General features: G+C 39.2%; 1 protein-coding gene and 1 pseudogene across 1 annotated transcript; one reads left to right on the top strand and one right to left on the bottom strand.

The window, feature by feature from the left end:
* Positions 1-62,763: 62,763 nt before the first annotated feature.
* On the top strand, positions 62,764-128,822 carry SDHAF3 (succinate dehydrogenase complex assembly factor 3). Its single transcript, XM_023224879.2, has 2 exons — positions 62,764-63,308; positions 128,050-128,822. Exons 1-2 carry the CDS (start codon positions 63,135-63,137, stop codon positions 128,251-128,253), a joined length of 378 nt encoding a protein of 125 aa, XP_023080647.1. The 5' UTR covers positions 62,764-63,134; the 3' UTR covers positions 128,254-128,822.
* Positions 88,242-88,967, bottom strand: LOC111551082 (annotated as a pseudogene).
* Positions 128,823-144,179: the final 15,357 nt, after the last annotated feature.

Below are 144,179 nucleotides of genomic sequence, written 5' to 3'. Positions count from 1 at the left end.
GTAGACACCCTAACATCACAATTAAAACAGCTAGAGAAGCAAGAGCAATCAAATCCAAAAGCTAGCAGAGGACAAGAGATAACTAAGTTCAGAGCAGAACTGAAGGAGATAGACACAAAAAACACACTTCCAAAAAATTAATGAATTCAGGACCTGTTATTTTTTTTAATTAACAAGACAGATAGGCTGTTAGCCAGACTAATAAAAAAGAAAAGGAAGAAGAATCAAATAGACACAATAAAAAAAGATAAAGGAAATACCACCACTGACCCCACAGGAATACAAACTACCATCAGAGAATATTGTAAACACCTCTATGCAAATAAACTAGAAAATCTGAAGATATGGATATATTCATGGACACATACACCCTCCAAAGACTAAATCAGGAAAAAGTTGATTCCTGAATAGACCAATAGCAGGCTCTGAAATTGAGGCAATAATTATTAGCCTAACAACCAAAAAAAGCCCAGGACCAGACAGATTCACAGCCAAATTCTACCAGAGGTACAAAGAGGAGCTGGTACCATTCCTTCTGAAACTATTCCAATTAATAGGAAAAGATGGAATCCTCCCTAACTCATTTTGTGAGGCTAACATCATCCTGATACCAAAGCCTGGTGGAGACACAACAAAAAAAGAGAATTTTAGACCAATATCTCTGATGAACATTGATGCAAAAATCCTCAATAAAATACTGGCAAACCAAATCCAGCAGCCCATCAAAAAGCTTATCCACCACAATCAAGTCGGCTTCATTCCTGGGATGCAAGGCTGGTTCAACATATGCAAATCAATAAATGTAATCCATCACATAAACAGAACCAATGACAAAAACCACATGATTATCTCAACAGATACAGAAAAGGCCTTCAATAAATTCAACATCCCTTCATATTAGAAACACTCAATAAACTAAGTATTGATGGAACACATCTCAAAATAATAAGAGCTATTTATGACAAACCCACAGCCAATATTATATTGAAGGGACAAAAGCTGGAAGCATTCCCTTTGAAAACTGGCACAAGTATGCCTTCTCTCATCACTCCTATTCAACATAGTGTTGGAAGTTCTGGCCAGGGCAATCAGGCAAGAGGAAGAAAGAAAATGTATTCAAATAGGAAGAGAGAGAGAGAAAAATTGTCTCTGTTTGCTGATGACATGACCCTACGTTTAGAAAACCCCATAGTATCAGTCCCAAAACTCCTTAAGCTGATAAGCAACTTCAGCAGCATCTCAGGATACAAAATCAATGTGCAAAAATCACAAGCTTTCCTATAAACCAACAATAGACAAGTGGAGCGCCAAATCATGAATGAACTCCCATTCACAATTGCTATAAAGAGAATGAAATACCTAGGAATACAGTTAAGAAAGGATGTGAAGGGCCTCTTCAAGGAGAACTACAAACTACTGCTCAAGGAAATAAGCAACAACACAAACAAATGGAAAAACAGTCCATCTTCATGGATAGGAAGAATCAATATTATGAAAATGGCCATATTGCCCAAAGTAATTTATTGATTCAATGCTATTCCCATAAAACTACAATGGACATTCTTCAAAGAATTAGAACAAACTACTTTAAATTTCATATGGAACCAAAGAAGAGCCCGCATAGCCAAGACAATCCTAAGCAAAATGAACAAACCTGGAGGCATCATGCTACCTGACTTCAAACTATACTATAAGGCTACAGTAACCAAAACAGCATGGTAATGGTACAGACATTGGTCCATATAGACCAATGGAACAGAACAGAGAGGTCAGAAATAACACCACACCTCTACAACCATCTGATCTTCAACAAACCTGACAAAAAGAAGCAATGAGAAAGGAATTCCTATTCAATAAATGGTGCTGGGAAAACTGGTTAGCCATATGCAGAAAATTGAAAGTGGACCTCCTCCTAACACATTATACAAAAATTAACTCAAGATGGATTAAAGACTTAAATGTAAAACCCCAAACTACAAAAACCTTAGAAAAAAACCTAGGCAATACCATTCAGGACATAGGCATGGGCAAAAACTTCATGACAAAAATGCCAAAAGCGATTGCAACAAAAGCCCAAATTGACAGATGCAATCTAATTAAACTAAAGATCTTCTCCACAGCAAAAGAAACTATCATCAGAGTGAATAGGCAGCCTACAGAATGGGAGACAAATTTTGCAGTCTACCCATCTGACAAAGGTCTAATATCCAGAATCTACAAGGAACTTAAACAAATTTACAAGAAAAAAAGCAAACAAACTCATCAAAAAGTAAACAAAGGATATAAACCGACACTTCTCAAAAGAAGACATTTATGTGGTCAACAAAAACATGAAAAAAAATCATATGATTATTAAAAAGTCAAGAAACAGGGGGCATTCCAAGATGGCCAGATAGGAACAGCTCCGGTCTGCAGCTTCCAGCGTGATCAACACAGAAGACAGGTGATTTCTGCATTTCCAACTGAGATACCTGGTTCACGTCATTGGGACTGGTTGGACAGTGGGTGCAGCCCACGGAGGGTGAGCTGAAGCAGGGTGGGGCGTTGCCTCACCCAGGAAGCACAAGGGGTGGGTGATTTCCCTTTCCAAGCCAAGGGAAGCCTTGACAGACTACCTGGAAAAACAGGGCACTCCCACCCAAACACTGCATGTTTCCCAAGGTCTTAGCAACCGGCAGACAAGGTGACTCTCTCCCATGCCTGGCTTCGCAGGTCCCATGCCCAGGGAGCCTTGCTCACTGCTAGCACAGCAGTCTGAGATCGATCTGTGACTCAGCAGCCCGGCTGGGGGAGGGGCATCCGCCATTGCTGAGGCTTGAATAGGTAAACAAAGCAGCAGGGAAGCTCCAACTGGGCGGAGCCCACCACAGCTCAAAAAGGCCTACTGCCTCTAGACTCCACCTCTGTGGGCAGAGCATAGCTGAACAAAAGGGAGTGGACAACTTCTGCAGACTTAAATGTCCCTGTCTGATAGTTCTGAAGAGAGCAGTGGTTCTCCCAGTGCTGCATTTGAGCTCAGAGAATGGACAGACTGCCTCCTCAAGTGGGTCCCTGACCCCTGTGTAGCCTAACTAGGAGACACCTCCCAGTATGGGCCAACAGACACCTCATATAGGTGGCTGCTCCTCTGGGACACAGCTTCCAGAGGAAGGATCAGGTAGCAATATTTGCTGTTCTGCAGCCTCCACTGGTGATACCGAGGCAAACAGTGTCTGGAGTTGAACTCTGCAAACTCAAACAGACCTGCAGCTGAGGGTCCTGACTGTTAGAAGGAAAATAACGAACAGAAAGAAATAGCATCAACATCAACAAAAAGGTCATCTACACCAAAACCCCATCTGTAGGTCACCAACATCAAAGATCAAAGGTAGATAAAACCACAAAGATGGGGAGAAACCAGAGCAGAAAAGATGAAAATTCTAAAAATCAGAGCGCCTCTTCTCTTCCAAAGGATTGCAGCTCCTCATCAGCAACGGAACAAAGCTGGACGGAGAATGACTTTGACGAGTTTATAGAAGGTCGGTAATAACAAACTTCTCCGAGCTAAAGGAGGATGTTCAAACCCATCCCAAGGAAGCTAAAAACCTTGAAAAAAGATTAGATGAATGACTAACTAGAATAAACAGTGTAGAGAAGACCTTAAATGACCTGACGGAGCTGAAAACCATGGAATGAGAACTTCATGACACAGGCACAAGCTTCAATAGCCAATTTGATCAAGTGGAAGAAAGGGTATCAGTGATTGAAGATCAAGTTAATGAAATAAAGTGAAAAGACAAGGTTAGAGAAAAAAGACTAAAAAAATGAACAAAGCTTCCAAGAAATATCAGACTATGTGAAAAAAACAAATCTATGCTTGACTGGTGTACCTGAAAGTGATGGGGAGAATGGAACCAAGTTGGAAATCACTCTTCACAATATTATCCTGGAGAAATTCCCCAACCTAGCAAGGCGGGACAACATTCAAATTCAGGAAATCAGAGAACACCACAAAGATACTCCTCGAGAAGAGCAACCCCAAGACACATAATTGTCACCACCAGGCCTGCCTTATAACAGCTCCTGAAGGAAGCACTAAACATGGAAAGAAACCACCAGTACTAGACACTGCAAAAACATGCCAAATTGTAAAGCCCAAGGTTGAAATGAAGGAAAAAGTATTAAGCACAGCCAGAGAGAGAGGTCAAGTTACCCACAAAGGGAAGCTCATCAGACTAACAGTGGATCCCTCAGCAGAAACCCAACAACCCAGAAGAGAGTGGGGGCCAATATTCAACATTCTTAAATAAAATAATTTTCAACCCAGAATTTCATACCCAAACAAACTAAGCTTCATAAGTGAAGGAGAAATAACATCCTTTACAGACAAGAAAATGCTGAGAGATTTTGTCACCACCAGGCCTGCCTTATAACAGCTCCTGAAGGAAGCACTAAACATGGAAAGAAACAACCAGTACTAGACACTGCAAAAACATGCCAAATTGTAAAGCCCATGGATGCTATGAAGAAACTGTATCAATTAATGGGCAAAATAACCAGCGAACATCATAATGACAGGATCAAATTCACATAACAATATTAACCTTAAATGTAAATGGGCTAAATGCCCCAATTAAAAGACACAGTATGTCAAATTGGATAGAGTCAAGACCCATCAGTGTGCTGTATTAGGAAGACCCATCTCACATGCAAAGACGCACATAGGCTCAAAGTAAAGGGATGGAGGAAGATCTATCAAGCAAATGGAAAGCAAAAAAAAAGCAGGGGTTGCAATCCTAGTCTCTGATGAAACAGACTTTAAACCATCAAAGATCAAAAGAGACAAAGAAGGCCATTACATTATGATAAAGGGACCAATTCAACAAGAAGAGCTCACTATCCTAAATATATATGCACTCAATACAGGAGCACCCAGATTCATAAAGCAAGTCCTTAGAGACAAAAAAAGAGACAAAGCACCCAGAGACATAAAGCAAGTCCTACAAAGAGACTTAGACTCCCACACAATAATAATGGGATACTTTAAAACCCCACTGTCAATATTAGACAGATCAACAAGACAGAAGGTTAATTAGGACATCCAGGACCTGAACTCAACTCTGCACCAAGCAGACCTAATAGACATCTACAGAACTCTCCACCCCAAATCAACAGAATATACATTCTTCTCAGCACCACATCGCACTTATTCTAAAATTGACCACATAATTGGAAGTAAAGCACTCCTCAGCAAATGTAAAAGAACAGAAATCACAACGAAGTGTCTCTCAGACCACAGTGCAATCAAAGTAGAACTCAGCATTAAGAAACTCTCTCAAAACCACACAACTACATGGAAACTGAACAACTTGCTCCTAATGACTACTGAGCAAACAACGGAAAGAAGGCAGAAATAAAGATGTTCTTTGAAACCAATGAGAAAAAAGATACAACGTACCAGAATCTCTGGGACACATTTAAAGCAGTGTGTAGAGGGAAATTTATAGCACTAAACGCCCACAAGAGAAGGCAGGAAAGATCTAAAATTGACACCCTAACATCACAATTAAAAGAACTAGAGAAGCAAGAGCAAACAAATTCAAAAGCTAGCAGAAGGCAAGAAATAACTAAGATCAGAGCAGAACTGAAAGAGATGGAGACACAAAAAACCCTTCAAAAAAATCAATGAATCCAGGACCTGGTTTTTTGAAAAGATCAACAAAATTGATAGACAACTAGCAAGAGTAATAAAGAAGAAAAGAGAGAAGAATCAAATAGATGCAATAAAATTGAGAAGGAGATATCACCACCGATCCCACATACATACAAATTACCATACATACAAAATACCTCTATGCAAATAAACTAGAAAATCTAGAAGAAATGAATAAATTCCTGGACACATACACCCTCCTAAGACTAAACCAGGAAGAAGTTGAGTCTCTGAATAGACCAATAGCAGGCTCTGAAATTGAGGCAATAATTAATAGTTTACCAACCAAAAAAAGTCCAGGACCAGACGGATTCACAGCCAAATTCTACCAGAGGTACAAAGAGGAGCTGGTGCCATTCCTTCTGAAAAGATTCCAAGCAATAGGAAAAGATGGAATCCTCCCTAACCGATTTTATGAGGCCAACATCATCCTGATACCAAAGCCTGGCAGGGACACAACAAAAGAGAATTTTAGACCAATATCCTTGATGAACATTGATGCAGAAATCCTCAATAAAATACTGGCAAACCAAATCCAGCAGCACATCGAAAAGCTTATCCACCACGATCAAGTCAGCTTCCTCCCTGGGATGCAAGCCTGGTTCAACATACACCAATCAATAAACAGAACCAATGACAAAAACCACATGATTATCTCAATAGATGCAGAAAAGGCCTTCAACAAAATTCAACAGCCCTTCATGCTAAAACTATCAATAAAATAGGTATTGATGGAACGTATCTCAAAATAATAAGAGCTATTTATGACAAACCCACAGCCAATATCATACTGAATGGGCAAAACCTGGAAGCATTCCCTTTGAAAACCAGCACAAGACAAGGATGCCCTCTCTCACTACGCCTATTCAACATATTGTTGGAAGTTCTGACCAGGGCAATCAGGCAAGAGAAAGAAATAAATGGTATTCAATCAGGAAATGAGGAAGTCAAATTGTCCCTGTTTGCAGACGACATGATTGTATTTTTGGAAAACCCCATCGTCTCAGCCCAAAATTTCCTGAAGCTGATAAACAACTTCAGCAAAGTCTCAGGATACAAAATCAATGTGCAAAAATTATAAGCATTCCTATACACAATTAACAGACAAACAGAGAGCCAAATCATGAGTGAACTCCCATTCACAATTGCTACAAAGAGAATAAAATACATAGGAATCCAATTTACAAGGGATGTGAAGGACTTCTTCAAGTAGAACTACAAACCATTTCTCAATAAAATAAAAGAGGACACAAACAAATGGAAGAATATTCCATGCTCATGGATAGGAAGAATCAATATTGTGAAAATGGCCATACTGCCCAAGGTAATTTAGAGATTCAATTCCATCCCCATCAAGATACCAATGATTTTCTTCACAGAATTGGAAAAAACTACTTTAAAGTTCATATGGAACCAGAAAGAGCCCACATTGCCAAGACAAGCCTAAGCAAAAAGAACAAAGCTGGAGGCATCACACTACCTGACTTCAAACTATACTACAAGGCTACAGTAACCAAAACAGCACGATACTGGTACCAAAACAGAGATACAGACCAATGGAACAGAACAGAGTCCTCAGAAATAACACCACACATCTACAATCATCTGATCTTTGACAAATCTGACAAAAAAAAAAAAAGCAATGGGGAAAGGATTCCCTATTTAATAAATGGTGCTGGGAAAACTGGCTAGCCATATGCAGAAAGCTGAAACTGGATCCCTTCCTTACACCTTATACAAAAATTAATTCAAGATGGATTAAAGACTAAAATGTTAGACCTAAAACCATAAAAACCCTAGAAGAAAACCTAGGCAATACCATTCAGGACATAGGCATGGGCAAGGACTTCATGACTAAAACACTAAAAGCAATGGTAACAAAAGCCAAAATTGACGAATGGAATCTAATTAAACTAAAGAGTTTCTGCACGGCAAAAGAAACTACCATCAGAGCGAACAGGCAGCCTACAGAATGGGAGAAAATTTTTGCAGTCTACCCATCTGACAAAGGTCTAATATCCAGAATCTACAAAGAACTCAAACAAATTTACAAGAAAAAAAACAAAAAAAATCCCATCAAAAAGTGGGCAAAGGATATGAACAGTCACTTCTCAAAAGAAAACATTTATGCAGGCAACAGACACATGAAAAAATGCTCATCATCACTGGTCATCAGAGAAATGCAAATCAAAACCACAGTGAGATACCATCTCATACCAGTTACAATGGCAATCATTAAAACGTCAGTAAACAACAGATGCTGGAGAGAATGTGGAGAAATAGGAACTCTTTTACATTGTTGGTGGGAGTGTAAATTAGTTCAACCATTGTGGAAGACAGCGTAGTGATTCCTCAAGGATCCAGAAGTAGAAATACCATTTGATCCAGCAATCCCATTACTGGGTATATACCCAAAGGATTACAAATCATGCTACTATAAAGACACATGCACACGTATGTTTATTGCAGCACTATTCACAATAGCAAAGACTTGGAACCAACCCAAATGTCCATCAATGATAGACTAGATTAAGAAAATGTGGCACATATACAACACGGAATACTATGCGGCCATACAGAAGGACGAGTTCATGTACTTTGCAGGAGTATGGATAAAGCTGGAGACCTTCATTCTCAGCAAACTATCAGAAGGACAGAAAACCAAACACCGCATGTTCTTACTCAAAGGTGTGAATTGAACAATGAGTCACTTGGACACAGGGCAGAGAACATCACACACTGGGGCCTGTTGGGGGGTGGGGAGTGGGAGGGAGGGAGGGATAGCATTAGGAGAAATGCCTAATGTAAATGATGAGTTGATGGGTGCAGCAAACCAACATGGCACATGTATACCTATGTATCAAACCTGCATGTTGTGCACATGTACCCTAGAACTTAAAGTATAATAAATAATAATAATAAAGTCAAGAAACAATAGATGCTGGCAAGGCTATGGAGAAATAAGAATGCTTTTACACTGTTGGTGGGAATGTAAATTGGTTCAACCACTGTGGGAGACAGTGTGGCGATTCCTCAAGGATCCAGAACCAGAAATACGATTTGACCCAACAATCCCAAAACTGGGTATATACCCAAAGAGGCATAAATCATTCTACTATAAAGACACATGCACACATATGTTTATTGCAGGACTATTTACAATAGCAAAGACTTGGAACCAACCCAAATGCCCATCAATGATAGGCTGGATAGAGAAAATGTGGCACATATATACCATGGAATACTATGCAGCCATAAAAAAGGAATGAGATCTTGTCCAGAGACATGAATGAAGCTGGAAACCATCATTCTCAGCAAACTAACACAGGAACAGAAAACCAGACACCACATGTTCTCGCTCATAAGTGGGAGATGAACAATGAGAACACATGGACATAAGGAGGGAAACAGCACACACCTGTGGGGGATGGAGGGTGACGGGAGGGAAATTACATGAGGGTCAATAGATGCAGCAAACCACCGTGGCGTACGTATACCTGTGAAACAAACCTGCACATTCTGCACATATATCCCGGAACTTAAAGTAAAATAAAAATTAATTAATTAATTAATTATATACTTTTTCATATCTTCTTGGTATGTATACAGAGGTAAAGTTTTGTGGTCATTTAATTTCAAGTGGCATGGATGCTGCTCAGAGAATCTGTCAAGCCAAGATCTCTCCCTTGTGATGAGTTAGGTAGACAGAAAAGAAAGCTTTCTTTAGAGGCTATGAGAAGAGAAAGAAGAGCAGTCTCCTTTTGTAGATCCACAGTGTCCTCACAAAGCTGGCTGTTTGCACGCTGCTGGACCAGCACATCCTGTCTGGGATTTTGAAGGTCTTTGCCCTCAGAATCTTTTCAGTTCCCTACATTGCCCTGAATCTATAATGCCTGATGTTCTGAAATTATGGTGTGAGATGAGTCTCATTGATTTTGTGCTCTTAAGATTCTGGTTGAGGAAGTCACTAAGCAGTTCTCTAGGGATGCAGAGGTCTAGGAGAAAAGTATCACATGGAAACCTGCTCATGTATGTCTCCTAAAGTTCAAGGGGAAAAAAATCAGGCTTGGAAGCATCACAAAAATTATTTCTAATAAAATAACTACCCACTTACACAAGTTTGAAGGGCGATAATGCATCTTTTTCTGTAATCACCTTAATTCAATAAAATAGTAGTTTGTGACATCCTCATCTTTAATTCTTTTATGATGTTACCAGCAGTGATAGACATAAGAACTTGAATGCTTCTGTTACCCCAAAAAAGCAGGAGATGGAAAAAAAAAATTCAGATGCTTAAGATTGCAGGCTTAAAAAATTCTTGCTTACATTTTAGTGTGTAGTTAGCTTCTGACCATCTTAATTTAAATAGTATCTTTGTGGGGTAGAAAGAAACCCCAGGAATTTTGGTTAAATACAGCTCAGTTACTATAGAAGATGGTCATTAAATATTTTAAAGGTATTTTATGTAGCAAGTATTTACAAAGCATACATACAGTGCTACTTAAGAGCCTCTATTATGTACACAAAACATGTTGTCATAGGATGCTATGTTCAGATCATAAGTTACAGCCTAAACATCTAAAATAGTTAAAATATCCAAAATATATTTAATGGCGTGGTATTTAGGACTGTGTAAACACATAAGAAAGTGTGCTTTGGGCTTCCAATAATCCACTATATTAAAAGCTACATTCTAAAACAGTGAACAAAGAACTCTGGAGTTCTGCTGTCACAGTAAATCTGTGACATATGCAACTAAATCGAACACTCCAGGTCAGATATTAAATGATTAAAACATTTCTAAAATCACTTGAAAAAGAACAAATCCATCACATCATTATGGCTTAAGTTTACCGCTTAAGAAGCAATACGGCTGGGCGCGGTGGCTCACGCCTGTAATACCAGCACTTTGGGAGGCCAAGGTGGGCGGATCCCGAGGTCAGGAGATGGAGACTATCCTGGCTAAGATGGTGAAACCCCGTCTCTAGTAAAAATACAAAAACTTAGCCGGGCGTGGTGATGGGCGCCTGTAGTTTCAGCTACTCGGGAGGCCGAGGCAGGAGAATGGCATGAACCTGGGAGGTGGAGCTTGCAGTGGGCCGAGATTGCGCCACTGCACTCCAGTCTGGGCGACAGAGCAAGACTCCGTCTCAAAAAAAAAAAAAAAAAAGAAAAAGAAAAAACAAGCAATAGCACAGCCCTGCATACAGTACCTCAGAAAACCCAGTGCTAACGAGGGAAGCTGTATTAAGAAGCAAAAATGCAAAAATAGCAGCCTGCTTATTTTAGAAATTATAACATACCCTCAGGTGAGTAGCTTGAATTTGCCTCCCAGGCAGAAATTGGATGTGGAGGAGAGCTGAGTTGGGAAGCATTTTGGCTGCAAGTATTAGAGATTTTAAATTTTTCTCCTGAACTGAAAAAGTTCATTGTAAGCCCACTGAATACTGTGCCTCTAACCTTGCGGCAGCCTAGCAACGGTGACATCTAGTGGTCACACTAACTGCATCTCCTCACCTCTCTTCCTCCCCAAACCTTTCCCAAAAAAGAGTGTTATCAGAGTTAAGTCTTTAAAATTGAATCTCTCTGCTAATATCTACCCTTAAATGGTCTTTCTGGGTCTCTAAGTTGTTTCAAATACAAGTATTGATAGATCATGACTGAAATGTTTAACTGAGTCTTTCTTCGATTTGTATGGAAGTCACTTTGCAATATAGCAAAAGGAGAATAATCGGGCCCAAATATTTTTTAAAAAGACAAAACAAGTCCGACAGCCCAAAGACCTTGGTCATGGGTAGAATGCTCAGAGTTGCTGCGTCCTGCCCCTATACTCCATCACACAGAAGGCTGCCACCAGACTAATCTCCCCAAATAGTAACTCTCATCAGTGCTTCAGTTGTCCCCAGCGGCCCACCACATTGAATTCATACGTGCCTGTCTGGCTTTGAAACCACTCGTAAGAATCACCCACTGTACTTATTTCTCACAATTCCTCATTTCTCTACTTAAGCCTAGTTAGTTTCTTTTCTTTTCTCTGGATCCATCATAGTCCTTTCTCTTTTCTTGCCTTTTTTCCTCCTTTTCTTGCTCCCTTTCTTCTCTGATACCTATTTTTCAAAGCTCATTTTAAGTTCACCCCTCCCACAAAGCCATATCTTCATTATTCCTCAAGCCTACGCTGACCTCTCATTTCTCTGAATTTCCATTTCATTTGCCCTTAGTACCACACAGTGAAGCATTAAATGGCTTCACTAGTGTTTCATGCTTCTTGGTCTTGTCTCATCTGCAAGTTTTAAAACTCTGCCAAAGCAAGGGTTGGTATCTTATATGTCTTTTTGTATTTTCCATGGTGGTTTTATTTTTTTTGTTTGTTGCTATTGTTGTTGTTTTTTGAGACGGAGTTTTGCTCTTTTACCCAGGCTGAAGTGCAGTGGTACCATCTCGGCTTGTTGCACCCTCCATTCCCCAGGTTCAAGCGATTCTCCTGCCTTAGCCTCCTGAATAGGTGGGATTATAGGCGGCTCCACTACCACACCTGGCTAATTTTTACATTTTTAGTAGAGATGGGGTTTCGTCACGTTGGCCAGGCTGGTTTTGAACTCCTGACCTCAGGTGATCCACCCACCTCGGCCTCCTGAAGTGCTAGGATTACAGGTGTGAGCCACCGTGCCTGGACCATAGTTTTTAAATGATGTAACATATGTAAAACAAATCCTCATCTAAACCATTCCTTAATCTCTCAAGTTTCAGTGGAACAACTCTATCTCTTCTTGTCCAACTAGTTGGTGGACTCTAGTTTTTAGTAACTGTTAGTATAATGTTAAGCTGAGATACGAAACAATACATAAGCCTTAGACCAACTTGAGTTGTTGTAAAAATGTATTCCCAGAATATTTTCAAGGGAACAGCAACATAGAATAAATTATTTTACAAACATTAGATACTATACAACAGAGCAAAATGACAAAATAGTGTGGAAATCTCTTTTTGTATTTGAAAAGCTATATTTCCCTTCCTTTAGGAAGATCATCTACTATCTACTACAAAAATGTTTTTCTATATCTGTAACTCAAGTTCTGTTCACTATTGTTTGACAGCTCCATGCTTTTCAAATCAATAGTACACTATCATGAATTATCTAAGGAATACTGAGTGCCAAAATAAAATTCCTAGTTTCTATTATGTTTTAAATAAAGGGAATTTACATATCCAAATTCAGATAAATAATATTTAAGATTCTATTCCATATCCACTAAGCATTGGCCAGGTTAATACCATATTGGTAAGATTCAACTGAAGGACCGAATTTTCTCCTGGTCACCACGTTTTGAAACAGACAGACAAATTGGAGAGAGTTCAGAGGGGAAGAACAAAAATGATCAAAGGTTTGGAAAATCAGCTCTGTGAGGAAAGGTTAAGAGAATCAGGCCTGTTCTGCCTAGAGAAGACAGAACTGAAAAGGGCCATAATAACTCTCCAAAATACATAAAAGAATGTTTCCAGGAGGAAAGGGACCAATTATCCTCATTAGTTAACAAGGACAGGACTAGGGATAATGGGACTTAAGTTGCAGCAAAAGGAATAAAAAAAAGATTAAATATTATGAAAACCTTCATTTCAAGGCTAGGCCTAATGCTTTTTCTGAGTTAGGGATAAAGAAATCATCCCTCTGTGATGGTAGGGAAAATATCAGAAAATTATCAGAGAAAACCTTGGCAACTCAAGAATTTTAAGGGAAAAAAAAGATGGAATTTTTATGTTACGCTTAAAATATGCATAACATTATCCACTGAAACCCAATGAGGTAGCTATTTTCACCAAAAAAGCATACAAATACATACAGAACACATAAACACAAAGATGCACAGACAAACAAATCACAAATGAAGAATGACAATTACCTATTCCCATACTCTCTTGGCTCATCTTTCACAGGATTAATGCATAAAATAGGTTTTATCTTAAAGTAATAAAACATTAGTGCCCTTTGTTCCTTGATTTAATATAGTCATCATATTAAAAAGTGGTGGAACTGATAGAGTTTTAAATACAGATAAATCAAGCATGTATAAAATAATGATGGAGTGGAAGAAAACATAATACATCTGAAAAAAATCAGCATTTGTTTGCATATGATTTGTTTTTGTTGCTTGTCATTTACCTTGGTATTTTCTGAAGGCTCCACTTCTCTGAGAAGGTGGGGGTTATCCAGGTGAGTGCATTATCTTCATTCCTTTCTATCTCAGCACAACTCTGATTGTCAGTCTCCATTTCTCCATTGCTTTCTTCTCTCAATGCATATTTATTGACAACCTGCTGTTTGACCAGGAACTAGGCCAGTGTTTTCAACCACCTTTGTTCAATCAATCATTCAATCATTTAGCCAGTGAATATTTATTGAATGTCTTCCATATCCTGGCACCTTGATAAACACTCTGGCTAAAGCTGAGGACAAGACACATTTTGTCCCTGCCCTCATGGAGTGTACATTTTGAGATAAACAAGTACATACGATGTATGAGGAGTGTTGAGGAGGGGAAGTAAAGGGTCCTAAGGGAGCACATAGTGGGAGAACCTAAGTTAGTCTAAGGAACACTGCCTTAGAAATGAAAGTTAGCAGGTAAATAGTGGGGTGTGGGTAGGGGAAGAGGCAAGTATTTCAGGTAAACTGGTAGAGGAATAATATGTGCGAAATTTCAGGAGGAGGAAAGACAACCATGGTATTTATGAATTTATGTATTTTATGAAATTACCTTAAACAGCCTTTTTTATAAAGTGAGATTGGGCAGTACAGTAACTACGTCTGTACTTGGGAACATTGAGATTATCTATAATATTTTTCATTTTTAAGATGTCAGTGATTATATGATGAACTGCCATTTTAATCATAGTTTTTTTGGTTTGAAAAACACCTTTACAGTAAAATGGGAAAATAATGTGTCTTGAATATATTTGCATTTGTTTTTACAAAATGGGACCTTACCATATACATTGTTCTGAAACTTTATTCTTTGGAAAATGATCATATTTTCAATATTTGGGGATAAATTTGATTTTCAGACACAAAAATAGTCATTTGGCACTAGGTCTTTTGATGGTCAAAAACAAAAAAACAAGGCTAGCTAATTCTAACAGAGGTTTTACACAATATTTTTTGCACTATTCACATAAATGTATAGCATCTTGAGATGTGTAGTTTAAATGCTATTCTTTTGGATTTATTCATTTTGCTACTGCTTTTCAAGGTCTGTTTAAATTTTGATATCACAAATAATCCGGAAAATAGAACATTTACTTCAAAGTCTCCAGTGAAGCTAGAGGAATTTTGTTTCTCAGATGATTATGAAAGGAGGGTTGATTGGGTAACAGCTAAAATGGACATAGCCACTGCTTTATCAACTCCAAGTCTTCCTTGCTCCTCTCCATCAGAGAGTCCTATGGTGAACTGGCATGAGGGATTCAGCCCTCAGTTAAAGGAATGAGAAGAAACCTCAGCACACTGAGACCACGAGGCAATGGCTCATCAGTTGAAGATATTCTTTTTTTATTTAATCAGGGTAATATTTTTATTTTTACTTTTTATTTATTTTAATTTTTAAATTTTTTTATGTTTCTATAAGTTATTGGGGTACAGGTGGTATTTGGTTACATAAGTAAGTTCTTTGGTAGTTATTTGTGAGATTTTGGTGCACCCACCACCCGAGCAGTATACACTGCACCATATCTGTAGTCTTTTTTCCCTTACCTCCCTCCGACTCTTCTCCCCAAGTCCCCAGTGTTCATTGTATCATTCTTATGCCTTTGTGTCTTCATAGCTTAGCTCCCACGTATCAGTGAAAGCATACAATGTTTGGTTTTCCATTCCCGAGTTACTTCACTTAGAGTAATAATCTCCAATCTCCTCCATGTCACTGCAAATGCTGTTAATTCATTCCTTTTTATGGTTGAGTAATATTCCATCATATATGTACCACAGTTTTTTTAATCCACTTGTTGATTGATGGGCATTTGGGTTAGTTCCATAATTTTGCAATTGTGAATTGTGCTGCTATAAACATGTATGTGCAAGTTTCTTTTTCGTATAATGACTTATTTTCCTCTGCTTAGGTACCCACTAGTGGGATTGCTAGATCAAACGGTAGTTCTACTTTTAGTTAAGGAATCGCCACACTGTTTTCCATAGTGGTTGTACTGGCTTACATTCCCACCAGCAGTGTACAAGTGTCCCCTATTCACCTCATCCATGCCAACATCTATTATTTTTTTGATTTTTTTTTTTAATTATGGCCAGTCTTGCAGGAGTAAGGTGATATCACATTGTGGTTTTGATTTGCATTTCCCTGATCATAAGTGATGTTGAGCAGTTTTTCATATGTTTGTTGGCCTTTTCTGTATATTCTTTTGAGAATTGTCTATTCATGTCCTTAGCCCACTTTTTGATGGGATTCTTTTTTCTTGCTGACTTGTTTGAGTTATTTGTAGATTCTGGATATTAGTCCTTTGGGAGGTGTACAGATTGTGAAGATTTTCTCCCACTCTGTAGGTTGTCTGTTTACTCTGCTGACTATTCCTTTTGTGGTGCAAAAGCCCTTTAGTTTAATTAGGTCCCAGCTATTTATCTTTGTTTTTATTGCATTTGCTTTTGGGTTCTTGGTTAGGAAATCCTTGCCTAAGCCAATGTCTGAAGGGTTTTTTCCAATGTTATCTTCTAGAAATTTTATAGTTTCAGGTCTTAGGTTTAAGTCCTTAATCCATCTTGAGTTGATTTTTGTATGAGGTGAGAGATGAGGATCCAGTTTCATTCTCCTACATGTGGCTAGTCAATTATCCCAGCATCATTTGTTGAAAAGGATGTCCTTTCCCCACTTTATGTTTTTGTATGCTTTGTCAAAGATCAGTTGGCTGTAAGTATTTGGGATTATTTCTGGGCTCTCTATTCTTTTCCATTCGTCTATGTGCCTATTTTGGTACAAGTATCATGCTGATTTGGTGACTGTGGCCTTCTAGCGTAGTTTGAAGTTGGGTAATGTGATGCCTCCGGATTTGTTCTTTTTGCTTAGTCTTGCTTTGGTTATGTGGGCTCTTTTTTTGGTACCATATGCATTTTAGAATTGTTTTTTGTAATTCTGTGAAGAATGATGATGGTATTTCGAGGGGGATTACATTGAATTTGTAGATTGCTTTTGGCAGTATGGTCATTTTCACAACATTGATTCTACCTATTCATGAGCATGAGATGTGTTTCCATTTTTATGTATTGTCTTTGATTTCTTTCAGCAGTGTTTTGTAGTTTTCCTTGTAGAGTTCTTTCAACTCCTTGGTTAGGTATATTCCTAAGTATTTTAATTTTTTGCAGCTATTATAAAAGGGGTTGAGTTCTTGATTTGATTCTCTGCTTGGTCACTGTCGGTGTATAGAAGAGCTACTGATTTGTGCGCATTAATCTTGTATCTGGAAACTTTGCTGAATTATGTTATCAGTTCTAGGAGCTTTCTGGCTTTCTGGAGGAGTCTTTAGGGTTTTCGAGGTAAACAATCATATCATCAGCAGATAGTGACAATTTGACTTCCTCTTTATTGATTTGGATGCCCTTTATTTCTTTCCCTTGTCTGATTGCTCTGGCTAGGACTTCCAGTACTATGTTGAAGAGGAGTGATGAGAGTGGGCATCTTTGTCTTGTTCCAGTTCTCAGAGAGAATGCTTTCAACTTTTCCCCACTCAGTATTATGTATGCTTTTTCTGCATCTATTGAGATGATCATGTGATTTTTGTTTTTAGTTCTGTATCATATTTATTGACTTGTGTATGCTAAACCATCCCTGCATCCCTGGTATGAAACCCACTTGGATTACGGTGCATTGTATTTTTGATATGTTATTGGATTCAGTTAGCTAGTATTTTGTTAAGGATTTTAGCATCTATGTTTATCATGGATATTGGTCTGTAGTTTTCTTTTTTGGTTATGCCCTTTTCTGTTTGTGGTATTAGAGTGATGCTGGCTTCATAGAATGAATTCTGGAGGATTCCTTCTTTCTCTGTCTTGTGGAATAGTGTCAAAAGGATTGGTACCAATTCTTCTTTGAATGTCTGGTAGAATTCTGCTGTGACTCTGTCTGGTCCTGGACTTTTTTTGTTGGTGGTGGTAAATTTTTTTTTTTTTTTTTTTTTTGAGACGGAGTCTCGCTCTGTACCCCAGGCTGGAGTGCGGTGGCGTGATCTCCACTCACTGCAAGCTCTGCCGCCTCCTGGGTTAACGCCATTCTCCTGCCTCAGCCTCCCTAGAAGCTGGGACTACAGGCGCCTGCCACCACGCCTGGCTAATTTTTTTTTTTTTTTTTTGTATTTTTAGTAGAGACAGGGTTTCACCGTGTTTGCCAGGATGGTCTTGATTTCCTGACCTCGTGATCCACCCACCTCGGACTCCCAAAGTGTTGGGATCACAGGTGTGAGCCACCATTCCCAGCCAGTAATTTTTTAATTACCATTTCAATCTTGCTGCTTGTTACTGGTCTATTGAGGGTATCTAATTCTTCCTGATTTAAGCTAGGAGGTTTGTATTTTTCCAGGAATTTATCCATCTCTTCTAGGTTTTCTATTTATGTGTGTAAAGGTGCTCATAGTAGTCTTGAGTGATCTTCTGTATTTCAATGGCATCAGTTGTAATATCTTGTGTTTCATTTCTTAGTGCGGTTATTTGCATTTTCTTTCTTCTTGTCTTGGTTAATCTTGCTAATGGTCTACGAATTTTATTTATCTTTTCAAAGAACCAGGTTTTTGTTTCATTTATCTTTTGTATTGCTTTTTGTTTCAATTTCATTTAGCTCTGCTCTGATCTTGGTTATTTCCTTTCTTCTGCTGGGTTTGGGTTTGGTTTGTTCTTGTTTCACTAATATCTTGAGTTGTGACCTTATAATGTCAGTTTGTGCTCTTTCAGTCTTCTTTCTGTAGGCGTTTAGGGCTATGAACTTTCCTCTTAGCTCTGTCTTTGCTATATCCCAGAGATTTTGGTAGGTTGTGCCATTATTGTTGTTCAGTTCAAATAATTTTTTAATTTACATCTTGAGGCTGGCCGCAGTAGCTCATGCCTGTAATCTCAGCACTTGGGGAGACCGAGGCAGGCGGATCACGAAATCAGGAGATCAAGACCATCCTAGTTAACACAGTGAAACCCCATCTCTACTAAAAATACCAAAAATTAGCTGGGCGTCGTGGCGGGCGCCTGTAGTCCCAGCTACTCAGGAGGCTGAGGCAGGAGAATGGTATGAACCTGGGAGGCAGAGCTTGCAGTGAGCCAAGATCACTCTACTGCACTCCAGCCTGGGTGACAGAGTGAGGCTTTGTCTCAAAAAAACAAACAAAAAAAATTCCATCTTGATTTCATTTTTGACACAATGCTCCTTCAGGAGTCGATTATTTAATTTCCATAATTTGCATTGTTTTGAAGGTTCCTTTTGGAGTTAATTTTCAGTTTTATTCCACTGTGGTCTGAGAGAGTACCTGATATAATTTCAATTTTCTTAAATTTATTGCTTAATGGCCTATCATGTGGTCTATCTTGAAGAAAGTTCCATGTGCTACTGAATAGAATGTGTATTCTGAGGTTGTTAGATGAAATGTCCTATATATATCTGTTAAGTCCATTTGTTCCAAGGTATAGTTTAAATCCACTGTTTCTTTGTTGAGTTTCTGTCTTGATGACATCTTTAGGGCTGTCAGTGGAGTACTGAAGTCCCCCACTATTATTATGTTGCTGCCTATCACATTTCGTAGATCCATCAGTAATTGTTTTATAAATTTGGGAGCTTCAGTGTTAGGTACATACATGTTTAGGATTGTGATATTTTCCTGTTGGACAGGAATATTACTATTATATAATGTCCCTCTTTGTTTCTTTTAACTGCTGTTGCTTTAAAGTTTGTTTTGTCTGATATAAGAATAGCTACCCTTGCTCACTTTTGGTGTCCATTTGCATAAAATACCTTTTTCCACCCCCTTACTTTAAGTTTACGTGAGTCCTTATGTGTTCGGTGAGTCTCTTGAAGGCACCAGATGGTTGGTGAGTTCTTATCCATTCTGTGGGTCTGTATCTTTTAAGTGGAGCATTTAGGCCATATACATTCAAAGTTAGTATTGAAATGTGAGGTACCATTGCATTCATCATGCTCTTTGTTGCCTGTGTATTTTGTTTTTGTGTGTGTGTTTCAACCTGTATTTTTTTAACTGTATTTTTGTTTTATAGGTCCTGTGTGATTTATGCTTTAAAGAGGTTCTGTTTTGATGTGTTTCCAGGATTTGTTTCAAGATTTAGAGCTCCTTTTAGCAGTTCTTGTAGTGGTGGCTTGGTAATGGCAGATTCTCTCAGCATTTGTTTGTCTGAAAAAGACTGTATCTTTCTTTCATATATGATACTTAGTTTTGCTGGATACAAAATTCTTGGCTGATAATTGTTTTGTTTGAGGAGGCTGAAGATAGGGTCTCAATCCCTTCTAGCTTTGTAGGGTTTCTGCTGAGAAATCTGCTGTTAATCTGATAGGTTTTCCTTTATAAGTTACCTGGTGCTTCTATGTCTCAAAGCTCTTAAGATTCTTTCCTTTGCCTTAACTTTGGACAACCTGATGACAATGTGCCTAGGCAATGATCTTTTTGTGATGAATTTTCCAGGTTTTTTTTTTTTGTGCATTTTGTATTTGGATGTACAGGTCTCTAGCAAGGCTAGGGAACTTTTCCTTGATTTTTCCCCTAAATGTGTTTTCCAATCTTTCAGAATTATCTTTTTTCCTCAGGAATACCAATTATTCTTAGGTTTGGTCATTTAACATAATTCCCGACTTCCTGGATGCTTTGCTCATATTTTCTTATTCTTTTTCCTTCATCTTTGTTGGATTGGGTTAATTCAAAGACCTTGTCTTTGAGCTCTGAATCTTTCTTCTACTTTTTCAATTCTATTGCTGGGACTCTCCAGAGCATTTTACATTTCTAAAAGTGTGTCCAAAGTTTCCTAAATTTTCGATTGTTTTTTCTTTAAGCTACCTCCTTTCTTGAATATTTCTCCCTTCATTTCTTGTATCATTTCTTAGATTTCCTTGTATTGGGCTTCGCCTTTCTCTGGTGCCTCCCTGATTAACTTAATAAGTAACCTCCTGAATTGTTTTTCAGGTAAATCAGGGATTTTTTTCTCATTTTGGATCCATTGCTGGTGAACCAGTATGATTTTTGGGGGGTATTGAAGAGCCTTGTTTTGTCATATTACCAGAGTTGGGTTTTCTGGTTCCTTCTCATTTGGGTAGGCTCTGTCAGAAGGAAGGTCTAGGGCTGAAGGCTGTTGTTCAGATTCTTTTGTGCCACAGAGTGTTCCCTTGAGGTAGCACTCTCGGCCTTTTCCTATGGATGTGCCTTCCTGTAAGCCGAACTGCAGTGGTTGTTGTCTCTCTTCTGGATCTAGCCACCTAGTGAGTCTAACCAGCTCCTGGCTGGTACTGAGGGTTCATTGCACACAGTCCTGTGATATGAATCATTTATGGGTCTCTCAGCTGTGGATACCAATGCCTGTTTCGGTGTAGGTGGCAGAGGGATGCAATGGACTCTGTGAGGGTTCTTAGCTTTGGTGGTTTAATGTTCTATTTTTTTGCTGCTTGGCCTCCTACCAGGATGTGGCACTTTCCAGAAAGCATCAGTTGTAGTAGTATGGAGAGGGACCAGTGGTGGGTGCGTGGGGAACTAGAACTCTCAAGATTATATGCCTTTGCCTTCCACTATCAGGCGGGATAGGGAAGGACCATCAGGTGGGGGCAGGGCTAGGCATGTCTGAGCTCAGACTCACCTTGGGCAGGTCTTGCTGAGGCTTCTGTGGGGGATGGCGGTGAGATTCCCAGGTCACTGGAGTTGTGTACCTAGGAGGATTACCGCTGCCTCTGTTGAGTCATGCAGGTTGTCAGGGAAGTGGAATAAAGCTGGCAGTCACAGGCCTCACCCAGCTCCCATGCAAACTTAAGGGCTGGTCTCACTCCTGCCCCCCGCCCCCTCCCGGAACAAACACCCCCTAGTCTGTCTCTAGGCAGTGGGCAAGACAGGCTTGAAAACTTGCCCCAGGCTACCCATCTCCCAGTTGCAGAAGAAAAGGGCTTGGTTCTTTCTCCACTTGTGGAGTCTGCTCACCGGATTTGTGCCCTTCCCCCGAGTTCTGGCCAGAAGGCTTCTCAACTCATTTGAATTGTTACAAAGTTCAGCTAGAGATTTTCTTCTCCCAGTGGAGTTTCACCCCCACTCCTATGGCCACCCTCCCAATGGATCCCTGTGATGCCGGGCAGGAATGGCCTGCTTGGGGACCCAGTGAGTTCCCAGGGTTTTTCTCCTGCTTCCTCTACCCCTGTATTTCTCTTGGCTCTCTAAATTGAGTCAGCTCCAACTAAAGTCAGAAACTTCTCACACAAACAGTCCTTCAGTTTCTCCAATGGGGGGTGTGTGTTTGGGAGAGGAGGGTCTCCCTTTCCCACTTCTGCAGTTGGGGCAATCACAGCATTTGGGGTGACTTCCGGGTCCTGAAGGAGCAGTCTGCTACCTTCAGAGGGTCTGTGGGTCCTCTCAGGATTGTTGGTTTGTCCTTGCAGTTGATCTGGAGCTAAAATTCACAATGTGAGCCTCCACACACTGCTCTGTCCAGAGCTGCAATCTAGTCCTGCCTCCCATCTGCCATAATGATATAAAGTTGTAGACATTCTTAACATCAATCAGAAATGTGTTTGAGCAGCCTCCCTTTGGACTAATAGCAAGTTTAACGGCTGCTCAAATGTGTTGGGGTGTGTGGAGGGTCCTGGAAGAAAAAAATAGAATATTCTTAGCACCATCTTCTATTTTAAAAGACACTAAAGAAAGAAGTGACCAGAATTACATGCATTACAGAGTTTCTCCTTTTCTAAAATTAAAATTTTAATTTTTAGAGACAGGTCTCATTCTGTCACCCAGGCTGCCAGTCTGTGGTGCAGTGGTGCAATCATAGCTCACTGCAGCCGCAAATTCCTGAGCTCAAGTGATCCTCCCACCTTAGACTCTCAAGTACCTAGGACTACAGGCGTGGGCCATTTGACTCAGCTAAAAGGTTTTCTCCTTTTAATTATATTATTTCATAACTTTCCTTGCTGTGAAATTAAATACTATTAAGTATTATAAATTGTATGTGTGTATGTATTTATTTGATTTATTTTTTTAGACAGAGCCTTGCTCTGTTGCCCAGGCTGGAGTGCAGTGGTGCAATCTCAGCTCGCTGCAACCTCTGCCTCCCGGGTTCGAGCAATTCTTCTGCCTCAGCTTCTCGAGTAGCTGGGACTACAGGCATGTGCCACCATGCCCAGCTAATTTTTGTAATTTTAGGAGAGACAGGGTTTCACGATGTTGGCCAGGCTGATCTCGAACTCCTGGCCTCAAGTTATCCACCTGCCTCAGCCTCCCAAGAAGTGCTGGGATTACAGGTGTGAGCCACTGCGCCCCACCTATTATAAATAGTACTTACATTAAAAAGGCACAAAAGCTGTATGAAGTAGAGTTCTTTGGTTGAAAGCAGCAAACACAAATCAACTTTGGCTAACTTAAACCAAAAAGGAAATTGCTAGGATATTGTTGCCAGAACCCAAAGATTCTCCGAAAGGATGGAGAGCTTAGAATAGTTCCAGGAGAGCTTCCAGGTTGGTGAACACATCCACATGCCTGAGTGGAGCTGGGGCAGCCTACCCCACCTCCACAGGCACAGAGGCTCCAGTGCTTGGGACCCTTCTGGACCTTGCCATGTGTATCACTTCATCTGACTTTTCATGTCTATCTTTTACAATATATTTTGTAATAAACCTACAGGTGATTTGAGTGTTTCCTTGAGTTCTGTGAGCCGTCCCGGCAAATTATTGGAATCAAAGGAGAGGGTTCATGAGAACCCTGATTTGTGGCTAGTAGGTGACACACAGGTGACAACCTGGGACTGGAGATTGGTGTCTGAATTAGAGGGCATTCTTGTGAGACTGAGGCCTTAACCGGTGGGATTTGACAGTATCCCCAGGTAGATAGTGTCAGAATTGAATTCAGGTAGAGGACACTTGGTATCTACTGGAGAACTGCTTGGCATATGGGGAAAATTCCCCATCCATATTGTCACAGAATTGTTCAATATTGTGAGAGTACAGAGACATAGTGTGTGTGTTGCCACCAAACTCTATTGCAGAAAATAACTTTTCTTTAGGGGTTAAGAAGTGCTCATTTACTCGTCACACAAACACATGTGGAGCCCCTTTTGGGTGCAAGGCCTGGCAGATGATCTTTTAAATAAAGGAAGCCCCAGAGGCAGGATTTCTTACTTTCTTCACGGCTCATACTCAGAGCCTAGAACCACGCCTGGCACAGAGTTGGTGGCCAGTAAATATTTGTTGGATGAGTAAATGAATCTTTCTCACACCCTGTTTTCTCATCAAAGACATTTTGATCCCCAAGACCCTTGACTTGTATTCATGGAGAGGAATCTGACCATGCCGTGAGGAGGGACAAGTGACATGCTGAGGAATGAGCGTGACTGTTGCGCACATACCAACCCAGCAACAAAGGGAAGAATCAAACGCCTGCACTTTGCACTGCTGTGGAAAATCTGACTGGGTTTTAAATGTAAGTAGAGAAAGGATGCTATCCTGACACTTCCTGGTGCCCTGTAATATAATTCTGCCATTAACCATCTGGAGTTGGTGCCCACAGGTTAAAGGGCATGGTCCCCAGTGAGCCTACCCCCACTTTAGAGGCCAGCCACAAGTGGAGTTCTCAGGGCACCTGCACTTTTGACAGACTGGCTCAAGATTCAGAGAGTTCCCCTGAGGTCCTCCGACAATTCGCTCAAAAGGCTAACAGAACTTAGGAAAGTGCTGTACTTATGACTGCAGTTTTATCATAAAGAATACAAATCAAGACCAGCCAGGTGTAGGGACACGTGGGGCAAAGTTTGGGAGGGAGGCTTCCACAAGCTTTGTGCCCCTTCCCATGGACACAAGGCTTGTCTTCCTTCCGACACAAAGCCACCACCTTCTAATTATTGTATGGTTCGTCATTCTGGTGACCAGCCTCCATCCTGAGTCATCGCATCTTTTAGCATAAACTAAAAGAGGCTCTTGGTGTGATCCAAGAGGCTCAAAAGTAACAAAGATACTCCTATGACTTGTGAAATCCCAAGGATTTAGTGTCTCCCAAGAAGCAGGGACAAAAGCCAGTCAGATTCTTCATTATACAATAAGTGTTCTGGTTTTAGAATAGAGTCTTCTTTAAAAGCTTGGGAGATGACAGAGATTCTTTGCTTGACCAAACTTTAGTCAAGCTCCTGAACCATCTGCTAGGTGCTATTGTGTACTTCCTTATAAGATTCAGTTTTAGCAAGAACTTTGCCAAGTCAGTTTAGCAAGATCCTCCCACTCTCACTATCTGACTACCCTTAGAATCTGATTGGGTTCCTCTTTTCCATCATCCCCCCAGCAAGGTCTGATCACCTTGGCTTATCTTCAACAGGAATCCTGTTGGCACCTGTGATCCCTGCTACTCCGGAGGCTGAGGCAGGAGAATCACTTGAACCCGGGAGGCTACAGTGAGATGAGATTGCGCCACTGCACTCCAGCCTGGGTGACAGAGCGAGACCCTGTCTCAAAACCAAACCAAACCAAACCAAACCAAAGAAAGAAAAAAGAAAAAGAAAAGAATCTTGTTACTTTGATTTAGTCAGAATCCCCCTTACCTCTGATGTTTCCTTCTAGTAACTTTCTATCCACTGGCTCCATTCTGGTTCTAGGTTATAAATTCCCATTTGCCCTTGCTATATTTAGTGTTAAGCCCAATTTCTCTGCCCTACTGCAAAGTCCCATTGCAGTGGGCCCTGTACCTATCTTGATAGTCCTGAATAAAGTATGCTTTACCATATTTTAATAAGTATCATTGAACAATCTTTTTTTTAACACAGGTACTCAGACAACTGGGCCTTCAGTAGACAAAAATGTAAAGTCTTATTTGTCAAAGATCAAAGACATAGCTAGCTTGGCATGGGGAGTATTATTTGTTTGTCAGCTTTTAATGTAGTGATGAATTCATTCTAAATGTAACCAAACACACTGAAAATAAAAGTTTATTTTACTTTAATTTTTAAAGAAGAATATTTCCAGAAATATAGGTAGTGGAAACCATTACCATCAGGATGAATAAACATGAATTTTTTTTTATTACTATACTTTTAAGTTCTAGGGTACATGTGCACAACGTGCAGGTTTGTTACATATGTATACAGGTGACATGTTGGTGTGCTGCACCCAATAACTCGTCATTTACATTAGGTATATCACCTAATACTATCACTCCCCCCTCCCCCCACCCCACAACAGGCCCCAGCGTGTGATGTTCCCCTTCCTGTGTCCAAGTGTTCTCATTGTTCATTTCCTACCTATGAGTGAGAACATGCAGTGTTTGGTTTTCTGTTCTTGCAATAGTTTGCTGAGAATGATGGTTTCCAGCTTCATCCATGTCCCTACAAAGGACACGAACTCATCCTTTTTTTATGCTGCATAGTATTCCATGGTGTATATGTGCCACATTTTCTTAATCCAGTCTGTTATTGATGGACATTTAGGTTGGTTCCAAGTCTTTGCTATTGTGAATAGTGCCACAATAAACATACGTGTGCATGTGTCTTTACAGTAGCATGATTTATAATCCTTTGGGTATATACCCAGTAATGGGATAGCTGGGTCAAATGGTATTTCTAGTTCTAGATCCTTGAGGAATTGCCACACTGTCTTCCACAATGGTTGAACTAGTTTACAGTCCCACCAACAGTGTAAAAGTGTTCCTATTTCTCCACATCCTCTCCAGCCCCTGTTATTTCCTGACTTTTTAAGGATTGCCATTCTAACTGGTGTGAGATGGTACCCCTTGTGGTTTTGATTTGCATTTCTCTGATGGCCAGTGATGATTAGCATTTTTTCATGTGTCTGTTGGCTCATAAATGTCTTCTTTTGAGAAGTGTCTGTTCATATCCTTTGCCCACTTTTTGATGGGTTGTTTGCTTTTTTCTTGTAAATTTGTTTGAGTTCTTTGTAGGTTCTGGATATTAGACCTTTGTCAGATGAGTAGATTGCAAAAATGTGCTCCCATTCTGTAGGTTGCCTGTTCACTCTGATGGCAGTTTATTTTGCTGTGCAGAAGCTCTCTAGTTTAATTAGATCCCATTTGTCAATTTTGGCTTTTGTTGCCATTGCTTTTGGTGTTTTAGACACAAGTCCTTGCCCATGCCTGTGCCTGAATGGTATTGCCTAGGTTTTCTTCTAGGGTTTTTATGGTTTTAGGTCTAACATTTAAGTCTCTAATCCATCTTGAATTAATTTTTGTATAAGGTGTAAGGAAGGGATCCAGTTTCAGCTTTTTGCATATGGCTAGCCAGTTTTCCCAGCACCATTTATTAAATAGGGAATCCTTTCCCCATTGCTTTTTTTTTTTGTCAGATTTGTCAAAGATCAGATGATTGTAGATGTGTGGTGTTATTTCTGAGGACTCTGTTCTGTTCCATTGGTCTGTATCTCTGTTTTGGTACCAGTATCGTGCTGTTTTGGTTACTGTAGCCTTGTAGTATAGTTTGAAGTCAGGTAGTGTGATGCCTCCAGCTTTGTTCTTTTTGCTTAGGCTTGTCTTGGCAATGTGGGCTCTTTCTGGTTCCATATGAACTTTAAAGTAGTTTTTTCCAATTCTGTGAAGAAAATCATTGGTATCTTGATGGGGATGGAATTGAATCTCTAAATTACCTTGGGCAGTATGGCCATTTTCACAATATTGATTCTTCCTATCCATGAGCATGGAATATTCTTCCATTTGTTTGTGTCCTCTTTTATTTCATTGAGCAGTGGTTTGTAGTTCTCCTTGAAGAGATACTTCACATCCCTTTTAAGTTGGATTCCTAGGTATTTTATTCTCTTTGAAACAGCTGGGATTGGGAGTTCACTCGTGATTTGGCTCTCTGTCTGTTATTGGTATAAGAATGTTAGTGACTTTTGCACATTGACTTTGTGTCCTGAGACTTTGCTGAAGTTGCTTATCAGCTTAAGGAGATTTTGGGCTGAGACAATGGGGTTTTCTAAATATGCAATCATGTCATCTGCAAACAGGGACAATTTGACTTCCTCTTTTCCCAAATGAAATTCTTTGTTACTTGTCCCAGATTCAGATTCCAGGAAGAGACCTTCTGATTGGACTAGCCTGGATCACATGCTCATTTATTTGATTTACATTCTCTCAAGGATATAACCAATGAGTGAAGCATGGCTCTGGAAAGAACAGTTACTGGATGCTTAGTAGGCAAAATATGTGCTTCTCTAAAGCATTTTCTCTTGCAAAAGTATGAAGTGCCACATAAGTGGCACTTCTATTGTACCATGCAGAGTGATTCTTGAGCTTGAAATTTTAATTAAGATTCATGAATATGAAGCTGTGACCTTCATGGCTTTTTTTTTTTTTTTTTTTTTTTATCTATTAGATCTTAGTTCTAGATTTTAATTAACATAGAAATGCAGAGCACCCAAAGAGGCTCTTCTGTACCAAAGAATAATGTTACATAAATGAAAAAAGTCACATGCCTACCTTGAAAACCAGAAAAAGGCAAACTGTCTTCCAGAATCACATGTTAAAAACTTTAAAAAATATAGAGCATAGTTTTGTTCAAATTATGTAGAGGATTAGGAGAGGGAGCTGTAAACTTTTCATGACTTCAAGTCTTTAAAGTAAACTCTCAGCAAAAAAAAAAAGGAGGTAGAGATATGAGTTGTGAGATGGTTGCAGCAGTCTGATTATGTGATCATGCCATTTTAAATTAAGACAATGAATTAGTGACAATTAAAATGAAAATAAATAGTCAAGAAATATTTTGGAAGTGGGATTTATATGATTCCACATTGTAAATAATTTTAGAGGTAAGAACCTGTCATGATGGTAATAATACTACTAAGTATTTGCTTTTAAAATCCTCTTATCTGGTAACCACAAAATGTCCTTCTGAGTAAGAGTAATATTATTATTCCAACTCTGCAAATAAAAAAAACCTGCACATATTTGTGATTTATATAAGGTGAAAAATCAAATCCTATCCCCTTCATGATTCTCAACTTGTTTTATATTATATAGCACATGTTGCATCTCATTTTTCTGCATTTTTCTTAACTATAGGTTTTCAAGGCATTTGCATGTACTCTGCTATCTTCAAAATCAAGAAACTTGTGTTCATTCATCTGCTTAAAATCTCCCCCTTTTAAAAATGATGTCTGTTTTGGAATAGGTGACAACTGCATATGTGTTTTGAATGAGAAAATGGACAGAATATCACTGAAATCAGGACCTTTTCAAAAGACTACTTGGAAATTCTATTCCTTTTATGTCTATTTTGTCATATTTTGTTCATTCTGCTAGTAGTTAAGAACAGTGATAATTTTCATGAAAAATGTTTGCTAGGGAAGAAACCAATCATGATTTCTTTTACCACTTCTACTACACAGAGACTCTACAATTGCAAAAGACAGATGGCAGAAACCATATCTGCTCCACCGAAAACATGAGGTTTCTTAGCATTTGTTTAATTAAATACGGCTGTTTCCACAGCTTCTAAACCAATGTTTTGAAGAAATAAACTCTTTTAAAAAAGTATTCATTCCATTTTATTTGCACAGTTGATGCCAAGTTTTTAACCAACTCTCTTTCCAGAGCTAAAATAATATCCAGGAGAACTCAAAAAAATTATGTGAAAAACAGATTGACTACAGAGTATTTAGAGTTGGGATTTGGGTTCAGCTCTGGGTGCTCACTGGTTCATATTTAGCACTTGCTGGTGGCATTTACAGTTCACCTGATTTCTAGCCATTGGAATGCACACCCAGAAAATTCCAATTGCTGAGGTTATGATGTTTGTTGGAGGGATTTAGTGGATTAGACTAGAGGAAATAGGATTTTGGTTTCTGGCTCTGTTAGTGATTGTCTGTGTGACTTCAGACAAGTTACTTAGCTTCTTTGTGCATCCCCATACCCCCCACACCTTCACACCTCCCCACTCCCCACAGCAATGAAAGGGGCAGTGAAAAACAGAAGGGAAGAACATAATACCAACTTACATTTCAGGGCCAACATAAGCAACAATTGATGCTTCATGATACTTGGTCTCTTTGTGATCGAAATATAAGCAGAAAGAGTATACTAAAAAGACCAAATCACCCAGAGGTAATCTTATGTAATCACTCCTTTTGTTTACACTTTCAGAGAAGTCTTTTATTGTATACTTCTCTGCACTGTTAAGCTTCAAGTTCTCAAAATTCATTTCAATCAACTTCTCATGGTTTACATCTCTCTGAACACTATAAGCTGAAAGTGTATCTCCTAAAAGAGATACTTTTCCATTTTTTTAACAAAGGTTTTTATTATTTTACTTCAATCCAGACAAATTTTACTCAGAGGAAAAGATAATAATGGCTGATGTGTCAAGGTAAGTTTTGTTTGGACATGCATTAAAGATACAACTTAATGTTTTCATAAAATACTGTATACAATAGATCTCATCCAATGCTTGCTTTTAACAGATGCCTAGCTCTAAAACGGAATGTTAGTTTTTGTATGTAGGAAGCTAAGTACTTGATAATTGATCACCTGCAAGTACATTCTGTCTTTTACAAATGGTCACTTTGTGATAAGCTGTTCCACAATTCCCTTTAGCTCAGGAGCATTTATACCCAATTGAAGGTGTGGAAATACACTGAACACCATATGTTATGATGTCTAAAGTTAGAAGACTGTAGTTTTCCTGAGTCGGTTTCAGGAGTTTGTATTGGGCAGTGATGTTTGTTGCTCCCAGCTCAACTAGGGCTGACTCCATCCACCAGCATAATGGGTTGGACATATGACCAAAACCTTGAAAATGAAGGTACTACTCTATCCTTTACCCATGATGACTGGTCAAGAGTGTGTGTATGTTTTCCTATCCAATCCAGTGATAGTCAGTTTGGGGAGGAGAATTTATTTTCACCAGCGTTGCTACGCTGGTAGGATGTAAGCCCAGAACTAATGTTGTAATATCCTATTAATTTTTTAAAAGAGAGATATATATATATATACACACAAAGACAGTCTACTAAAGAGATATTAAAAATGATTAGTAAATGTTTCGTCTTACTAGTAATCAAAGAAATGCAAATTAAAACGTAAGGTATGATTTACTTTTTGAATTGGAAAATGATTAATTGATAATTAGGTGACAAATTTAAGTGTTGGAAAGGATGCTGTATGCTATGGTTTGAATATGTCCCCCAAAAGTTCATATGTTGGAAACTTAGTTGCCATTGTGGTAGTGTTGGCAGGAGGGCCTTTGGGAGGCTATGAGGTCATGAAGACTACTCCCTTATGAATGGATTACTGTTCTTATTGTGGGAGTGATTTAGTTATTGTGGGAGTGGCTTTGTTAGAAAAGCTAGTTGTCTCTCACACTTACTTTCTTGCCCTCTGTCTTCTGCTCTTCCACCTGTGATGACCCTCACCAGATGCCAGGCGTCATGCTCCCTGTCTCCAGGACCATGAGCCTAGTAAACTTTTCTTTATAGCACCAGAAAATGGACTAAGACACTGTGAAATGCTGAAGTTTGTGGACTAGAAATTTCTGTAGCATTTTTAAGAGCAATTTGAAAATACCATTTTTAAAATCAATGTCATATTATTTGCCCCAAGGGGAATATAAGCTAAGGAAGTAATTCTAAACATGGGAGTTTGAAGCACAAAACCAGAAACAACTAATATCCAGAAGTAAGAAAATACTAAGCTAATTATAGTACACACATTGGGAGATACATTTAAGTATTAAGTGAAGAATGCAGGATACATACTCGTAAGCATATGGTTCCTTAATGATATATAGCTTGCAAGTGATTTGTTCCATAATTTGTATAGGATTTTTCTTTACAAATATATTAAGTGAAATCATGATTGTGCATGTTTAGTATCTTTTCCCCATGCTCTAGGTATTAATGCACTCTCTCAGCCAATGACACCTAGTGGGGTGTATTATTAGTTCAAGGAGGACTAGGGCTCTGTTATCCTAAATTGAGAGTATTGTGCAGTAGATACTGTTTATTCTTTTTATTTTTTATTTTTTGAGATGGAGTCTCACTCTGTGGCCCAGGCTGGAGTGCAGTGCCACAATGTCAGCTCACTGCAAGCTCTGCCTTCTGGGTTCTAGCGATTCTCCTGACTCAGCCTCCTGAGGAGTTGGGATTACAGGTACCCGCCACCACATCTGGTAATTTTTTGTATTTTTAGTAGAGATGGGATTTCACCCTGTTGGCCAGGCTGGTCTTGAACTCCTAACTTCAAGCAATCCACCCGTCTCAGCTCCCCAAAGTGCTGGGATTACAGACGTGAGCCACCATGCTCAGCAATACTGTTTATTCTTTTAGGGGCTCTCTTTCTCCTATTTAGTTTAAATTTAGTGAATAGTTTTTATTCAAAATGACTGACAAAAACGGTGCAAGTGATAGTGGAACAATTGTTTCCAAGAATCCGATATTAAAATTCAGGTTTTCTGGAAACTTGAGGAGTCTTCAGAGAAATGGTGAGGTGACAAATATAAAAAAAAAAAAAGAGTAGGAGATTAGGAATTGTTGGAAATCTTTAAACTTTTTGCAACTATATAAACATAATTTCAAATAAACGTTTTAAAGACAGAATTCCTCTTACTGTTTGTGGAGCCGACTACATAATTTGTAAAGCCTAGTGCAAAATAAAAATGGGGAGCTCTTGTCAAAAATCAGGGAGGAAAGCACCATTAAAGGTAGGTGTATTAGTCCGTTTTCACACCGCTATAAAGACATATCTGAGACTGAGTAGTTTATAAAGGAAAAAAGTTTAATTGACTCACAGTTCCACCTGGCTTGGGAGGCCTCAGGAAACTTACAATGAGGTGGAAGGCGACGGAGAAGCCAGGCACATGTTACCATGGTGAAGTAGGAGAGAAAGAGAGTGAGGGAGGACCTGACAAACACTATTAAAGCATCTAATCTCATGAGTATTCACTTAGTATCATGAGAACAGCATGAGGGAAACCGCCCCCATGATCCAATCAATCCCACCAGTCCCTCCTTCAAGACATGGGAATTACAATTCAAGATGAGATTTGGGTGGGAACACAGAGCCAAACTGTATCAGTAGGTATGAAGCTTTTTTCCTTCTTCCATGGTGTCTCTCTCAACCTTTTCTTGTTGTTTTTATTTGCTATTTAAGGTCATTCTAAGAAAAATTTAGATATTAAATGCTTATTACACAGTTTCCATTTATTTTTATGTCATGTAATGCCAGTTTTAAATGCAAATGTCAGAGCACAATATAAAAGTGAATAGAAAATTTCCTGCCTCTAGTGGGCCAGAAGAGAAAAATATGAACCATACTTGGGAAAGGTGGAAGGAGGAAGAGAAGATTCCTCCCAGGCATGGAGCAGAGGGTACTTGTGAGGTGAGTGTGAATCCTCACAGCTGCACAAGGACAAGCGTGCTTGGTACTATCAGTTACCAGGTTCTGCTCCTGTCAGCCGTGAACCCATACCACTCAGTGGGGCTAGGGTCTATGGAAATTGAGAGTGCTGCCTCAATCCACAGGAGATGGGTGATCCCCAAGCATATTTAAACCTCAGGGCTGAAATGTGCTCAGGATCTAGGTGGAATAGGGGAGAGGCTGGCTCCCCTGACCTAGATGCAGCCTCTGATGGGATGTTCAACAGATGTGTGGGCAGCAGTGCTGTCAGCCCAGGGCTCAGGGGCTGCCACCATGCTCTATCCTGAGATGCCAGAATGCAGATACCTAACTCTATCCTCTTTATGTTACCCCCATGCTCTCACCAGGAGCAGAGGATGGCAGTCATTGTAGGGAGGAGGGGGGAAACGAACTGGGATGGAGGATGACAGGGAGTTGGGGAGCAGACTCCCGAGAGCCTCTCCAGGGCAGGTAGAGGGAGGCAGGACCACGTGAAGCTGACCCTCCAAGGTCGTTACACATGCTCCATTGTCCCATTGGACTTCACTCACAAAATCCATATTCAAAGATAATGTTATTAAGAATTTCAGGACAGCAACCACAGAGCATTAAACCCCAACTGTGGGGCCCTGTGTGACTGCACTGGTTTCACTGTCCATCTATGTGAAAGAGTACTTTGGCTGCTCTTGCTGCAGTCTTCCAGTTTTAGGATATGTATTTCTAGTCTAGGTCACATTTTTCTCTCTCTGTATATTTACAGAGTTCAAAGATTATGTCACCTAGCCTAGTACTTGTTTAAAAAACATTACCCAAATAAAACCAACTGGACACCAATTAGACCCTTAACATGGACAATGACAATATGAACATTATTTGTTGTCTTATAGATGGGTTCTCTTTCCCCAGGTGGTTTGTTAAAGCCTTTGAGGGCAGAGAACCTGTTTTATGTTTCTCTCTTTTTTTTTTTTTTTTTTTTCTGAGACAAGGTCTGGTTCTGTCACTTAGGCTGAAATGCAGTGGCACGATCATAGCTCACTGCAACCTCTGCCTCCAAGATGCGAGAAATTCTCTTGTCTCAGCCTCCCAAGTAGCTGGGACTACAGGCGTGTGCCACCACACCTGGCTAAATTTTTTTTTGTTTTTTTTTGTAGAGATAGGGTCTCACCATGTTGCCCAGGCTGGTCTCAAACTTCTGGGCTCAAGTGATTCTCCTGCCTTGGCCTCCCAAAGTGTTGAGATTATACATGTTAGCTACTGCGCCTGACCTTATGTATCTCTTTTTATCCCTTCAACCCCCTTGGTGCTTAACAAGTCACATGAGTCTTTCATTCATGTTAGTGATAACATGGTATGTTAAGTTTGCTCTCTCTAAATGAGATAGCTACCTTTTTTAGAACAATAAACGCCCAGATAGTGTTCAATAACTATTTGTGACTTTGTTAAGAAATGGTATTGAGCCACATAATCTTAAAGTTGGAAGGGAGATGGGAGATCACCACTAGCTTTGCACAGCTAGTTCAAAATCACACAATTTCTTATTGACAGGTCCAGGTCTAGAAACCACATCTCCTAATTTTCAGTTCAAATGCTCTTTATAAGACACAATACTGTTTCTGCAAAAATTGTAATTAGAAATCTATTTTGAAACCTCATAAGCTCAGGGCTAGTTGTACCATATACAATAGGGAGATGATTTAAGTTATATCTGAGAAAGAAGGAACACATTTTGAAAAAGAGAGTTAGACATGATTCATTAGCAACATGAGAAGGATAATGAGAAAAAGGAATGGCTTATTCACATGATGTGAATAATACTGCTGTTTGTATTTTCCTGTTAACTCTCTATTGCCTCCATGTGGGTTATTCTTTGTGGTCTGGAAATGGAAAATGTGAATTCCAAACCAGCTTCCTCCTCTATCATTCTCCACCTGGCTAACAGCTTTCCTTCACCATCCGTAATGCTAATATTAACATTAATCTGCTGTTTCTCAAAAGATACATCAGTTAATTTCCCTAATTATTCAGTGCAATTAACACATTTTTGCTGAAAAAGTGTATACTATGTTAGATGATGCAGAGTATATAAAAATACTTAAACTAACAACAAAACAGTCCCATTTTCAAAGAGCCAAAGAACAAAGAAAGGGGCAGAAGGTCTATTTGCTGTTTTCTTTAATCCAGGCCACTGCCACCTCTTATTATGACTAACCAAAAGCTGAGGTGTAATAGAAGAAAACAAACCCCCTAATGGGAAAGCAGGGGACATGATATCTAGTTATTGCTTAGCTTTTAATTAGCTGTACGACCTTGGGCAGGTCATTTAATCATATTGGATCCCCTACTTTTTTCATCTCTAAAATGAGAGGTTTGGATGGGAAGTAACTTCAAAGCTCCCTTCGAAGTCTGAAATCCCAATTTATGATTACAATATATTTATTTGAACTAAACAATCATCTAATTTATTCCAGATTATGGCAAAATTAACATAACTAACTGATGTTCTCCTCACTTTAATTCAGAACACTGAATAAAATTGAAATTACAAATTGGAATCAAGACAAAACAAAGTTTTTATTGCTGGTGATGTTGGCAAGAAAGTTAGTAGTTAAGGTTCAAATGACTACTATATCTTCTTTTTGTTTAACTTTTGTCTAATCCATAGTTGCTGGATGGGGAAGCCCTACTGTCTCATGTCTTTATGTTATGGTTTAAGGTACAAAGTTTGCACACGCATACAGCACTCTCACACACTCAAATCCTATTTAAGTATTGAGGAAGGTAAAAGAAGGTGTTTTGATCCAAGGCTCACAATTCATGTACTTTTTGCAGCAGATGAGTTTCCTCTTTCAGGCTGTGGTTAGTCTTGATGTTTTCGTGGTGCATTGGGCAGGCTGGTACATATGTGCATACAACTTCACCACAGATTATGCCTCTAGCTGCTGAAAACTGTACATAGGTGGTCCTGACCCTTCGGACTCAGATTTGACAGAATGCAGTATAGAAGAACTCACATTCTTGTAAGTATCCTCAAGGTTTTTTAAAAAACTTTTAAAAATTTCAGCATATCTTTGCTTTCCTTTGATTCTTTTGAGGTTTAAGGGTGGTCACTGGCAGAATTACACAAATAGAGTGTTCACAGCTCAGCAATCCTTGGATCCACATTTGGAGTTCTACGTGGGTGGCACAGGAATAAATGCCAATAAGAAGCCAGGACAGATCTGTTAACAGAAGTTAATGCCTTGGGATAGAGCCCTGAAAGCTTCCATGAAAAGACCTGAAAGACTTAAAAATTATAATAGTAGAAAAAAGTCAATCTAAAAATTTCTAGTAATTTGAATACTTTTTTTTTCAAAAAAATGTATCTTTTCATTTTTCCAAAAATTATTTTTGATACTTTCAATGTTAAGAATCAAGGTAGCCTTTAGAATTGAGTTTGCTTCACACTTAATTTTTAAAAATTGAAGGGAGCCTACAGAAGCCAGAAACAAAATGTCTTTGTGTTTCTACTCTAGCAGAAATGGGGTTGTGGAAAGGGGGGAAAGTGAAGAAAACATCACCCAAAATATACTCTATGAAATACAACATGTTCTTCTAAATTTACCTCTTTCTATGAGATGTTATCAGTTATCTCGATGCAATCAAAACCAATTTCACTAAATTCAATTACATTTCCAGATTCCTAGTTAGTGCAGTATCAATGATCTTTGCCCATCTTTTTTGTTTTTCAAAAATATTAAGCTTTCTTGGCCTTACTATTAATAAATAGTCTGCTCAAGGTTTTCAAGAAAATTTATAACAATTAAACAATTCATATTGTATATAAGTAAAAGTACCAATGTATATCTTTTTAAATTTTTTCAATTTTAGGTTTTAGGGTAGAAGCTATTCCAGATCCTGCTTCTGTCTGATTGGAGGCATGATAAAATCTGAATAGACAGTAAAATAATTAAATTTTAATATCCCTCTTTTACCATTGAACATTAGAAGTGACCTAGCTCTTAACTGTCCCTGCAGTTGCTTTCTACCTGGTTGTCAGACCACCCAGGCTGAGCAGCCACAGGGCCTGATTTCTCTATCAAGGTGATATTTTCCTCCAGGAGTAGCCATACTGTATAGAATTGGCATGAAATACGGGCCTCCGACATGGCTTTCCTGGGACATAGTTATGTGTTCTTCCCTGCCTCATTGCCAGGGTGATTATTCTCAGGGAAAAGCTATTTCCAGAGGGATTATAAGAGACTTGCTGGCTGCCAAAGGAGGGATTTTGAAAAAGTCTGTGGTGCTGGAAGAAACTATACTAACCACATATGTTCCCTGAGATCTCACAGAGAGCAAAGCTCATAAAAAGAGGCCCTTTGAAGGGAACTTTTTCTCCTGTTTCTCCTATTGAAAAGTAATGGGGACTGACCCTGTGGAGTTACAGAAGAGAGATTTAGCATGGGAAGCAGCATTCCTCTGTACAATTATGGAGAGGCTAGTGCTTTCCCCTGTAATTTAACAAGTCAGGAGGTAATAGACTCACTGGAGTCTCTATTGAGTCTGCTGGAGTTGTGCTGGACGTAAATCCAGTTAATGAACTATCATAGTATCCACTTCACACTACTTCAGTGTCTTACAAGACCTTCATGAAGACAGGAAAGCATGAGGAAATCAAGTCACAGGTTACATTTACGGAACACCTGCCTTGGGAGGACTGTTCCTATGACGTCCTGTTGACCCTCACAGCCTTCTTAAGAGCCATGTAGAAAACAAGGACAGATTCTCTTTACTTTGTAGATGTAGAATCTGAAAAAAATCAAGTGAATTGTATGAAGTCATTCTTCATAATCAAGTTGGAGCAAAGAATAAAGAGTGAGACTCTTGACTCCAAACCTATGGTCTGTAGGCTAAAATTCTGAGGCAGCAAAGCCTCCGAGCAGAAATACCCTTTTTCCTTTATGGGCCCAGGCAAAATTGGGTAGTGGCCTCTGTACTTCTGGTGACTGTTCTGATTATCTAGGTTGTGTAGCAAACTACTCCAAAACTTAGGGACTTAATAACAGGTATTTTATCATCTTTAATTATTTTTATGGGACTGCAATTCAGGAAGGGCTCAGCTTGACAGTTTTAGCTCTGGCATTTCTCATCTGATTACAGTCAGACAGTGGTTTGAGGTGGAGCAGGAGGGAAACAAGGACAGCTGGGAGCTGGCTAGGCATCTCTCTTTATATAGCTCAGGGTCTTTCCATGTGGACTCCCTGTGGGGCTTGGTTTGGGCTTCCGCACAGCAAGGTAGCCTCAGGGTAAGAGGGCTTTTCACATTGGCGTCCTAGGGCTCACACAGGAGTGTTTCAGCAAGCAGAGGGAAGCTGTATCTGAAGTTGGGACTTAGAGAGATGCAGCTTTGGCTTCTCTAATTGGAATGCTCCTTTGTAGAACCCACTTAGGAATCCCCCCTACACAACTGCCTTTTAAATAGACTGTTTGTAGAGCAGTTTTAGGTTCACAACAAAAGAGCAGAAAGTACAGAGATCTCCACTACACTCCTGCCAACCCCTGACCTCTGAAATTGTTTAGCATTCCCCACTATCAACATCTGGCACCAGAGTGGCACATTTGTTACAATCAATGATCCTATAATGATATATCATTATCACTCAAAATCCATAGTTTATATTAGGATTCAGTATTATACATTTAATAGGTTTTGACAAATGTATAATGACATGTATTCACCATTATAGCACCATACAGAGTAGTTTCACTGCCATAAAAATCCTCTGTGCTCTATTCATCTCTCCCTTCCCCAAACCCCTGAAAATCACTAATGTTTTTACTGTCTCTAAAGTTTTGGCTTTTCCAGAGTGTCATATAGTTGGAATCATACAGTATATAGCCTTTCCATATTGGCTTCCTTCACTTAGTAATACACATTTAAGTTTCCTCCATGTTGTTTCATGGCTTGATAGCTCATTTCTTTCTGGTGCTGAATAATATTTCATTGTCTGAATATATCAGTTTATTTATTAATTCACCTACTGAAGGATATCTTGGTCGCTTCCAAGTTTTGGCAGTAATGAATAGAGTTGATAAAAACATACCACTGAGGGTTTTTGTGTGTACATAATTTTTAACACATTTGGGAGGGAGTGCAACTGCTGAATCATGTGGTAAGAGTATGTTTAACTTCATAAGACAGTTCCAAACTGTCTTCCAAAGTGGTCATACCATTTTGAATTCTCAACAGCAATAAACGAGAGTTAGGAGAGTTTCTGTTGCTCCACATCTCGCCAGTGTTTGTTATCAGTATTGTAGATTGTAGATTTCAGCTATTCTAACATGTGTATTAATTAATATACACCCAAACTATAAAAGGAGTCTGGCTAAGAATACATAGAGGGTGGAGCTGGAGAGCTGACCAGCTCCAGATTTATAAGATACATTTTTTGCTTTGAGGTATTTCTATGGGAACACTTTGTTATTGATAGTGTTGAATATGAAATACATCAACAAACACATATTTATTAAGCACCTAACATGTGAAAAGCATTGCACTGGGAGCTCTAAGAGATGAAAGAAGAATGAGATGGTCCTTGCCTCCAGAAAGTACAAAGTCTATTTGGATAGACTCAATCTTGAAAAGCTGAGCAATTAGATCATTAAAAAATGATTTAATGTTTAATTACCTATTATGTACTCTGCAATACAAGAGGGGCTTATGGCTCATTGAAGACCTATCTAAGTTCTGTATTAGATTGGCTGTCTAATGGCAAAGACAGCAAAATCAAGGTGCCAGTACTGAATGGTAAGAAGCTAGAGAGAGAAGACACTCTTAAGAGCGTGCAGACTGCACCCCACTCAATTCAAACCATCTGCCTCTGTACACCTATTCATGGCCCAATGAGGCCCACAGAGAGAAACACAGTGGAGTCCAAGGATGGAGACATGCTGGGGGTTGAAGTCCTCTCAGGAAGTTTCCTGAAGAAGTGAATGTCATCTATTATTGGATAATAGATAAAAGGGAGAAAAGAAAGGATGGCTTTTCGGATTAAGAGACAAAAATGGGAAAGCGGGAGGAACTTTCCAGGACTGGCTAGTTATCCCAGTTAACTGAAGTGAAAGTCTATGCAGGAATGAAGTGGGAGGAACAAAGCCTAGGATCAGTTTATCAAAAACCTTGAATATACAGCCAAGGAACCTTTGAAATGTGCTGCCTATTGTGGAAAGCAATAGGATGGCTTGGCTAGAGATATTTTTAAATAACATGCTACACCTAGACATTGAAGAAGTACCACTTAGCTACATTAGAATTTAAATGTTAGATGGATGGAACTTGTTAATTACAGAGATTTCTTCTGGAACTTGGGGCATATACAAAAGTTCCATTATGAAGATCTATATTTAACTAGCTAAGCATCTTTTACAGACTTTGATCTTTGACTGTTTGATCACTTTTTGTTTATTCTGTTTGGTGAGCCTGGTCCCACACAGCTTTCTCTGGGGCTTCCTAAATACAGTACAAGTGTCTTCAGAAGGGAGAGGGAAGTGGGTCACTGCCACCTCCCCAGGCCTGTCCCTTCCTCAGAGGAGTGTGGGGCCTGCTCTTTCATTACCGGTTCTTGGCACAAAGCTCTGAAAAGATGGACACAAGACTTGCACGTTTGTGTTTTCATGGCTGAAGGCAGTTACCATTAAGTGACATTTTTTTTTCACTAACGATAAAAACAAAGTGATAAAAAAGCATGCTTAGTCAGAATAATTTTACTCTCAGTTTCATTAAGGAAAGATAGAGAATAAGGGGTAATTTCGAAGAAGATCAGTGTACCTTGGAGCCTGCATTTCTAGTATCCTTCTGTAAGCCAATGGAGAGTATTTGGTAAAATATTTGATGAAAATATGTAATGTATGTATATTCATGCATTTGCAATGCCCGAGCACAGTGCCTGGTACATAGGAGATTCTTAATAAATTGTGCTGAACGACTGAATTAAGTAATCTATGTAAAATAGTTGTGGAACAAATATCAAGAAAAATCATTAACATACTTCTGCTTGTAATACAGTATTTTTCATTTGTTTTTTTTTTTTTAAAAGCACTTAGAAATTTGGAAGGGGTGAGGAGAAGAAAAACAATTTTTTAAAATTAAAAACCACCTCTAGGCCGGGCGCGGTGGCTCAAGCCTGTAATCCCAGCACTTTGGGAGGCCGAGACGGGCGGATCACGAGGTCAGGAGATCGAGACCATCCTGGCTAACACGGTGAAACCCCGTCTCTACTAAAAAATACAAAAAACTAGCCGGGCGAGGTGGCAGGCGCCTGTAGTCCCAGCTACTCGGGAGGCTGAGGCAGGAGAATGGCGTAAACCCGGGAGGCGGAGCTTGCAGTGAGCTGAGATCCGGCCACTGCACTCCAGCCTGGGCGACAGAGCGAGACTCCGTCTCAAAAAATAAATAAATAAATAAATAAATAAATAAATAAATAAATAAAAACCACCTCTGATTTTACTTTTTAGATATAATCACTGTTAACATTTAGGTGTATTTCTTCCAGTGTTTTTTCTATGCATATCTTTGTTCATATATAAATTTTAATGTATTTAAACCAAGTACCTAACCTGAAGAAGAGAAGCGTAAGTTAAAACATACTACATGGATTTAACTAAATTTTTTTCCTTGATGTAGTCTTAGCACATAAAAAGGATATACAAATATATACCTATATCTTATATGAGTCATCATTAGCTTAATTACACATTTGGAGCCAGCTGTATCAACATACACAGGTCGTATTATGCATATGCTACTTTTTGTTCTCAATTTTAGCAGCATTCAGTTATGGTTTAATTAATATTAAACTAAAAACAAAATTTAAAAAGGTAGATGAAAAACACACATAGTTTTGAAACCATTCAGCTTTCTAATTTAAACAGCATTCAGTAGCGTGTGCCATTTGTCAACCCTGGCTTTCTTCACTAAGGCTTTAACAAAATAAGAGAGAAACCAGAGGCCTCTATGTTGCCCCATGTTAGTTATTTTGCTAGCACATGGTTTCAGCCCCGATCTAGGAGCCTCCAGTCCAGAGATCTATGCTGAAGATAGCACTTGGGCCAGCAGCATATTTTAATACATTTGCATTGTGTAATTGGACACTATCCTTGTTTTCCATAAGCCTTGGAGAGCCATCCAGATACTTGGAGAAGTGAAAGCTTTCGAGTAAAGCCCCTCCTCCCACCATCAATGTGCTAGATAAAATAATGGGCTTTTCTTAAGCATGGCAGGGGATTTATATGACAGTCATCTATTGTTTGGTTGGGATGTCTTCCCCTCCAATTTCTTCTACTTTCCTATCTAGTTGTACAGGGGGTGTGATTAGGAGGGGTGAGGGGAGGCTGGTATGTGCTCTCCCAACCCTTCACCACAAACCCAGCTGCCAGAGCTGAAGCAGCCACACAGAGAGCTAAGGAAACTGAAAAAACTTAATTAAGGGGGAAAAAAAGCAAACAAAATAGTATTAAAGTGGATTTACTTAGTTCCTTAGCCTTGCCAGGGAAACCACAGAGTCTGCATTTATATATTTCTTATATAAGACATATCTAATTAAAACAGGAGAGGGGACAACAAGCTTTCTTCCAAGTTCATTTATACACATGTTTATGTTGTGTTTAAATTCCTTGTGGGGTAATGTAATGATGATCCAACGGCATAAAAGCAATTAGATTAGGCAACTGTAGACGTTCATTAACACTTTTAGCTTTAGGTACTTAGGATTCAGTTGCCCTGCCATACCCTATATAAAAGCTATCTACCCTGGCTGGGCAGTCCCCAAACCTGAAGACCATGCTTCCAAGGTGAGACTGATTGGCCTTCACCCTTGTAGTATCCTTCTCCTACCTTAGCTCTTTAACTCCAAGAATATACTGGAGGCCAGGCGTGGTGGCTCATGCATGTAATCCCAGCACTTTGGGAAGCCAAGGCTGGCAGATCACTTAAGGCTAGGAGTTCGAGACCAGCCTGGCCAAAGTGGTGAAACCCTGCCTCTACAAAAAATAAAAACATTAGCCCGGTGTGTAGGCACAAGCTTGTAATGCCAGCTACTTGGAGGCTGAGGCATGAGAATCGCTTTTGGGAGGCGGAGGGTCTAGTGAGCCGAGATGGCACCACTACACTCCAGCCTGGCGATAGAGCGAGACTCTGTCTCAAAAACAAACAAACAAACAAACAAACAAACAAACAAACAACAAGAATATACTGAAGCTTTATTTTAGCTCCTTTGTTTAATGATTTTATTTTATTGTATTTGTTTTCTACATATTTTTTGAGATGGAGTCTTGCTCTGTCTCCCAGGCTGGAGTGCAGTGGTGCGATCTTTGCTCACTGCAATCTTTGCCTCCTGGGTTCCAGCGATTCTTCCACCTCAGCCTCCCGAGTAGCTGGGATCATAGGCACGTTCCACCATACCCTGCTAAATTTTGAAAGTATTTTTAGTAGAGACGGGGTTTCACCATGTTGGCCAGGCTTATCTCGAACTCCTGACCTCAAGTGATCCGCCCGCCTCGGCCTCCCAAAGTGTTGGGATTATAGTTGTGAGCCATCACACCCGGCCTGTTTAATGATTTTAAATTACACGTCAGTTTAGAGAAATTATAATTGTTTACAAGTCACCTAAAGTATCTACATTATACAAACTATAATAAAAAGAATTTAATTGGAGGAAGCAAAATGTCACTCTGTTAGCTTATAAAACAGACTATGTTTTAGGATTGTGCTTCTCAAAGTATGGTCTATGGTTCAGCGGCATGGGCATCACCTGAGAGCTTGTTAAGAGATGTAAGATCTCAGTTCCCTCACTGAACCAACTGAATCTGCATCTGCATTTAAAGGAGATACCCAGATGACTGGTGAGCACCTTACAGTTTGAGAAGCACCAATTCAGGGTGAAGGTGAAGGCATTCTAGGAAAATCCTTCTTTTCTCAGGCCCATCTTCTTGAGACATTAGTTAGCTTCTCCAGTAGGAGTACTATGGAAAACATTCTGCGTGCTCAAGAATCCCTTAGGAATATTGGCAGCCTTTTTTGATCTGATGGGCTCATTAGGAGCCTGATAAAGAAGTTAAAAATGAAGAATAGGCCAGGCGCGGTGGCTCACGCCTGTAATCCCAACACTTTGGGAGTCCAAGTCGGGCGGATCACGAGGTCAGGAGATTGAGATCATCCTGGCTAACATGGTGAAACCTCGTCTCTACTAAAAATACAAAAAATAAGTGGGGCGTGGTGGCGGGCGCCTGTAGTCCCAGCTACTCGGGAGGCTGAGGCAGGAGAATGGCCTGAACCCGGGAGGCCGAGCTGGCAGTGAGCCGAGATTGCGCCCGCCTCGGCTCACTGCACTCCAGCTTGGGCGACAGAGCGAGACTCTGTCCCCTCAAAGAAAATAATAATAAAAAATAAAACAAAATAAAATAAAAATGATAGTAGCGTATAGTAAATACAAAAACCAGTAAGTCACTTATTATCATTATCAAGTATTATGCACTATACCTAACTGCATGTGCTGTATTTTTATAGGCCTGGCAGCACAATGGGTTTCTTTACAGGAGCATCACCACAAACAGGTGAGTAACATGTTACTCTATGATATTATGACTACTACTATGCCACTAGGCAATAGGAATGTTTCAGCTCCATTATAATCTTTTAGGACCACTGTTGTATATGTGGCCCATTGTTGACTCAAAGATTGTTATGCAGGGCATGATTGTATTTAAATTTGGTACCTGTGAACAAAAAATTTTCTTTAATATTATATTCTTATATATGGCAAAATAGATTCTCTATAGACTGTTTATTCTGCTACAGTTATTGAAAAGGCTATAATTCTGCCATACATCCATAAAGGAAGAATACATCTGTGTTCTGTTTGTTTGTTTTTGTTAGTATAGATGGCATTTGACATAACTTTGAAATGTATATTTCATGACTGGATGCATATGTTGTGACATTGTTATATTTTAAAATAATCTCATCGATTAAGAACATTATTATACTATCCAAAAGACCATTTGGAGTTCAAGTAAATAAGATAATTAAAATGAATAAAATAATTTTGCGATTTGCTCTAAGCATAATTCTAAGATCTGTGTTACATTTGCTAATATGTTTGTAAAGAAATACTGTAGCCATTAATCGTCAAAGTCTTATTTTATTGGGGAGGAACAAGTGTTTGTTTGTTTAAACACTCTTAGCTCAGCCTTGAAAATATTTAAGGGCGGGGCAAGGTGGCTCACATCTGTAATCCCAGCACTTTGGGAGGCAAGGAGGGCAGATCACTTGAGGCCATGAGTTCAAGGCCAGCCTGGCCAACATGGTGAAACCTCCTCTCTATTAAAAATACAAAAAATTAGCTGGGCATGGTGGCGCACACTTGTAATCCCAGCTACTCCAGAGCTGAGTTGGGAGGATTGCTTGAGCCCAGAGATGGAGGTTGCCGTGAGCAGAGATCATGCCACTGCACTCCAACCTGGATGACAAAGTGAGAGACTATTAAAAAAAAAATATTTAGACAGTCATATACAGTTATATCATATCATTATTTCAGTTAATTTAAGTTGTATATATCTAACAATGTCATGTTCTAAAGTGAAAATTAGGTTTAAAAAACGTATTTTTAAAAAATAGTGGATAAAGTTTCTACTGACTACCAATTTATATCATCATGATCATCATCATCATTACCACTGTTAACTCGAATCATCACTTTTTATGTGCTAGTCACTAACTATTCTCAATGTTTTGTTTTGTTTTGTTTTTGTGATAGGGTCTCACTCCGTTTGCCCAGGTTGGGGTACAGTGGCACAATCTCAGTTCACTGCAGCCTCAATCTCTCTAGCTCAGGTGATCCTCTCACCTTAGGTTCCTGAGTAGCTGGGGTGGCATGCACCACCAGGCCTGGCCAATTAAAAAAATTTTTTTGTAGAGATGGTGCCTTGCCATGTTGCCCAGGCTGGTCTCGAACTCCCAGGCTCAAGAGATCCTTCTGCCTTGACCTCCCAAAGTGCTGGGGTTACAGACATGAGCCACTATGCCTGGGCTTCTAAATGCTTTTTATATATTAAATAGCTAAATTCACAGATGCTTTTTTTTTTTTTTTGACAGTCTCACTCTGTCGCCCAGGCTGGATTGCAGTGGTGAGATCTTGGCTCACTGAAACCTCCACCTCCTGGGTTCAAGTGATTCTCCTGCCTCAGCCTTCTGAGTAACTTGGGTTACAGGCGCCCACCACCACACCTGGTTAATTTTTGTGTTTTTAGTAGAGATGGGGTTTTACCACGTTGGCCAGGCTGGTCTCAAACTCCTGACCTCAGATGATCCTTCCGTCTCTGCCTCCCAAAGTGCTGGGATTACAGGCATAGAGCCACCACGCCCAGTCTCAGACGCTTTGTAAGTACCTAACAACATTTTCATTTTAAGAGGAGGAAACTGAAGTCCAGAGAGGTTAAACAACTAGCCCAAGGCATAGACTTCAAAAGTGGCAGAGCTGGAATCTAGCTGAATATGACTTAGTCACCCTAAATTTGTAATAATGAAGGATAGATACTGTATTCTTATATAGACAAAACAGACTTCAAAGCAACAACAGTTTAAAAAGACAAAGAGGTTTTGATTTGCATTTCTCTGATGGCCAGTGATGATGAGCATTTTTTCATGTGTCTGTTGGCTGTATGAATGTCTTCTTTTGAGAAATGTCTGTTCATATCCTTTGCCCACTTTTTGATGGGGTTGTTTGTTTTTTTCTTGTAAATTTGTACCCAAAGGATTATAAATCATGCTGCTATAAAGACACATGCACACTTATGTTTATTGCGGCACTATTCACAATAGCAAAGACTTGGAAGCAACCCAAATGTCCATCTGTGACAGACTGGATTAAGAAAATGTGGCACATACACACCATGGAATATTATGCAGCCATAAAAAAGGATGAGTTTGCGTCCTTTGTAGGGACATGGATGCAGCTGGAAACCATCATTCTTAGCAAACTATCACAAGAACAGAAAACCAAACACCGCATGTTCTCACTCATAGGTGGGAACTGAACAATGACATCACTTGTACTCGGGAAGGGGAACATCACACATCGGGGCCTATCATGGCGGGGGAGGGGGGAGGGATTGCATTGGGAGTTATACCTGATATAAATGACGAATTGATGGGTGCTGACGAGTTGATGGGTGCAGCACACCAACATGGCACAAGTATACATATGTAACAAACCTGCACATTATGCACATGTACCCTAGAACTTAAAGTATAATAATAAAATAAAAAATAAAAAAAATAAAAAAATAAAAAAAAGACAAAGAGGAACATTACATAATGATAAAAGGATTAGTCTAGCAGGAAAATATCACAATCCTAAATATATATGCATCTAACATGGGAGCTCCCAAATTTATAATACAAATATTACTAGACATAAGAAATGAAATAGATGGCAACAAAATAATAGTGGGGGAACTTCAGTACTATACTGACAGCACTAGACAGGTCATCAAGACAAAGTCAACAAAGAAACAATGAACTTAAATCAAACCCTAGAACAAATGGACTTAACAGATATTTACAGAACATTCTACCCGAGAACTGCAGAATATACACGCTTTTCATCAGCATACGGAACATTCTCCAAAACAGACCATATCATGGGCCACAAAACAAGCCTCAATAAATTTAAGAAAATTGAAATTATATCAAATAGCCTCTCAGAACACAGTGGAATAAAATTGGATATTAACTCCAAAAGAAATCCTCAAAACTATACAAATACATGGAAATTAAATAATTGCTCCTGAATGATCTTTGGATCAATAATGAAATCAAGATGGAAATTTTAAAATTCTTTGAGTTGAATGATAATAGTTACATAACTTATCAAAACCTCTGGGACACAGCAAAAACAGTGCTAAGAGGAAAGTTCATATCATTAAATCCTTACATCAAACAGCCTGAAAGAGCACAAATTGAAAACCTAAGGTCACACCTCAAGGAACCAGAGAAACAAGAACCCAACCCCAGCAGAAGAAAAGAAATAACAAAGATTAGAACAGAACTAAATGAAATTGAAACAAAAATAAAATACAAAAGATAAATGAAACAAAAAGCTGGTTCTTTGGAAAAGATAAATAAAATTGATAAGCCAGTAGCGACAGTAACCAAGAAAAGAAGAGAGAAGATCCAAAGAAGCTCAATTAGAAATGAAATGTGAAATATTACAGCTGATACCACAGAAATACAAGAGATCATTCAAGGCTACTATGAACACCTTTATGCACACAAACTAGAAAATCTAAAGGAGATGGATAAATTCCTGGGAATATACAACCCTCCTAAATTAAATCCGGGAGAAATAGAAACTCTGAATAGACCAGTAACAAGTAGTGATATTGAAACAGTAATAAAAAAAATACCAATCAAAAAAAGTCCAGGACCAGTTGGATTCACAGCTGAATTCTATCAGCATTCAAAGAAGAATTGGTACATATCTTACTGAAACTATTTCACAAGATAAACAGGAATTCCTCCCTAAATCATTCTATGAAGTCAGTATCACCCTAATACCAAAGCCAGAAAATGACATAAGAAAAAAAGAAAACTACAGACCAATATCCCTGATGAACACAGATGCAAAAATCCTCAACAAAAATACTAGCTAATCAAATCCAATAGCATATCAAAAAGATAATACACCATGATCAAGTGGGTTTCATAACAGGGATGCAGGGATGGTTTAACATACACACGTCAATAAATGTGATACACTACACAAACAAAAACAAAAATCACATGTTCATCTCAATAGATGCAGAAAAAGCATTTGACAAAATTTAGCATCCCTTTATGATGAAAACCCTCAGCAAAATTGGCATAGAAGAGACATACCTTAAGGTAATAAAAGTCATCTATGACAAACCCACAGCCAACATTATACTGAATGGGGAAAAGTTGAAAGCATTGCCCCTGAGAACTGGAACAAGACAAGGATGCCCACCTTTACCACTACTATTCAACATAGTGCTGGAAGTCTTAGTCAGAGCAATCAGACAAGGGAAAGAAACAAAAAGCATCCAAATCGGTAACGAGGAACTCAAACTGACACTGTTCACCAATTACATGATTGTATACCTAGAAAACCCTAAAAACTCATCCAGAAAGCTCCTAGATCTGATAAACGAATTCAGTAAAGTTTCAGGATACAAAATCAATGTACACAAATCAGTAGCACTGCTATACACCAACAATGACTAAGCTGAGAATCAAATCAAGAACTCAATCTCTTTTACAACAGGTGAAAAAAAAGAAATATTTAGGAATATACCTAACTAGGGAGATGAAAGCTCTCTAAAAGGAAAACTATAAAACACTGCTGAAAGAAATCACAGATGACACAAACAAATAGAAACACATCCCATGCTCATAGATGGGTAGAATCAACATTGTGAAAATGATCATACTGCCAAAAGCAATCTACAAATTCAATGCAATTCCCATCAGAATACCACCATCATTCCTCACCAAACTAGAAAAACAATCCTAAAATTCATATGGAACCCCCAAAAAAAGCCTGCATAGCCTAGCCAAAGCAAGACTAAGCAAGAAGAACAAATCTGGAGGCATCACATTACCCAACTTCAAACTATACAACAAGTCTATAGTTACCAAAAGCGCAAGGTACTGGTATAAAAATAGGCACACAGACCAATGGAACATAATACAGAACCCAGAAACAAAGTCAAATACTTATAGACAACTGACTTTTTTTTTTTTTTTTTTTTTTTTTTGAGACGGAGTCTTGATCTGTCACCCAGGCTGGAGTGCAGTGGCGCAATCTCGGCTCACTGCAAGCTCCACCTCCCCAGTTCACGCCATTTTCCTGCCTCAGCTTCCTGAGTAGCTAGGACTACAGGCACCCCCCGCCACACCCGGCTAATTTTTTGTATTTTTAGTAGAGACCGACTTTCACCGTGTTAGCTAGGATGATCTCCATCTCCTGACCTCCTGATCCGCCCACCTTGGCCTCCCAAAGTTCTGGGATTACAGGCATGAGCCACCACGCCCGGCTGACAACTGACCTTTAACAAAGCAAACAAAAACATAAAGTGGGGAAAGGACCCTGTATTCAACAAATGATATTGGGGTAATTGGCAAGCCACATGTAGAAGAAGGAAGCTGGATCCTCATCTCTCACCTTATACAAAAATCAGCTCAAAATGGATCAAATTCTTAAATCTACGACCTGAAACCATAAAAATTCTAGAAGATAACCTCAGAAAAACTCTTCTAGATATTAACTTAGGCAAAGACTTCATGACCAAGAACCCAAAAGCAAATGCAACAAAAAGAAATAGATGGGACCTAATTAAACTAAAAGGCTTCCACACAGCAAAAGAAATAATCAGCAAACAGACAACCCACGGAGTGGGAGAGTATCTTTGCCAGCTATGTATCTGATGAAAGACTCATATCCAGAATCTACAAGGAATTCAAAAAAATCAGCAAGAAAGAAACAAATAACCCCATTAAAAAGTGGGCAAAGGACGTGAATAGACAATTCTCAAAAGAAGATATACAAATGGCCAACAAACATGAAAAAATGCTCAACATCACTAATGCTCAGGGAAATGCAGATCGAAACTGCAATGCAAAACCATCTTACTTCTGCAAGAATGGCCATAATTAAAAAAAAAAAAACACATAAAAGATTTTGGCATGGATGTAGTAAAAAGGGAGCACTTTTACACTGCTTTTGGGAATGTAAACTAGTACAACCACAATGGAAAACAGTATGGAGAGTCCTTAAAGAACTAAAAGTAGTACTACCACTTGATCCAGCAATCCTACTACTGAGTATCTACCCAGAGGAACAGAAGTCATCATCCAAAAAAGACACTTGCTCGTGCATGTTTATAGCAGCACAATCTGCAATTGCAAAAACACAGAACCAGCCTAAATGCCCTTCAATCAATGAGTGGATAAACTGTGGTGTATATATACACACACCGTGGTATTTTACATATATACATATATATATATATATAAATTGTATCAGTTTTCTCCAAAGACTTTTCCCTCTCCATGCATCTGTGACATGTTTCCTTCTCTTGATGTATGTCATTGTCAAGGAATCCTTGTTTTGACACTTTTTTGTAAATCAGTTGCTTTTTCTCCTTGCCATTGCCCACCTGCTTAGACTCTGTATCTCTCAGTGAAAGGACTGCAACAGTCTTCTGATTGCATTTCCTTTCTTTAGCTTTTTTTCTACCTCCAATTAATAGGACATAACATATATAGTATTCCATGGAATACTACTCAGCCATAAAAAGGAACAAAATAATGGCATTCACAGCAACCTGGATAGAGTTGGTGATCATTATCTAAGTGAAGTAACTCAGGAATGGAAAACCAAACATCTTATGCTCTTATAAGTGAGAGCTAAGCTATGAGAATACAAAGGCATAAGAATGATATAATAGACTTTGGGTACTCGAGTGGAGGGGTGGGAGGAGGGTGAGAGATAAAAGACTGCACATTGCATACAGTGTACAATGCTCAGGTGATGGGTACACCAAATCTCAGAAATCACCACTAAAGATCTTTTCCGTGCAGCCAAACACCATTTGTTCCCCCAAAACTATTGAAATAAACAACAACAACAAAACAGAATAGATACTGTAAATTCATTCTAATTTGAGGAGGACAGAGAGAAGGGAGATAACGTCCCTTGTCAATTTTTTTGCATTTGTTTATATATTTACTGACTTTTGCTTTCTGTAGGTTAAATGACAATGGCATTATGAAGTTGACATATTTGTCTGAATTATTATTTAAATTTTTTTCCTTCAATTTTAAGAGTGCTGTGTACCATGAAAGTACAGTGCTATGAAAAAGTGAGTTAGTAATAGTGTGGCTGCCAGTGTTGCCTTTGATTACAATGTGACTTTATATCCTGGGGGCACAGGTTGTACTCTGAGGACAATGGGAAAGCTTTGGAAGATGGTGGGCTGTGGAAGACACCTGAGTGAAGCCATTTTTTAAAAAGATCAATTTGAATATGTTATGTCCTATTAATTGGAGGTAGAAAAAAACTAAAGAAAGGAAATGCAATTAGGAGATTGTTAAAATCCTTTAACTGAGGGAGATACAGAGTCTAGGCAGGTGGGGCAATGGCAAGGAGAAAAAGCAACTGATTTACAAAAGTAGCATCAAAACAAGGATTCCTCGAGTTTAGCTTGGAATAGAGACTCTGAAAGGATGACAGGACACCCAATTTGGACTTACCCCGTGGTTATATAGAGAGCAAGACTCTAAATATGGAGAGGTCAGAGGTGTGTGTATGAGGCTTGGAACGGCTTTTTGAGAAGCTTTGCTGGCAGTTTTCCAGATAAGGGTCCAGTGAGGCCTTTGAAGTAGTTACAATGGGCTTGGCCAGATGAGGGCAGCAGAGCATCAGTAATTGCTGGGGACAGCTGGCCAGGACAAGAGCGCTGACACAGAGTCATGTTTGGATTGAGCCTTCAGATGTGTTCACATTTGTGGGCTGGAAGAACTACAGCCAGTTAAGGAGACAGAGGGAGTGGGGTCCTGAAGGTGGGATCGCCTGGGCAGTACAAATGTGTGGAAGGCAAAGATGCAAAGGCTTCTAGGAAGTCAGGAGGGGGTAGGAGTGTGAACAGAAGCAAATGACTAGTGACTTTGAAGAAAGCGATTTCAGAGGAATAGTGAGGCCAACACCAGGTTAAAAGGGATCCAATGGGCTGGGCGCGGTGGCTCAATGCCTGTAATCCCAACACTTTGGGAGGCCGAGGCAGGTGGATCACTTGAGGTCAGGAGTTCGGGACCAGCCTGGCCAATATGGTGAAATTCCGTCTCTACTAAAAACACAAAAAGTAGCCTGCAATCCGAGCTACTTGGGAGGCTGAGGCAGGAGAATCACTTGAACCTGGGGAGGCAGAGGTTGCAGTGAGCCGATATCGCACAACTGCACTCCAGCCTGGGCGACAAAGGCCAGACTCTGTCTCAAAAGAAAAAAAGGAGGTGGGGGATTAAGTGAGGAATAGGTATGGAGATGGAGAAAGTGGGAACAGGAATGTATATTTTCAAGTCAGTCAGTGAAAAAAAGCAGAGTAACAGGATGACCTTTTAAAGGGGAGGCAGAATAGACGAAGAGCTTTTCTTTTAACCTGAAGTATTCTCGTGAGTGTTGATGAGCTCAATGAAATAATATCATGAAGAAAATAACTGAAAATGCCTGTGAGAGAAAGAACAAGGGAATGGTTATGAAGACACTCTTCAGAAGAGCTGGGATATAATCAAGAGTTCTGGTGGAAGGTTTGGGTTAAAGGAGAGTAGGAAGGAAGAAGATATAGATAATGGAGATCTTATGGATCAAAGATTGCCAACATTGTATAGTCAGCCCTTTATATCCATGCGTTCTGCATCATGGATTTAACCAACTCAGGATCGAAAACATTCAGAAAAACAATTGCATCTGTACTGACATATACAGACTTTTCTTTGTCATTATTCCCTGAACAATATAGTACAACAACTATTTACATAGCATTTATATTGTATTAGGTATTATAAGTAATCTAGAGATTATTTAAGGTATATGGGAGGATGTGTATAGGTTATATGCAAATAACTATGCCATTTCATATCACAGACTTGAGCATTTGCAGATTTTGGTACCTGGGGAGCATAGGAGAAGCACTGGAACCAATTCCCCATGTATATCAAGAGATGATTGTATAAGTAAGCTGTATTCCAAATGTTCATTAGTTATCTGGAAAAGTTATATCGTTTTCCCAGAGAAACATGTGGTATTGCTGATGTGGCATGTGGAAAGATTCTAGGGTGTGCTCTTCAGACTGTGACATTATAATAACCTCCTCCTACTTTATAAATGCAGATATAACTCAAAGTTATGTTTTTGCTGTTTTCACTTTGCTTTCTCCTCCTCAGAGAGAAGATTCACTTTTATGGTTTAAAATATTGTTAACTATATAACAATATTTTCCCCATTGTTGCAAGGACTCTTTAGTACAGAAAAGGCTGAACATTTAATAATTAGTTTTTAACACAGTGCCTTAATATCTTGTGTACTTTCCCAGAACTCAAGTGTCTCCAAGATGGGAATTCAAATCACTGGTTCTGAATCCTGGCTCCACATTAGAATCACCTTGCCTGGAGCTTCTAAGCAATATCAATGTCTAAGCCCACCCTTGGAGGTTTGAATTGAGGTCTCATTCAAGCAGTTAAGAATGAGGCCTAAGAACCAGTATTTTTTAACCCGTTTCACAGGTGAATGTAATATACAACAGATGTTGAGAGCCACTGACTTAGACCATTAAAGGAACTGCACTGACACTATTAGGTAAATTTTCAATGCATCATTTAGGGTAGGCTGTCCCATTCAAACTCAGTGTGATTAAAGTAAAATGTATTTCCACAGCAGTTTTCTCTCCAGACTTTCTGTCTTCACTTGTACATCCACAAAGGAAAACATGAAGACCTCTTAGATTCAGCCTTTTTTCCATTTCCTCATATCCGGTCAGTCCTTAAATCCAATGTCCTTCATAGAAGTCTCATGCCCATGCTCCCAGAGCTCTGCCTGCCTCTAGGTTATGAACTCCTGGCAATCTCTTGCTGTCTTCTTTGGCTCAAGTGCAGACAGCTGAGTTAATCATGTTCTTCAGGCATGTTGTCATCATGGATTCATGCAAGGCCCTTTGTTTAAATGAAGGTATTTATTCATTCAATAGTCTATTCTGCACATGGCTGCCAGATTGTTTTTAAAAGACTGCTTTCATCAATTCTCTTGGCTCACATCTCCCAGTAACTCCTCATTTCCTACTCTGTAAATGGTGAACTACTTTGTGTGCCTTTTAAGGCTTTGTATAATTGGTATTGAAACTCCAGGGATTCAGTCTAGGTCCTGCTGCTCACCACACAGGAAGCCAATCACTGAGAGAGTATTGCCAGGGAAGAAGGCTTTATTCAGGTGCTATAGCTGAGGAGATCAGAGATCAGTCTCAAATCCATCTCCCTGACCAACTACAATGGAAAGTTTATATACTAGGAAAGAAAAGTAACTACGAGTGGGAAAACAGGACTTAGGGAGGGGTAAGGAAGAGAAATTGGTCAACAGGAAGCAGGTGGTCAGTTAGGCAATAGTAATTGCTAAGGGATCTGGCATCTCATCGTCCAAATGCAGTGATTTCGTAAGTTTCAGTTCCTTGATACTATGTGGAAGGCCTGATGTTTGGTTTCCTGAGAAAGTAACTCAGATAAGAAAAATACAACTTTCTTAAGTCTTAAGAATCTCCCAGACATTTTTTTTCTTGCCATTATCCCTTGAACAATATAGGGAATAATTTAAAAAGTCTTGTGAGAGTCAATTTCTATGTTTATTCAAAAGAAACCATAAACATCAGTTTTATGGGACAATTGGGCCAGTTTCATAATCAACACCCATTCAACTTAGGATGTCGCTTAACTTCTCTGGCCCATTTTACCACCTGTAAAATTATACGTTAATAAATATATAAAGACATGTAATTATATAATACTATATATTATACATGTATAATTCTTTTTGGATCCAAATAAATATTCCTATTTTTTAAAGGACTATTTTCTACTCTGCCTGCAATAGGCTATTCATTATTCTAATCAGTTTGGTTTCTTCACTGTTCTAACAACACAAGCTCAGTGTTGCTTTTCATGTTGTTTTCCTCTTTTGAAAAACCCTCAGGTCTTTTCTTAACCTGTCTATACGGTATCATTATTCAAGGCACAGCTTAGATTCCACTCATCTATAATGTCTTTCTAGATGAGTGCGTGAGTATATGATCACACAATTTGAAATATAATCCATTTTGTTTGTGTTGTTCCTAGTCCTTAAGTATCTCTTTTTAATATTTTCTAAATATTCTGTTTTTATGTTCCTTTTCTTTGTTCTAACATTTATGTAGAAGGATGCTTTAGAATTTTTGAGTGGTTGTACTTTTCTTTTGTGTTAAGTTTTAATTTTTGTGGGTACATAGTAAGCATTATGATTTTCTAATGTTGTACATTGTGGTCAGAGAATAAGATCTGTAAAATTCCTGGTTTTTAAAAAATTCATTTACATTTTTCTTTGTGATATCATCTAATTTTTGATCAGCTTTTGTCAAGATTTTTATGGAAACTCGAAAGTAATATAAATTCTTGTTTTCAAGTTTTTAAGCCAGTAATGTAAAATATCTTTTTACATGTAAAAGAGATATAACTTATTGTTCAAAATTGGGAACTACATCCATAATCTTACCAGTATTTTAGCATATTTGCTTCTAGAGTTTCTATTTTTAAAAAATGACTAAAATCCACATGTATTATATATATTTGTATCCTGCTCTTGGTTATTAACAATAATTTGATGTGTTTTGTCATTGAAATATCATAATTAACATCATTTTTAAAGCATATTTAATATTCTATTATATGGCTATATCATAATTTACTTAATTCCTTGGTGTTGGACATTTACATTTCATTCTTTTTTTTTGCAACTATAAATAATATATCATTCTTCAAATGTTAAAATAATAGACTGGAAACACACCCCAACCTCCCATTCCTACTAATCTTTAGAAATGAGATAATGTATATTTTAAAAAGCAGTAACTGGATTGGAAAAGATGGAGAATTTAATATTAATAATTTAATAGTAATTGAATTCTGTTTTAAACAGTTTTTAAACAAATTATGTAAAATATCTTTTTATATGTAAGAGATAACGTGTTGTTCACAATTGGGAACTACATTAGTAATCTTACGATAATAACAGTACTGTAAGAATTGAAACTTCAGAAACTGTGAAGATTCCCTGAGTGATGGAGAATAGATCTCATTGAAAAAGAAAGCTCAGCCCAAAAGGTGAGTACATGACTACTGCTAGAAGCAGGTAAGAGTGATTCCCAGAATGTACCACACCTGGAAGAGATAAACACTATGAGCAGGCAAAGGGTCTTGGCGGCGAACAGGGTGATTAGCTAGGGTGCCACAGCAGGAGCAGCCAGGTGGCTGCCTTCAGGTGAAGGCAATAGGTATGGGAGATTGGGTCAGAGAGATGAGAATGTGCCCTTAAGTGGATGACAAGGGCACACAAGAGGGTAGGAATTTCCACAACTGTAAGACTAAGATACCCACTAAGATACTCAGACTGGCAAGGTATCCTAGTGGCACATTGTCTCTACTCCCTTACGCTTACTGAAAATTGACAGACATACAATCCTTGGTAGCCTGTCTTTCCCTTGAGAGAAGAGACACACTAATTGGGCATCTGAAATACAAAAATAAGTACCTGGTCAGAATTGTTCATATTTGTGGAAAGCCAATACCAGGAAATACAATGAACTCAACAAATATAAGTACTTATACCTCAGGAAACAGTTAACAGAGCAAGCAGAACAGGATGAGAACAGAGGATAGTGTATCACTAAGATTAGGGAAACTAAATTTGAACAATAATCTGAACCTACAATTGGAATTGACATCAATACAGGACATTGCAGAGGGCAGGCAGGGAGGGAAATAAAATCATGCTAATGTTCCTGTCTTATTTGGAGGAGCATATAGGAACTGATTAACCTTAGATATTATTTGAATAATATGATATTATGGATACATGTTGAAAATGCAAGGGTGATGAGTAGAACAACAGAAATAGAATTTAAAAGTTTCCAACTGGTAGTTCAATAAAAGGCAATACAGTCGAAAAAAATCTGGAAATTGTGGTTAGTAGAAAACACAAAATATGACAGCAGGGAGTAATCCAAACAGACCATGAAACACAATAGGCTAAATTGATCAACTGAGAGACTGCATAAAACCCAGTTATAGTAAAGAGGAGAAAAACAAAATGACATGTGATGGTTGAACATAAAAAAACAATGGAAGCAAATGCTAACAAAACAAAAGCAATTGTAACTATACTAATATCAGATAAAAAATACTTTTTTGTTTGTTTGTTTGAGATCGAGTCTCGCTCTGTCATCCAGGCTGGAGTGCAGTGGCACGATCTTGACTCACTGCAACCTCCATCCCCCGGGTTCAAGCAATTCCCCTGCCTCGCCCTCCTGAGTAGTTGGAATTACAGGCAGGTGTCACCATACCCGGCTAATTTTTTGTATTTTTAGTAGAGATGGGGTTTCACCATGTTGGCCAGACTGGTCTGGAACTCCTGACCTTATGATCCGCCCACCTCGGACTCCCAAAATGCTGGGATTACAGGCATGAGTCACCATGCCTGGCCAGATAAAATACAATTTATGACAAAAATACTGAAAGGAACTTGAACTATTTCATGTTATTGAAAGGTATAATAAAGTATAACAATCATATACATAAGTCTTAATGTGTCTAACAACATAGTTCCCAAAACCACAAACCAAAAACAAATACATTCATGTGGAGAAACTGACAAATCCACAGTCATACTGGGTGAATCCAAAGCTCTACTTACTGAAATGGAAAGATTGAGGAGGCAACAAAAAAAAGAGAAAGTATAGAAAATTTGAATAATATAATCAACTGAACCAGATAATGCAGTTTTTAGTTTATTCTTTTTGCACGGCTAAGGAAATACAGTTGACCCTTGAACAACATGAGTTTGAACTGCACGGGTCCACTTACATGTGGATTAAAAAGAAAATACATTGAAAAATTTTTGGAGATTTGTGACAGTTTGACAAAACTCACAAATTGCATAGCCTAAAAATATTTTAAAAATTAAGAAAATGTGAGGTATGTCATAAATTCATAAAATACAATGCAAATACTAGTTTATTTTTATCATTTCTTACCATAAAATATATGCAAATCTATTAGAAAAAGCTAAAATTTATCAAAACTGACACATACGAACGGACAGTATATGGGGCCATTCACAGTATAGAGAAATGTAAACAAGCATAAAGGTGTAGTATTAAATCATAACTGCACAAAATTAATGGTGGTTCATACTGTTATACTGTAATAATTTCATAGCCACCTCCTGTTGCTATTTTGGTGAGCTCAGGTTTGCAAGTATCTGCTTAAAACACTGTGTGATGCTAGGACCAGGTGTAGTGGCTCATGCCTGTAATCCCAGCACTTGGGGAGGCCGAGGTGGGTGGATCATGTTGTCAGGAGATCAAGAACATCCTGGATAACACGGTGAAACCCCGTCTCTACTAAAAATACAAAAATTAGCTGGGTGTGGTGGCACACGCCTGTAGTCCCAGCTACGGGAGAGGCTGAGGCAGTAGAATCGCTTGAACCCAGGAGGCGGAGATTGCAGTGAGCCGAGATCATGCCATTGGACTCCAGCCTGGGTGACAGAGGGAGACTCCGTCTCAAAAAAACAGAAACAAAAAACAAACAAAAAAATCACTGTGTGATGCTAATAATCTCTGTGTGAACAGTTCATCTCTCCAGTAAACTGCATATCCCAGTAAAAAAAGATTTGTCACAGTTCTTGCATATTTTTTTATTGCATCCAGTGCAGTACAGTAAACCTTGAATAACACCAAGGGACCCATGTGAAGTGCCACTAGCAATGCTGGAAGTACTCCCAAGAAGCAGAAAAAAGTCATGACATTAAAATAAAAAGTTAAATTGCTTGATATATACCATAGATTGAGGTCTGCACCTCTGGTTGCCAGCCATTTCTGACATACAATTCATCTTGGAAACAGATGACATAAACTTATGGCATTAATAAATATAGTACAGTACTGTAAATATATTTTCTCTTCCTTGTGATTTTCTTAACATTTTCTTCTCTGTAGTTTATCATAAGAACACAGTATATAACACATACAGTATGTGTTAATCAACTGTTTATGGAATTAATAAGGCTTCTGATCAACAGTGGGTGAATCCAAAGCTCTACTTACTGAAATGGAAAGATCGAGGAGACAAAAGAGAAAGTATAGAAAATTTGAATAATATAATCAACTGAACAAGATAATGCAGTTTTTAGTTTATCCTTTTTGCACAGTTGTTATGTTTTGGGGGAGCCAGAAGTTATATGCAAATTTTTAACTGGCATCCCTAACCCTTGCATTCTTTAAGGGTCAGCTGTATATGGATTTTTTTCCATTCCCTTTTAATACAAAATTTTGCCTACTTTGTCAGATGTTTTTCTATCAACTAAGATCCTGGCTTTTGTGTTGCAGAATTCATTGATTTCTATTTTTTTACTATTATTATTATTATTATTATTATTTTTGGAGACGGAGTCTTACTCTGTCACCCGGGCTGGAGTGCAGTGGTGAGATCTTGGCTCACTGCAAGCTCCGCCTCCCGGGTTCATGCCATTCTCCTGCCTCAGCCTCTCAAATAGCTGGGACTAAAGGTGCCCACCACCACGCCCGGCTAATTTTTTGTATTTTTAGTATAGATGGGGTTTCACCGTGTTAGCCAGGATGGTCTTCATCTCATGACCTCGTGATCCGCCCACCTCAGCCTCCCAAAGTGCTGGGATTACAGGTGTGAGCCACCGCACCCAGCGATTATCATTATTTTAAAATCAGGAATGGGTGTTGAATTTGTCAAATGTTTTTCAACTTCTGAAGCAATGGTCATTTTTTTCCTATAGTATATCATTAATAGTTTTAATTATAAAATATGACATTTTATTTGGACTTTCAGTTGATTTTCTGTTCTCAATAATCAACAATTATAAACATTTAAAAACATTCCTTATGGTTGGATTTTTCTCTCCAGATACAAACACATTAAATTTCTCTTTGATATTTTTTATATAACTTGTTTCAGAAATTCAGAAAAATACTAAAGACTATTATGCTTTCTAAATTGACTTTCAGAGAATGGACTTTCCATGAATGTATTTGCTTTTCTAATTCCTTGAACAGTATGTTTAAGCTTGAAATTTTGGTTTTAAGACTATCTTCTATCTTACCACTGCATTTCAATAATTAGACATATCAGATACCATATAAAAACGTTAAATAATGCCTTCCTTTTTATAGTTTTCATCGTCACACAATGATGTACCTAAAGTTGAGACTCCAAGGTAAGGTGGGAAATGAAAGACAATTTCTGGTGTTGTTTTGGGGGACTATGGGTAGTCACAATGGCTAGATCCAGTTTGTACATCTCTCTAGGCCTCTAAGCATGTGAGAGCTGTTTGGGTTAAAGATGTATCTTGTCCCAGACTTTTCATTGTTCTCAATAATTTAGAACTTGAAATTTGAGTAACTATAATTTGAAAACTGAGCCACTTATGCAACTGAATTCAAGACCGTAAAAACGTTGTGTTCTTATCTAATGATGTAAAGCAGTTTCCAAATTTTGTTATCAGTTTCTCCCCCTCCCCACTTTTGTTATCAGTTTCTCCCCCTCCCCACTCCTTTCTCACTTCCGTTTGAGAGAAAAATGCTTTAGCATTATTTGCAAGGAAGACTTATTTTCAACGTTTTAGTCAAGACAAGAGTATAATACAAAGTTACAATTCAGTACACTTTATGCAGGTGTTTCTTCTTCTTTAATTTACTTTCCCTTATTTACCAATTCTCTCCATCTCTTTTGACCTCAAAATTCTTTATCTGCTTGTCAAAAATTGTCCCTAGCCGTCTCCTTCCATTTCTAGTTGTGTATGAGGTAGTCCACAGAAGCAGTACGCTGAATAGTGCAGTTGCTGTGTTGATCATCCCTATGGCTATAGGTGGTTATTATATTTTGTGTGCCCTGAAAGGCTTAGGTGATGTGTAACATATATAATTTTAAGGCATTTACCCCACTTTTTGTAAACAAAAATTTTAAAGCAATTATTTAAGAGTGGATACATGTTCTCTTTCACTATACAAAACATTTTGGAGGGAATCTGAGAGAAGTCACGGTTAGAGATTAGTAAAGGTGGAAAGCACTGCAAATTACCTAACCCAGCTCATTTACATGTGAGAAAATCTGGGCACAGAGCGGTTAAATCACTTGCAGAGTAACATATAAAAAAAAAGAAACACATGAAGGAAGGATAAAGGAAAGGTCTGCATGAAGTGCAGTGATCTAGATTGGTGGCCAGAAATACAACTGTGATCTTATTTTCAGTTCATGGCTATTTTTACCACAAGAGCAACACTGATCAGCCTAAATTGGTCAGGGAAACAGAGGAAGTTTTGTCCTGAAAATGTAGCACACTGTTCAGCTTGTAAAAAAATAAAATAAAGGTTAACTGTCATTATTCTCACTGTTATTGCTTGATTCCACCTTTCAAGGGCTAACCACTTGTCTTGGCTTCTCTTTCACCCATCATCTGCTATTTTTGAGCATTGATTATCCAATGCTTTGTGGACCCTTTCTACTCTCTTTTGGCTCAATTAATTCCTTTTTAAATTAATTCATTGGCAGAATGTTTTCTCACATTTTCACAAGTGTTGGCTCTTGAAAGAGGTATTTATTACACATGTTCTTTGACTCCAAAGGAAACCAGAAAAAAACAAACTGGAACAAGAAATTTGGTAGGAGGAACAGAAACGAAGTTGCATGAAAAAGACAGTGGAGTGGGACTGAGAAGTGGCAACTGCCCACGACTGACCTCCCTCTTTCAAGGCCTGTGTCGCCAGGACGCTGCCCAGAAGAAGCCACAACGAGGCGCAGGCGCGACTCAACGAGGGCCACGCCCCTCCTAGAGAAGGACCGACCCGTTTTCCGCCCGCATCGGAGCTTGGGTTTCCGGAAGGACCTGATTCTGGAAGGGACCAAACCGGATAGAGGTCGCGCGCCCTCTTTCGTCTGCCTTCCGGTTCACTAATAAGCAATTTCGCAGAAGGGCTGGAACGGGGCGTCCCTCTGCGCAGGCGCAGTCGCCGCTTGACCCGCGGCACTATGCCGGGGCGGCACGTTTCTCGAGTCCGGGCATTGTACAAGCGCGTCTTGCAGCTGCACCGTGTTCTGCCTCCGGACCTCAAAGCCCTGGGCGACCAGTACCTGAAAGACGAATTTAGGAGACATAAGAGCGTTGGTTCTGACGAGGCCCAGCGTTTCTTGCAGGAATGGGAGGCAAGTGACGCCCCCTTTTCTCTGCCCAAGACCTTTGGGGTCCCTCGGTGTCCCAGTTTCTCGTTCCAGTCCCCCATGCGGGGTTAAACAGAGCAGCAACCTGCTCTGTTTGAATTAAACAGCGTAATGCTGTTCGGTAACACCAAAATTTCTCCCACGGGTTTCTCACTGGAGCGTATCCTGGTACTTCAGCGTCCCCAATTCAGTTCAACTTTTCAGCTCCTGCAGATGCCAGGTGCTGGAAGGGTGAGGGTAGGAGGTCACAAAGATGAGCAAGTCGTCGTTAAGTGCTCAAAGACTTAAGGAGCTTTTTGTTCTTTTAAGTGCTTTTGCACATAGTAAGCGCCCATTAATAATGCTTCTCTTAGTAGTTTTCAAATTTAAAGGCTTATTTCCGTAATTTATGATTTCTTTAATTTCAGCTGTTTTGGTTTGGTTTAAATAATTTTCTCACTTGGCTGATATAGAAATCAGGTAACATGAAAAAGACTATAGATTACAAAAGGCAGGAGATTACAAACTGTAAAGGAGAAAAATGCTGGTGCCAGTTAAGTCAGGTGAAAGTTGTTTCCTCCGGGGTCTCAAGTCAGTGTTACATCGCCCTGCACCATTGCGGTAAATGTTAAAACAGACACATGCATTAGCAATAAGTCGTTTGACTTTTTTTTCTGTATTTTTGAGTGAAGGACAAAAGATATTCAGAGTATTTCGTGGGGCTCGGGGCCCTGCAGGATTGCCCCAAGTTTTCATTTGCAAATGTAAAGAAATGAATGGAATTAGAGATTGGAATGACAGCTCAGATATTTGAAAGCATGAGTTGGAGCTGGTATGAAAATAGAGGTAAGCGATTCTTCGGCCTAAAAAGTTGAAGGGGAGTTGACTAGTCTGCTTTTTTTAAAAAATCAAAAGAATGGTTAGGGTGAGCACAAAATTTGCACTGATTTCCAGAATTCTTATTTGTGTAATTATTGAAGCTTTTAAGAGCGACATTTAGAACAATCGGGAAATTTAGAACTTTCTTGAAAATCATGGTGTATTTGATGTAATTCGCTTGCCTGAAGCCAAGGAAGTTGAAGCTTTTCAGGTACAGAGCACTTTATTTTAATAAGGTAATTTGGTTTTGGAGCCTGAAGAACTGGATTCAGGTTCAGTCTCTGACATTTATTAATATTAAGTGTCAATCACTTAATTTTTCTGGTCTTATTTTCTCATCTATAAAATAATAAGTGTTTATGCATCTAAAAATTTACGTATGTAAATGTATTTACAAGCACTTGTGTATTGCTAATTGTTACGAAGCTATAAGATACTGTATTAAAGTATTTTACATCTTTTAAGGTAGGTCATTTTGTGGCTGTACAGGAAGGGGAGTAGCTCTCTGTTGGGAGGAAATAAGGTTATTTTGAGAAGTCTTAAAATGTAAGCACTTGGAAGCCTTTTAGGGAAAAGGTAGGAAAGAGTGGCAACTCAGAAAAAAAATTGATAATAGGTTGTAGGTGAGAAAGAGGGTATAAAAAAGAACTGCATAAATAAAAAATGTGTTAGTTGACCTAGTAGGCTTGGTAATGGGAATTGAGCTTTTTAAAACTCTTGTAATAATTTTAGACACACAGGAGAGTTAGAAAGACAGCACAGAGTTCCCTACATCCTGTTTCTCCCTGTGTTAGCATCTTATATTATCAGGGTACAGTGATCAAAAGCAAGAAATTAACATTGCTACAATATACTGTTAACTACAGGCTTTATTTACAGTTTGCCAGCCCTTTCACTAATGTCCTTTTTCTGTTCCAGGATCCAATGGGGATTCTACAATGCATTTAGTCATTCTTTTTCTGTAATCTCCATTCTGTGAGAGTTCCTCGTCTTCCTATCTTTCATTACCTTGATAATTTTTTGAAAAGTACTGGTCTGTTAACTTTGTGGAATGCCTCTCAATTTGAGTTTGTCTGATGTTTTCTCATGGTTTCATTGATGTTATGCATTACTGAGAATACCACAGGGGCTGAAGTGTTCTTCTCAACACTTAATGTCAGAGGTCACGTGATATTAACATGACTTCTTACTGGTGATGATAACTGTGATCACTTGGTTAAAGTAATAGTCCGCCTGGTGTCTCTACTGTAAACTTACTATTTCCCTTTTGAAATTAATACATATTTGGGGGTAGGTACTCTCAGGCTTTCAGATGACTACTAATCTTAGCATTCATTGATGGATTTTGCCATTGTGTTCCAATGGTGGTTCTTTTGTTTCCCTCATTCCTTTTGAATTTATTAGTTGACATATGTCTGTAGAGAACAGTTTTCCTGTCTTCCTGGACCATTGTTGATCTACTGGAATTAATGAATTGGCAGCTGGGTAAAGAGAAATTTAAACATAGTGATCTCTTTGGATAACATAATTATCACAGTTGCAAGGCAGCTTAACCTAAGCCTGGGAGTTAGACGTGGTAGGTTGGATCCTACCAAGAAAGATACTTGAAGAACTGGTCTTTTTGAAAGAGTAGGGCTAGAGAAGAGCTAATGATTGGAGGGGAAAAATACCTGGCTAGAGAAGTTTTATCACCAGAGAGTAATATATTTTAGACTTCCAAGTCTTTTTTTCCCCTACATGTTCTTCAAAACATCTAATTTATGACTGTTATACTAGATACTGCTAGATATGACATGGATTTTCATGCCTTTATTTTTCAGTTAGTGCTCATTACAAACTTGGCACCTGTTGTTTGAATATTGCTTAATGGTTACGTTTACATCAAACTAAGAGTAACTGTTGTGGATTTCTAACTTTATATGTTATGTAGAGTCTGGTCTACACAATACCAGTCCTTCACACACATCTAAACTTAATTGTGGACTTGAATGGATTCTGAATTTGTTTTATGTCAGTGGGCAACGTTGGGTAAGTTACCACTGAAGAAAAGAAAGGGATCAAGAACACTAGACGCCCCATATTTGGAAGAGAGTTCTCTAGTTCCTTTCATTTGTGATCCTGGAAAACTGGCAATATAATAGTAGAGAGAATTCAGCTGGGGAAAGTTTTTGTTCAAGGACCAATTGGGGCAACGTGGAAGGAAAGTATTTTAAGTATATAAATGTAAAAGCATGTTTACAGAGTAATTAGTGAATTTATATAATTCCTCTCCATAAGAGAAAAAATAAAGTTCAGGAAGAGTTTTTGGGAATCTATTAAGGGAGAGTGTACGATAACTGGTTTGTAAAATGTGCATTGTAATCTCAACTCTTAGGAGGTAACTATTAGAAGTGAAATTGAGACTCCATAGATCAGGGGTCTTACTATGGCATTTTAAAAGTTCTGACTGTGCTCAATTTTGAGGAATAGTTGATTTAAGTAAGGCTTTCTATTTTTCTCTCTGTGCCTACCACTTATTTTCTAGGAAATCAGAATAAGCATTGAAGATTAAATAGATAAAACATGTTGATGAGAGAATATGAAACAAAGAGCATGCAAGAGTGTGCTCTCAGGAGCTACCTGAAGAGACTTCATGTGTTTAATTTGTCTTTTTCTGTCCCATTTATTTTTCTCAATTACCTCTTGCCTAGTTCCTGTTGTTTTTCTTAAGTACCTGTTTTGTTCTGTGTCTGTTGGGGAATGTTTTTTAAGTGTTTTGTTTCTAGAAAAAGGCATAAACATTTTTCAGATAGTTTTGATCAATTGCTATTTCAAGACAATGTGCTAGGCATTTAGGACACAAAAATGAATAATAAATGTATTTTTACTTTCACAGTGTTCGAAGTTTAGTAGAAAAAGGATAGACAATTGTAATACAGTATGAAAGAGTGTCTATTAAATGCTGTGGGATCAAGGAGGAATGGAGGAAGTCGAAAGCTATACAAGATGGTTAAGTCTTGAGTAGGTCAAATTTACCATGTCAAAAAGAGAACCTTCTAGAAAGAGGGAATAACATATGCAGCGGCATCGAGGTAAGAAACAGTATGACTTTTTTCCAGGAACTGCAGTGTTGTGTTTGGAATTTAGTGTTTAACACGGAAGATGAGGAAGAAATAAAGCTAAAGAGGTGGCAGGAGACAGGATATTCTCCTAAGGGTTTTAAGTTTTTATTTTGAATCATTGAAAGCTTCTTAAATGGTGGAAATGATATAAATTATATTCTAGAAAGATCATGTTGGCAGCAACATAGAGGAATAATTGAAGTAAAAGCCAGATTGAAAGTAGGGAGAACTGTTAGTAGATGGATGTAGTAATCCCAGTCTCAAATAGATATATGCCTAAACCAAGACAGAGGCCTTGAAAATGGAGGATATAGATGTATGAAATTTTTTTTTTTTCCTTTTAAAGTAGATTGGAACTTGACTTGTTGACTAGTACAGTATTAGTGAAGGAGAAGAAAACAGAATGGATAACTCTCAGGTTTGGAGCATGATACCAGTAACCAGAATAGTCATATAGGAGGAACAGATTGGGAATGAGTTCAATTTGGTGTGCTTTGTGCTAAACATTCTCATGGAACAGTTAAGTGAAGATGTTCAGAGAGATACATGTTGGTCTGATACTCAGGAGACAGATTGTGGCTGGAGATACAGATTTGGAAGTTAGTACCTGTAGTTGGTGGACCAAAGATGTGGGTGGAAGTGCCCCTTTTGGTTATAGTGTTGGGGAAGTTGGTCAAAGATAGAACATTAACATTTAGGAGTTAAGAGAATGAAAGTAGTCATACAGTGCTAGAATTTTTCTTTTTTATCTTTTTTCTTTTTTTTCCATCTATATTTGTTCCTAGTTACTGCTACAAATGAAGTACTTTTTTACTTTTTTAAATTTTATTTTAAGTTCTGGGATACATGTGCTGAATGTGCAGGTTTGTTACATAGGTATACATGTAGGATGGTGGTTTGCTATACCTATCAACCCATCATGTAGGTTTTAAGCCCTGCATGCATTTGATATTTGTCCTAATGCTCCTACCTCCTCTTTTCCCCCACCCCCTGAAAGGCCCCGGGTGTGTGATGTTCCCCTCCCTGTGTCCATGTGTTCTCATTGTTCAATTCCCACATGAGTGAGAACATGTGATGTTTAGTTTTCTGTTCTTGTATTAGTTTGCTGAGGATGATGGTTTCCAGCTTCATCCATGTCCCAGCAAAGGACATAAACTCATGCTTTTTTATGGCTGCATAGTATTCCATGGTGTATATGTTCTACATTTTCTCTATCCAGCCTATCATTGATGGGCATTTGGGTTGGTTGCAAGTCTTTGCTATTGTAAATAGTGCTGCAGTAAACATATATGTGCATGTGTCCTTATAGTAGAATGATTTATAATCCTTTGGGTATATACCCGGTAGTGGAATTGCTGGGTCAAATGGTATTTCTGGTTCCAGATCCTTGAGGAATCACCACACTGTCTTCCACAATGGTTGAAGTAATTTACACTCCCACCAATAGTGTAAAAGTGTTTCTATTTCTCCACATCCTCTCCAGCATCTGTTGTTTCCTGACTTTTTAATGACTGCCATTCTAATTGGCATGAGATGGTATATCATTGTGGTTTTGATTTGCATTTCTCTAATGACCAGTGATGATGAGCTTTTTTTCATGTTTGTTGGCAGCATAAATGTCTTTTTTTTTTTTTTTTGAGAAGTGTGTGTTCATATCCTTTGCCCACTTTTTGATGGGTTTTTTTTTTTTTTCTTGTAAATTTAAGTTCCGTTTGTAGATTCTGTATATTGGCCCTTTGTCAGATGGATATATTGCAAAAATTTTCTCCCATTCTGTAGGTTGTCTATTCACTCTGATGATAGTTTCTTTTGCTGAGCAGAAGCTCTTTAATTTAAGTAGATCCCATTTGTCAATTTTGGTTTTTGTTGCCATTGCTTTTGGTGTTTTAATCATGAAGTCTTTGCCCATGCTTGTGTCCTGAATGGTATTGCCTAGGTTTTCTTCTAGGGTTTTTTGGTTTTAGGTTTTACGTTTAAGTCTTTAATCCATCTTGAGTTGGTCGTAAGGTGTAAGGAAGGGGTCCAGTTTCTGTTTTCTGCATATGGCTAGCCAGTTTTCCCAGCACCATTTATTAAATAGGGAATCCTTTCCCCATTGCATGTTTTTGTCAGGTTTGTCAAAGATGAGATGGTTGTAGATGTGTGGTGTTATTTCTGAGGCCTCTGTTTTGTTCCATTCATCTATATGTCTGTTTTGGTGCCAGTACCAAGCTCTTTTGGTTACTGTAGCCTTGTAGTACAGTTTGAAGTCAGGTAGCGTGATGCCTTGAGCCTTGTTATTTTTGCTTAGGATTGTTTTGGCTATGCGGGCTCTTTTTTGGTTCCATATGAAATTTAAAGTAATTTTTTTTCTAGTTATGTGAAGAAAGTCAATGGTAGCTTGATAGGAATAGCACTGAATGTATAAATTACTTTCAGCAGTATGGCCATTTTCATAATATTGATTCTTCCCATCCATGAGCATGGAAGGTTTTTCCATTTGTTTTCTCTCTTACTTTTTTGAGCAGTGGTTTGTAATTCTCCTTGAAGAGGTCCTTTGTGTCTCTTGTAAGTTGTATTCCTAGGTATTTTATTTTCTTTGTAGCAATTGTGAATGGGAGTTCACTCCTGATTTGGCTCCCTGCTTATCTATTATTGGTGTATAGGAATGCTTGCAATTTTTGCACATTGATTTCATATCCTGAGACTTTGCTGAAGTTGTTTATCAGCTTAAGGAGTTTTTGGGCTGAGATGGGATTTTCTAAATATACAATCATGCCATTTGCAAACAGACAGTTTGACTTCCTCTCTTCCCATTTGGATACCCTTTATTTCTTTCTCTTGTCTGATTGCTCTGGCCAGAACTTCCAATACTACGTTGAATAGGAGTGGTGAGAGAGGTCATTGTTGTCTAGTACTGGTTTTCAAAGGGAATGCTTTATCATTTTTATTGTGTCTATTTGATTCTTCTCTCTTTTCTTCTTTGTTAGTCCGGTCAGCAGTCTATTTAGTTAGTCTTTTCAAAAAATCAGCTCCAATTCATTGATTTTTTTTGAAGGGTTTTTCAGGTCTCTGTCTCCTTCAGTTCTGCTCTGATCTTAGTTATTTCCTGTCTTCTGCTAGCTTTTGAATTTGTTTGCTCTTGCTTCTCTAGTTCTTTTCATTGTGACAGTAAGGTGTTGATTTTAGGTCTTTCCCACTTTCTGATGTGGGCATTTAGTGCTATAAATTTCCCTCTAAACACTGCTTTAGCTGTGTCCCAGAGATTCTGGTACATTGTCTCCTTGTTCTCGTTGGTTTCAAAGAAACCACTTTCGGGAACCTCAGTCAATCATAGTCTTGGTCTTTTCACATAGTCCCATATTTCTTGGAGTCTTTGTTCATTCCTTTTCATTCTTTTTTCTCTAATATCGTCTCCATGCCTTATTTCAGTAAGTTGATCTTCAGTCTCTGATATCCTTTCTTCCTCTTTATCGATTTGGCTCTTGATACTTGTGTATGCTTCATGAAGTTTTTGTGCTGTGTTTTTCATCTCCATCAGGTCATTTATGTTCTTCTCTAAACTGGTTGTTTTAGTTAGCAGTTCCTGTAACCTTTTGTCAGAGTTCTTAGCTTCCTTGCATTGGGTTAGAACATGTTCCTTTAGCCTAGAGGAGTTTGTTATTACCCACCTTCTGAAGCCTACTTATGTCAATTCATCAAAGTCATTCTCCATTCAGTTTTGTGTCCTTGCTGGAGAGGAGTTGCGATCATTTGGAGGAGAAGAGGCATTCTGGTTTTTGAAATTTTCAGCATTTTTGTGCTGGTGTTTCCTCATCTTCATGGATTTACTTTGGATGGGGTTTTGTGTGAGGGTCTTTTTGGTTGATGTTCATGTTGCTGCCTTCTGTTTGTCTGTTTTTCTTCTAACAGTCCCCTCTTCTGCAGGTCTGCTGCAGTTTGCTGGAGGTCTACTCCAGACCCTATTTGCCTGGGTAAAACCAGCAGAGGTTGCAGAACAGCGAAGATTGCTGCCTGCTCCTTCCTCCTGAAGCTTCGTCCCAGAGGGGCACCAGCCTGATGCCAGCCAGAGCTCTCTTGTATGAGGTGTCTGTCAACCCTTGTTGGGAGGACTCTTCCAGTCAGGAGGCATGGAGGTCAGGGACCCAGTTGAGGAGGCAGTTTGTCCCTTAGTGGAGCTCAAACACCGTCCTGGGAAAGCCCTCCTTGTCAGCATCCACTGCTCTCTTCAGAGCCGGCAGGCAGGAACGTTTAAGTCTGCTGAAGCTGTGCCCACAGGTGCTGCTTCCCCTGGGTGCTCTATCCCAGGGAGCTAGGAGGTTTATCTGTAAGCCCCTGACTGGGGCTGCTGCCTTTCTTTCAGAGATGCCCTGCCCAGTGAGGAGGAATCTAGAGAGGCAGTCTGGCCACAGCCGCTTTGTTGCATTATGTTGGGTTCCTCCCAGTCCTTAGTACCCTCAGGGGAAAAGAGCCTACTCAAGCCTCAGTAATGGTGGATGCCCCTCCCCCCACCAAGCTCTGTTGGCCCAGGTCAACTTCAGACTTTTGCTGGCAGCGAGAATTTCAAGCCAGTGGTTCTTAGCTTGCTGGCCTTCATGGGAGTGGGACCTACTGAGCGAGACCACTTGGTTCCCTGGCTTCAGCCCCCTTTCCAGGCGAGTGAACGGTTCTGTCTCGCCCGGGTTCCAGGTACCACTGGAGTACGGAAATAAAAAAACAAACCTGCAGCTAACTCGGTGTCTGCCTGAATAGCCGCCCAGGTTTGAGCTTGAAACCCAGGGCCTTGGTGGTGTAGGCACAAGAGGGAATCTCCTAGTCTTCGGATTACAAAAACCATGGGAAAAGCATAGTATCTGGGCCAGATAGCACAGTCCCTCATGGCTTCCCTTGACTGGGAAAGAGAGCCCCCTCCCTTCTCCCCACTCCTTGCACTTCCTGGGTGAGGCAACACCCCACCCTGCTTCTGCTTGCCCTACATGGGCTGCACCCACTGCCTAACCAGTCCCAGTGAGATGAACAGGGTACCTTAGTTGGAAATGTAGAAATCACTGGCCTTCTGTGTTGGTCTCACTTGGAGCTGTACCTATTTGGCCATCTTGCCATATCTAAGAGGATCCATTTTCTTTTTCTTCCCTTCAAGTAAAGACAATGATCCCGGTATCACGGACTGACTGTAACTGCTCTTACTTGATTATGTTCAATTCTTTATATTTGTGTGATAATTTAGATATCATAACATTTTCTTTCTCATTTTATTTTGTCGCATTTGTTCGACAGGAGGAAATGCTTCAGACTTCAGGTAGCCATTCCTTTGTAACTCTCATGGGATGTCTTTTTCTTATATATGATTTTGAAGTGGATCATCATTTGTATGTATGTTTCACACATACAAATGTATTATTAAGTGGCATGTCACCTATATTTAGAGTTTTCTTAATATAATTAGGATTGGATGGATATTTGGCTAGTTTTTATAAATGTACGCTTCTCTTACCTAATTTGTGGACCTCATTTTGTTGCTTTTGAACATCTTGATTTATAGTTTTAGCTTGCAGGAGAAAAGGAATGAATTGCTTCTCTGTTTAGTGAATGGATAAGATGTGTCAGGGATATGCCTCTCAAGTATGAGTGGGTCAATTTGGTCTCAGTCAAATTGTTAATTCTGCATTTTACTTGTCAGTGTTTTTGTGATGGTTTATTCAATGGTGATTTGTCACACATACATGTTTTCTACATCAAGTTTTTTTTTTCTTTGTTTTTGAGACTTGAGTCTCCCTCTGTCGCCAAGACTGGAGTGCAGTGGCACTGTGTGGGCTCACTGAAACCTCCTTCTCCTGGGTTCAAGCAGTTCTCCTGCCTCAGTCTCCCGAGTAGCTGGGATTACAGGCATCCACCACCACACCCGGCTAGTTTTTATATTTTTAGTAAAGATGAGGTTTCACATGTTGTAACGCCCCCTTTGGGGCTGCACAGTTGCTGGCATCTCCAAGTTTTCAGGCACCACTGCCTTCCCCTCATCCTGATGCTGGCACCCAAGGTGGAAGCCATTGTGGTATGCCTGGTCCAGCCACAGCCTTGCATGAAGCCAGTGCCTGGAGCTGCCCACCCCACCACAGACCCACCACAGCAACCGGCACACCTGGCTGTGCACCATGGCTAGATTCCACACTCGCTTGCCCACATATCCCTTGCTGCTCTGTGCCTGGCTCACCCTCAGTAGACATGGGATCCAGGCTGGCAGCGTGAGCCGAGCACAGCCTGCCAGCCTGGGTGGGCAGAACAAGCCTAGTGGCCAGCTCAGAACTAAGTGAGGCCTGGGCAGGGGTGCTACCCCCCAGAGAAGATTTCTGGCTGGCAACAGGACACTGAAAAAATCCTGCATCAATATCACACAAGTCATTTTACTTCCATAGGCCTTAGTTTCTTCATCTTTAATATGAAAGGATTTCCAAGTAAAGATGGCAGACGGGGGATATCACAAGGGCTTATTTTTTATCTCCTCTCCCTTCCAAAGCCAGACTGAACTAGTAGTAAAGCAATTTTTAAAAGGAATAATCCATAATGACTAGAGAACAAGAATGGAGCCATTAGCAGCCAAGCAATTTCAACAGATTTTCTGAAGATGGAAAGCAGAAGAACAGTGTAAATAATGAAGCAAAGCAGACAGAGGAGGCCACAGTTCAGAATACAGAGAATACACCTAAAGAGATAGCCAAGCTGCCAAAACCAAGTGAACTCAAACACCAGGTTAGGTAGGAAATCAGGAGCGGGAAGCAAATACAGGCAAGATTAACCCTAAAAGTAATTTCCCAATCAACAAGCCTATCTATATGTATAGTTCTTGGTTAGTTTCTTATTGCTTTATTCATAAATGTGGACGATAACCAAAATTCTCAAGACATTTGAAACATGAAAGAGACCAAAATAAAACAAAAAATGTCCCCAGAGGAGATACACAGAAAAGAGTACATTGCTTTTTGTTATAAGCCCTTCTACACTGTTAGCCTGAAGTGCTAATTGCCTGATATTTCTATTTGAAAGATTGTTTTCAGTAATGAGATGAGAATGGAAATTGCTGGGCTGTAACTGTTAAACTTTCTTAAAAATCAGGCACATACTCTTTTTTGAAAGGTTTCTTTGGGCCTTAGTTGTCTCAAGAGGGAAAATAATATTTTGCCCCTGAATTAGGGATGGACCAAAAGTTCCTTTTTACTAAACTCTTAAGATGTGATTATATTATGAGGTGAGTTAAACTGTTGAATCAAATGGCTTGGTTAAAGTATAAAGACAAATGGAATGTTTAGGATTAATATGTGATTGGCCACATTAATATGAAAAGAACTTATTTAGCTCAATAGGAAAAAACTTAAAGCTTTACTAAAAGAAATGGGCAAAAGAGACTCTAAGAGGTCATTCTGTGATTTATGTACAAAGGTGTTAATTGCTGTGTTGCATATCTATAGTAAAGTGAGAATTTTAAATTACTGTAAATATCCAATGATAGAAGAATGAAATTATAGCCACATGATGGATGGGTTAGTATGCAGTTATTAGAAATGGTGTTTCAGAAGAACTAATAACATGGAAAAACTGTAACATAATTACATATAAACTTAATCTTTGGATGATAAGATTAAGAATGATTGTAATTTTCTTCTGTGTACCTCAGATTTTCTTGATTCTCTGCAAATATCAGGTGTTACTTTAGTAATTATAAGAAAGTTATTAAGGATAATTTTTAAAATGCACTGGATATATTTAATATTTTTACCAGTCGTATTTCACAGAGGACTTGAGGCAGACATGCTCAGTGAGTCAGCTACTAGCACCTTATATATACATTTCCTAATTTTGCTTTTAAAATTTTGTAGGTTCAACTCAGACTTCTTCATGTTTAATAAATGCTAATGTCATCTATATATTTTGTATGATTTCTTGTTGAGTTTTCTAAATGAAACAAATGAAAATCTAAATGTGTAGATTCAAAATTTATCTAAATATTTCTTTTTTACTGAACCATTAGAAAAAATATTTGGAATCTTTAGGACTCTAAACCGAGATCAGAAAATCATCATGATTATCTGTTTGGTACCTGTCCTCAGTGTCATCTATCTGGTCTAGTATTATGTCTTGTTAAGCAACGTGAAGAATCTTAGTTTAATTTCTTAGAGATCATACTTAAATATTCAATGATTTTCCACTAACTTAATTTGATAAAAATTAAGTTACCATGTAGTAACTGTATTCTGTTTTAATTTTTTACCTTTTTCCCCTGTGTTTTGTGGAAGGTGAATGAAGGCTGTCAGTGAGGTAGGATTGAGAGGGGATATAGGTTAACTGTTGGTTTGTCTTCTGACACATCAGTCAGGGAGGGTGGAAGACAAACAGGCTTCCCTCGGCTTAGAAATCAGTAGTTCAGAAAGAGATTCTAGGTAGGTATGTGCCACCTTGATTGTGATCATACAGGGTCTGGTAATTGATCTTGTAGTCTGGAGTTGGACTTTACCAACATAACCAGAAATGATCAGATTCTTGGCAGCAGACTCACATTACTTAAATTTATATAACATTGAAGTATAAAGAAGAATACTGATTTATTTTTTCTGCTGCTAGGGGAGTGGGGGCTAGTGAAGAGGGCTCTCATTTCCAGGAGTTAGAATATTTATATTTACTTCCAGGGGTAGGGGGGACACCTTTTCAGATATGTCTCAGAATCATGTAGTTTTTTAGATTTTCGAAAGTGAAGAAATAGTATTTCGTGAATTTTAAGAAACATCGAGTGGGATCTAGGGCGGTACTATAATCAAATACATTAGTATATCTGCAGAAAAAATTTGAATATTCACAGTAAGTGGAGTAAATAAAGACTTCATGTACATTTATGTCAGGATTTGCTGCCAGATAAGTTCTGAAAGAGCTTTTGTTTTTAAGCACTTCTTTGACTTCAGGGAATTGTGGACCTCTATTAAGCTTTCTGGAAAACTGAATTAGTGTTTAGAAGGTTGCCTGGTAAACATGGAATTAAAATGACAGGGAGTGGGTAGGCATGAGAGCTTTTTTCATCAGGCCTCACTGTGTCTGCAATAGAAAACATCCCTTTAGTGATTATTTTTGTGGGTTCTACAGCTTCATTGCCCTTTTTTCCTGAACAGTACTGAATGCATATTATAAGTTTGCCCTCAGTCCTTTATTTTTATGTTAACCACCTTCTTTCTGTTGAGGTATCACTGTTACTCTTACACATGTTAATGGATTAAACTACTTCTTGCTTATTTTTCCTAGGCCCGAAAAATTTCAGATTCTTCTCTGTGTGTGTAAATTTAATTAGCTTAACCCCAGAGGAGGGAGAATGATACTTGCCTCAATTACAAGTTGTTGCTCTTCTTTACTCCTAAGTCAGTGTAACTCAAAGCATTTCTAAAGTAAATTGCACTTTGCTTTCAGAGCTCTAAAACACTAAAATGTTTATGTTTTATTCAAAAAATTTAAAAATTATAGTATGGTTTATTTTCCTTTAAAAGACATTTCATTGTTATAAACACATAAAAACCTAAGACCAAAACCAGAGTATTATTGTACATATCAGAGGTTAAGTAGGAACGGTTTCTGGACTTTGGTGCACTGACTCTTTACTGATGAAGAGGTCTGTAGTTTGTTTAAAAACTATCCCACTTAAAAACAAATCCATACACTTTTCATGCAGCTGACTCCATGCTCCCTTTCCAAAGCTCAAAATGGCAGCAGATGATATAGCAAACACATACCTGCAGAAACAGCTACAGCAGCTACCTGGGTGAGATGGCTGCCAGCTGCAGCCTCAGCGGATCTGACTTCACAGCATATGCCTTGAATGTGGCCCCTCCAAAAAGTAACGTGTTTATTGCCTCACACTTCCAATCATAGGCCTCAAGAGTTTGTCTATGTGATTTATTTATTTTATAAGCTATAGATATATATAACTGGTAACTCTGGATTACTGGTGAATAACCAGAATGAACACCATTTGAAAAGAAAAATGCTGTGAATATCATTAAATGCTTTTATAAGGCTAAGAGAAAGATGCATAGAGTGAAAAGAACTTCTTTTGTTTTTGAGACGGAGTCTTGCTGTGTTGCCCAGGCTGGAGTGCAGTGGCATGATCTCGGCTCACTGCAACCTCCACCTCCCAGGTTCATGCGATTCTTCTGCCTCAGCCCTGCAAGTAGCTGGTATTACAAGTACTTGCCACCATGCCCGGCTAATTTTTGTATTTTTAGTAGAGACAGGGTTTCACCATGTTGGCCAGGCTGGTCTTGAATTCCTGACCTCAGATGACCCACCTGCCTTGGCCTCTCAAAGTGCTGGGATTACAGGTGTGAGCCACCTCACCCAGCTGAGAAGATGTTCTTACTTTAAAATGTTTGGAAATTTTTCCAAGTTTGATACAGTTTCTGGGTGCTTATAACACCCCTACTGTTTAATGTACATACTTAAGATTTTCAGAACACTTTTAGAAACTGCCATGCGATCATATTCTAATTTTGTAATTAAATCTAGTAAGGGCAGAGACGCATTCTCAGAGAGGTGTATTATGATGTTTTCCCTGCTCTGGAATTTACATGGAAAGAGATGCTTAGTTTTATTTCTTCTTCATATCCCCTTGCTTAAACCTTTCTTTCTCATATCTGTCACTCTGTTCATCCTACTCCTCTTCCCCCCCACCCCCCCCAGGAACTTTAGCTTTCTCCTTTGCACTGTCAAATTTTCCTGAAGTGGCTACATCCTTGTCATATTTCTCATTCAGCTTTACCCCCTTATTATTGTAAGGCTGCTTTTTGTTATCAGTAAGGTTACTCTATATCATACCTAATTTTGGTCTTCAGTTAAGATGCCAGTGTTTGTGGATTTGTTCTTAGGATACAACTCTAAACAGAACAAGAAGCTAGCCGGCAGTGATAGTTTGTGGACATTAGAATCCTTCTTCCTGCCTCTCTTAGCTGCTCCAAAATGCTTCATTTCCAGATCATCAAATTTAGATTTCCTTTCTTTGACGTTGTCTCCGACCTGTGAGGGCACTTCTTAAAAACCTGCAACAATTAGGCCAGGTGCGGTGGCTCACACCTGTAATCCCAGCACTTTGGGAGGTGGAGGCGGGTGAATCACGAGGTCAGGAGATCGAGACCATCCTGGGTAACACGTGAAACCCTGTCTCTACTAAAAATAGAAAAATTAGCCAGGCGTGGTGGCGGGCGCCTGTAGTCCCAGCTACTGGGGAGGCTGAGACAGGAGAATGGCATGAACCCGGGAGGCGGAGCTTGCAGTGAGCCGAGATCGCCACTGCACTCCAGCCTGGGCGACAGAGCGAGACTCCCTCTCAAAAACAAACAAACAAACAAACAAACAAAAATACCTGCAACACTAATGGGGATCTCTGGATTTTTCTTTTTGTACTTATGGCTTGTACAAAGAAGGGAAAGTAACTCTTAGCCCATTGGTTTCTTGGGGTCACCTTTAGTCATATTGACTGCATTATTTGCTAGTCCCTGTATGTATATATATGTATGTGTGTGTGTGTGTGTGTGTGTATATATATATTTTTTGAGATGGAGTCTCACTCTGTGGCTCACACTGGCGTGCAGTGGCTCAATCTGGGCTCATGGCAAGCTCCGCCTCCCGGGTTCACACCATTCTCCTGCCTCAGCCTCCCGAGTAGCTGGGACTACAGGCGCCCGCCACCAGGCCCGGCTAATTTTTTGTACTTTTAGTAGAGACAGGGTTTCACCATGTTACCCAGGATGGTGTCGATCTCCTGACCTCATGATCCGCCCGCCTCGGCCTCCCAAAGTGCTGGGATTACAGGCATGAGCCACCTTGCCTGGCCTAGTCCCTGTGTGTATTTTTAAAGAAGAATTTGGTAGATTCACGATTGTTAGGATAGATATAAATGTATTTATCAGAGACTATCTTAAATATGCGTTTCTATGCCATTTTCAGCTAATGTATTTGGTTTCACCTGTCATATTTGTCCAGCTATTGAGACAAAGACTGATAGGAGTTTCTGAAGCTTGATGCTCTTATGACTAACTATAATTAATACCTTGAGTGTATTTCTGAAGAGTTGTTTAGAAACTGATTTTTTTTTTTTAAATATAACTTTTAGGTATATTGGCAAACTTACTAATTAAAAGAGTTCTTTTGTGAATCCTTTTGAAAAGTGAATTATCAACCTGTAATTTGTTTCTTTGTATAAACCTGTATTTGCATAAATCAAATTTGTTTTAAATAGGGTATGTTTAGAAATCTTGATGCATGTATCTGAAAAGAAAATTTGTTTCATGTGAAGAATTCAGATTTGGTACATTCAATAAGTAAGACCTGCCATATTATTTTATTTTAGTTCCACTCTTTTTAACAAAATGCTATCAAAATATTTACAGCCTAAATTAAGGTGGTGGCAAGAGTTTGTGTAAGATTGAACTACAGTACATTTTTAAACTGTATTTTCTTAAATAGTAACAGGTAGTGTGGAGTTTTGCAAAGTTTAAAAAGTTATTCAGCATTTTTTTTCACTTTTAAAAGCATAACTGGAATCTGAAATTATTTTGCTTTAGCTTAGTCTGTAGTTATAGAAGTAGATGTATTTTGTGCATTTAAATATAATGTTTGTTCACTTACTACTTACTATAGTTTAATACCCAGCAATTTATTGCTCTGCTTAATACTTGGAAGATAGTAATGATAATTCATCTTAGTTTGAATGCTTGAATTAGCCATAAACAGTGATCTAGTCCTTAATACAAAATGGTAGATTTATACTGAGAATATTAAATAGAATGTGATTCCTATTGTGTAATATTTAACTGCACCATTTTCTTTAAATATAGGATTTTTTGTTGTTGGTGGTGGTGGTTTGTTTTTCAGGGCTGTCTGGGAGCCTCACTACTATTTATTACATTCTTTCTTTGGGAAAGTATATACAACTGAAGCTGAGAACATTGGGAACTTGTCTACGTCTCTCACATCCTCTGCATAGCCTACTAGATTTAGATTGTCAGTCAAAGGAGAACCCTTTCATGATCTAACATGGTTCTGTTAGAGCCCATGGAAATTAAATCCTTTCCCTGATAACTGAGAAGGGAGTCTGTGGGTTAGGGAACTCTTGAAAATTTCCTAGAAACTAGGAGAAACACTTGTAATATAAATCAGGCCAGCTATATTTGTCCATGACCTTAACAAGTTGAGAGTCAAGGATAATGCACAGGACATTATTAAGTTCAAAACTAAAAAGGAAACAACAGGTCAGGAGCAGAGATGTCAGTATGAAGTTCAAGTCAAGGACATGGAGAAATTATTCAAAATGTAGGCCTTGAACTGTGTGAGGGTTTTCACACTATGTTGGAGAGGACTAGACAGAAGCAGCCCAACTGAGTTCAATTGTTTCCTCAGTTATTCAATGTCTACTCTTTTTTTAGGGGTTACAGATATTAATACAGTCAGGATCTTTAAGGACTTTATGAGCCTGCCACATATCAATATATGAGAGGATGAGACCCATTGTGTCTTAAAGAATAATTGTTGTGAATGCTGGTCTTTTGGCAATGTGACAATGATTTGGAGTGTGAGTACAAGAGGGAAAGCATATCTTTTCTTAGCTATTGAATTTATGATTATCTATTCAATATATCTACCATGTCACTTGCCATTCCTTCATATACCCTCATTCCATTTGCTTTTTTTTTTTTTTTTTTATAGATGGAGTTTTGTTTTGTCGCCCAGGCTGGAGTGCAGTGGCGCCATCTTGGCTCACCACAACCTCTGTCTCCTGGCTCTGAGCAATTCTCCTGCCTCAGCCTCCCGAGTAGCTGAGATTACAGGCAAGTGGCATCACACCCAGCTAATTTTGTATTTTTAGTAGGTTTCACCGTGTTGGCCAGGCTAGTCTCGAACTCCTGACCTCAAGTGATCCACCTGCCTTGGCCTCCCAAAGTACAGGATCACAGGTGTGAGCCACTGCGCCAAGCCCCACTGGCTTTTTTTTTTTTTTTTTTTTTTAATGGAGTCTTTCTTTGTTTCCCAGGCTGGAGTGCAGTGGTACAATCTCAGCTCACTGCAACATCCGCCTCCCAGGTTTAAGCAATTCTCCTGCCTCAGCCTCCTGAGTAGATGGGACTATAGGTGCCTGCCACCACACCCAGCTAATTTTTTGTGTGTTTTTAGTAGAGATAGGGTTTCACCATGTTGACCAGCTGGTTTCGAACTCCTCACCTCAGGTGATCCACCTGTCTTGGCCTCCCAAAGTTCTAGGATTATGGGCATGAGCCACCACTGCCCAGCTCTCATTGGCTTTTGAAGATCATTTTATCTTTGAGTTTATTTTAAAAATATGTATACCCATGTGAGAGATTACATTTTAAATTTAATATGACTAACACTTTTAATAATTATCTGACACTGGTTAACATCTAGCCACTTACTCTGTGACCTTGGGTAATTTGATTAACCATTCTAAGCCTTGGTTTCCTCATCAGTAAAATGGGCATAGCAACAGTACTTACCTCTAAGGTTAAGGATTAAATAAGATAGTATATGCATAATAGTTGCCCAGTGCCTTACACATAGTAAGTGCTCAATAAATGTTAGATATTTTCGCTTTAATGTTGACACAGTATTTTTTTCGTGCTGCTTTGCCAGCTGGAGACCTCTGTGGCTAGCGACACCTGCATCTGGTCCTCGCTTGTGCCCAGGCTCACTGCAGGAGGCGCCTACCCACTAGGCCCATTGGACCACGCCTGGCTTGCACTCTGGCCCAGATCCTGTGCTTGCCACAGGATCCACACTCAGCCTGTGTCTGGGCCAGGTGTTCCCCAGCCTGCCTGTGTTACAGCTCATTCAGTCCCACTGCCCTGCTCTGCCAGTGCCTCCGGGGCTGGCCCGGCCCTGCCGCTGCTTCCCACTGCATGGGGTGGCTGCCCAGTGCCGGCAGAAGGTCACAGTGTTACAGCCTTTTTCCTACCTGTGTTCGGTGCTTCCTGAGTTCTTGTCCTGTGTCCAGGAAGAATGAGGTTACACTGACAACCAAAGGGTGAGAAGAGCAGAGAAGAGTTTTGTTGAACAACAGAACAGGTCTCAGCAGAGAGGGGACTCAAAGTGAGTGGTCCCCCACCTGAAGGTGGGTAGTCCCCCACACCTGGAGATGGGCATTTCCAAAATATGGCTGAGTCTGGGGTTTTATGGGCTCAGAATGGGGGAGTGTATACTGATTGGTTTGTGAGTATGCAAAAAAGGCTAAAACAAAGGCACCACTCAAAGGTAGGCCTGACAGTATAAAAAAGCCAATTAGGGAAGGGTGGGTATATGTAAAATACGTGAAGGGTAAGGATCAATCAGAGGAAAGGTCACCAGACGGGAAGAGAGGTTCTCAGTCTGGCCTGTAGATTTATCTGAGACTCATAGCTTGACTTTTAGGCTTTAAACTGTCTTTGGTTTGAAATTACGGTTTCACTGTGGACCTGCCCCTATCTGCCTAGGCATTTGTCTGCCTCCTGCTGCTGTCAATGTGGGGTAGGAAGTAGGTTGACAGGAAGGAGACAAGAATTCCAGATAACAGTGCTCTGAAAACAAATTTTGTAATTTTATTATTCTTAACTAAGTCTTTCTTCTGTATGCTGTTAGTTGCCAAATCCTGTTGATTCTGTTTTCCTTTACAGTATCAGAACTCTGACCTGTTATCTCCATTTCAGTGGTCAGTACCTCTGGATGTTTGTAGTTATTTCATAAATAATCTTGCCTTTAGTCTCTTTTAACTGTCACTTTATAAAGTACAACTTTGATCATTTTATTACCCTTGTCAAAACTGATCAGTGTTTTCCCATTGACCTCTCTTTAACGTGACATTCAAAACTGCAAAATCTGGCCCGAATGTATTTTTTCTACCTTTATCTCAATGTTCTTTGTCATGAGTTCTATGTTCTAGTCATTTAACTGAGCATTGCTCTCTGAAAGTGGCCTCAAGTTGTTTTGACTCTGACTGTTCATTTGGCTGAAATGTTTTACTGTCTTTTTCTGCATGGCCAAACCCTAAAGTGTCTTTCAAAACAACCTTCATATGGTGCTGTCAATTCTTAACTGATTAATTCTTCAAATGCAAAGAAATCTCTATGTCTTTTAATTTCCCTTAAATTGTATTTTTCTGTTTTGGTACTTTTTTTTGAGACAGAGTCTTGCTGTCACCCAGGCTAGAGGGCAGTGGCGCAATTTCAGCTCACTGCCAGCTCCGCCTCCCGGGTTCACGCCATTCTGCTGCCTCAGCCTCCCGAGTAGCTGAGACTACAGGTGCCTGCCACCATGCCTGGCTAACTTTTTGTATTTTTAGTAGAGACGTGGTTTCACCGTATTAGCCAGGACGGTCTTGATCTCCTGCACTCGTGATCCGCCTGCCTCGGCCTCCCAAAGTGCTGGAATTAGTCTATTTTGGTACTTAATGTTATCTACATTATATTATAGTTACTTATGTACACCCTTTTGCCACTAGTTGATGGTAAGTTCATTGAGGACACAAACAATGTTCTACTTATCTTTGTAAAATTACTGGGAGAGTAGTATAACAGGTGTTCAATAAGTCTTTTTCCCCCCAAAAGAAAAATGAGTGATTATTTTTTGACAAAGACCAAATATGCTAATTACCACAGCTGGATAAAAACTTGAGGGAAGGCTGGGCGCGGTGGCTCAAGCCTGTAATCCCAGCACTTTGGGAGGCCGAGATGGGTGGATCACGAGGTCAGGAAATCGAGACCATCCTGGCTAACATGGTGAAACCCCGTCTCTACTAAAAACATACAAAAAAGCTAGCCGGGCGATGTCCGGGCGCCTGTAGTCCTAGTTACTCGGGAGGCTGAGGCAGGAGAATGGCGTAAACCCGGGAGGCGGAGCTTGCAGTGAGCCGAGATCCCGCCACTATACTCCAGCCTGGGAGACAGAGCGAGACTCCGTCTCAAAAAAAAAAGTTGAGCAATCAAATGTGTGAACTGTAGTCTTTTTTTTTTTTTTTGAGAGAGAACCTTGCACTATTGCCTGGGCTGGAGTGCAGTGGCGCTATCTCGGCTCACTCCAACCTCTGCCTCCCCAGTTCAAGTGATTCTCCTGCCTCAGCCTCCCGAGTAGCTGGGATTACAGGTGCATATCACCACGCCTGGCTAATTTTTTGTGTTTTTAGTAGAGATACTGTTTCACTCTGTTGGCCAGGCTGGTCTCAAGCTCCTGACCTCGTGAACCACCTATCTCGACCTCCCAAAGTGCTAGGATTACAGGCGTGAGCCACTGCGCCTGGCCCGAATTGTAGTGTTTATAAAGATTAATAATTTAAACAAAGTGTTACATTCTGAAATTGTGTTTCATAAATATATGAGAATTTGGGGCATTAGGCTTATTCCAAGCACTTTAATTCATGTCTCTGTAGATAATACTGTCAACCCATTAGGCATATATGATCGTATGCATAGCTGGTTCAGTTTTTACTGTTTTTTTTTTTTTTTTTTTTTTTTTTTTGCTATTTGGCTATTAATAAGCTTTTTGTCTTTATAAAACTAGTATCAAGCATCTCTAGTTTCTAATTATTCAGGTCAAGTTAAAGTAGCTTAATACTCCTGTTTCTTTTCCCATTTAATGTAGTGTTTTAAGTGCCTAAACTAGGGGAGAGAAAAGGAGAGAGTATTTAAGGAATTTAAGATCTTGAAGTGGAAAAGACCTAGAAGAGTTGTAACTGCTGAGTCTTATAAAGAAAATGAAATGGAGTGTCTGCATGCAATTTCCTTAAGGTACAAATGAACACCACTATCTTCTCTTAGGAAGAAGGAGCAACTTTTCAGAATTATTTTCTTCTTAAATTCTTTTTTTTTTTGGCAGAGCCTCACTGTCGCCCAGGCTGGAGTGCAGTGGCATGATCTTGACTCGCTGCTGCAAACTCTCCCTCCTGGGTGCAAGCGATTCTCCCACCTCAGTCTCCTGAGTAGCTGGGATTACAGGCGCACGCCACCACATCTGGCTAATTTTTGTATTTTTAGTAGAAAGGGGTTTCACCATGTTGACCAGGCTGGTCTTGAACTCCTGACCTCAAGTGATCCACCCACCTCGGCCTTCCAAAGTGCTGGGATTACAGGCATCAGCCACCGCTCCCGGCCCCTTCTTAAATTCTTCTAAGAATATTTACTTTGTTTAAAAACTGGATTAATCTTTTCAAATATTAGAGACTATTAGGGTAAACTAATATCCTAGTCTGATATTTTTTTTTTCTTTTTCCATAAGTTGTTGATATACAGGTGGTATTTGGTTACATGAGTAAGTTCTTTAGTGGTGATTTGTCACATTTTGGTCTACCCATCACCCGAGCAGTATACACTGCACCATATTTGTAGTCTTTTATTCCTCACCCTCCTCCCACTCTTTCCTGCAAGTCCCCCAAAGTCCATTGTATCATTCTTATGCCTTTGCATCCTCACAGCTTAGCTCCTACATATCAGTGAGAACATACAATATTTGGTTTTCCATTCGTGAGTTACGTCACTTGGTATGATAGTCTCCAGTCTCATCTAGGTCACTGCAAATGCTGTTAATTCATTCCTTTTTAGGGCTGAGAAATGTTCCACTGTGTGTGTGTGTGTGTGTGTGTGTGTGTGTGTGTGTGTATGTATACACCAGTGTCTTTATCCACTCATTGATTGATGGGCATTTGGGTTGGTTCCACGATTTTGCAATTGTGAATTGTGCTGCTATAAACATGCGTGTGCAAGTATCTTCTTCAAATAATGAAAAAGATTATCTTTTCCTCTGGGTAGGTAACCAGTAGTGGGATTGCTGGATCAAATGGTAGTTCTACTTTTAGTTCTTTAAGGAATCTCCACACTGTTTTTCATAGTGGCCGTACTGGTTTACATTCCTACTAGCAGTGTAGAAGTGTCCCCTGATCACCGCATCCACGCCAACATCTATTTTTTTATTTTTATTTTTTTATTATGTCCATTCCTGCAGGAGCAAGACGGTATCATGTTGTGGTTTTGATTTGCATTTCCTTGATCATTAGTGATGTTGAGCATTTTTTCATATGTTCATTGGCCTTTTGTATTTCTTCTTTAGAGAATTGTCTACTTACGTTCTTTGCCCACTTTTTGATGGGATCGTTTGTTTTTTCTTACTGATTTGTTTGAGTTCATTGTTGATTCTGGTTATTAATCCTTTCTCAGATGTACAGATTGTGAAGATTTTCTCCCACTCTGTGTGTTGTCTGTTTACTCTGCTGACTGTCCTTTTCTCTTTAGTTTAATTCAGTCCCAGCTATTTATCTTTGTTCTTATTGCATTTGCTTTTGGGTTGGTTCTTGGTCATGAAATCCTTGCTGAAGCCAATGTCTAGAAAGGTTTTTCCAGTGTTGTCTTCTAGAGTTTTTGTAGTTTCAGGTCTTAGGTTTAAGTCCTTGATCCATCTTGAGTTGATTTTTATATTATGTGAGAGATGAGGATCCAGTTTGATTCTCTTACACGTGGCTACCCAATTATTCTAGCACTGTTTGTTGAAAAGGTTGTCCTTTCCCCACTTTACTTTTTTGTTTGCTTTGTCAAAGATCAGTTGGCTCTAAGTATTTAGGTTTATTGCTGGGTTCCCTATTCTGTTCCATTGGTCTGTGTGCCTATTTTTATACCAGTGTCATGCTGTTTTGGTGACTATTGTCTTATAGTTTGAAATCAGGTAGTGTGATGCCTCCAGATTTGTTCTTTTTGCTTAGTTTACTTTGGCTTTGTGGGCTCTTCTTTGGTTTCATGTGGATTTTAGAATTGTTTTTTGTAATTCTATGAAGAATGATGCTGATATTTTGATGGGGATTGCATTGAATTTGTAGATTGCTTTTGGCAGTATGGTCATTTTCAAAATATTGATGTTACCCATCCATGTGCATGGGATGTGTTTCCATTTGTCTGTGTGATCTATGATTTCTTTCAGCAGTGTTTTGTAGTTTTCCTTGTAGAGGTCTTTCAACTCCTTGGTTAGGTATATTCCTAAGTTTTATTTTTTTTGCAGCTGTTGTAAAAGGAGTTGAGTTCTTGATTTGATTCTCTGCTTGGTTGCTATTGGTGTATTGAAGAGTTACTGATTTGTGTACATTAATCTAGTATCTGGAAACTTGGCTGAATTCCTTTGTCAGTTCTAGGAGCTTGATAAAATTAATTTTGTGTGTATATACATGTAATTTCAGAAATTTCCACATGATGGCAGAAGATACTTATGTCTGAGAAGGCGTAACCAAATGAAAACTTTACATTTAAATTTTATCTGAAGTAATATTTGTCTTTTTACGTTCTAACTAGTGCATTTCGTATTTGAATTGTCTGATACAGATTTGTTGCCACTTTAAATATTTTATATATGTTTTAACTAATTTTAAAAAGGAGTAAATATTTTTTCTACTATATACAATGTTAATCCATTTTTGAAAGCTTCATGGGTAATCACTGAATAGTGTTTAAATAATTGGTTTGGTAAAAGTCATTTTTCTTAGTAAGTTTAGGGGATAAAACCCAACATGTGAAATTTTTTTTTTTTTTTTTTTTTTTTTTTGAGACGGAGTCTCGCTCTGTCACCCAGGCTGGAGTGCAGTGGTGGGATCTCGGCTCACTGCAAGCTCCGCCTCCCGGGTTAATGCCATTCTCCTGCCTCAGCCTCTGAGTAGCTGGAACTACAGGAGGCCACCATCATGCCCGGCTAATTTTTTTTTTGTATTTTTAGTGGAGATGGGGTTTCACTGTGTTAGCCATGATTGTCTTAATCTCCTGACCTCGTGATCCACCCGTCTCGGCCTCCCAAAGTGCTGGGATTATAGGCGTGAGCCACTGCACCTGGCCTCAAATTGTATTTTTATTTTATTTATTTATTTTTTGTATTTGTACAAGATTTTATTAAAGGTCTTTACAGAGCAACATCCAGATTCCAGAATACAGCTGCCAAGGAGACCCTGTTATGCTGTGGGGACTGACTGGGGCATGGCAGGTGGCTCTGGCTTCCCACCCTTCTGTTCTGATATGGGAGTGGTGGGAAGTATCTCATCTTTGGGTTCCAGGATGCTGCCTTGGTCAGGCAGGGGCTTTTTAGGGCCAGTCTTACCAGTTGGGTCCCAGGGTAGCATGATCTTCACCTTAATGCCCAGCACACCCTGTCTCAGCAACACATGGCGCACAGCAGCATCAATGTAGTAGTTAACAGGGTCTCTCCTGTGGATCATCAGGCCATGCACAAACTTCATGGATTTAGCCCTCTGTCCTCGGAGTTTCCCAGACACCATGACCTCGCAGCCTTTGGCCCCGCTCTCCATGATGAACCGCAGCACACCATAGCAGGCCGTCCGCACAGCAAGCCCTCCTAGGAGTTTGTAACGCAGAGACTGGGCAATGGCACACAGACCTCTAGTGGCCACCTTTTCAGCATAAAGCTCTACACTGCTCTCTGGAAAGCCAAACCTTTTCTGAACAACAGCAGTCAGTTCCGGAATCCGCGGACCCTTCTCACCAAGAACATTCTGTGTTCTGGTGGCTAAGATAATGATTTCTGTCCTGGTTGGTGTAACTCACACCTCAACTCCAGAGTAGCATTCTTCAGCCAGCTCCCGAGTAAGAAACTCATTCAGTTCAGCTTTGAAGATGCCATCAGCGACAAGCTTCCTCTTCTTGGAAATTTGCACAGCCATCTTGCCGCCGCGCTCCGCCGAAAGAAAAGCCAAAATGTATTTTTAAAATGAGACTTGAAAGTCAAAATTACTTCTTGATCTATGGGGCTACATAATGGATGTTGTGTTAGTAGGCATGAAAACATTATTAATCTCCTTGTATAGCTCCATCAGAGCTCTTGGGTGACCAGGTGCATTGTCAGTAAGCAGTAATATTTTGAAAGGAATCCTTTTTTCTTTTTTCTTTCTTTTTTTTTTTTGAGAAGGAGTCTCGCTCTGTCCCCTAGGCTGGAGTGCAGTGGCGCGATCTCGGCTCACTGTAAGCTCTGTCTCCTGGGTTCACGCCATTCTCCTGCCTCAGCCTCCAGAGTAACTGGGACTACAGGCGCCTGCCACCTCACCTGGCTAATTTTTTGTATTTTTAGTAGAGACGGGATTTCAATGTGTTAGCCAGGATGGTCTCGATATCCTGATCTCGTGATCTGCCCACCGTGGCCTCCCAAAGTGGTGGGATTACAGGCATGAGCCACCACACCCAGCCTAAGAATCTTTTTTTCTGAGCAGTAGTCTGAGTAGTGGGGCTAAAATATTCAGTAGCTGGGACTACAGGCATGCACCACTGAGCCTGGCTGTCCGTTGTTTGTTTAAGACTTAATATTTTAAGATTAGTTTTAGGTTCATGGCAAAATTAAGAGGAAAGCACAGAGATTTTCCATACACCTACTGCCCCAACATATGCTTAGCCTCTCCCATTATTAGCATCCCCCACTGGAGTAGTACATTTGTTACAATAGATGAACAAACTGTAGGGGTGATGGCAACTTTTACTGCACCCTCTGAAGTTTCTGTAGTTGAATCTGTGATAAACTGAAAGCAGACAGATTAATAGGAGAAAGGCATACAGATTTATTATGTGCATATACGTATACAAGAGTCTCACAAAATAAAAGACTCAGGCCAGATGATTGGAATTTTTATAGTATCTGTAGCTGCAGAAAGAAATAGGGGCTTGGGACTTCTAGGGAGTGGAGGTGAGGACAGACAGCTTTGGGAGGATGAGAGGAAGAAATCTAGTGAACAAAGGTTGTCTTGTTTTGTAGATTAAAGTGTCTTGGGGAGCAGCCCTCCAAAGAATGGGTAAAGCTTCTCTGGGTGAGGTTGTTAACCTTTAGTCTCTCTTTCCTGTGGTACGGTCTTTCCACATCCATCTTTAGGCAGATTAGGGGTCCTCAGAGAAAACCAGCTTGCATCCGCTGGTCGCCTGCTGTTCTCCAGTCAGGATACCAAAGAGCCTTACTTTGGGGTATCATTTTCTGAGCCCCAACACTACATTGACACATTATGATCACCCAGAGTTCATCGTTTACATGTAGGGTTTACTCTTGTTTTCTTACTTTCTATGAGTTTAGACAAATGTGTAATGACATGTATCCATCTTTATGGTAGTATACAGTATATTTTCACTGCCCTAAAAATTCTCTCTGCCCTGCTGGTTCATCCCCCTCAGCAATCTCTCATAACCCACAACTGTAACCCCCCAATGGGTTCTACTTGCCTTCTGCCAGAGGAAGCCAATTTATCAAGACAAGGGAATTTTTTATAGAGAAACTGTTTAATACACATAGAGCCAATTAAATGGGAGACTGGAGTTTTACTATTACATCAGCCTTGCTGAAAATTTGGAAGCTAGGATTTGTAAAAGATAGTTTTGCAGGCATGGACTAGGGAATGGGGAATGCTGATTGATTAAGTTAGGGATGAAATCATAGGGAGTTGAATCAGTCCTCTTGCATGGAGTCAGTTCCTGGGTGGGAGGTCACGAGACCAGATGTCCCAGTTTATGGGTCTGGCCAGTGGAACCATTAGAATGAAGGGTCTGAAAAATATGTCAAACACCAGTCTTACGTTTTACAGTAGTAATGTTATCCATTGGAGCAATTGAGGAGGTTAGGAAGTTTATGGCCTCTGCATGACTTCTGAGCCATTATTTTATTTGTTTGTTTATTTATTTAGAGATTAAATCTTGCTCTGTTGCCGAGACTGATGCAATGGCACAGTATCGGGTCACTGCAACCCCTGTCTCCCAGGTTCAAGCAATCCTCGTGCCTCAGCCTCCCGAGTAGTTGGGACTACAGATGTGTGCCACCATGCCCAGCAAATTTTTGTAGGCATCGTGGTTTAGTAGAGACAGGGTTTTGCCATGTTGGGCAGTCTTGAACTCCTGACCTCAAGCAATCTGCCCATGATGGCCTCCCAAAGTGCTGGGATTACAAGCATGAACCACTGCTTCTGGCCCTGAGCCATTATTTCTAATTTTGTGGCAAATTTGTTACTTTTACAAAGGTGGTCTAGTCTCCAAGCAAGGAGGATGTTTGTTTTGGGGAGGGAGTGTAAATTCCTCCAAAGTTAGCTAGACCTACTACACCCAGGAACGAACAAGGGCAGTTTGGGGGTTAAAGGCAAGATGGAGTTGGTTAGGTCATGTCTCTTTCACTGTCATAATTTTCTTATAATTTTTGCAAAGGTGGTTTCTCCACTGATTTGTGTACTCTTGCCCTAGTTTTGCCTTTTCTGGCATGTTACACGTTGGAATCATACAGAATGTAGCCTTTTCAAATTGGCTTCTTGGCTGCTTTTATTTGGTAATATGCATTTAAGTTTCCTACAAGTCTTTTCATGGCTTGATCATTTCTTTTTAGCTCTGATTAATATTTCATTGTCTGGATGTACTACAGTTTGTCCATCTACTTACTGAAGGATATCCTGGTTGCTTCCAAGTTTTGTCAATTATGAATGAAGCTTCAGTAAACATCTGTTTGCAGGTTTTTGAGTATACATAATTTTTTAACTTCTTTGGATAAATACCAAGGAATGCAATTGCTGGATTATATGGTAAGAGTATGTTTAGTTTTGTAAGAAATTATAAAGTGTCTTCCAAAGTGGCTGTACCATTTTACATTTCCACCAGCAGTGAATGAGGGTTTCTATAGCATATCCTTGCCAGCATTTTGGTGGTTTCAGTGTTTTGGCTGTTGGCTGTTTTAGTTAAGGTGTATAGTGATATCTCATTGTGTTTTAATTCTCATTTTCCTAATTGTCACACATGTCCGTGTGAAGAGACCACCAAACAGGCTTTGTGTGAGCAACAAGGCTGTTTATTTCACCTGGGTGCAGGCAAGCTGAGTCTGAAAAGAGTCAGCAAAGGGTAGTGGGATTATCATTAGTTCTTACAGGTTTTGGGATAGGCAGTGGAGTTAGGAGCAATGGTTCGCGGGCAGAGGGTGGATCTCCCAAAGTACATTCTCAAGGGTGGGGAGAATTACAAAGAACCTTCTTAAGGGTGGGGGAGATTACAAAGAACTTTCTTAAGGGTGGGAGAGATTACAAAGTACATCAGTTATGGTGGGGCAGAAACAAATCACAGTGGTGGAATGTCATCAGTTAAGTCTATTTTCACTTTTGTGAATCTTCAGTTGCTTCAGGCCATCTGGATGTATACGTGCATGTCACAGGGGATATTATGGTTTAGCTTGGGCTCAGAGGCCTGACATTCCTCTCTTCTTATATTAATAAGAAAAGCAGGTTGGGCGTGGTGTCTCACGCCTGTAATCCCAGCACTTTGGGAGGCTGAGGTGGGCGGATCACAAGGTCAGGAGATCAAGACCATCCTGGCTAACATGGTGAAACCCCATCTCTACTAAAAATACAAAAAAATTAGCCAGGCATGGTGGCGGGCACCTGTAGTCCCAGCTACTCGGGAGGCTGAGGCAGGAGAATGGTGTGAACCTAGGAGGCGGAGCTTGCAGTGAACTGAAATCGCACGACTGCACTGCAGCCCGGGCAACACAGCAAGACGCTTGTTTAAAAAAAAAAAAAAAAACAAGAAGAAAAGCAAAACAAAATAGTGGTGAAGTGTTAGAGCAGCAAAAAATTTGGGGGATGGTATGGAGAGATAATGGGCAATGATGTTTCTCAGGGCTGCTTCGAGTGGGATTGGGGCAGTGTGGTAACCTACAATGGGAGAGATTCAACTGAAGAAAGATTTCCGGGTAACGGGTGATATTGTGAGGTTTTTAAAAGGAGCATTTGTCATATAGAATTGTTGGTAATGTCCTGGATATGGTTTTATATGAATTGAGAAACTAAGTGAAAGACACAAGGTCTGAATAAAAGAGGGAGAAAAATAGGGACTAAAAGACTAAGAATTAGGAGTACCCAGGACATCCAATTAGAGTGTGTCCAAGGGGGTTCAACGTTATTTTTTGCTTGGTTGGCGAGTTTTTGGGCTCTATCCTTGAGTTTTTTTTATGTTGTCATATAACAGGCCAGATTGATTTAGGTAAAAACAACACTCTTCATTTAAAAATATACAGAGTCCTCCTTTTTCAGCAGTGAGTAAATTGAGGTCTCAGCGGTTCTGGAGGACAAATGCAGCTAAAGAGTCAACCTGGACTTGGAGAACAGATAAAGTTTGTGATATGTCTGTAATGCTAGCAGAGAAGTCATTAGGCTGCGAAATGTTGTGACAGAGGTTGAGACGCCTGCTATTCCAGTTCCAAGTGCAATAGTGGAGGCAGAAAGTCCTAGACCCAGAAGTAAAGGGATTGGTGGGATGACTCTTTTTTTGTCATGTTGGTGTCATGAGGGGGACAAGCAATTGTTCATTCCCATCTGCAAACTGGATTTGGGGGGTAAGGAAGACTAGAGTACATGTGCCCATCCAGTTGGCAGGTAGGCACATGTAGGTGGAAGAGACACATTAAAAGAAGAGACCTTGTATCAGGCAGAACTGGAAATGTAAAGTGAAAAGGTGAGAGGGTGTACTGAAAGAGGAATCCTGCACCCAAAATCCTAGAGATCCAGCAAGGGCAGCAGCCATTAGAGGTTGTGATGGGCATTGATGGTGCAAGTGCATAGTGGGAGGGGTTCGTCTTTCGTGGTGTATGAGAAAGCACGTAGTGTCTACAAGTAACCTTGCACTGCTATTCATGGGGCTGGGTGTAAGCAAGCAAGAGGAGGGGCTAGGAGGAGATTCAGATGAGCAGGAGGAGGGTAGCCAAGGATGGAGTGAGATGAGGGTAGGTGTCTTCCTAAACAGTAGTGACTGCCAGTGTTTTTTAGTTTGTCAGTAATGATAGAAGGCTTATCAGTAACGCGAAGTTGGAATACTCCCATCCGTTTGGTCATGCGTGTGGCTAGGTTCTGGAGATAAAGAGTAAAGGAACATTTGGACAGTGGAAGATTGCCTAAAGGTTTGCCTTGTGTGAGATTCCAGTAGGCTGTTGTCGGGGGATGCATAAAGGAGCGGCAACAGGGATAGCTGTTTGTGTGGTTAGGGGTCCAAATATGGGGGGTGGGGTGGAATTGACATAAGGAGAAAGGTGCCATAAGTAGATGCAGAGAAGTGTGGCAGCTTGTTGGTGTGAAATGTCTGCGGAGTTCTCATCAAATTTGTCTAGAAAGTAACAGAAGTTCCTCAGGTGGGTAAAGATGAGGGCTATTAAAGGAGGTTCTGAGGTTCAGGGAGATGGGAGAGGTAGCCCAGTTGGCCTGTAGAGTGGGGATGGCTGTGTAAGAGCAGGAAGAAAGGGAAACGCATAGCCAACAATTCTTTGCTAGAGAAGGATTGGAGGCAGTGAGGAGAGAGTGGGTGAAATTGATAGTATGTTGGAGGTAACTAGGGAGAGGTAGAGAGTGGCATAAGAGTGGGAATGAGATTAAGAGTGAGTATAAAAGTAAAGAATAGAACTTCATCAGGGTGGAAGTATTGGAGGGTGCCCTGTCAGCAAAGATCATCTCTCCACTCCAAGAGGGAGTCAAGAGTGGAAGTTAAGGGATAGCCAGGAGAGATCAGCTGTGATGACTTGGAGAAACAATGTAAACCAGCAATGTAAACAAGAGCATCTCATTTATGAGTAGTTGAGAATGGTGAATAGGAGTATGACTAGACAGAATATGGCAGGGATGACAAGTTTTTGGGGCGCAGTCCAAGTAGTGGGGGTGACTGCGTAAAGCCCTGTTGCAACAAGTAGGGCAAGGATGGATAGACCTAATAGAATGAAAAGATGTATTATGCTCGTAAGGGTTACTGTTCTTCAGAAATGTGAGTGAGCTTAAGGGGAGTAGGGGAGAATACTTGCAACTTCCAGGAGGAAGAGGAAATAGCAGGCTGACTGTCTGATGGACACAGCTTTATTCTGGAACAGCGAACCCAGTGGGGAGGGTCCTGCAGGCGGACGGCGGTTGGGGTACTATAGATGATTAAGTAGGGTCCATTCCATCTAGGTTGTAGAGTTTAAGGGATCAGATTCTTCTTTTTTTTTTGAGACGGAGTCTTGCTCTGTAGCCCAGGCTGGAGTGCAGTGGCGCAATCTTGGCTCACTGCAAGCTCTGCCTCCTGGTTTCACGCCATTCTCCTGCCTCAGTCTCCCAAGTAGCTGGGACTACAGGCGCCCACCACCACGCCCAGCTAATTTTTTTTTGATTTTTAGTAGAGACGAGGTTTCACTGTGTTTGCCAGGATGATCTCAATCTCCTGACCGCGTGATCTGCCCACCTCAGTCTCCCAAAGCGCTAGAATTATAGGCGTGAGCCACCGCTCCCGGCCGAGGGGTCAGATTCTTAACAAGAACTAATCATCTAGCCAGGGTATCTTCATATGGCTGGGAATCTGGAGTGTGCAAGAGAAGATTAGCAGCCTGGCAAATTTCCTGTCTAGCCTGCTGGAGGACTGGAAGATAGTCACCTAGAGGGCTGGTGTCTGGGACGATTTTGGGGCCGTGTAAGAAAGTGCATCCATAGAAAAGTTCAAATGGACTGTAACCTGTAGCATCTTGAGGACAGGCTCTAATTCTGAGAAGGGCAAGAGGTAAAAATACTGTCCAGTCCTTTTTAAGTTGGAGGCTGAGCTTGGTGAGGGTTGTCTTTAAAAGACCATTAGTCTATTTTACCTTCCCTGAAGATTGAAGATGGTAAGGGGTATGAAGGTTTCATCGAATGCCAAGAGCCTGAGAAACTGCTTGGGTGATTTGACTAATAAGCCAGTCTGTTATCGGACTGTATAGAGGTGGGAAGGCCAAACCACGGAATTATGTCTGACAAAAGGGAAGAAACGACCAAGTGGCCTTCTCAGACCCTGTGGGAAAGGTCTCTACCCATCCAATGAAAGTGTCTACCCAGGCCAAGAGGTATTTTAGTTTCCTGACTCAGGGCATGTGAGTAAAGTCAATTTGCCAGTCCTGGGCAGGGGCAAATCCCCGAGCTTGATGTGTAGGGAAGGGAGGGGGCCTGAACAATCCCTGAGGAGTAGTAGAATAGCAGATGGAACACTGAGAAGTGATTTCCTTGAGGATAGATTTCCACGATGGAAAGGAAATTAGAGGTTCTAAGAGGCGGGCTAGGGGTTTGTAACCTACATGGAAGAGGTTATGAAATGACGATAGAATAGAATTGGCCTGTGAGGCTGAAAGGAGATATTTTCCTTGTCCAAGAACCATTTGCCTTGTGTGGGAAGAGATTGATAGGTGGAAGTTTCAGTGGGAGAGTAGTTGGGAGTGACCAATGATAAGGAGAAAAACTGGCCATGAGGGACAGAAGTTGGAATGCTAGCATGCAGCTTAAGCGTTGCCCTGAGTGATGGGATCTGATGCCTTTTGATGACCCTTGCAGTGTATGCCTCCAGCTTCCTTTGGAAGTAAAGCAGCCTTAAGAAGAGTTTTTATTAAAGACGCATTAATGATGGAGGACCTTACGTAGCGAGGAAACTTCTTTCAGCCCGTATAACAGCATGGTTGTACGGGATGTGGAAGGCATATTTAGAGTCAGCATAAATATTGATGTGTAATTCCTTTGCAAGAGTGAGGGCTTGAGTTAAGGCAACGAGTTTGGCTTGCTGAAAGGTAGTGGGGCGGGGCAAAGCGGTAGCCTCAATGATAGATGTGGAAGATACTATAGCACAGCCTGCCTTTGCTGGTGTATGGTGATTAGGCCTGGTGGAACTGCCATCAATAAACCAGGTGTGATCAGGGTGAGGAACAGGAAAGAAGGAAATATGGGGAAATGGAGTGAATGCCAGGTGTATAAGAGAGATACAGTCATGGGGGTCAGGTGTGGTATCAGGAGTAATGTGGGAGGACGGATTGAAGTCTGGGCCAGGAACAATGGTAACTGTGGGATACTCAATAAAGAGTGAGTACAGTTGAAGGAGCTGGGAAGCAGAAAGCATTTGTGTCAGGTGTGAGGAAGAAAATAGATTTTGGAAGTTTTGAGAACTGTAGAGAGTGAATCGAGCATAGTTTGTGATTTTGAAGGCCTCTAAAAGTATCGGTGGCAGCAGCTGCCACATGGAGACATGATGGCCAGCTTAAAACAGTAAGGTCAAGTTGTTTGGACAAAAAGGCTACAGGGCACGGTCCCGGTCTTTGTGTAAGAATTCCGACTGCATGACCCTGCACTTTGGCTATGTGTAATGAAAAGGGTTGGAATGAGTCAGGGAGAGCTAATGTGGGAGCAGTCGCTAAAGCTGTCTTCAAGGAACGGAAAGAGGAGTAGGGAAAGGATGTAGGATCTATGGGGTCAGCTAGATTTCCTTTTGTGAGTTTATGTAGTGGTTTTGTTAGGATGGCAAAACCAGGTATCCAAAGGCGAAAGTATCCAACCATGCCTAGGAAGGAAAGGAGTTGTTTTGTAGAAGGGGTTGGGGTTTGAGAGATCATTCAGACACGATTGGCAGGGAGAGCACGTGTGTTTTTATGAAGAATTATGCTGAAGTAGGTAACGGATGGAGAAGAAATTTGAGCTTTGGAGGGGGATAACCAATATCCATTGAAGAATAAATGTTGAAGGAGCAGGAGGGTGTCTTGTTGAGAAGATTCAAAGGAGGGGCTACAAAGCAGAAGGTCATCAATATATTGAATAAGGTTAAGAAGCAGAGGGGTGGAAAGGAAGTAAATAATGAGAAAGAGCTTGGCTGAAGTAATGAGGGCTGTCCCTGAAGCCTTACAGCAGTCCGCCCAGGTAAGCTGCTGGGACTCATGGGTGTCAGGGTCAGTCCAGGTAAAAGCAAAGAGAGGCTGGGATGTGGGGTATAGGGGAATAGTGAAAAAAGCATCTTTAAGATCAAGAATAGAATAGTGAGTTGTGGAGGAAGGTATTGAGGACAAAAGAGTGTACGGGTTGGGCACCACAGGGTGGATAGGCAAAACAATTTGGTTGATAAGACTCAGATCCTGAACTAACCTATAAGACTTGTCCAGTTTTTGGACAGGTAAAATGGGAGAATTGCAACGAGAATTTATGGGTTTTAGAAGCCCATGCTAATCGCAGGCGAGTGATAGCAGGCTTTAAGCCCCTTAAAGTCTGTTGTAGGATGGGATACTGGCGCTGAGCAGGGTAAGGGTGATTAGGTTTTAATGGGATAGTAATGGGCGTGTGATTAGTTGCCAGGGAGGGAGTGGAGGTGTCCCATACTTGTGGGTTAAGGTGGGGGAATACGAGAGGGAGACACAAAGGAGGCTTTGGGTTGGGAAGAAGGTGGCAGTGAGATGTGGCTGTAGTCCAGTAATAATCAGGGAAGCAGATAATTTAGTTAAAATGTCTCAGCTTAATAAGGGAACTGGGCAGGTAGGGATAACTAAAAAAGAGTGCATAAAAGAATATTGTCCACGTTGGCACCAGAGTGGGGGAGTTTTAATGGGTTTTGAAGCTTGGCTATCAATACCCACAACAGTTATGGGGGGCAAGGGAAACAGGCTCTTGAAAAGAAGGTCATGTGGAGTGGGTAGCCCCCATTTCGATTGAACAGGGGACGGACTTACCCTTCACTGTAAGAGTGACCCGAATCTCGGTGTCCATGATGCTCCTGGGGGCTTCAAAGGCGATCGGGCAGCATCAGTCTTCAGCTGCTAAGCCGAGGAGATCTGGGAAGGAGTCGGCCAAGGAAAGTTGGGTTGGGGCTCCAGGGGCTTTAGGAGCAGTGGCAATGTGAGTTGGATAGTCCGGTTTCCAGTGGGGGCCCGCACAGATGAGGCACGGCTTAGGAGGAATCCCGGGCTGCAGGCATTCTGGGGCCCAGTGGCCAGGCTTTTGGCATTTGAAGCAAGGTCCATGAGGATGTTTTGAAGGAGGCCCCTGGGAGCTGTGGCTTGGATGTTCTGAAGTTCTTGTATGCTGGAGACATGGTTGTGGGTTGTCTCACAGCGGAGGCAAGTAGCTGTAACTCAGAAATGCGATGGTGTCTGCCTACTTCCTCTGTATTATTGTATACCTTGAAGGTGAGGTTGATTAATTCCTGTTGTGGGGTTTGAGGGCCGGATTCCAATTTTTGAAGCTTTTTTTCTAATATCAGGAGCTGACTGGCTGATAAAATGCATACTAAGAATTAGGCGGCCTTCTGGCCCCTCTAGGTCTAGGGCGGTAAAATGTCTTAAGGGTTGCTGCTAAGCGGGCCATGAACTGGGCTGGGTTTTCATCTTTACCTTGGGTAGTTTAAGTTTGTCATAATTAACAGCTTTGTAAGCTTCCTTTTTAAGCCCTTCAACTAGGCAGAAAACCATGTAATCTCACCTAGCTATACCTGTGGAATCTGCCTGATAGTTCCATTGGGGATCTTCTCGGGGAACTGCCCTAATGCTTTCCTGGAGGTCTAGGTTCTGAAGCCGGCAGTTACCATTGTGAGATTGGGCTAGAGAAGAAACTCTTTCCCGTTCATCTGGGAAGAGGATAGAAATTAGCATGACCGATATCTAACTCTGTCCTACAGAGTTAGATATCGGAATTCCTGTATATACTTAGTGAGGTCTGATGAGAAAGAGCCCAATGCTGGCTGATTTGGGAAAGGTCTGATAGAGAAAAAGGCATATGTACCCTGACTATGCTTTCAGCTGCAGCCACCTCTCTGTAAGAGGAGATTGTTGGGCAGGTGGGGGAGAGCTAGGCACAGAACGAAACTGTAAACCAGACCAGGTGTGGGGAGGGGAGGTAATAGAAGGGTTATAGGGTGGGGGAGCAGAGGCTGAAGAAGAGTTGGAGCCTGATTCAGCCTGGCGGGGAGCAACCTGAGGAGGAGCAGTCTGGGGAGGAGGTGAGAGGTCAGATGGGTCAGTAGAAAAGGAAGACTCACAAGACTCAGCGGCACTTGGGGTTGGGAACAAAGGGACAGGCAGGAGGGAAAGAAGGAGGATGTGGGATGAGTCACATTGGGAACAGATACTAGGGAGGGACTGAAGTGTGAAAAATGCCTGGACGTAAGTCACCTCAGACCATTTGCCCATTTTTCAACAAAAATTATCTAGGTCTCTTAGGATGGAGAAATCAAAAGTGCCATTTTCTGGCCATTTAGAACCATTGTGGAGTTTGTATTGGGGCCAAGCAGTGTTGCAGAAGAAAATCAGATGCTTAGATTTTAGGTCAGGTGAGAGTTGAAGAGGTTTTAAGTTCTTGAGAACACAGGCTAAGGGAGAAGAAGGAGGAATGGAGGGTGGAAGGTTGCTCATAGTAAAGGAAGCAAGTTTAAAGAGAAGGGTAGAGACACGGAGAAGGGGGTGGGGAGCAGCCAAAGGAGGTGTCCCCACAATTGACTTGCCACCAAGGGAATGTGGGTGAATGACCAAGGCAGGCACCCTGTGGTGATCAGGCACTAGTGGAATGTGGGTGAATAATCAGGCAGGCATCCCCGCAGTGATTAAACACCAAGGGAAGACTGTCTTCTCGAGTTCGTGACCGGCGCCGGAGTTTTGGGTCCACAAATAAACTGTGTCTGCTTTGTCTCTACTAGAGAGGAAAAAGAACTGGATTTGGAAGGACAAGGAGATTGACAGGTAGCGAGAGAGGCTGGAGAAGAGAGTGAAAAGACCGCTTACACGATTTGAAATTGGTGAGATGTTCCTTGGGCTGGTGGGTCTGAGAACCCGAGGTCGTAGGTGGATCTTTTCATGGAACAAGGGTGAGGACAGGGGACTGGTCTCCCGAAGGAGTCCCTCTGACCTGGGTGTTCGGCACCAATTGTCACCCAAGTCCGTGCGAAGAGACCACCAAACAGGCTTTGTGTGAGCAACAAGGCTGTTTATTTCACCTGGGTGCTGGCGGGCTGAGTCCAAAAAGAGAGTCAGCAAAAGGTGGTGGGATTATCATTAGTTCTTACAGGTTTTGGGATAGGCAGTGGAGTTAGGAGCAAATTTTTGCAGGCAGGACGTGGATCTCACAAAGTACATTCTCAAGGGTGGGGAGAATTACAAAGAACCTTCTTAAGGGTGGGGGAGATTACAAAGTACATTGATGAGTTAGGGTGGGACAGAAACAAATCACAATGGTGGATTGTCATCAGTTAAGGCTATTTTTACTTCTTTTGTGGATCTTCAGTTGCTTCAGGCCATCCAGATATATACATGCAGGTCACAGGGGATATGATGGCTTAGCTTGGGTAAAGAGGACTGACACTAATGACTACAGTTGATTATGAACATCTTGTGCTTATTTTTCACCTTTATATTATCTTTGGTGAAATGTCTACTCATTTTGCCCATTTTCCAATTGGATTTTTTTTTTCTATTTTGAGAATTTTTGATACATTCTATTTACTAGTCTTTTGTCAGTTATGTGGTTTGCAAATATTTTCTCCTAGTCTGTAGTGTTTTTTTTTTTTTTTTTTTTATTCTTTTAAGTCTTTTTCAGAGCAGAAGTTTTAAATTTTGATGAAATGCAATTTATCATGTTTTCCTTTTTGAGGTTATTCTTTTGGTGTCAAGTATAAGAACTCTTTACCTACTTCTAGGTCCTGAAGATTTGCTCCTGTTTTGTTTTTTGTTTTGTTTTTATTTTTGATAATTTTATGTTTTACATTTAAGCCCATGATCTATTTTGAATTAACTTTTACATATGATTCGAAGTTTTAGGTCAAGGTTTATTTATTTATTTAATTTTGCTTAGGGATATCCAGTTGCTTCAGCATAATTTGTTAAAAGACTATTTCTCCTGCATTTAATTACTTGGGTACCTTAGTAAAAAATCAGTTAGGCATATTTGTCAGCCTAGTGTTTTCTTTCTATTCCATGTCTATTAGCTGTCACACTGTCTTGTTTCCTGTGGCAATACATTAATCCTTAACATCAGAGTTCCTCCTTTCACTTAATTCATCTATTTCAGAATTGTTTTGGCTATATTATAACCTTTATTTTCCACTGTATATTTTGTAATAAGCTTGTCTTTATCTACAAAAAACATATCTGGGATTTTGATTGGAATTAAACTATAGAGGTCAATTTAGGGAGCATTAATATATTTTCTGTGCTGAATTGCTTCAGTTTTAAAATTTAAATTTAAATTTAAATGAAATCAAATCAAGAATTGAGTTCCTCGTTCAGTCTCAGTAATCATGTTTCAAGTGCTCAGTAGTCATCTTGGTTTGTGGCTTCTCCATTGGACAGTGTAGCTCTGGACTCCTGTGCCTACTGGTCCTTGTTTCTTGAACACCTTCCTTTGATTTAGCTTGGCCAACTTCTTATCCTTTTAGACTCAGCTTAGATGGCACATTTTCCTGGAAACCTTTTCTGCCCCTTGCCTCATTTCTCAGCCCAAGTGCTCCCATTGAACTCTGTTCATTTCTATTTGTGGCAGTTATTATGCACTTGCTGCTCTTCATTATATTGTGTGGTGATTACCTTATTACTTGTGTGTTTTTCTACTAAATTATAAGCTGCTTTAAATCAGAAATTGTGAGATCATCTTTATTTCCCAGCACTTGATATTTAGTGTATATACAATAAGTAACTGGGGATATATTGACACAGTAGTATCACATCTAGTTATTTATATGGTGACTACTTATTTTCTAGAATTGTAATCTCTAAACTTTTGGAGCATATATTATTCATATGTATATATATTATAAATTCTGAACTGTCTTATCATTAGCTGATATCTGAAGCATGATACATTACCTAGTGGGGAGTATTCATTAATAACAGTAGATATCCATTTGCATTCCAGGTAGTCTTCTTGATATTTTTGAAAGTTTTAGGTTGTTTTTAGACTTAATTATATTGCCACTTTTTAAAAAAGTATGGTACATTTGTCATAACTAATGAACTAATATTGACATATTATTACTAACTAAAGTCCATTCTTGTTCACATTTAGTCTTTTATTCACATTAACTTAGGTCATTAGCCTAATGACCTTTTTCTGTTCCCGGATTCCACCCAGGAGATCACATTATATTTAGTTGTCATGTCACTTTAGCCCTCTAGGCAGTGACAGTTTCTGAGTCTTTCCCTGTTTTTGATGACCTTGACAGTTTTGAAGGTACACATAGTATTTTGTAGAATGTCCCCCAGTTGGGATTTGTCTAATGTCTTTCTCATGAAAAAATTGGGGTTATGAGTTGTTGGGAGGAAAACCATAGAGGTAAAGTGCCATTCCCACCATATCAGGTGTACATTATTGCCATTGTTTTTACCTCATTAATGTGGCTGATGGGCTTGCACTAATAGTTGGAAAAGTATTCTCCACTATTTTCTTCTTTTGCTTGTGCTTGCATTATTAATATTCAGAACATTCCAGGATTATAAGTCTCCTGACTTTTTAATGATTGTCATTCCAACTGCCATGAGATGGTGTCTCATTGTGGTTTTGATTTGCATTTCTCTAATGACCAGTGATGATGAGCATTTTTTCATAGTCTGTTGGCTGCATAAATGTCTTCTTTTGAGAAGTGTGTGTTCATATCCTTTGCCCACTTTTTGATGGGGTTGTTTTTTTCTTGTAAATGTGTTTAAGTTCTTTGTAGATTCTGGATATTAGCCCTTTGTCAGATGGATAGATTGCAAAAGTTTTCTCCTATTCTGTAGGTTGCCTGTTCACTCTGATGGTGGTTTCTTTTGCTATCCTGAAGCTCTTTAGTTTAATTAGATCCCATTTGTCAATCTTAGCTTTTGTTGCCATTGCTTTTGGTGTTTTAGACATGAAGTCCTTGCTTATGCCTATGTCCTGAATGGTATTGCCCAGGTTTTCTTCTAGGATTCTTTTGGTTTTAGGTCTTAGTTTAAGTCTCTAATCCATCTTGAATTGATTTTTGTATAAGGTGTAAGGAAAGGGTCCAGTTTCACTTTTCTGTATATGGCTAGCCAGTTTTCCTAACACCATTTATTAAATAGGGAATCTTTTCCCCATTGCTTGTTTGTGTCAGGTTTGTCAGAGATCAGATGGTTGTAGATGTGTAGTGTTATTTCTGAGGCCTCTGTTCTGTTCCATTCGTCTATATATCTGTTTTGGTACCAGTACCATGCTGTTTTGGTTGCTGTAGCCTTGTAGTATAGTTTGAAGTTGGGTAGTTTGATGTCTCCAGCTTTGTTCTTTTTGCTTAAGATGGTCTTTGCTATAACGGCTCTTTTTTGGTTCCATATGAAGCTTAGTTTTTTCGAATTATGTGAAGAAAGTCAGTGGTAGTTTGATGGGGATAGCATTGAATCTATAAATTACTTTGGACAGTATGGCCATTTTCATGGTATTGATTCTTCCTATCTATGAGCATGGAATGTTTTTCCATTTGTTTGTGTCCTCTCTTACTTCCTTGAGCAGTGGTTTGTAGTTCTCCTTAAAGAGGTCCTTCACATCCCTTGTAAGTTGGATTCCTAGGTATTTTATTCTCTTTGTAGCAGTTGTGAATGGGAGTTCATTCATGATTTGACTCTCTGTTTGTTATTGGTGTATAGGAACGCTTATGATTTTTGCACACTGATTCTGTATCATGAGACTTTGCTGAAGTTGCTTATCAGCTTAAGGAGATTTTGGGCTGAGACGATGGGGTTTTCTCAATATACAATCATCTCATCTGCAGACAGGGACAATTTGACTTTCTCTTTTCCTGTTTGAATACTCTTTATTTCTTCCTCTTGCCTGATTGCCTTGACCAGAACTTCCAATACTGTGTTGAACGGGAGTGGTGAGAGAGGGCATCCTTGTCTTGTGCCAGTTTTTGAAGGGAATGCTTCCAGCTTTTGCCCACTCAGTGTGATATTGGCTGTGGGTATGTCATAAATAGCTCTTATTATTTTGAGATACATTCCATCGATACCTAGTTTATTGAGAGTTTTTAGCATGAAGAGGTGTTGAATTTTGTCGAAAGCCTTTTTTGCAGCTATTGAGATAATCATGTGGTTTTTGTCATTGGTTCTGTTTATGTGATGGATTCCATTTATTGATTTGCATATGTTGAACCAGCCCTGCATTCCAGGTATAAAGCTGACTTGATCTTGGTGGATAAGCTTTTTGATGTGCTGCTTGATTCGGTTTCCCAGTATTTTATTGAGGTGTTTTGCATCGATGTTTGTCAGGGATATTGGCCTGAAATTTTCTTTTTTTGTTGTGTCTCTGCCAGGTTTTGGTGTCAGGATGATGCTGGCCTCATAAAATGAGTTAGGGAGGATTCCCACTTCTTCTGTTGTTTGGAATAGTTTCAGAAGCATTGGTACCAGCTCGTTTTTGTACCTCTGGTAGAATTCGGCTGTGAATCCTTCTGGTCCTGGACATTTTTTGGTTGGCAGGCTATTAATAACTGCCTCAATTTCAGAACTTATTATTGGTGTATTCAGGAATTTGACTGCTTCCTGGTTTAGACTTGGGAGGGTGGATGTGTCCAGGAATAGATCCATTTCTTCTAGATTTTCTAGTTTGTGTAGCGGTGTTCATAGTATTCACTGATGGTAGTTGGTATTTCTGTGGGAGTAGTGGTGTTATCCCCTTTATCGTTTTTTTTTTGTACCCATTTGACTCTTTTATCCTTTCTTCTTTAGTAGTCTAGCTAGTGGTCTGTTTTGTTGATCTTTTCAAAAAACCAGCTCCTAACTTCATCGATTTTTTTGAAGTGTTTTTTGTGTCTCTATCTCCTTCAGTTCTGCTTTGATCTTAGTTATTTCTTGTCTTCTGCTAGCTTTCGAATTTGTTTGCTCTTGCCTCTCTAGTTCTTTTAATTGTGATGTTAGAGTGTCAATTTTAGATCTTTCCTGCTTTCTTTTCTGGGCATTTAGTGCCATAAATCTCCCTCTACACACTGCTTTAAATGTGGTCCAGAGATTCTGGGACATTGTGTCTTCGTTCTCATTGGTTTCAAAGAACATATTTATTTCTGCCTTCATTTTATTTACCCAGTAATCATTCCAGAAGCAAGTTGTTCAGTTTCCATGTAGTTGTGCGGTTTTGAATGAGTTTTTTAATCCTGAGTTCTAATTTGTTTGCACTGTGGTCTGAGAGACTGTTACGATTTCTATTCTTTTGCATTTACTGAGGAGTGTTTTACTTCCAATTATGTGGTCAATTTTAGAATAATTGCGATGAGGTGCTCTGAAAAATGTATATTGTGTTGATTTGGGGGTGGAGAGTTCTGTAGATGTTTATTAGATCTTCTTGGTGCAGAGCTGAGTTCAAGTCCTGAATATCCTTGTTAATTTTCTGTTTCATTGATCTGTCCAATATTGACAGTGGGGAGTTAAAGTCTCCCACTATTATTGTGTGGGAGTCTAAGTCTCTTTGTAGGTCTCTGAGAACTTGCTTTATGAATTTGGGTGCTACTGTATTGAGTGCATATATATTTAAGATAGTCAGCTCTTCTTGCTGCATTGATCCCTTTACCATTATGTAATGCCCTTCTTTGTCTCTTTTGACCTTTGTTGGTTTAAAAGTCTTGTTTTTTTTTTTGTTTTTAAATTTTTAGTGCACTGCAATCTCGGCTCACTGTAACCTCAGCCTTCCGGTTTTAAGCGATTCTCCTGCCTCAGCCTCCCGAGTAGCTGGGATTACAGGTGCCCGCCACCATGCCCAGCTAATTTTCGTGTTTTTAGTAGAGATAGGGTTTCACCATATTGGCCATGCTGGTCTCAAACTCCTGACCTCGTGATCCACCTGCCTCAGCCTCCCAACATGCTAGGATAACAGGCGTGAGCCATGGTGCCCGGCCTAAAATCTGTTTTATAAGAGATTAAGATTGCAACTCCTGCTTTTTTTTGCTTTCCATTTCCTTGATAAATATTCCTCCATCCCTTTATTTTGAGCTTATGTGTGTCTTTGCATGTGAGATGGATTTCCTGAATACAACACACTGATGGGTCTTAACTCTTTGTCCAATTTGCCAGTCTGTGTCTTTTAACTGGGCCATTTAGCCCATTTAACATTTGAGGTTAATATATTTGTGTGTTAATTTAATCGTGTCATTATTACGCTAGCTGGTTATTTTGCCCGTTAGTTGATGCAGTTTCTTCATAGTGTTGATGTTCTTTACAATCTGGTATGTTTTTTCAGTGGCTGGTACCAATTGTTCCTTTCCATGTTTAGTGCTTCCTTTGGGAGCTCTCGTAAAGCAGGCCTGGTGGTGACAGAATCTCTCAGCATTTGGTTGTCTGTAAGGATTTTATTTCTCCTCTGCTTACAAAGCTTAGTTTGGCTGTATATGAAATTCAGGGTTGAAAATTCTTTTTTTTTGATACACAGTCTTGCTCTGTTGCCAGGCTGGAATGCAGTGGCGCGATCTCAGGTCACTGCAACCTCCGCCTCCTGGGTTCAAGCAATTGCCCTGCTTCAGCCTCCCAAGTAGCTGTGATTATAGGCATGTGCCACCACCAGGCTGTTTTGTTTTTTTTTTTTTTAATTTTAGTGGAGACGAGGTTTCACCATGTTGGCCAAGACGGTCTCAAGCTCCTTGCCCACCTCAGCCTCTGAAAGTGCTGGGATTACAGGGATGAGCCACTGCGCAAGGCAAGGCCTCTTTTTTTTTTTTTTTTGGAGACAAAAAGAGTGTTGCTCTGTCACCCAGGCTAGAGTGCAGTGGCGCCATCTCGGCTCACTGCAACCTCCATCTCCCGAGTTCAAGGAATTCTCCTGCCTCAGCCTCCCGAGTAGGTGAGATTACAAGCAAGCGCCACCACACCCAGCTGATTTTTTTGTATTTTTAGTGGAGACAGGGTTTGACCGTGTTAGCCAGGATGGTCTCGACCTCCTGACCTCGTGATCCACCTGCCTTAGCCTCCCAAAGTGCTGGGATTACAGGCGTGAGCCACTGCACCCGGCCCGGCCTCTTTTCTTTAAGAATATTGAATATTGTCCCCTACTCTCTTCGGCTTGTAGGGTTTCTGCAGAGAGATCTGCTCATAGGCTTCCCTTTGTGGGTAACCTTACCTTTGTCTCTGACTGCCCTGGACATTTTTTCCTTCATTTCAACCTTGGTGAATCTGACAATTATGTGTCTTGGGGTTGTTCTTCTTGAGGAATATCTTTATGGTGTTCTCTGTATTTCCTGAATTTGAATGTTGACCTGTCTTGCTAGGTTGGTGAAGTTCTCCTGGATAATATCGTGAAGAGTGTTTTCCAACTTGGTTCCAGTCTCGACATCACTTTCAAGTACACCAAATGTAGGTTTGGTATTTTCACATAGTCCTTTATTTATTGGAGGCTTTGTTTGTTCCTTTTTATTCTTTGTTTTCTAATCGTGTCTTACTTTATTTCATTAAGTTGATCTTCAATCTCTGATATCCCTTCTTCTGCTTGATCAATTCAGCTATTGATACTTGTGTATGCTTCATGAAGTTCTCATGCAGTTTTTCAGTTCCATCAGGTCATTTATTTTCTTCTCTAAACTGGTTATTCTAGTTAGCAATTCATCCAACCTTTTCTCAAGGTTTTTAGCTTCCTTGCATTGGGTTAGAACATGCTCCTTTAGCTCAGAAGAGTTTGTTATTACCTACCTTCTGAAGCCTGTTTCTGATTCGTCAAACTCGTTCTCTGTCCAGTTTTGTTCCCTTGCTGGCGAGGAGTTGTGATCCTTTGGAGGAGAAGAGGCTTCCTGGTTTTTGCAATGTTCAGCCTTTTTGCACTTGTTTCTCCCCATCTTCCTGGGCTATTGTCAATCTGATTTTAAAAGTTTTGATTTAAAATATATTTGATTTTAAAAAACAATTTAAAAATAATCCTTAGAAGCTTTGTTTTGATTTATTAGTGTTTATGGACATGTACCACAGAAAGCCTTCTGTGGTTTTTATTTGATTGTAAGAATTAAGAGAGCATAAATCAAAGCGGTCAAAAGTGAGTGGTATTGTAAGTACACCCATCTTTTTAGTGTTAAGATAGATGTCTTTGTTTTACCTTGCAGGTAAGAAAGAGAATGATTCTTATTTGTTGAAAAGGACTCAGGGACATCCCTTCCATGCTATTTCTTTTCATTAACCACTTAAAACATTTCAGATTTATTATTAAACATCTAGAAATTCATGGCATTTGAGAGCAGAATAAAGAGTAGTGTTTATGATAATTGCCCCCCTTTCCCCAGGCATTTATGGTATTTATTTTACACAGACTGTATCTTCTGCATGGGTTCTGCACTTTCATAGGTGTTTGTGTGGAAATTGAGAGGATGTAGCCTTTGTGGAAGAAATCAGGAAAAGAAGAATGTTAAACTATTATAGCAGTAGTTCTCAAATTTTAAGTTACACCAGAAAAATCTGGAGAGCTTCTTATAACACAGATTCCTGGCCCCCCAATCCTATTATCTCATTCAGTAGATCTCAAGATGAAACCTGAGAATATGCATTTCTTGCAAATTCCAGGTAATGCTGATACTGACTGACTTCTCTCTTGGAAAGTTAAACAGCAGAGATAAGGATGAACCAAGAAAACCAGAAGAAAGACTTCATCAGGAGGCGAAGGCAAGTTAGAAATGTATGAAACAGGGAATAGGACCCTGGCAAAATTGGGCCTAGTTCAGGAACTCCTATCCTACCTCTCAAAAAATACAATCATAAAAGCATTCTTTTTAATTTTTTTTTAAGTTTTATGTTTACATAGTCTCAAAAATCAGGTCGTATCAAAGCATTAAAAGCATCATTGCCTTGTCTCATCCCTTCCCATTCTTGTGTGTTTGCTTCCCAGAGGCAGTCATTTTATAAAACTAAGTCTTAAATCCCATGTTCAGATATTCAGGTGGGTACATCAGACACAGGAAGTATTTGGGCATGGTGGCATGTTAGCTGCTTGTGATCGGTTAAAGCTTGACTGTGATTGGTTGAAACTGGCTATTTGTTACAAAATTAGCTTGCAGTTTGTTACTTAGGACAGCCTCAGGCTAATGGCCTCCTGCTTATTTAACAGACTGTGTGGTGGCAAGGTAATTATTATCTCTGAACTAAAGGTGTATTGGTTCATAGTTCTTAAAGGTGTATTGGTTCTTTTTTTTTTTAGGTGTAATAATTCATTTCTTTTTTTTTTTTGGAGATGGAGTTTCACTCTTGTTGCCCAGGCTGGAGTGCTATGGCGCAATCTCAGCTCACCACAACCTCCACCTCATGGATTTAAGCGATTCTCCTGCCTCTGCCTCCTGAGTAGCTGAGATTACAGGTGTGCACCACCACCCCCAGCTAATTTTGTATTTTTAGTAGAGACAGGGATTTCTCCATGTTGATCAGGCTGGTCTCGATCTCCCAACCCCAGGTGATCCACCCCTCTCGGCCTCCCAAAGTGCTGGGATTACAGGCGTGAGCCACTGCGCCTGGCCGGTTCATAGTTCTTTTATATAGCTATGATACATTCATGCCCCAAGTCATCTTGAGTAGTTGTGTGAACCACGCACACATCACACACACAGTGAATAACTAGAGGTAGCGATTTGAAGTGAAACTAATCTACCAACGTGGGGATGGAGGGATGATAGACTAACGTAATTTCTCATCATTTGCCACATAATGAAGCAATATTTATTATATAAACAAAATTACATAGTGAACTGAAACTATAGGAAAGATGGCAAGATAAACCTATTAGGGAACATAGTTTGAAATGATGTATCGTGGCTGTGATGAAACTTAATGGAAAACAATAGCTTGGAATTCTTTGATATAACTCGCTCTTTGAAATATTAAACCCCCAGCACTTTGGGAGGCCAAGGCGGGCAGATCACGAGGTCAGGAGATCGAGACCATCCTGGCTAACATGGTGAAACCCCATCTCTACTAAAAAAGTACAAAAAAAATTAGCCAGGCCTGGTGGCGGGCGCCTCTAGTCCCAGCTACTCGGGAGGCTGAGGCAGGGGAATGGCGTGAACCCGGGAGGCAGAGCTTGCAGTGAGCCGAGATCACGCCACTGCACTCCAGCCTGGGAAACAGAGCGAGACTCCCTCCCAAAAAAGAAGAAAAAATTAAACCATAGCTGGTTGAAAAGCAAAGAGACAGTGTCGCCTTGAGAATCATCTTCTAAAAACAACAGTTTCTGTTAACAGTTTTGTTAGATTTATCATATTTTGAGAAAGTGTACACATATATGATAGCTGCATTTTTTTCTTTCAATAAAAATAAAAGTTAAAAAGTCGATGTAATTTTAATGGTGCAGTTTTTACATGTGTACAGGGAAAGGAATAGAAGAAGGTATAGACAGCCTCAGAACTCCTTTTAGGTTAAATTTTTTAAGAGACCAGATTACATTTGTGTTTATACTGACAAATTTATTTACTTCAGATTAATTAGGGTACCTCAAAAGATTTTCCTTTTTTGTTTGTTTGTTTGTTTTCATTTTGATTACCAGTTAGCATTCCCTTAGCATGATTTTTAGAGGTATTTACTTGAAAATCAACATTTGACTTTCAAATGTGGGATTAAAGGGACTTTGCTGCCTTTTTAATAATACTTTCTTTGGGATTGAAGAATTTAAATGAGTAGGTGAGATTTTGTAAAATGGTATAAAGGAGAAATAAACACCTCCAAATAATCATGTTTATACTAATCCTCACTGAGTATTGTCATTTTCTTGGGATAAACCCGGATCTGAATTCTGATATTTAAATTTGCAAGCTCATCCATTCAAACTTGTTGAAGTTGTATGTGTTTTTGTGAAATTGAAGAGGTTAATATGCAGACTCCAAGGCTAAATTGGCAGTTTGCCTTGTAAAACAAAAATTGTCAGATGAATTGTGAATATAGGTTGTAGCTAGTCAGCACAGTTTACACATTTTATTCTCTTCCTTTTTTCTTTAATAAGTAGATATCAATGCCTGGTATTGTTAGACAGTGAAGGCATGTGGGTGTCTTGGCATGATCCTATGTCTTTAGGACTTTGCTGTCAACATCAACAATAAGAACTCTATAAAAAGCTGCGTAGAGTGCCAAGGGAGCATAGAGGCAAAGCTGGGGCAGGGGTATAGGTGTCCTCAAGAAAATGACATTTGAACTGAGTCTTGAAATCTTATTCCATGAAGTAAATAAGGACATTCCATATAGAGGGAATATATGGCTGCTGATGCATGGATGGGTATAGAATATTTGGGAATGTAAACCAGCAACTATCTGAGACAAGTCTCAACCAATCAATTTAGCAGTTTTTTGTCAAAGTTAAGGACATGCTCGTGAAACAAGCCTCAGGAGGTCCTGACATCATATGCCCTAGGTGGTTGGGCAACAACTTGGCCTTATACATTTTAGGGGACATAAGACATCTGTAAATACATGTAAGACGTACACTGGTTAAGTCTGGAAAGCTGGGAGAACTCAAATTGGGGAGGGTGGGAGTTCCAGGTCATAGGGGGATTTGGAGATTTTCTGATGGGCAATTGGTTGAAAGAGTTTATTTAAAGACCTGAAATGAATAAAAGGGAGTGTCTGGGTTAAGATAAGGGGTTGTGGAGAGGAAAGTTCTTGTTATGCAGATGAAGTCTCCTGATAGCAGCTTTTGGAGAGAATAGATTGTAAGACAGTCTGTTTTGTTAGTTTTAAGGTTTCTGTTTTAATGTTAATGCTGGTCAGCTGTGCCTGAATTCCAAAGGGAAGAAGGTATAATAAGGCATGTCTGACCACCCTTTCCCATCATGGCCTGAACTAATATTTCAGGTTTACTTTAGAATGCCCTTGGCCAAGAGAAGGGGCCAGTTAGTTGGCAGGGAGCTTAGAATTTTATTTTGGGTGTATAGGAATTATAGGTAGTTTGTAATGATGCTGGTGAAATAAGGAGCCAGATGAGAGACCTTATAAAATAGTAGAAATAATAATCGCCGTCTAAAAGTTATTCATTCAACATAGAACAATGCATAATGGATTTTATGACTAAACTTAAAATGGATTTTATGTACTTTTTCCACTATAGTGTCTCGCTCAGGACATCAAAATACTAATTTGATCTAGGCACTTTCTTTCTTGACAATGCTTGATAAAATTTTATAACTTTCAGTGATTTTTTTTTCTTTTCATGCCAAGGCAGTTAAAGAGGAGTTAGGGGGGATTTACATGTAACCACCTGATACGGTTTGGATTTGTGTCCCCACCCAAATCTCATGTCGAATTGGAGGAAGGGCCTGGTGGGAGGTGACTGGATTATAGGGGCAGATTTCCCCCTTGCTGTTGTCATGATAGTGAGTTCTCACAAGATCTGATGGTTTAAAAGTATGTAGCACTTCCCCCCTTGGCTTGCTGTCTCACCTGCCGCTATGTGAAAAAGGTGCTTGCTTTTCGTTCATCTTCTGCTATGATTGTACATTTCCTGCAGCCTCCCAGTCATGTTTCCTGTTAAGGCTACCAAACTGTGAGTCAATTAAACCTCTTTTCTTCAAAAATTACCCAGTCTCAGGTAGTTTTTTTAATAGAAGTATGAGAACAGACTAATACACTACCCAATGTGTTCACCAGTCCTACTGCCTAGACAGAGCCAATTCATCAAGACAGGGGAATTGCCATAGAGAAAGAGTAATTCACACATAGTCGGCTGTATAGGAGATGAGTTTATTATTATTCAAATCAATCTCTCCAAGCATTTGGGATCAGGGTTTTTAAGAAACATTTATTGGGTTGGAGACAGTGAGTCTGGAGTGCCGATTGGTTGGGTCAGAGATAAAATCATACAGAGTTGAAGCTATCCTCTTGCACTGGGTTGGGGGCCCACAGATCAGATGAGCCAGTTTATCTGTTTGGGTGGTGCCAGCTGATTGAAGTGCAGGGTCTGCAAAACAAGCACTGATCTTGATAGAGGCAGGAGGCAGACAAATGCCTAGGTAGATAAGGAAGGGTCCCTGGAGAATCTCTGATCCACCCACAAGTGTTTACACTGGACTTTTTTGTGCAGGTAAGGGAATACCTGCACAAGGTCTGCCCTGGGCATGCCCACAGTGAACTAGAGGCCCACATGCACTGGGGGGAATTGTTATGCCCAGACCGTTTATTCCCCAAAGAAGACCACCAGAGTCCAGAGTCAAAGCCAAGCAGCAAGGATCTTTACTGCAAGTTCGAACTTGGTCCCTCCGCTTCACAGCTTACACGAGGGCCCTGAACAATGCGTGTGCTTGCTTTTTATAGCCCAATGTAAACAGGACTTGTAAGGTTACAGAGGAACAAGGGATTTCTCTAGGTTACAGCATTACAATTGGTTAACATTTTAAGTTATACATTTAGCAGTTTTCTATTGGTTCCCGCGCTTTCAGTAAAACCACAAATGGCTGTGTCCTTATCGGGGATTTTCCAGGTGATGTTTTTCTAAAGTTGAGATATATGGTAGTCTCTGAGTTGAGAAATGTGTTTGTACTGGGCTCAGGAAGTTGAGATGCTGTTAATCTGTGACTCTACCCCCAATCTTGTCCTTGCTAGAGACATCGCTGTGGTAATTAAGGTTTAAAGGATTTTGGGCTGTAAGGAATGTGCTTTGTTAGGCAAATGCTTAAAGCCTGCTTGTGGTTGAAGGTCAGTACCATTCTCCTAAATCTCAGCAAAAGAAAAACATCTGTCTCCCGCCCATCCCTGGGCAAATGGAACATCTCCAGGCATCTGTATGTCTTACTGCTGATTCACTCCCTCATCTTCTGAGCAACAAATACCGAGGGAACTCAGAGACCGGTGCCAGCGTGGGTCCTCTGTAAGCACAGCACTGGTCCCCTGGGCCCTGCCTTTCTCTCTCTATACTTTGTCTCTGTGTCTTCCTTTCTTTCAGAATGGGGTGGAGCTACCAGGAATTCGTGCTTTATACAGCGGAGGAGCGTGGTCTCTTCAGCTCATGTGTAAGAGCCCTGGTATTCAGTCTGTGAGGCGGGAGCTTGCTGGTGGGACCCCCTCTTTTTACCTAATGAATTCTGCCCTCGTCACCCTTCAGTGTATTCACCTGCCTGATTTTTCCTGGTCATGATACAAGAACCTGGATTTAGCTGAACTAAGCTTAGAGCAAAAACTCCTGTGTCAATCTTAAGTTTCACAGTAGTGATATTATCCTCAGGAGCAATTTGGGGAAGGTCAGAATTGTGTAGCCTCCAGCTGCATAAGTCTTAAATCATAATCTTTTGGCTAATTTGTTAGTCCTACAAGAGCAGTCTAGTCCCCAGGCAAGAAGGGGGTTTGTTTTGGGAAAGATCTGTTATCTTTGTTTCAAACTATAAACTAAATTCTCCCAAAGTTAATTCAATCCTGTGCCCAGGAAAGAATAAGGACAGCTTGGATGTGAGAAGCAAGATGGAGTTGGTTAGGTCAGATCTCTTTCACTGTCCCAGTTATAATTTTGCAATGATGGTTTCAATCCCTTCCTTTGCGTTTTACAACACCTTAAGATGTGGGCCAATGAAGATGGAAAAAGTGTGACAACTGCTCTAACTTCTTCCTGCTAACTGGGGGTGTAATTGGGATAGGGGTTGACTCCAAGGTGAGAGGTTTCATACACTTGGCTTTTGTGTTTTCTTCATGCCTTTTATATTTTTTATTATGTTACTTTGTTAACTAATTTTTGTTCCCTCTTCTTTAGCCCATAAATAAATATCCTGTTCATTTCTTATGTACTTATATTCTCCTTTAGTGAGTGAGCTATCTTATTTGTTTGATATTTTAGTTTGATTACAGATGTGTAGATTCTGGGTAACATGAAATGTGATTGTGATAATGCTACACTCTTTCATTTGGTTAATTAGAATAACAAACAGAAGATAACTTGTAAGACATTAGAATATATTTAAATTTTCTGTTAAAATTTGCCTTTCAGGGCTGGGTGCAGTGGTTCATGCCTGTAATCCCAGCACTTTGGGAGGCTGAGGCAGAAGGATCACCTGAGGTCAGGAGTTCAAGACCAGCCTGGCCTACATGGAGAAACCCTGCCTCTACTAAAAATACAAAAATTAGCTGGGCATGGTGGTGGGTGCCTATAATCCCAGGTACTTGGGAGACTGAGGCGGGAGGATTGCTTGAACCTAGTGAGCTGAGATCACCTCACTGCACTCCAGCCTGGGCAACAAGAGCGAAACTGTCTCAAAAAAAAAAAAAAAAAGTATTAATATCATGATTGTCTGCTTTGGATCAGTATTACTCCAAATTGAACTGCGAAAGTACTGTCAATTTAATATATAACTTTAAAAATATTTGATTTGATGTAACTCACTTGATATTAGATTCCCTTGGAGATACAAGAATTATGCAGATTGCTATACATTTTTTTGATGCCAGCTATAATGTAAATAATTTATTATAAAACATACTGATTTTATTTTCTCAATAAATTGGGAATTTTCTAAACAGATTACATCAAAATAGAATATGAGTGCATCATGTCCTTTAGTTTATATAGTTGTTTTTTTAAAAATATATAGAATTAACCTGCATTACAGATGAACAGGTAGTTAAAAATCTATTGCTAAATGCAGTTTTTCTGTAGAGTGAAAAGAAAAAGCCTGATTATAAAAAATGTAAAAAAAAGAAAATTGCAGTTTTGAACTCTTTATGTTTTTAATGTCTAGGAGTGAACTTTTTTGTTCTGTTCTTAACTATTACAATTCAGTTGTTTTTAATGACTGATAGTAAAATATTTGGAAGATTTTTTCAAAAGCTTTTTTTTGAGTTTTGTATGTTAGCTTTATAAGCTGTTCTTTGTTCCCCATCAATTTTTAAATCAGTAGTGTATATACATTCTTATCTAACTGGATCGTTGTCACCCTTAGGTATTATATTTAAGCTTATTTTCTTGCTACTTTCCTAGAACCCCCATCCTCATCTCCATTAAGGTATAAGTGAGTAAGGTAAGGAGTTGGCCAGTTACTTTTTTTTTTTTTTTTTTTTTTTTAATATAACAGCTTTACTGTGGCATCATTGATGCACAGTGAACCACACATATTAATGTGTACACTTGGGTGAGTTTTGAAATATGTATACACCCATGAAACTGTCACCACATTCAAGTAACAAAAATCTATTACTCCAGAAAGTTTCTTTGTGCCTCACTGTATTCTAATATTACTAAAGAATAAATTAAAGGTTATATATAAAACATAAAATGTACAAATAGTCCATTCACCTAAATGATCAGGAGAATGTATTTTTAAAATTAGTTTCATGAATACATTTTTAGATGAAGTAAAATAAGTTATGTAATATTACCTTAAGTACAATGCTATATTGTTTCTGGGAACTTTTGGATGAATTTCATAAACAAGAATGTGCTTATTTTCTGTGCTGACTTCTCATTTCTGACATTATGAAATGTGATTTGTAAGTGTCCAATATTACGGACATACAGAGTTTATAGTAGACAAATGTAAAGAATGTTTCTGAACTAGGTTTTCTGTAACATTTCCTTATTGCTTCCTTAGCCAAAAACTTTCTATGTTCTTGCTTTTTTTTTTTTTTTCTTTGCTGTGCTGTGTCACAACTAACACCTTTTTTGCTCATCTTTGGGAGTCACAGGTGAATCTTGAGTTTGGTTTACAGAGGAACCTGGGGAATTTGACTTCACAGAGGCTAAGCTTCATGGCCACCTGAGAAATTCACTTGTTAGTGACACTAATGTTACTTTCTGTTCTTTGCACTCTGTGAATCAAAGTGTTATATATTACGAGTGTTTGTGGGCTAAGAAATAGCATGTATAATCTATCATCTTTGACTCGAAAATCATAAAACCTCGTCAGAATGAGCCCAAGAAACCAAATTTATTGTCATTGCCAATGTAGGTTCTTTTTTTTTTTTCTTTCTTTCTATAATATATTGTGTGTTAATGACTTGGGCAGATATGCTTCAGATCCCCAAAGTGTCTTTGAATTTAGCTATTGTAATTCAGATAACTTTCAGACTTCTTGTGCAGAGGGGTGTTTTGGTTTTTGCTCCTCTAGGAGGCATGATATTTTTAATAAGTTCTCTAGGGAAAGCTTGACCAAATGCTCCTAACTTAAGTTTGTTGGTTGAGTGTTGCTACATAGAATCTTACAATAATTGAATAAATTTGGGGGGAAAGTTACCTTTTTCTTTCCTAGATAATAGTTGGATTTCTCTTTGGTTGTTTACATTGAAGAATACAAATAATTGTTCAAAACTATAAAAAATTACTGTCGGCCAGGCACGGTGGCTCAAGCCTGTAATCCCAGCACTTTGGGAGGCCGAGGCGGGCAGATCACGAGGTCAGGAGATCGAGACCATCCTGGCTAACATGGTGAAACCCCGTCTCTACTGAAAAAATACAAAAAACTAGCCGGGTGAGGTGGCAGGCGCCTGTAGTCCCAACTACTTAGGAGGCTGAGGCAGGAGAATGGTGTAAACCCGGGAGGCGGAGCTTGCAGTGAGCTGAGATCCGGCCACTGCACTCCAGCCTGGGCGACAGAGGGAGACTCCGTCTCAAAAAAAAAAAAAAAAATTACTGTCATTTCAGCTGTCCAGGAAGTTGTGAGAACAGTAGCACAATTTACGCCTATTTTAAAGGGAATTTAAAATTCTTGTAATTCAAAAGAAAGGCATCAGACTAATTCTGATTGTGACGGCATTTTTATGATTTAACCTAAAAGCTTTTTTTATGCTATTAAGGAACTTCTTTGTATATAAAGTATTTAAAAAGTCAAGTTTTTAATGGGACAGATGTTATATAGTTTGGTATTTTCTTGAACTCTATACAGTCGATGAGTATCTTAAAAATGCTATTTTCATAAAATGTTTTAAACCATTTGGTTTTAGTATTAAAGGAGGCCTATGATACATGCTTTCCTAAATAAGAATAGCCTTTTGTGAGGCAACTAATTGTCTTTATTTACAGAGCTTGACAGTTTAGATTTTCATATATCATTAGTACTTTTGGGCCATTTAGTTTGAATTTTGTTTTAAAAAACACAGATAAGCAAATACTAGATATGTGATTAAAGCTTTGTGTTCAAATTACATTAATTACAGTCTGCAAAATCGCTTTGCTCTCTGCTGTTAAGGACAAATGAAACACTGGAGCTGTAATTCCTTATCCCCAATTTTTCCTATAGCTATTCTTCAATTTCTTTCCCTTTCATTTAGTTAGTTAAATAATATTTATTATAAAATATCAAAACAGTACAGAGTTGAGGTGTTCAGAACAAAATATGGAAAACTATTCAGAAGTTTCTGGTCATCCTTTCAGCCTCTGTTTAAATTTGTACATGTTTTGAAGCATATACAAATGGCATCTATACGTATTTTGCAAGTTGATTATTTCATGTGGGAAGCTTTTCATGTCAGTACATGTTTGACCTTGTTCTTTTTAACTATTGCATGCTTTTTTGTAATCTAGATGAACTAGATAGATAATGTGAGCAATCCTTGTACCTCTTTCTATATGCATGTATTTTTTCAGGGATGAATGGGTCCAGTAGCTTTTCTGCCTTCATAGTCCTGTAACTCAGAGTCCTCACTCTCCGAAATCCATTGTTTTCTTGGTTCTTGTCTTTCTGTGACTCTATCACCATTCCATATTCAAATCCCATTCTCTTCTTCCAACATTGTTCATTGTTGGAATTTTAAACTGTGGCCCAGATTTGTTTGTTGAACCAGTCAGTCTCAATTTTTGTATGTCAGTTATATAAGGAATTTCATGCCGCTTTGGTTCTAGCCTGTGGGGAAATTAAATTATTTACATTATAAATAAAAATATTAATGGTACACTAAGTGAATTATTTAATAAAGGTTCACCAGCTATGTGCTAAAGTGACAGTTCTGAAATCCCATTGTTTTGGTGAGGAAATTACTGTGAATCTATTTAAAAATGATTTTGCTATGTTTTGGATTTTAAAAATGTATATTGTAAAAAATTATTATAATAAGATGTTTAAGAAATATTTTTAGAAACAGAAGAAAAACTACTGGTAAATCAGGGCTTTATCAGAGAACTTTAAGTGGTCCCCTTTTGGGGATTGGTTTTGTGGAAGACAATTTTTCTACAGGTTGTGGGGGATGGTTTTGGAATGAAATGGCTCCACCTCAGATCATCAAGCATTATATTCTCATGAGGTGCACATAACCTAGATCCTTTGCATAAGCAATTCACAATAGGGTTCATGCTTCTGTAAGAATCTAATGCCACTGCTGACCTGACACGAGGCAGAGCTCAGGTGGTCATGCTTGCCTGCTTCCTAACAGGCTGTGGACTGCACCAGTACCTGGGAAGCTTTGTTGGAAAGAAATATCAAACCCATAGTTGAAAGTGAGAAGTTACTGAAATAGTTTTAGTTGAATGTTTTTAATTTTAAGTTATATATGAATGTGTGTATGCATGTGTATATATGCATTTTTTAAATTAGAGAAATCTCAACCATATACAAATGTAGAGAAAATATAATGAACCACCTTGTACCTGTCACTCGACTTCAACAGTTATCAACTCATGGCCAATCAGGTTTCATCTGTACCTCCACTTACTTCTCTTTCTCCCAGATTATTTTTAAATCACAAACATAAAATTTGCCTTCAATATTTTAATGTAGACTCTTTAAAGTCATGACCATACTATTATGTCACCTCCAAAATTAGAAATAATTTTTTTTTTTTTTTTTGAGATGAAGTCTCTGTTACCTCGCTACAAGCTCCGCGTCCCTGGGTTCACGCCATTCTCCTGCCTCAGCCTCCCAAGTAGCTGGGAGGACTACAGGCGCCTGCCACCACACCAGGCTAATTTTTTGTGTTTTTAGCAGAGATGGGGTTTCACCATGTTAGCCAGGATGATCTCGATCTCCTCCTGACCTCGTGATCCGCCTGCCTCAGCCTCCCAACGTGCTGGGATTACAGGTGTGAGCCACCGTGCCTGGCCAAAATAATTCTTAATACCAAACATCCAGTTTTTAAAGTTTCCTGATTCTTTTTGTTAGCAGTTTTTTTTTTTTTTTTTTTTTTTTAGATGAGGTCTTGCTCTATTGCCAGGCTGGAGTGCAGTGGCACAGTCTTGGCTCACTGCAACCTCCAACTCCTGGTTTCAAGCAACCTCCAACTCCTGGTTTCAAGCAATTCTCCTGCCTCAGCCTTCTGAGTAGCTAGGATTACAGGCACATGCCACCACACCGGCTAAGTTTTGTATTTTTAGTAGAGACAGGGTTTCACCATGTTGGCCAGGCTGGTCTCGAACTCCTGACTTCAAGTGATCCACCCAGCTCAGCCTCCCAAAATGCTGGGATTACAGTCATGAGCCACTGTGAGCATTTTTGCTCAAATAAGAAATAAATAAATGTATTATAATTAGTTGATACACCTGCTAAATCTAAAATTCTTTTTTTTTTTTTTTTTTTTTAGCTGAGTTAATTTTAGACTTACTGAAGAGAGTTGCAAAGATAGTACAGGTTCCCTATACCTTTCTGCGGCTACTTCCCCTGTTAATAGCCCGCGTAACCATAGTACTGTTATAAAAACTGAGAAGCTAACATGGATGCAACGTTATTAACTAAACTACAGAGTATATTCAGTTTCACCAGCTTTTATAGGAATTTTTTTTTCTGTTCCAGGGCCTAATGCAAGATCCTGCATCACATTTAGTCATCAGAGCTCCTTACTTTCCTCTAATCTGTAATAGTTCCTTCCTTTTTCCTTGTCATTGATGGCCTTAAAACTTTTGAAGGGTACTGATCAGTTATTTTATAGAGTGTCCCTTAATTGAGGTTTATCTGATGTTTTCTTATGATTAGATTGAGGTTGTGCATTATTGGGAAGAATACCACCAAGGTGATACATCCTCTCAGTGCCTAATTATCGGGAAGTACATGAGGGCAGTGTGACTTATTACTGGTGACGTTTACCTTGATCATTTCATTGAGGTGGTATCTTTCAGCTTTCATCACTGTAAAGTTGCTATTTTTCCTTTATTACTTCTGAGACTGGGGTTGTTATGTAGTTTTTCATAGTCTGAATCATGCTGATTGCATTCCCATGGTGATTAACACTTAGGTCTCTTGTGTTTCCTGTAAATTGATAATAGATGTAGAGGCTTATTAGGTGTATGTTTTGTTTTTTTGCTTTTTGTTTTTGGTAATATGTACTTCTATCAGGAGGCACATAATATCTGGTTGTTTCTCTTTTTATGTTAGTTATGTTTTTTAAGGGATGAATGGGTCCAGTAGCTTTTCTGCCTTCATAGTCCTGTTACTCAGAAATGTTTACTTGAAATGGTTTATTTAGTTTGATTCTAAATGCTGTTAAGAAGCAATCTAATATAGTTCATTTCTATTCTTTAAAAACATCTGTATAATAGATAAATGATTTTTAAAATTTAAGTTATAATTTGTTTTCTTAATGTTATTAAACTGACAAGTTTTTTATATTTTTAATTTCAGGTTTGGGGGTACATGTGAAGGTTTGTTGCATAGGTAAACTTGTGTCACAGGGGTTTGTTGTACAGATTGGTTCATCACCCAGTCATTAAGCCCAGTATCCAATAGTTATCTTTTCTGTTCCTTCTCCCACCCTTATGTAGGTGTCTGTTGTTCCCTTCTTTGTGTTCATGAGTTCTCATCATTTAGCTCCCACTTAGAAGTGAGAATGTGTGATGTTTGGTTTACTAAAAACTAAGTACTCCTCTTGCCTCAGCCTCCCAAAGCTCTGGGATTACAGGTGTGAGCCAGTGTGCTTGACCATACTAGTAATTTAATAGTATCAATTTGATTCAGACTATAAACAAGTTTAATATACAGGTAGAGAATTAGAGTACAGTGAAGGCACAGCTGGGCCTCAAAATATTTGATTGTTCTATCGCTGACAAACTGGTACTATAGCTTCTCTACCTTTTCAAAAACTAGTGGGAAACAGTATAGCCTGAAGGTTAGTTTTTTTCTACTAGGAGACTTTAAGACTGTTTCTGTAGTTCACTGCTGTATTAATTTCCTGTGTCTGCTGTAATGAACTACCACAGCCTGACTTAAAACAATGGTAGCGTATTCTGGAGAGGCCTAATTAAAGAGTGAGAGACTCCAGGGAAGAAATCCACATCTTTTAGCTTCTGGTGGATCCAGGATTCCCTTGAATTATGGCCATATCACTCCAAACTGATTTTTTCTTCATATCAGGTTCTCCTCTTTATGCCTAATTTATCATCCCCTCTAAGAATACTTTTTGGGACCATCAGTATAATCTCATCTCAGAATCCTTAATCACACTTGCAAAACCTGTAATATACATATAAGGTAACACAGTTCCAAAGATTAGGACTTGACATCTTTTGGGGACACCATTCAGCCCACTGCACCTGCTCTCACCATACTCAAAGTGTTTCTCTTCGATGGCTTTGTGCTACTTAAAGCAGCTGCTTAACTTATCCTGAGGAAGCACTGCACGTTCTCTTTGGTTCAAGAGAGCAATCATAGGAATCTTCTAACTTTCAGGATAGCTTTATTCCTAGAAGCCAGCATGGTAACAGTTTGAAACCAAAGGATGCTGTTAATGTGTAGTGTAGTATTTTTCTGTTCTGAGTCTCTTCCCTCCAGGTAGATATGCTTGGCAGGGTGACCTAGTCATAAATTCACATTTTATTGCTGCTTCTTACCTATGTGTGGACCACCTCCAAATTGTGGTCCTGAAGTTATTTTTATTTTGGCCATTCTTCTGTCTTGCCAGGAAAAGAATGCTGTTGCAAGTACATGGAATCAAAGACTAGTAGGTAAATGGGTGGTGTACAGGGGGACGGTTGGGATTTTTTTCTGTTTCCTTTTCGTGACAGTCTTTCTAGAACCCAAGATGTTCATTCATTGATCATTTCTCACACATGAAATGTATTTCTACTTTCCATAAGAAACATTATTCCCATAATTATTATAAATTATACCCTAAGTGAAATATTCTCTAAAATTATATACAAAGTTATAAAAATTTTCAAAAATGGGAAAGTTATGTATTCACCACTCAGATTTAACAAATATTATTTTGAAATATTTAGATCACTTTTTGAAAGTAAATAACATTAAAAGGTACAGCTAAAATTGCATTCCCCCTTTTTACTCCTCAGAGGTAATCAGGATCCTGATGTTGGTTGTTTCCATGCTTGTTTTTATGTTTTGTCCATTTGCGTATATTTGTAAATGATATATATATTTTTTAACTTTTAAAAAAATTTTTGCTTTCTTTTTCAACAATTTCACTATCATATGCTTAGGTATAGTATTTTGTAGTCTCCTTGGAACTTGCTAAGCTTCTTGAATTTATGTTTTCTTAAAATACTCATTAAAATTCATAAAAATTTATAAAAATAAGATACCCGGCTGGGCGCAGTGGCTCAGACCTGTAATCCCAGCACTTAGGGAGGCCGAGGCAGGTGGATCATGAGGTCGGGAGATCGAGACCATCCTAGCTAACACGGTGAAACCCCATCTCTACTAAAAGTACAAAAAAAATTAGCCGGGTGTGATGGCGGGCGCCTGTATTCCCAGCTACTTGGGAGGCTGAGGCAGGAGAATGGCCTGAACCCAGGAGGCAGAGCTTGCAGTGAGCAGAGATCACACCTCTGCACTCCAACCTGGGTAACAGAGCAAGACTCCATCTCAAAAAAAAAAAAAAAAAAACAAATGATACCCATTGAAATTTATTTTTCTTCTAAGGTAGTTACCTCTTTTCTTGGATTCCACTTAAACTTATGATAAATCTTTTGGCATTGTTTAAAACTGAATAATTTCTGTTGCTGTATTTTCAAGTTCATGAATCTTCCCTTCATCTCCAGTCTACTATTAAGTGACACTTTAAAAATTCCAGATATTGCATTTTTGAGTTCTTGAATTTACTTGGTTTTTATAATTCCTCATTCTCTGCTTAGATTTATCTGCCCGTTTATGATTACCATATTGTCTTTTATATACATTTATAGTACCTGCTTTAAAATCTGTTTCTGCTAATTCTGATGTCTGAATAATCTCAGGCACTGGTCTGCATTGATTTTGTCTTGACTGTTTGTAATAATTTTGAATTTTTTTCCTGGACACTGTAAATGATACATTGTAGAGACATTATTCTACATTTTTCCTCACCCAAACGGAAACTCCGTGGCCATTAAATAACACCCCCTCCTACCTCCTCCCAGCCCTTAGTATTCTCCATTCTTTCTATGAATTTGCCTATTCTAGGTATTTCATGTAAGTGGAATCATACAATGTCTTTTTATGTTTGGCTTCTTAGCATAATGTTTTCAAGGTTTACCCATGTTGTATGGATCAGAACTTCATTCTAAGAGTGATAAATATTCTACTGTATGTCTATACCACATTTTGTTTATCTACTTGTTGGTGGACATCTAGGTTATTTTCTGAATGTCATCTATTTGTGAATATTGCTGCTGTGTACATGGGTATACAACTATGTGTTTGAGTTCCTGCTCTCAGTTATTTTGGTATATACCTATGTGTGCATTTGCTGGATCATATGGTAATTCTGTGTTTAACTTTCTGAGGAACTGCCAATCTTTTCTGCAGTGGCTGTGCCATTTTATATTCTCATTATCAATGTATGAGGATTCCAGTTTATTCATAGCCTTGCTAACAACTGTTATTTTTCTGGGGTTTAAAAAAATTATAGTAGACAACTTCGTGTGAAGTGGCATCTCATTGTGGTTTTGATTTACACTTTTCTAATGACGAATGATTTTGAGCATCTTTTCATGTACTTGGCCATCTGTATATCTTCTTTGGAGAAATGTCTATTCGTATGCTTTACCCATTTTTACATTGGGCTATTTGTCTTTTAGTTGTGGTTCTTTATATATTCTAGATAATAAACCCTTTTCAGATATGATTTGCAATTTTTTTCTCATTCTGTAGTTTGTCTTTTCACTCAAGTGTCCTTTGATGCACAGAAGTATTTAATTTTGATACTGTCCAATTTATCTATTGTTGTTGTTGCTTGGGCTTTTGGTGTCATATCTAAGAACCTATTGCCAAGTCAAAAGTCATAAAGATTTACCTATATGTTCTCTTCTAGGATTCTCATGATTTTAACTCTTGTGTTTAGGTCTTTGATTCACTTTGAGTTAATTTTTGTATATGGTAGAAGATGGGGGTCCAACTTCACTCTCTTGCATGTGGGAATTTAGTTTTCCCACCACCAGTTGACCAGACTATTCTTTCCTCCATTGAATGGATTTGCCATCTTTGTCAAAAACCAGTTGGCTATACATGTAAGGATTTAATTCTGGACTCTCCATTCTATTGGTGTTACATATCTATTCTAATGCCAGTACCACACTGTTTTGTTTAATGTAGCTTTCTAGTTAAGTTTTGATATTGGGAGTTGTGAGTCCTCTAATTTTGTTCTTGTTCAAGATTGTTTTTGCTATTTAAAGTTCCTTACTTTATCAACTTTTCCATTTTTGCAAATGAATACTTTTTTAAAGCCTGCTTTTTAGATTTTATTTTTTGGAGATTCATCCATGTTGATACATAGACTTATAGCTTATTTGTTGTGACTTTATTATCATCTGAGTAAATTTCAGTGTATTTGACTTTTCTCCTATTGAAGTACAATTGTTTCCATTTTTTTTGTTTGTTTGTTTTGTTTTGCTTTTAACAATGAACATTCTTGTGCATGATACTTGTTCACGTGTTTGGAGACATTTTAGAATATCAAGACTGGGAGAGGGGCGTTACTGCCATCTGGTGGTCAGAGACAAGAGATGGTACTAAACATCCTGCCATGCAGACTCCCACAGACTCATCCCCACCCCTATCCCCCAACACACACACAAAATAGTGCCAAGGTTGAAAAACCCTCCTGCTTGCTCTGAAGCGTATAGAAGTGGAATTGATAAAACTTGAGGTGTTTTGGTCTTAATAAGTGGATTTCTGTAAATCATGGAAAAATATTTTCTCCATAGGTTTGGAATGTTTGGAATTAAAGTTGCTCTGTCTATGCTGCCATTCCAGCAATTACAAGCAATTTAGATATCTCAAGACAGATTAGGGAGCAGCATTATCCAGAGTTAGCCAGTTCGTTCACTTTAACTTCATGAACTAAAATACACTGGTACTTTGTCTAATTAAAAGATTAATTTTAGAGTGAGTGTTTCAAAACAGTGGCACTTGTGCAGATGGGGATAGTTGGAATATTAGGCTGAATGTACTTAGTTTTTCTTGACACAGATGGTTGTTAAATATTGAAGGCTTAAAGGTTTAAGAAGTTTCTAGTATGTTTTGAATTAAAATGGTAATTGAAGACATAGGAATGAATTTAGACTCACTTGAAAAGATGTATTACATGTCACAGAATACTGTGCTGACATAAATAGGATGAAAGCATGTCCTTTGCAGCAGCATAGATGCCATAATCCTAAGCAAATTAACACAGGAACAGAAAAATAAAATTTTAAGTGGGAGCTAAACATTGAGCACACATGGATGTAAATAGGGAACAGCTGACAGCATGGACTACTGGAGGGAGGTATGGGTTGAAAAACCACCTGTTGGGTACTGGGCTTACTCTCTGGGTGACAGGATCTGTACCCAAAACTTCAGCATCATGCCCCTAGATACAAGGGGGTACATGTGCAGGTTTAAAATAAAAGTTGGGGGGGAAAAGACCCATGGTTCCTGTTTGAGAATCTATTGAAAGCTATGGCCCCAGAAATGATGTCCATACTTGTGTAAATACAATTTTGCATATGGTTTGAGGTGGTTTATGCATGCTCCTGAAGCCCATCCATGGACTCACCACTCTTACGTCCAGGTTAAACATTTTGCTAAAAGTTGATTAAAACATTTAAAGTGCTAAAAATAGATAATATACGAAATTATCAATGAATTGTATCTTCACAACTGTATTTATATTTTCCTAACCAAATGCTTCTACATTTAGTGATGAGGAAAAATAGGTGACTAAGAATTAGACTTCAGATCCTCTAATGTTAAGTATTATTTAAACTTTACATCTATAACATTCATTCCTTATCTTTTTAGGTGTATGCAACAGTGTTATCGCAACAAGCTAACGAAAACAGACAAAATTCAACTGGAAAAGCATGTTTTGGCACCTTCCTCCCAGAAGAAAAACTTAATGACTTTCGTGATGAACAGATTGGACAGTTGCAGGAGCTGATGCAAGAAGCCACAAAACCCAATAGGCAATTTAGTATTTCTGAGTCTACAAAACCAAAATTTTAGTTTATACGACAAAGCTTAACAAGACATGCAAAAATTTAGAACCCTTACTTTAACTGTCATTGGTTTTTGAAATGTATTATGTAAGCTTTGAAAATGCCTGTTATTAATGAAATATTCTCTTATTTTGGATGTTATGAATGCAACAATAGATGAATCAAGATCACTAGTGACAATTGAAAAAATTATTGGAATAATAGCACTTGCTGTATGAAATTCGATTTTGGAAGTAAACGGGAAATAATGGATCTAAAATGGACAAATTTCTAGAATTTTGCTGAAAACATTTTAAAATGCTATTCTCATCCAACCATTATTAGCCTTCTGTCTTTTCTTTAGCTTCATCAAGCAAGTATGTTGTGATAATGATAGATACGGAATTCCAACAAGATTATTTTTTTAAATACATTGTCATTTTGAATATTTCATCACTTCTATTTTAATAATACATACTTGATTTTTCTTCTGAATGTCTCTTCTCCCTGCATCACTGTTCATTCACAATGAAAGGTTAGGGAGAAGCTTTAAAATTCACTATTTTACTATCATTTGTATAATAGACTATACAAAGTCTAATATATTTCCTCCAGTGTGTGTGTTAATAACAACCCCTGAAATAACCTTGAGACTCTGATTTATCAGCTAATAGTTGAGGACATTACAAATCAACTTAACTGTAAGAAACTTCCCTAAGATCTTGCATTTAAAAACTGGTAACCCCATTTACAACATAAAATGTGGATTTTCAAAAATAGTATGCTAAATGACTTATATCTTTAGTTATTGAAACCTGATTGATTCCCAGTGTGATACTATTAGGTGGGGAGTCCCTATGAATGGTATTGTTGGCCTGTAAAACAAAGCCCCAGAGAGATCTCTTGCCCCTTCTACCATATGAGGATACAGTGAGAAGATGTTAAAGCAAACATGGCCCCTCATCAGACACTGAATCTGCTGGTGCCCTGATCTTGTACTTTGTGGTCTCCAAAACATGAGAAACAGATTTCTATCTGTAAGCCACCCAGTTTATGGTAATTTGTTGTAGCAGCCCAAGGAGACTAAAATAGTTATGGAGGCTTACTCCAAGATTCTGAAATGGTTATTTTTTTAGATGCACTTGCAATTTATGTCATCATGGCTTCTCTGGTTTGGTGTCTCATGTGTTCTCTCTTTGTATATAGCTGCTTTTTTTTGAGTCAGTCTGATCTGTTGGTCTTTCTCATTGAGAAAGATAATCAATTATTCTACTGTCTATGTTACAACAGGCTTCAGGGATAAGACAAAGCTCCTGCCCTCAAGAAAGTTAAAATCTAGTTGTGCATTCAGGAGCTCTCTTTCATAATGAACAAATACATCTGCAAACTCTTTACAGCATTATCCTTTTCATCTTGCCTAATAGAAACCTAATAATTATGAAGACACTGCTCCACTGTAGTCTTGTAAAGTGGGCCACAACTCCCACTTTACAAGAGACCCATCCTATTGTCCCTTTCAGCCCATCACTGTGCCACCCTTGCTTAAGAACTCTTCCCTCTGTGGCTCTCTTTTAGGGTATACTTCCCTTCTGTTCATTGGCACTTGACTTACCTCAGATCTTGCCATTATTTTGGTGACTTAGTATTTGTGTCGTTTACTTATCCAGTAGACTGAGCGTTATCTGGCATTATTCACTTTCACTCATTCAACCACTCACTCATGCCATGGCTACACTTAAACCTTTACTCTGTTCAGAACTGTTCTGCATCTGAAATTATGAATTTAAATATCCTGTGCTTTTGCCACTGTCTGTTAGCAATATAATCAGTTTCTTACTCCCACCACACAATTCATTCCACAGATACTTATTAAAAGCCTGCATTTTTCAGATGTCATTCTAGGGACTAGGGATACAGCACTTATCAAAGACAAAAAGTCTACTACCATCATGGAACTCACATTCTAAAGGAGAGAAATAAAATATGTAGGGTGATAAGTACTTTTGAGAAAAATAAAAGCAAGGATAGGGAATAGGGCTATGGTTCCCAAATTATAAACTGAGATTCCCTGGGCATCACAGAGAACTCAGCGGTGCTGCAGGATATTTTAACTTTGAGGAAATCACAGCCACGTTTGTGTTTGCTGGACACCACACACATTACTAGTGTAAGGTTTTTCACTTTTACAGTTACATTGCCATTTTTTTTAATGACATCTTTGTGAAGCTGGGCTTTTAGTGGTTACCGTGATAAAAATGCAAATATCACAGAAGATGAATAACAGAAAATGTAGATAGTGTCGGTCAATATGATTACAGTGTAAGTTGCATAGTATCCAACAGGTGCTAAATTGTTATGGCATAAATAAGTTGTTTGGACTACTTAATAAAACTAAGTTTTGTTTTCTGTTTTGCCTAGATGCACTGTGCAAATACTGGGACACCAAGTTAGTAAACTAAAAGTTTGGGAAATAGGGAGTGGTCTTTAACAGTAAACTGATACATAAACTTATCAGTCCTTTAACTACTTGGTGCCTTCAATGCCATTCTACTAGTGCTTTTATTTCCATTACAGACTGCCTAGTTTCTGTGATCCTTCGCTTCAGCCAGCCACTGAGTAGTACCTTCCATGTCTCCTTTTTCTTTTACTTCATCTGCTGCTCTAGCCAGGGTAACCACTCACTTGTCAAAATCAATGGGATATTAATCACTGTAAGATGGATATGTTGAAGATTTGATAGTGTTACTCTCTTCTGCTTTTAAATCATTTCTGCTTTTTGTTTGTTTGTTTGTTTGTTTTTTTGAGACGGAGTCTTGCTCTGTTGCCCGGGCTGGAGTGCGGTGGCCGGATCTCAGCTCACTGCAAGCTCCGCCTCCTGGGTTTACGCCATTCTCCTGCCTCATTTCTGCTTTTTATACTGCCTAATTCTCCTTTAGATTATAAATTTTCTCCCCACCCCCACTTTAAAAATATGATGTTCTCAGGGATTTCATCCTCAGGACTCTCATGTTACATATCTGTTGCTTCAAATATTAGCTCTACTCTTAAATCACTAACACCAACCTAAATCTCATTTTTAAATTTTTGTGGGTACATAGATGTATATATTTATGGGGTACATGAGATAATTTTAATATAGGCATGCAAGGTGTAATAATCACCTCATGGAAAATGGGCTATCCATCCCCTCAAACATTTATCTTTTGTGTTACAAACAATCCAGTTATACTTAGTTACTTTAAAATGTACAATCACTAAGTATAGTCACCTTGTGCTATGAAATACTAGGTATTGTTCATTCCTTATTTCACTTAACATACTGACTTCCAGTTCTATCCATGTTGTTGCAAATGACAGGATCTCATTCTTTTTTATATCTAAATAGTTTACTGTATACCACATTTTCTTTATCCATTCATCTGTTGATGGACATTTAGGCTGATTCCATAACTTTGCTATTGTGACTTGCTGCGGGAAGTCAGGGATCCCAAATGGAGGGACTGACTGAAGCCATAACTGAAGAACATAAATTGTGAAGATTTCATGGACATCTATCCCTTCCCCAATCAATACTTTTGTGATTTCCTATGCCTGTCTTTAATCTCTTAATCCCATCATCTTTGTAAGCTGAGGATGAATGTCACCTCAGGACCCTGTGATGATTGCGTTAACTGCACAAGTTGTTTGTAGAGCATGTGTATTTGAACAATATGAAATCTGAGCACCTTAAGAACAGGATAACAGTAATTTTCAGGGAACAAAGGAGATTAAAGTCTGACTGTCTGTGGGCCGGGCAGAACACAGCCATATTTCTCTTATTACCAAAAAATGGGTAAGATAAATATATCACTGAATTCTTTTCCCAGTAAGGAATATTAATTAACAGCCCTGGGAAAAGAATGCGTTCCCAGAGGAGGTCTCTGAATGGCTGCTTTCGGGGTGTCTGCCTTATGAAGATGTAGATAGGGATGAAACACACCCTAGTCTCCTGCAGCACCCCCAGGCTTGCTATTGATTAGGAAATTCCAGCCTGGCAAATTCTGGTCAGACCAGTTCTCTGCTCTTGAACGTTGTTTATCAATGACAATGTGTGCACAGCTGGACATGGAAGTTCATTAGTGATTCTAGTTTCACCCTGACCTTATGATCTTTTGTTGCTCTTAAAGCATATGGTCTCTGTGACCCACACCCTATTCATGTGCTCCCCTCCCCTTTGCAAATTGCTAATAAAAACTTGCTGGTTTTACAACTGAGGGAGCATCACGGAACCTGCTGACATGTGATGTCTCCCCCGGACACCTAACTTTAAAATTTCTCTCTTTTGTACTCTTTCCCTTTATTTCTCAGACCAGGTTACACTTATGGAAATAGAAAAGAACCTATGTGAATTATTGGGGGCGAATTGTCCCCGACAGTGAAGAGTGCTGCAACTTGAGCGTGCACATATCTCTGTAGTATACTCCTCAGGCCTCTGAGCCCAAGCCAAGCCATTGCATCCCCTGTGACTTGCACATATATATGCCCAGATGGCCTGAAGTAACTGAAGAATCACAAAAGAAGTGAAAATGCCCTGCCCTGCCTTAACTGATGACATTCCACCACAAAAGAAGTAAAAATGACCAGTCCTTGCCTTAACTGATGACAACATTCCACCACAAACAGTGAAAATGGCTGGTCCTTGCCTTAAGTGATGACATTATCCTGTGAAATTCCTTTTCCTGGCTCTTTCTGGCTCAAAAACTCCCCCACTGAGCACCTTGGGACCCCCCACTCCTGTCCACCAGAGAACAAACCCCCTTTGACAGTAATTTTCATTTATCTACCCAAATCCTATAAAATGGCTCCACCCTTATCTTGCTTCACTGACTCTCTTTTCGAACTCAGCCTGCCTGCACCCAGGTGATTAAAAAGCTTTATTGCTCACACAAAGCCTGCTTGGTGGGCTCTTTACACGGATGTGCATGACAATACTGACTTCTCTTATTTTTGGTCTGTATCCATCAATGAGATTGCTGAATCATACATTAGCTCTATATTTTTAGTTTTTTGAAGAACCTCCAAACTGTTCTTCATAGTGTTTGTACTAATTTACATTCCCACCTAAACTGCACAAGGGTTCTCTTTTCTCCACATTCTCATCAGCATTTGTTATTGCCTGTCTTTTGGATAAAACCCATTTTAACTGGGGTGACATGATATCTCATTGTAGTTTTGATTTGCAGTTCACTGGTGATCAGTGATTTTGAACACCTTTTTATATGCCTGTTTGCCATTTAAATGTCTTCTTTAGAGAAACATGTACCAGATCTTTTGCCCATTTTTAAATGATTAGATTTTTTCCTGTAGAGTTGTTTGAACTCCTTGTATATTCTGGTTATGACTCCCTTGTCATATGGGTAGTTTGCAGATATTTTCTCCCATTCGCTGGGTTGTCTCTTCACTTTGTTGATTATTTCCTTTGCTGTGCAGAAGGCTTTTTAATGTACTATAATCCCATTTTTCCATTTTTGCTTTGGTTGCCTGTGCTTGTGGGGTATTACTCACATTTCTGTCCAGACCAGTGCCCTGGATATTTTCTTCAGTGTTTTCTTATAGTTGTTCCATAATTTGAGTTGTTGGATTTAAGTCTTTAATCCATTTTGATTTGATTTTTGTATATGGTGAGAAACAGGGGTCAAGTTTCATTCTTCTGCATATGGATATCCAGTTTTCCTCACTATCATTTGTTGAAAAGACTTTCTTTTCTCCAGTGTATGTTCCTGGCACCTTTGTCAACAATAAGTTTACTGTAGATGTGTCTTGGCATCTTTGTCAACTAGAAGTTCACTGTAGATGTGTGGTTTTTTTGTTTTGTTTTGTTTTTGTTTTTTTTAACAGAGTCTTGCTCTGTCACCCAGGCTGGAATGCAGTGGCATGATCTCGGCTCACTGCAATCTTCCCCTCCCAGCTTCAAGTAATTCTTGTGCTTCGGCCTCCTGAGTAGCTGGGAACTACAGGCATGTGCCAGCATGCCTGGCTAGTTTTTACATTTTTGGTAGAGATGAGGTTTCGCCATGTTGATCAGGCTGGTCTCGAACTCCTGACCTCGAGTGATCTGCCTGCCTCGGCCTCCCAAAATGCTGGGATTGTAGGCATGAGCCACTTCGCCCGACCAGTAGATGTGTGGATTTATTACTGGATTCTCTTTTTCTTTCCATTGTTCTATGTGTCTGTTTTTATGCCAGTACCATGCTGTTTTGGCTACTATAGCTCTGAAGTAGAATGTGAAGTCAGGTAATGTGATTTCTCCAGTTTTCTTCTTTATGCTCATGATAATTTTTGCTATTCTGGGTCTTTTGTGGTTCTACATAAATTTTAGAATTTTTCCTATTTCTGTGAAGAATGTCATTGTTAGGGATTGCATCAAATCTCTTAATATGGACATTTCAACGATATTAAGTCTTCCGATCCATGAACATGGAATATCTCCATAGTTTGTCCTCTTCAATTTTTTTCATTGTTTTATAGTTTTCATTGTAGAGATTATTTACTTCTTGGTTAAAGGGTTAATTCCTAGGTATTTAATTTTATTTGTAAATATTGTAAATGGGATTTAAAAAGTTTTTCAGATTGTTCACTTTTGGCATATAGAGATGTTACTAATTTTTATATGTTGATTTTGTATCTTGCAATTTCACTGATTTTATCAGTTCTTGTGGTTTTTGATGGAGCCTGTTAATCTCATTTCTGAACTTCAGATCTGTGTTTGAAATGGACATTTCTAACTCATGTTTAAAATCAAATATACTTCTTTTCCCTTTTCAGTGAATAATAACATACACAGAGTACCAGTTTAGATTTTTGTAATTTTGCTTCGACTTCACCATTTCCCTAGAGGCCTCTTCCTCATTATTCAGCAATTATGACAACACTATATGGTGGATCACAAAATGCTCATAGTTCTCTACCACTCCTTGAACCCGTGCCCTTTGCAAGGTAACTTTGCAGTGCCTCCTATTCATCTGTTTTCCAGTTATTCAAATCTTCAGGCTTTGTGACTTGATTTGCTCAAAAGAATGAGGTAGCAATATTATGCAGACTTAGGTTCTAGGCCCTCAGAGCTTTGCATACTTCTGCCGGCACTATTGGACATCTGTCCATCTGCCATGTGAGCAAACTAGGGCTGGCCTACCAGAGGATCGGATCAGATGTGGAGCAAAGGTGAGTCATCGTAGACCAGCCAGCTCTCAGCCAACCACATTTATATGAGTGAGCTCAGCCATGACAGCTAATCCCAGTCCAAATTGCCAATTACAAGCCAAATTAATGGCAGTTATTTTAAGTCAGTACGTTATGGGATGGCTTATTATATAGTTAGAACTGATACACTCCACTGCTTTATTGTCTCAAAATCTCTCATTCCCCTTTTCTGACTATTAGTCTGATACTTCAGACTTAGATTTTTTTTCTGTAGCAATCTATATGTGGCTTTCTTGTCTCCAGCGTGTTTTTTAGTATGTTATTTGCAGCCAGTCACCTTAGTGATATGCAAATCCTATCGTATTTCCCTGCTTAACATTTGGAGTGGAGGAGGGTGTTTGGATTGTACTTAATGGTAGTGATACATGGCACAATTGGCTTCTTACCATTGGTCTTGGTGGTTGGGAGGATTCTGATACAGCTTATTGAAAATAAATTGGAAATATGTATTAAGAACTTTAAGAACAATGGTACTTTTTGAACCTGTAAATTTTATTTCTAAGATTCTATACTAAAAAGATATGCAGGAATGTGCACTAAGTTTTTCACATAATCATGTTATTAAAATGATTTTGAGTGAATTTCGGAACAGCAGAACTACCCCAAATACTTAAAAGGTTAAGTGAGTTGTGATGACATATATAATGAAGTATTTTAAATGTAGTTTTATGAAGAATTTTTAATGACATGGAAAATTTCCTGACATTGATAAGTGAGAAAATGGTACTATGAAATATATGGGATTTTAAATAAAATGTTATATTTTCTTTTCAGTAATGTGGCAGACAGTGCTAACCTGAGCAGTTCTCCTGCTGAAAATGAAAACTTTTAGGTAGAGTAGAAAAAGTATTTTGAGAAGCTTCTAGGAGCTGGCAGTATCCTAAGAGATTAATTATAAGGCCAATATTGGTAAGTGAAACTGGTAAAGCCTCTTTTACCCTAACATGAATTTCTACTTTGGTTTTGATGGTCCTTTGGGACACAATGGGCAGAAGACAAAGCACAGAACCCACCTAAGAGTCATAAGAAACATTTTTTCCAGAAAGACAGGACCCTAAGGACTATACCCTCAGTGTTAGAGTGAGCCAGAAGAAAACCTGCTCCAGTACTTGTGCAGAATTGCAGGCTATCTGGGATTCAAGTCATCTGTGTGCAAAAACAAAACTTAAGCTATAAATGTAATATATGGCCCCAGAATGAGTACCTGACAAATGTAAACAAGTTTTTCAGGACACTTGAGTCACAAATAATTTCAAGGAAAGTGAATCCTCAAGTTTCAGTAAACAAGCAGACTCCACATGGAAAGGTAGCACCATGACTAAGAGGCAGCAGAGACCACCAGAAAACTCAGATATTGGAATTAACATGTATAATATAAAACGTTCGCGTGTTTAAACTTAAAAGTTACTTGGAAATATCTACAAGAAGCAAGGCATTATAAAAAGTAACCTGGCGTATTTGAAAAAGAACCAAGTAGAACTTGTAGAAGTAGAAAATAGAATAACTGAAATTAAAAAATAAACCCTAATGGACAAGTTTAAAAGACTAGATGGATTTGAAATGATGAGAATTAGTGACTGTTATATAGAACCAAAAGAAATTATCCAGAATTCAGCATGAAAAGCGAACTTGAGAATATGAGAGGTGGTTAAAACACAAGAGTCTAATGTATATCTACTACTTTCAGATAGATACTGCAGCAGAACCAATATTTGAAGCTATAATTCCTGAGACTTTTTTCAAATCAATGAAACACATTAGTCCACAGAGTTATCCTAAGCAGGACAGATATAAAATCCTCACTCTTAGACATACTGTACTGAAGCAGCAGAATGCCAAAATCTTGTAAAACCAGCCAAAACAAAAGTCACAAAGGAACCTCAGCTAGTACAGGAAAGTCCCTGGATAGGTTTGTTGACCCAGCTGTTCTCCACTTTCTCACTTGTAGTTCTTGTAAAAATGCGCCAGGAATACAACATCCTAAGATAATAAAGAATTTTTCAGAACAGCCCATGCTCTGTTCCTGTCCCTCCTGGAACAGGGTGTCCTTCACCACTTTAATCCAGCAGACTATGTCACCTCCTGGGGGGTACGGCTTTCGAAACCCAGGGGCCCTCAGCAACAGTGCAAGTGGAGTATGCACAGATGAGTCCAAATCTGCCCTAGGTAGCTTTCGTCAGCCTTTGGAGACTTGCTTGTCATGAATCCTGGGCTACTGTTGTTCCTTACTGCTTACCTATAATTAGTAAGACGACTTCATGAAACGTGTGTATGAATGTCCTGTCTCACCAGACTCTTGGAAGTGGTAGAGATTACAGTGCAAGATGCAGTGGGCTAAAGTGGTAAGCAGTGGACAGTGAATCTTCCTCACAACTAAATCTTAAGCTGACTTCTCAAGAACAATAATGGAAATCAGAAACCAGTTGAATGACTATCTCTAATGTGTTGAGAGAAATAAATTCCATTTAAAAATTCTGTACCTAGCAAGTGTATTTCAGGAATGATGGTAGAAAAAAGATAGTGTCAGACAACAAAATATGAGCAAGGTTGCCACCTGCAGATTCTCACTAAAGGAAATCATAAAGGATGTGCTTTGAAAAGGCTTTCGATAAAATTAAACACCTCATCATGTTAAAAACTCTCAATAAAGTAGGTATTGAAGAAACATACCTCAAAATTTTAAGAGCCGTCTATGACAAGCCTACAGCCAACATCATACTGAATGGGCAAAAACATACCCTCTCTCTTACTACTACTATTCAACGTAGTATTGGAGTCCTGGCCAGAGCAACCAGGTAAGAGAAAGAAAGGGCATCTAGATAGGAAGGAGGAAGTCTGTTTCTGTTTGTAGACGACGTGATTCTGTATCTAGAAAACACCATAATCTCAGCCCGAAAGCTTCTTAAGCTGAAGCAACTTCAGCAAAATCTCAGGACACATAACATGCAAAAATCAGTAGCATTCCTATACAACAACTACAGTCAAGTCAAGAGTGAAATCAGGAATACAATCCTATTCACAGTTGCTACAAAAAGAATAAAATACCTAGGAATACAGTTAACCATTGAGGTGAAAGATCTCTCTATATGGAGAACTGCAAAACACTGCTGAGAGAAATCAGAGATGATACAAACGAATGGAAAAACATTCCATGCTCATGGATAGGAAGAATCAATTTTATTAAAATGACCTTGTAGCAGCCCAAAGCAGTTTATAGATGCAATGCTACTCGTACTACATTACCAATGACATCCTCACAGAACTAGGAAAAACTACTTTAAAGTTCACAAGGAACCAAAAAAGAGCCCAAATAGCGAAGGCACTCCTTTGCAAAAAGAACAAAGCTGGAGGCATTAACACTACCCGACTTCAAACTACACTACAGGGCTACAGTAACCAAAATGCATAATACGAGTGCAAAAACAAACACATAAACCAGTGGAACAGAATAGAGAGCCTGGAAATTAAGCTAAACAGCTACAACCATCTGATCTTTCGCGAAGGTGACAAAAGCAAGCAATGGAGAAAGGACTCCCTATAAATAAATGGTGCTGGGATAACTGGCTAGCCATATGCGGAAGATTGAAACGGGATTCCTTCCTTATATCATATACAAAAAACTCAAGATGGATTAAAGACTTAAATGGAAAGCCCAAAAGAATAAAAGCCCTAGAAAGCAACCTAGGCAATATTCAGGACTTAGGCACGGACAAAGATTTCATGACGAAGATGCCAAAAACAGTTCCAACAAAAGCAAAAATTTACAAATGGGATTTAATTCAAACTAAAGAGCTGCACAAACAGGGAGCCTTCAGAATGGGAGAAAGTATTTGCAAACTATGTATTTGACAAAGTTCTAATATCCACCATCCGGAAGGAATTTAAATCTACAAGAAAAATACAACGCCATTAAGATGTGGGCAAAAAAAATGAGCAGACACTCTTCCAAAGAAGATATACTTGTGGCCAACAAGCATATAAGAAAAGCTTAATATCATGGATCATTAGAGAAAGGCAAATCAAAACCACAATGAGAAACCATCTCACACCAGTAAGAAGGGCTACTATTAAAAAGTCAAAAACTAACATGCTGGTGAGATTATGGAGAAAAAGGAATGCTTATACACTGTTGGTGGAAGTGTAAAAAGAAAATCTGGTACATATACACCGTGGAATACTATTCAGCCATAAAAGACTGAGATCATGTCCTTTGCAGGAATGCTGATGGAGCTGGAGGTCATTATCCTTAGCAAACTAATATAGAAACAGAAAACCATATGCCACATACTCTCATTTATAAGTGGGAGCTAAGTGATGAGAACATATGGATACATAGAGGGGAACAACAGAATTGAGGCCTGTCGGAGGGTGGGGAGTGGGAGGAGGGAAAGGATCAAGAAAAACGACTAATGGGTACTAGGCTTAATACCTGACAAAATAATCTGTATGACAAACCCCTATGACACAAGTTTACCTATGTAACCTGCACATATACCTCTGAACTTAAGTTTCTTTTTAATAAAAAAGGATGTGCTTTGTGTAATGAGAAGAACTAAAAGACCAATTAGATTGTAAAAATGGATGACTCTGAAGGAGCTTTTATTGAATAATGATGTTTCCTGGGGTTAAAAATGAGAGATTTAAAAACATACAAGAATAATACATAAATTGGTATGGTAATGATTGAAGGAAGTGCTTTAAGTTTAGGCGTTGTGAGAAGTGAATAAAATGTACTGATTAACTTAATTGTAAATACAGATGTGATTTCTAATGTAACCACTACAAATGACTGTTAAATAGAAATGAATGTATAACTTTCAAGCTAGTAGAGTGGAAAAATGAAATAGGAAAAATTATAAAATAAGAAATAAAAAAACATAAGGAACAGAGTAAGTAGAAAAAGATATTAACAGATGTAATAAGTATAGATGTAATTTCTAGTGTAACCACTACAAATGATTGTTACATAGAAATGAATATATAACTTCAAAACTAGTAGAGTGGAAAAATGAAATAGAAAAAAATATTATAAAATAAGAGAAATAGAAGGAACAGAATAAGTAGAAAAAGAGACAGTATTAATAGACATAACCGAAATATGTCAGTAATTACATTAAATGTAGATGGACTGAGTTATCCAGTTAAAGGCAGATTGTTAACTGATTAAAAAATGAAACCAATTGTATACTGTTACAAAAGACAACACCTAAACCATAAAATACAAACAATTGGAAAGTAAGGCGATGGGTAAAGTTACACAAACCAAAAGGAAGCTGATGTAGATATATTATTATTGGAAAAAAATTGCTACGGAAAGAGTCATATAATGAAAATTTCAGTCCATTAGGAGGCAATTCAAAATTGACATTACCAGCCAGGTGCAGTGACTCACACCTGTAATCCCAGCACTTTGGGAGGCCGAGGTGGGTGGATTGCTTGAGGTCAGGAGTTTGAGACAAGCCTGACCAACATAGTGAAACCCCATCTCTGCTAAAAATACAAAAATTAGTTGGGTGTGGTGGTACATGCCTGTAATCCCAGCTACTTGGGATGCTGACTGAAGCAGGAGAGTTGCTTGAACCCAGGAGGCGGAGGTTGCAGTGAGCTGAGATTGTGCCACTGCACTCCAGCCTGGGTGACAGAGCAAGACTTGTCTCAAATAAATAAATAAATAGTTTGGCATTACCTGGTAAGTAAATGATTAAGCAGCCCCATATTTGAGGATGTTAACACAATTCAAAGTAAGCCATACTACAAGGCTACAGTAACCAAAACAGCATGGTACTGGTACCAACGCAGATGCATAGACCAATGGAACAGAACAGAGGCCTCAGAAATAACACCACACATCTACAACCATGTGATCTTTGATAAAAACCAGCAATGGGGAAAGGATTCCCTATTTAATAAATGGTGTTGGGAAAACTGGCTAGCCATATGCAGAAAACTGAAACTGGACCCCTTCCTTACACCTTATACAAAAATTAACTCAAGATGGATTAAAGACTTAAACGTAAGACCTAAAACCATAAAAACCCTAGAGGAAATCCTAGGCAATACCATTCACGACATAGGCATGGGTGTCGTGACTAAAACACCGAAAACAATGGCAACAAAAGCCAAAATTGACAATTGGGATCTAATTAAACTAAAAATTTCTTTTCCTCTGCAGAAGCTCATCATCAATGTGAACAGACAACCTACAGAATGGGGAAAAATTTTTGTAATCTATCCATCTGAAAAGGGCTAATATCCAGAATATACCAAGAACTTAAACAAATTTATGAGGAAAAAAAACAACCCCATCAAAAAAATGGGCAAAGGATATGAACACAGACTTCTCAAAAGATGACATTTATGCAGACAACATATGAAAGCTTATCATCACTGATCATTAGGGAAATGCAAATCAAAACCACAATGAGATACCTTCTCCAGTTAGAATGGAGATCATTAAAAAGTCAGGAAACAACAGATGCTGGAGAGGATGTGGAGAAATAGGAACACTGTTACACTGTTGGTGGGAGTATAAGCTAATTCAACCATTGTGGAAGACAGTGGCAATTGCTCAAGAATCTAGAACCAGAAATACTATTTGACCCAGCAATCCCATTACTAGGTATATACCCAAAGGATTATAAATCATTCTACTATAAAGACACATGCACAAGTATGTTTACTGTGGCACTGTTCACAATAGCAAAGACTTGGAAACAACCCAGATGCCCATCAGTGATACACTGGATAAAGAAAATGTGGCACATAGATACCATGGAATACTGTGCAGCCATAAAGGATGAGTTTATGGCCTTTGCAGGGACATGGATGAAGCTGGAAACCATCATTCTCACCAAACTAACACAAGAACAGAAGACCAAACACTGCATGTTCTCATAAGTGGGAGTTGAACAATGAGAACACATGGACACAGGGAGGGGAACATCACACACCAGGGGCGTGTCGGATGCTGGGAGGCTATGGGAGGGATAGCATTAGGAGATATACCTGATGTAGATCACGGGTTGATGGGTGCAGCACACCACCATGGCATGGGTATACCTATGTAACAAACCTGCATGCTCTGCACATGTACCCCAGAACTTAAAGTATAATTAAAAAATAATAATAATTGGAATTAACTATACTAAAAAATATTTTCTGGAGGAAATTGTGAACTTTTTACTTAAAGACACTAAAGAACTCTTAAAGGAAGTGGCACTCCACAGTCAAGGATTAGAATATTTAATATTGTAAATTCCTTGTTTCCAAATGGTCTGTAGTTTCAACGCAGTCTTTATCTAATATCTAAATGTTTTTATTTTTAATTGGCAAACTTATTTTAAAATTGATACGGAATTGTAAAGGGCCAAGGATAACCAAGTCGCCCTTAAGAACAATATAATCAGACTTACCCTACCCGTTGTCAAAATATAGCTTTAGTTATTAAGATAGTATAGCCTTTCATTATAGGGTGCCTTGACTTATGGCAATGACGTCCTGCATTATAATTGAGAAATGACTACTTTTCAATAAACTGTTGTGGAAAGTGGTATTTTTCTACGAAAAAAAAAAAAAGACTTTGGTGTCTCAAATTGCTTATAGGTTTCTTAAAGATCAAAATATGAAAGACAATATTACAACACTGCAAGAAAATAATACAGAGAATATCTTCAAAATATTGGAGTAGGAGAGAACTTTTAAAATAAGACAAGTTCTAAAGAACAAAATGAATACATCTGCTTAACATACAGCTTATTATTAAAAGTAGTAAAGAATGCAGACACAAGCCTCAGTATAAAAAGATCATCGCTACACATATTAATGACTAACAGAACATCTGAAGAACTCCTATAAATCAATGAAAAAGGGGTACATTCCAATAGAATAAGGGCAAAAATATTGAACAGTAAATTCACAAATAGAAGAAATTTACATGGTCAGTCAACAAAAAAATCCTTGGCCTCTGCCAAGCACAGTGGCTCACGTCTGCGTGAGAGTACCTTTGTGTCTCCCAGCACTTTGGGAGGCCATGGCGGGTGGATCACGAGGTCAGGAGATGGAGACCATCTTGACAAACATGGTGAAACCCCATCTCGACTAAAAATACAAAAATAATTAGCCGGGCGTGGTGGTGGGCGCCTGTAGTACCAGCTACTTGGGAAGCTGAGGCAGGAGAATGGAATGAACTCGGGGGGCGGAGCTTGCAGTGAGCTGAGATCAGGCCACTGAACTCCAGCCTGAGCCACAGAGGGAGACTCCGTCTAAAAAAAAAAAAAAATATCCTTGGCCTCATTTGTAATGGGGAAATTTAAATATAAATTACAATGAGATTACATTACACAACTTCCAGATTTAATAAAATAAAGTCTGACAATAACAAGTGTTGAAAAAGATAAGGAAATATTAAAAACTCTTATCCTGCTCTTGGGAATGTAGATTAGTATAATGTCTTTGGAATAGATTTTGATATTCTCTAGTAAATTTGAAGATTATTACGCATAATACTATTGCATTTTCATGTTACTGCATTAATGGTATTGCACTGTAGTATGATGATTGAGTACAGACACTTCTGCCAACTACATGGATTTTGAATCCCATTATCCTAGTCTTTTGACCTTGAACATGTGACTTGATTCATAAAAGTAAGGTTTGTCTCCCCACCAAAACCAATTTTTGCTTTCCTAGTGTTCTGAGCATTAAATGAGTTAGTCT

The sequence above is a fragment of the Piliocolobus tephrosceles genome, chromosome 8 (assembly GCF_002776525.5).
Source record: "Piliocolobus tephrosceles isolate RC106 chromosome 8, ASM277652v3, whole genome shotgun sequence".
In the NCBI taxonomy this organism is placed as follows: Eukaryota; Metazoa; Chordata; class Mammalia; order Primates; family Cercopithecidae; genus Piliocolobus; species Piliocolobus tephrosceles.
Note: the sequence above shows the minus strand (reverse complement) of the source record. Positions and strands in the feature narration are given on the sequence as shown.

What these genes read in the sequence shown, in the direction of transcription:
- SDHAF3 (XM_023224879.2), top strand. Translation starts at nt 63,135, where the DNA reads ATGCCGGGGCGGCACGTTTCTCGAGTCCGGGCATTGTACAAGCGCGTC. An exon ending in GTTTCTTGCAGGAATGGGAG is followed by an intron (nt 63,309 to 128,049) that starts GCAAGTGACGCC and finishes TTATCTTTTTAG; the next exon opens with GTGTATGCAACAGTGTTATC.